The 138124-nt window shown below is 45.0% G+C and overlaps 9 protein-coding genes, 2 long non-coding RNA genes and 1 pseudogene across 11 annotated transcripts; 7 read left to right on the top strand and 5 right to left on the bottom strand.

Annotated features, from left to right (window-relative positions):
• Positions 1-2084: 2084 nt before the first annotated feature.
• Positions 2085-2958, bottom strand: LOC136518940 (cypmaclein-like). Its single transcript, XM_066512623.1, has 3 exons — positions 2821-2958; positions 2657-2690; positions 2085-2523 (listed from the first exon to the last, which is right to left on the bottom strand). Exons 1-3 carry the CDS (start codon positions 2887-2889, stop codon positions 2342-2344), a joined length of 285 nt encoding a protein of 94 aa, XP_066368720.1. The 5' UTR covers positions 2890-2958; the 3' UTR covers positions 2085-2341.
• Positions 2959-8067: 5109 nt separating this feature from the next.
• On the top strand, positions 8068-8904 carry LOC136518354 (uncharacterized). Its single transcript, XR_010774479.1, has 3 exons — positions 8068-8108; positions 8361-8464; positions 8565-8904. It is a non-coding gene; the product is annotated as an uncharacterized lncRNA (long non-coding RNA).
• A 52-nt stretch (positions 8905-8956) lies between these two features.
• On the top strand, positions 8957-11892 carry LOC136516643 (uncharacterized). Its single transcript, XR_010774092.1, has 3 exons — positions 8957-10846; positions 11045-11159; positions 11554-11892. It is a non-coding gene; the product is annotated as an uncharacterized lncRNA (long non-coding RNA).
• Positions 11893-20540: 8648 nt separating this feature from the next.
• On the bottom strand, positions 20541-24181 carry LOC136517223 (uncharacterized). Its single transcript, XM_066510753.1, has 3 exons — positions 23720-24181; positions 21427-21760; positions 20541-21322 (listed from the first exon to the last, which is right to left on the bottom strand). The coding sequence occupies exons 2-3, from the start codon at positions 21754-21756 to the stop codon at positions 20768-20770; spliced, it is 885 nt and encodes a 294-aa protein (XP_066366850.1). The 5' UTR covers positions 21757-21760; positions 23720-24181; the 3' UTR covers positions 20541-20767.
• LOC136517222 (protein ALP1-like) lies at positions 21768-23713 on the bottom strand. Its single transcript, XM_066510752.1, has 3 exons — positions 22789-23713; positions 22475-22700; positions 21768-22384 (listed from the first exon to the last, which is right to left on the bottom strand). The coding sequence occupies exons 1-3, from the start codon at positions 23296-23298 to the stop codon at positions 21945-21947; spliced, it is 1176 nt and encodes a 391-aa protein (XP_066366849.1). The 5' UTR covers positions 23299-23713; the 3' UTR covers positions 21768-21944.
• A 4769-nt stretch (positions 24182-28950) lies between the features above and the next one.
• LOC136515787 (protein NRT1/ PTR FAMILY 5.10-like) lies at positions 28951-29529 on the top strand. Its single transcript, XM_066509283.1, has 3 exons — positions 28951-29089; positions 29198-29415; positions 29515-29529. Exons 1-3 carry the CDS (start codon positions 28951-28953, stop codon positions 29527-29529), a joined length of 372 nt encoding a protein of 123 aa, XP_066365380.1.
• Positions 29530-34498: 4969 nt separating this feature from the next.
• LOC136519012 (uncharacterized) lies at positions 34499-43524 on the top strand. Its single transcript, XM_066512682.1, has 8 exons — positions 34499-34772; positions 34876-35093; positions 35736-36262; positions 36369-37173; positions 38578-38602; positions 40115-40147; positions 40240-40457; positions 41875-43524. The coding sequence occupies exons 1-8, from the start codon at positions 34646-34648 to the stop codon at positions 43183-43185; spliced, it is 3264 nt and encodes a 1087-aa protein (XP_066368779.1). The 5' UTR covers positions 34499-34645; the 3' UTR covers positions 43186-43524.
• Positions 43525-44014: 490 nt separating this feature from the next.
• On the bottom strand, positions 44015-45946 carry LOC136517040 (amidophosphoribosyltransferase, chloroplastic-like). The gene has a single exon (XM_066510551.1). It carries the CDS (start codon positions 45897-45899, stop codon positions 44274-44276), a length of 1626 nt encoding a protein of 541 aa, XP_066366648.1. The 5' UTR covers positions 45900-45946; the 3' UTR covers positions 44015-44273.
• Positions 45947-48425: 2479 nt separating this feature from the next.
• On the top strand, positions 48426-91401 carry LOC136515786 (uncharacterized). Its single transcript, XM_066509282.1, has 3 exons — positions 48426-49282; positions 49384-50496; positions 91258-91401. Exons 1-3 carry the CDS (start codon positions 49256-49258, stop codon positions 91399-91401), a joined length of 1284 nt encoding a protein of 427 aa, XP_066365379.1. The 5' UTR covers positions 48426-49255.
• A 15649-nt stretch (positions 91402-107050) lies between these two features.
• LOC136516762 (probable magnesium transporter NIPA6) lies at positions 107051-110778 on the top strand. Its single transcript, XM_066510246.1, has 9 exons — positions 107051-107384; positions 107619-107675; positions 107757-107847; positions 107989-108149; positions 108439-108566; positions 108650-108787; positions 108870-108962; positions 109041-109158; positions 110240-110778. Exons 1-9 carry the CDS (start codon positions 107192-107194, stop codon positions 110368-110370), a joined length of 1110 nt encoding a protein of 369 aa, XP_066366343.1. The 5' UTR covers positions 107051-107191; the 3' UTR covers positions 110371-110778.
• Positions 110779-113086: 2308 nt separating this feature from the next.
• On the top strand, positions 113087-116674 carry LOC136517226 (DAR GTPase 3, chloroplastic-like). Its single transcript, XM_066510756.1, is given in 10 exon segments — positions 113087-113328; positions 114099-114248; positions 114370-114486; positions 114569-114712; positions 114808-114894; positions 115233-115348; positions 115481-115662; positions 116082-116122; positions 116124-116140; positions 116244-116674. Coding segments are annotated over 10 exon segments (1122 nt in total). The 5' UTR covers positions 113087-113184; the 3' UTR covers positions 116368-116674.
• Positions 116675-116826: 152 nt separating this feature from the next.
• On the bottom strand, positions 116827-123406 carry LOC136516207 (protein PSK SIMULATOR 1-like; annotated as a pseudogene).
• Positions 123407-138124: the final 14718 nt, after the last annotated feature.

The following is a 138124-nucleotide window of genomic DNA, read 5'->3' as shown; positions in this document are numbered from 1 at the left end:
GCCGTCCTGCTCGGCCAAGAAGAGGAGCTGGAGATGGGATAGGAAGAGATCGGGGAAGCCCGAGGAGGGACGAGAAGAAGAGGAGAAAAGGACAAAAATAATGAAAAATAATTTAGCCATTGACTTGTGGCCTTATCAGAAAATTTTAATTTAGAACCTTTTTGAAACGCCGAAATTTTATAGGAATCAATTTATTTTCTTTACAGAAAAAACGCATGGAAAAAATCCCTTGGTCTAAATAGAGCTTTAGCATGCTTTGATAAGGAAGTAGAGATGGAATGGGACACTGATCGATTACTGCTGCGAATTTCCTTATTATCAGGGGACAGAATTATATTGCTGGACGAAATGATTCCATTCCTTATGAAGACGAAGAATCACCTTCAAAGTCTAAATGGTACTTTAGTACATCTTTTTTCAGTTATTAATCAATTTTTAGTATAACATGTTAAAATAGGTTGTATTTAATTTTTTTGCTAAAAAGTAAATTTTCGAAGCCATCTCTATTTCTTCTCTTCAACTAAAAAGTGCTAAAAGGTGACTCCACCTGGTAGACGACCTACGCTGTCATGCTTTGCTTTGCCCGGCTCTGCTCCGGACCCCTCATCACTCGCCGGTTCCTTTGCCTCTTAGGGCTTCCCAACGCGCCACCGTGGACAACTGCCCCAATCTCTACGTCTCCTCTCTCCTCCTCAAGTCCATATCAGTAACCCCGCAGCATAGCATAGCATCTTGCGGAAGGAGGCGATAGCTCCATCTGATAAAAAGCTAGAGCATCTTTTAGAGCGCGCGTTGCAGCAGGCCGGAAGGAGCTGCCTCCGATGGTCCCAGCAAATAAAGCCAAGCACTCACGCCAGGGAAAGAGGTAAAGGTGTTTGCTTGCGTCAGAGCAAAGAAGCTGCCTCCGTTGTAAGTTTTGAGAGCCTGAATTTTTCTGTCGACAGCCGAGGGGTCGGAGATTGCCACCGGAACGCCGCACTGTGCGAGCACTACGCATGCCATGCGTACGTACACAGGAATAAGTGAAGTGCATGCTGGTGCTTCAAGCTAAGTGACCATATCCATATCCAGCTAATCACTGCATATGTGTGGACACTGTCGGAGCAGCGTCACCCAAACACCACATTCTCGTACTAGTATAGTTTTATATCTTCTGTTTATTCATGTAGGGGCGGATCGTATGTCAGGTATGCACTGGCATACCCTGCAGGTCTAGCATGTATAGAGTATATATACATGTATATTTATTTGTAGTAAAACAGAAAAACTTGCAAAATAACTAACTGAGGCTGCGCCGTGCGGCGTGAGGCCTTTTCACTTTCGAGGCCCACGACCTCACCCAGTGACACGGCCTATACCAGCTACGGGCCTGCCTACGGCCACACGACGTCACTTAGAAGGACCCCACACGACGGGACTTTATGGTAGGAGTCCATCGATCCAATGCCGCTGGGTCTCAGATCGCCGCCGTCTTCGATCAACGAAGTCGTACACGCGCTCAGGCGAGGCTACGAGGACACGACGTCACCACTAATCATGATTAAGATTGTCAGATTGAGGATCCGCCCCCAGCTATTTCGCTGCTGGTGGTCGGCTGCTGTGCGTGCGCGACTAACGTGCTAGGCATAGATCTCGACTGCTAACTACCGAGGTATTCCATCTCTGCTTTTGTCTCTTCTCTTTTATTTTATGTAAAAACATAACGCATATTGATATTGCTAGGCAACGGCAATTGTTGATAGGGTATTTTCTACAATGATTTAGTGAAAGCAAAATTAAGAATTTGTTAAGAGGCATTTTTAAGTGAATAAAGATAATATGATTGAAACATTCACGTCCCTTAGAAAACAATTTAAAAAGTCAGATAAGTAGTATGATAAGTCTCTTACATACTCTCTTTTATGTTTATATTTGAGACTGTTAATACGACGTTTGAACTATTTATATTAAAATTTATGTCTTTCAGTTTCATACTTATCATGTAATTTAGTGTGTATATCAAATTATGTTTAATTTTATAATTATTACCGAATTAAGAAATTGTTTTACTGAATTATATATGAAATTTTTTGGACGGCATACCCTGAGTTCAAATCCTGGATCCGCACTGTTCATGTACGTACGTATGATCGGAATACAGAGCTTGGGTTTTGCGTAATTCAGAGTTGGCATGGTAGTACTACAGGTAGTAGGCTGAGAAAGCACGCGCGCGTACACAATGAACTGATGACGGATGGCGTAGTAGTAGTAGTAGCTATATATAGGTTGGATGCTGAAGCAGTATCATGCATGTCTTGGTATAGGCTGATGCTGCCGGCCGGGAGTGGCCGGGATGCAGGGTTCACGGGCACTTGTGCTTGCCGTCGTGGGTTGTCATGTTGGCGTAGCAGGGGCAGACGTCCTCGTTGCCGGAGGTGCCCGGCGGGACGCAGCCGCAGCGCTGGCAGCAGGTGCCGCACGCCCTCAGGCACATCTTCGGCCGCCCCGACTTGCTGCACCGGTACGAGCAGCTCGCGCCGCAGTCTGCATGCGTTCACCCCAACAAACAGCATTTGCTCACACAGCATCAATATATATATTGTGATCGGCATGCATGTGCAGTGCAGAGCAAGAAGAGACGGGCTAGCTAGAGTCGCACGAATGCAGCAGTGCTTACCTATGGCGTCAGCCTGTCCATGGGGAGCAGTGGCCTGCACAACGCGAAGAAATCAAAACAAGCATGAACAAAACCAATTAGCACGAATGCACGTGTGTGTGTGTGTGTGTCATCGATCAGAGAAGCGTTTTAATTAAGTTAACCAAGCTCATGTCTGCTCTCACCTCCACGAGGAGCAGGAGGACGACGAGCGAGAGCGAGAAGAGCAGCCTGCTGGTGCTGTCCTTGGCCATGGTGGGAGGTTTGCTTGCCTCTTCCTTGCACGAGCGAGGGACATGGATAGTGCTTGCTAGTATGTTGCTTTTGTGACTTTGTGGAGTGAGATGAGGAGCCTGGCTGGTGCGCGGAAGCCAATTTATAGGCCGACCAGCGCGACGGTTGGAGAGGATTCCGGGCGACGCACAGTGGGCGCCGGCACGCTTGCTGTGCACAGCGCACGTGCTCGGCGTACGCACGCACACGCCGTCGGTGTGGTTCCGTGTTGCCTGATCTCTCTCTCCGCAAACGTTGCGACAAGGTTTGCGAAACAGCTGAGACGTCTCACTCGGTGATCCGCGCGCTACTAAGAGCTAGCAAAGTGTAATTGTCGCCACACTTGATCTAGCTACAGCGACATCGACGCTTACTAATTCGTAGTAGAGACTTTGTTCTGCAGCGCCGGAAGATCACGTCTTTGATTTGAAAATTTTGTCGCTCCGTCCCTAAATACAGGTACTTCTAGCAATTTTAGGACTAATTATGCAATGAGGTGAAAGTCCATCATGCCCTCATTAATCGTCTAGGAGCACTCTTGATTGACTTACTTGTCTGCTGGCTATTAAGGTGTAGCAATCAAACTATTATAAGTAGAGAGGAAGGTGAGACAGTCTCACACACAACTCAAAGCCCCACATATGGGAGTAACCAACTACCCTCTCCATGGGGCTCGTGTTTTCTATTTTCATATGCCATTAGAATTGAGTACTGTTTTTTTTTTTGTTCTTCTCTCGCCTCTATGTTAGCCCGCTCTTTCTTCTACATGTTGTTTGATACACCTTTAGGTTTAGTCTAATGCCATAAATGAATCGTGTTAATGAGATTATACAGCCGATAACAGAGTTAACACCATACCAATAAGGAGCCGAGAGGTAAGGTGGGCCAGCACATACATGAACATGAGTAACATTGTAAAATGTGGGTAATTTAGGAACACATGTATGAGTAATTTGATTATTTTTTAAACTACAAAGGTAAGTATAATTGTTTTCTTTTGCGAAAGACATAAGTAATTTAGCTAAATATTAATAATTATGAATTTGCTTTTGATTATTATTCTTAATAATGGTAAAGATGGGCAATTCATATATAAAATTAATTTAAGGTTCCTTCATATTATTTTTCATTATTTACATAGATGGGTAATTTAGATGAAGATTAAGAGGTTTACTTTAGATTATTTTCTACAGTGACAGAGGTGCATGTGCACGATTCAAATATAACTCAGCAGTTACTTCAAACTATTTTCATATTGTTAGACATGAATAGTTTCAAGATAATGAAATATATCCAATAGCTATTATTATCAGTGATGATTGAGTCTATCAAATTGGTGACCGGGTGATCGTTTTTACTAATTGTTAGGATTGATCGCTTATTCTAACCTGCCTCAAAATGTTAATATGGAGGCTTTAGGAGTACAGTAATACTAAGATTAGGACTAGAGGGCTACGAGTGCACGGCCAAAGAGATGTTGTGCTCGGTCATTCTTGTCCTGCCTGCACAAAGAAAACCACCAAGCGGATGACATCAACGGATCTTCAGCCGATCACTTGTCGTAGCGGAGCTTGAGCGAAATAATCTTGAAGGGTGCCAGGGCCAGCAACTCAGGCTGTTTGGTTGCTGGATTAGGTGGTTCCGGTCAGCATGGTTCCGGACGAGGCGTCCCCTTGCTTTTTCTGGCGGACGAGCCGAGTCCGAGAAATGAACTAAAAAAGTATGCTGCATGCGACGGCTCCGTGCTTCAATCCAAACAAATTGCCAGGTTGCGTATCATGTGTTTGATGGAATGCCCAGACAGGTTCAGTGCTTCTAAATTTCGTGCAGACTTCATTATTAATAATATCAATATTGTGCCTTTGGTATTATGCTATAGGAGTAAAAATTGAATTTCTGTTTTGTATTGTTCACGTTGTGTGAGCGGATTATTGAAATTAATTGGCTTTGATTTCAACACTTTGATTCAGTTAACAAATTAAAGATACATGTAATAGGGTGTCCTTGGAATGGCAATAATTTTATTTCTTGTTCCTTTAAAAATATTGGCTACTAAGAGTAATTAATATTTGAGAGAATGTCAATGTATTGAAATGGGAGTTCATGGATATAAAACTCTGGTGCATGTTCAAACAGGTATAAAAAGTCATATGGATCGTTCTATTGTCGTGATTCTAAATATTTTGATATGGCCCTTATCATTTGTGCTCATCAATGATGCCTTTTCAAGAACCACAATCAGCATGCAGGGGTATAATGGTATTTGCCATGATCATCTTCCAACTCTAGCTCATCATCCAAATTAATCAGTGGACGTTGCCTCATTTGACAAATAGATGATCAGGCAAACTGAAGAGGATGATGACCTGGATTTGGTGGCTGAATTGAGAATTTGAGATCAATGTGATTAGCTCACTGCACTACAGGAAAACTGTATTTTGCCAAGTGCCTGATACTTTGCCGAGTGCAAATATCGTGGCACTCAGCAAAGCAATATTTTGCCGAGTGTAGCATTCGGCAAATTTTGCACTCGGCAATCTGGACTTTGCCGAGTGCCTGGCACTCGGCAAAGCCAGGCGCTCGGCAAAATTTAGCCGGACCGTGACGGCGGCCACCTACCGTCAGATTTTGCCGAGTGCCAGCCATCAGGCACTCGGCAAAATTTGTTTTTATTTTTTAAAAAAAAAACTTTGCCGAGTGCCATCCTTGGGCACTCGGCATTTTTTTTTATTTTCTGAAAACAAATTTTGCCGAGTGCCTCCTGGGCCCGGCACTCGGCAAAGACATTTTGCCGAGTGCTCCCCATGGCACTCAACAAAATATATATATATATTTTTTTTGATTTTGGACCCAAATTTTTTGTGTAGCCTTGTGACAGTATTTAAAGCTCTACTCTAAAATTTGGTAAAATTTTGACTTTTTTTAGGTATATTCATTATTTTATTTCGTTTCGTTGATTTTTTCGGCGTATTTCAAATTTGAACTGCAGGTCCATGGAATAATGGAATTTGGTCATCCAAAAATTGATATTCATGATATTTAGCGTATGTTGAGGCCGTATCCAGGGAGTCACATGAAATCTCGAGCATCTCGTTGACGTAACATGTCGAGTTAGTTGCGGGAAAAGTGAATTTAAATTATATAAAATTCAAACGAAGTCCGAAAATCACGAAACTTATGGAGGGCGTCGTGTTATCGCATGTGGAGGCTGTGGTAAAAAATTGATAAAGATTTCGAGCAAGTAGTGACAGCGGATGCCAAAAACCCAGATATCTCCACATGTGATCACTTCATTTCACATGTAGAGATGTCTGGGTTTTTGGCATCCGACGTCACAACTTGCTCGAAACCTTCTCAAATTTGTACCACAGCCTCCACATGCGATAACACGACGCCTCGACAAGTTTCGTAATTTTCGAACTTCGTTTGCATTTTATATAATTTAAAATCACATTTTCGGCAAGTACCTCGACATGTTACGTCAACGAGATGCTCGAGATTTGATGTGAGTTCCTGGATACGGCCTAAACATACTCTAAATATCATGAGTATCAATTTTTGGATGACCAAAGTCCATTATTCCATGTACCTGCAGTTCAAATTTGAAATATCCCAAAAAAATTCGATGAAACGAAATAAACTAATGAAATATATAAAAAAAAGTAAAAAATGCCCCAAATTTAAAAATAGAGTTTGAAATACTGTCACAAGGCCCCAGAAAAAAATTTGAGCCCAAAATAAAAAAAATAGTTTGCCAAGTGCCATGGGGGACACTCGGCAAAGTGGGCTTTGCCGAGTGCCGGCCCAGGAGGCACTCAGCAAAGTTGATTTTCAAAAAAAAAAAAAATTGCCCTAAAATCCCACCCCAACCCCGCGCGGCCCCAACCCTAACGCCCCCAGCCACGCCCGCCCGCTCCCCTGCACCCACCACAGCCGTCGCCGCGCCACCCCCGCCGCTGCCGCACCCTCCCCCTCCGCTCTCAGGCTCGTCGCCTCCTCCCCCGACCAACGTGGCGCGGCGTCCCCTCTTTCGGCCTCCGGTCCTCCCATTCGTGGCCAGTCTCCCCTCCTTTCGAGCAGATCCGGTGAGGGAGGGCTTGGATCCAGGCGGTGGATGGCCGGTCCCAGAAGACGACGGTGGCGTGGGCACTGGAGGCGGCCATGACCGGGCTCAGGATGAGGCGGCACGGGCCCAGAAGGTGGCTGCTTGGGCCTGGGAGGCGATAGCTGCAATGGTCCCCAGGTGCCGGGATGTGGCGGCGCAGGCCCAGCACCAGCAGGCGGCGGCGTGGGCTCGGGAGGGCGCTGGTGGCTCGAGCTCTAAGGAGGACGAGGCCACCGCAGCAGCAGTCACCACTGCCCACGATGACGAGTGCTCTGCCGTGGATCCACCCAAGGTCAACATCCACTACAATGTGAGGCAGCCCTCTTTGCTTCCTCTATCTCCCCTTGTGTACTTTATCTGCCTGTATAGATGCAATCATGGTTATATCTCGTCGCCTTGTGTGTGTTTATGGCTGGCTGCTAAATCTGGTTAGGGATCGACAAATGTTTAGTGAACTGCTAGATAAATTAATCTTTGGATTTTCAGTGCTGGTGCCCAGCTAAATGTTTAGTGAACTACTAGATAAATCAATCTTTGGATTTTCAGTGCTGGTACTCAGAAAGCTACGACAAAACATTTGACCTGCTATGCTAAATCCTTGCAACTGTGCCTCATTTCTACGGGGTTATTAGTTTTAAGGGGAATAGATCTATAAGCCATTCAAATGACAAATGGAGTAGGTAGCAATTAGTGTAGCTAATGTTCCTACTGTGCAAACTTCTGGAGCTTAACATGTTGGGTGACAAAATAGAGAAGGTGATTATCATACAATGTTTTGGATTCCCATTTCCTGCTTGAATTTGCTCCTACTTTGGAACAAAGCTAAGTCTCTAATAGGTTGAAGTAGTCACTCTTAGCTTACTTTAACTTGTATCAGTACTTCAGTATGGTTACTTTTCATCCTCTCGTTTTTTCATCATCTGTAGTTCAGCATGCAGAGATGACATTTGGCATTTTTACTATATAGTGAGTGTGTAAGTATGCCTTATCTTTCAGTCATTTGGCATTTTTACAATGTATTTTCTATGCCAATCACTTTTTATTTGCAGGTTTCAAATTCTGCTCGAGGGAACAGGTTGCATATATTTGTGCTAGGTAAGATGAAGGTGGCTTCACCCCTCAGTATTATAATCTATAAGTAGTTTGACAGACTTGATCTATTCACTTGTCAATTGGCCATACAGGGAGTATACAGTAACAGGATGTCATATAAAATTAGTTTCCTTTATAAGTTTTGCTTTCAGGGATTAGGTTCTGTAGAAATTACTCATTGCTTTGCTCTCAGTAGGCATCACCTAAATTCAACTCAGTTACTGAAAGGACTGTTTATCTTCTGCTCAATGTTAGGCTATAAAGCTAAAGGAACAAACTCTGAATAATCTGAAGGCCTTCAATGCTGAACAGAAAAAGATGTTGAACGTGTTCGGCTAAGAGATAATCTCCTCGGAAAGGTGTGTTATGGCTGGCTGCTAAGTATGCATTAGAGATTCATAAGTGTTTAGTTTACTGCTAGATAAATTTACTAGGCTACTAAACTTCATCTTGCTGCAGAACACAACATGAAGGCTACAGGTCTCACAGATCTGTGCATAGGACATGAACTGATTACTAGGCTTAGGTTTCAGGTGTTGATGACATATAATACTTCACATTGGCCTGGTTACTGGGCTTATGTTTCAGGTGTAGTTCTAGATATTGTTACCTAATATAAATGGATTCATCCATATTTAGATTTGATATGGTCGTGCTCTACAGAACTACAGAAGGAAAATCAAATGAACAATCGTGCCTTATTTATACAAAATTTCGTTTCTATTATTGTTTTTTGCACTGTGTATTTCCTGTATCTCTTATGTACTGTCACTTTACAAAATCAGGAATGTTATCTTGGAAGTCAAGAATCCTTGGCACGAACCTTGTTATCTCTGGAGCTGTAGTTGCTGCTGATGTATTACTCAAGATATGATTGTACTCGGCAAAGTATTTTTTTTTAAATTCAGAAATTCTTTGCCGAGTGCCTAAACAGGGGCACTCGGCAAAGAAATTATTAAAAAAAATAAAAAAAACTTTGCCGAGTGCCTGGGCAGGGGCACTCGGCAAAGTAATTTTTTAAAAAAAAATAAAAAAAACTTTGCCGAGTGCCTGGGCAGGGGCACTCGGCAAAGTAATTTTTTTAAAAAAATAAAAAAAAACTTTACCGAGTGCCTGGGCAGGGGCACTCGGCAAAGTACTTTTTATAAAAAAAATAAAAAAAAACTTTGGGCAAAGTACTTTTTTAAAAAAATAAAAAAACTTTGCCGAGTGCCTGGGCAGGAGCACTCGGCAAAGCACTTTTTTTAAAAAAAAATAAAAAAAAAAACTTTGCCGAGTGCCTGGGCTGAGGCACTCGGCAAAGTAATTTAAAAAAAATTGCCGAGTGCTGGGTCGGGCACTCGGCAAAATAACCGTTAACGGCCGGCGCCACAACGGCCGAAATATTTGCCGAGTGCCGCCCCAAACACTCGGCAAATTTTTTTTTTATTTTGCCGAGTGCCCCGATAAAAAGCACTCGGCAAAGACCCTTTGCCAAGAAAAATTTTGCCGAGCGGACTTTGCCGAGTGCTACACTCGGCAAAGCCTTTGCCGAGTGCAAAGGGCTCTTTGCCGAGTGTAAAAACACTCGGCAAAGCCGCGGCCTCCAGTAGTGCTGAATAATAAAAATTAGAACTTATGGTTAGCTACTTTACATGGGATAATGCAACTTATTTGATCTGCAAAACTTTAGGCTCTGTTTCATGTAGATCTCCACACTGGTTCTATCATGGATCATGGTGATTGATGAATGTTAATTCAACTAAGTCATTTGGTCTAGAGTTTAGGTTCTACGGACCATTAGGTTTTGATGGCTTTTGTAGCAAAATCAATCTAACGTTGTATCTTGGCATGTTGCATTTTTGGAAGCATGGTGGGTTGGGACTGCGGTATTTGACTGAGACCATTGTCCAAGTTTATTTTCGTGCATGTATGGAACAAACCTGTTTTCTCAATCGTTCTTATGAGAATTGTGCATCTATATGCAACTTTTCATTAGCGGACGTGGCTCAAAATGTGTGAACGAATATCTAAAAAGTGGAGGGATAAATCAGTGCAAATAGCTTAAGAGTTTTAGCTTCTTATGAGAATTGTGCATCTGTATGCAACTTTTTCATTAGCGGGACGTGGCTCAAAATGTGTGAACGAATATCTGAAAAGTAGAGGAATAAATCAGTACAAATAGCTTGAGAGTTTTAGCTTCACCTTGAAATTGGCAAGTCCACACAATCACATAAAAAACAAATATAGGCAGATTTTCTATTTGGTGCCATTTCATATGAGCTACAATCTTCATAAAAAATCATCTCCGTCTAAGGTTGTATAAAAAAGATACGATTTATCCAAGTTGGGTCTTGCTGCTGACATGTGGGTCCCATTGTCATGCCACATAGGATAGCAGGTCGGGCCCGTTGAGAACTGGATCATACCTGTTAGAATTGAGGGAGCCAAAAATACATTTTGGGGCTTTGGGACAACTTTGAGGACAGCGGGTGAATTTCTCTTTTGAAAGTTACTAGTGAATTTGTACCTTATGCCATATGGATGGTTTCTTAGTGCTAAATGTTAATACTATGTATCCTTCAACCCTTGGCTTCCCTAGCAATTTGTAACTTGATCTGCTTGTACACTGCAAGCAAAGGATGTGAACCTGAATGGAATGAGACCTTTGTGTTCACCGTCTCCGATGGCGCTACAGAGCTATTCATCAAGCTCCTGGATAGTGACAGTGGCACCGATGATGATTTTGTTGGTGAAGCAACGTAAGTAATTACATTTTGTAATCTGTAGGCTTGTAGCTGGACCAATCCGACCTGCAACTACTGAGTGATAACCCATGTACAGTGACGGTAGTTTGCATCCCTCTTGCAGTTTGCAACTTTGCATGTTTTGAAGATGTTTTGGGATTCAAATTTTAACGTTTGCGGTGTTTATTTCAATCGAGTGCTCGGTTCTTGCAGGATTCCTGTGGAAGCAGTTTATATAGAAGGAAGCATCCCTACAACTGTTTACAGTGTTGTGAAATATGAAGAATACCGCGGAGAAATCAAAGTTGGTCTCACATTCACTCCAGAGGTAACAATCTCACATAGCCACTCACATCCATGTTCAAAGCTGGATTTAAAAATGTAACACTGAGAAGTCGATATCTATAATCTATAATTAAAATGCTTTTGTGATTTAAAATGTAAAGGTTCGTTTTCATCAAACCAGAGAAAAAAGGCTCACACGCAAGTTTATCAGATTGCTTTTTGCTAAAAATTTCATGTGATAGCCGCCGCCGGGTGTAGATGTTTCTTTTGCCTCCTTTTGCTTTTCCTATCCAGTTCCCGTCCGTGGCAAACGATATATATTGTACTTTGCGACAGTGGATTCCTTATCCTTCTTTTCGGTTGCTTTTTCCATTTCTCTGGGTTTTGTTCTGAATTTATCTTACTACATACTGCTGAAATGTCCCTTCTATGAGCAGGATTCTCGTGATCAACTGAGGATAGCTTGGCGTGGCTGGAAGCACGCAGCCGTCTTATAAGAAGCAGATCCCTTGATGTATTACTACAGTTCATCAGTGACAGTTAGCGTGCGTTTACAATGTAGAAGCCTGCAAATGGGGGTGTTTTTGGATCAGGGGGCTAATAATTAATATTACTCTAAAACCAGTACCCGTATTTGATGCCTTGTCTTGTACTAAAACTGTAATAATGGTGCTGGCCACTTGCGTGAACTATAGCTGAACCCCACTCTTGATGTTCAGTTAACTTGTCGATTACAAGAGGCCGTGTGACTGCTGCAAGATATCACTTGTCTGCTCTTCCTTTCTTTCCTTTCCCCTGAGGCCTGAACCCTGAGAAGGGTCTCCATTCCGTGCTAAACGGGAACGGGGACAGGAATACAGGATCCATGAAATCATGTTGCAGTAGGAGAACGAGAACAGGGACAGAAATACAGGACTGGACTGGACATAGTGCATGGAGCTCGGTAATCTCCTCTGACATCCATGTCTTGGATGGTCGAATTTTTTCCTACCGTATATAGGAACTAATTTCACATTCGTTTTCGCTATTCATCCATTGTAGAAAAAAATATGTTTGATAAACACGTGCGTGATAGTGAATCTGTGATGTCACGCTCTCCGTGACTGTGTTAATTTTATGAACTTTATCTTTTAAGATTAAATGTCACTTTAACGTCGGTAGTTAATTTTACATTATTGTTATCTTATCGTGCGATAGATGTGTTTTTAGTATAAAAGTTTTATTGTCCCGTACCAACGCACGGACATGCTACCTAGCGGACTAAAAAAAAGGATCACTTGGTGCTGCATGCGACGGCTCCGTGCTTCAATCCAAACAAATTGCCAGGTTCGGATATAGGATCGGATGGCTCCGGAGCCAGCTCGTGATCCAATCCAAACACGCCATTAAGGTCCAGGGATGAATTGGAGGGGCCACTGACTATGCACAAATGATATTAGCCATGGTTTAGTATATGGCGATTAAGAATTTTTGAGAAGTTAGGGGGTATGGCCCAGTTTGGTATGGCCTATGCCCCACCCCTAATCGCTTGTCATGCTTGTCATTTGCCAACTGCAGTGTCATGGATCTACTAATTTCTTTGGCGCAACAAGTTCAGTGTAGAGGTCAGGCATGTATTGTGCGTGTAAGCTTATAATATATACTTTCTCCATATTTTTAATAACACACATGTATATCAAGGTTCAAATCTAAAATCTTTGATCGATAATGTAGTTAATTATTTTTAACTACTATTATAATATAAATTTGATACAGTTTGATTTATAATCAAATGTACTATCTAATTATCATAAGCTTATAATTAAAACAATATAATATAAAATAAATAAATGGTCAAAGTGTAATCTAGAAAACTACGTCATATCAAGCTACACATTATAAAGAAAGGTACTTCCTTAGTCCTAGAATAATCGTACATCTCATTTTGCTTCTAGTTTTCCACCTCTTTATTTATGGGTGGGCTCATTACGGCACTATAGCTCTAGGTTACTTAATAGAATACCAAAGTTTGGTGATATCAGGAATGGGCCAAATGGGGCTCATTATTAGTTATGATCCAATTATCAGATGGTAATTTAGTACAGTAGTAAGTCTATCAATCAACGGATCCAGAATGCTAAGATTCGTGCGAGAAAGATGACCGATGGTCGTGATTTTAGTTCTCTCTCTCACGGATGTCTCACCTTTTCGAGACTCAATTATGCTACAACTCGGCGATCACCTTATCCACTAAGCTCTCAATGAAAGAAACTAGTAGTTTCTATAACATAGGATACCGCACCAAAAAAATACTGCTTTCTAACTCATGGTTTCTATGAGTAATAATTATTTTCTCTTTCTCTCTCCCAACTCTATCTTCTTCCTCCAATGGGAGTGCGACACGAGCTCCCTATAAACTGGTGGTTTCTCCCCAATGGCGATTTCATGGTTTCTTGGTGCATTGGGTCAAGAGTAGACCTGATTTCTTCATGAGGAAATAATTTCTATGATTTTTGCTCTCTTTCTTCATTAACTACGTTGCCATGTCAGCGTTTTGCCTACGTAGCAAGCCATTTAATGAGGATAAAAATCATCATCAATACACCATTAGGACTGCCCTAACAACTCCATGAGGCTGCGTGACTACATAAAGGAGACCAACTTATTAGGCCACTAGTCCACAAGTTAAAGAAAAACATCGTAGGTTCCCTTCCCCATACTATAGTTTATATAAATTTTAAATTGAGAATTGAACCCATTTGTTAGGGAACACCATCTTTTTATAGATCCATTGTAACCTTGAAATTCTATAAAAATAGAAACAACAATTTTAGTCACCATCTCAATATCTGGCTGACTTGTAAAATTTACTGGGTATGCCTTATATAGCGTACTATTTTGGAAACCTAAACAATTATGAGATCCATTCCAAGAACATGGTACTAATTGAAATAATAAGCTAGTCTCCATTCCGTGAGATTTCTTACCTAATGATTTTTTTGTTTTCTCGAATTAAACTATTTTATTTTTGTTAGTGAACATACCGCATAGTCGTATGTACACGAGTTAATCAAATTATTATTTTTGTGAATCGTCTAATGAATTGTTCTCTATTGGTCTATACACATTCTATAGTCAGTTGCATTAGTCATTAGAGGTTACGATCATATACTACTGGAGGCCGCGGCTTTGCCGAGTGTTTTTACACTCGGCAAAGAGCCCTTTGCACTCGGCAAAGTCCGCTCGGCAAAATTTTTCTCGGCAAAGGGTCTTTGCCGAGTGCTTTTTATTCGGGCACTCGGCAAAATAAAAAAAAATTGCCGAGTGCTTGGGGCGGCACTCGGCAAATTATTTTCGGTCGTTGCGGCGCCGGCCGTTAACGGTTATTTTGCCGAGTGCCCGATTCAGCACTCGGCAATTTTTTTTTTAAAAAAAATACTTTGCCGAGTGCCCCAGCCCAGGCACTCGGCAAAGTTTTTTTTATTTTTTTTTTAAAAAGTACTTTGCCCAGGCACTCGGCAAAGTTTATTTTATTTTTTTAAATTACTTTGCCGAGTGCCCCTGCCCAGGCACTCGGCAAAGTTTTTTTATTTATTTTTAAATAATTTCTTTGCCGAGTGCCCCTGTTTAGGCACTCGACAAAGAATTTCTGATTTTTTTTAAAAAAAATAATTTGCCGAGTGCCGCGGCAAGGCACTCGGCAAAGAAATTATTTTTTTTTTGAAAAATCTTTGTCGAGTGCCTTGCCCATGGCACTCGGCAAAGACCCCGAGAATTGCAATTTTTTTTTACATTCCATTGTAACAGACAATATATATATATATATATATATATATATATATATATATATATATATATATATATATATATATATATATATGTATATATATATACATCAATCATCACATCTATATCACCAACATGCATTATATATCACAAGCACACGCATATTTAATAAATCCATCGAAAATCCATCACAAATGCACCAAAGTTCAACATCACAAGTTTATTATTACAAGTTCAACATCACAAAGTTCAACATCCCTACTGCGGCGATGGAGACTGCAGGTGTGGCCCCTCGGACTGCGGTGAAGGACCGAACTACGGCGAAGGGTTGACGCGATCAGCCGCCGGTGGCACGGTAGCAGGATTGTTTGAACCCGCCGACGGAGGCTGCACAAAAGAGAAGAGATTGCATGTGTTAGACTCAAAATTGAAAATTTCGGCAGCACCTCCCTTGCACGGGGAGGTTTCCAACCTGCAAGAAACAATGGCACGAAGGCCGACAATCACAACGTCATGAAGGCCGACAATCACAACGGCACGAAGGCCAAAAATCACAACGGCACGAAGGCCGACAATCCCAACGGCACGAACGCATTAAACTTTCATACTCACAGGAGTGAAGTGTCGAACCAGAGTTGGAGCTGGCAACTGCACTTGGACACCCGATGCTTGCCTGATGGTTTGCATGATCTGATACATGTCCGCCATCTGCTTCTTCGTGGCCTCCAGCTCTGCGGTCAGGTGCGCTTGCGTCTCCCTTGTCTCTGCCAGCTCGGCCTGCAGTGTTTCAATCACATGTTTCAGTATTACAAATCTGATCATTGTGTGTAACGTTCAATGTACGACGAGTGAAACCAGAATTACCTGAAGTTCGTCGACCCGCGATAGTGTTGGAGTAGGCCGTGCACGTATGGGAAGGCTTCTGGCCATGCTCCGTGCCCTCACGTCGGAGAGAGAGGGTGTAGAGCTCGAGGAGTCAGCGCCGTCTGCAATCCACAACCGCCCGTGCTTCCTGCCTTGCCCCAGCCTCACGATCACCTCTGTCTCAAGGGGCTCAGTGCTCAGATTGTGATCTGAGCCATGGAGAGCCCTAACCGCCTCCGCGTAGTCTCTGACCTTAGCGTGGACACTCGGGTCAGAGTAAGCCTAGGCAGTGGCATCCGGGTTGAAGACGACACCGAATTTCACTGGGCCCATGTGGGACACAGCCCATGCCCCAAACTCTGACACCGGCACGTCCGGGTGTGCCACCTCCTACGAGAAAGACAGCAAGATGATTAGAAATCAGGCAAAATTGAGCGTTAGAATAGATAAATGACATCTCGTACAAGTGCCCGCTTGAATGCGGGGAGGTTGTGGCTGCCTTGGTGGTGAGTTGGACCAGTCCTCAGTGCCCGCTTCCGCTTGCCTTGCTCGTGCTTTGCGATGTACGCCGGGTCAAGGTACCTATCCACGATCCTCGACCATGCCGATCTATGCGACATGCACCACGAGGCCGGCACCTACACATCATCAAGTGTTTGACATATAAGAAGATCAATTCTAGACCTACTAAATCTCAAAACGAATCAATATTATTCACCTACCTGAAGGTACTGCTCCTTGGTCAGCGCCACCTTTCTTGCGCCGGTTTTGTTGAGGGGCTCTTTCTTGATGGACCTGTAGTAGTCGACGTGGGCCTAGAGTCGCGCCTCGTGAATCATGTCGCCGATGTACTTCTTACAGGCTCTGTGTGTCATCTGATCTGCCAAGGTCTCTCGACCTTCTTCGGCCTTGAAGTACCTCTACATACAAACACGATGTATCCGTTCATTATTTCAATAAAAGACTTAACCAATGGAGGAGATGTATTGAGCTATGTTGTGAGACACTTACCCAAAAGTCTGCCAAAACCCGCTCTTGCTTGTTGTCCTGCTCATCATCTGAGCCGAGCTTGTACCTGTCCCATGACCAGGCCGGCTCCCACCTCCCCTCTTTCAAGTCCACAAGGCCGGGGAAGTGTTTCCTACACAGACATCCCAGGACGGTAGCGGGGGTGCGTGGGGGGTCAAGAGCATCGACAAAACTAGCCAGCCCCTACATAAGTGATTAAGAAAAATTATCAGTTTCTCTTTTGATTTTTAACGTATCATATGAAGTACTAGTGATAACATCTATAGTTACTTACCTTCTTCCCACAGGACGAACCAGTGGGCGTCGGTCAGGAAGCGGAACCAGAGGAAGGCTTGTGGGACCTCGCAGGTAGGGAGCTGACTAAGTAGAACTATCCTCCATCTGCTGAGTCCCCTCGTCCCTCGACGGAGTGTCTGTGGTCGTGCCCGTGGCCGCCACGTGGTCCTTCGAGGTAGGAGACGGGTCCTTCGGCTGGTCGAGAGCTGGGAGAGGAGGCGGGTCCCTCCTAGGGCAACCCCGGCCCCTCCCCCTCTCCCTCCCCATGCTGGGGCGACCCAGGCCTGCTCTCGCCACTGGGGGCGAAGACGTCCCCTTGCCTCCATCAGGAGGGCGTAGCCTCTAGTACACCGAGAGCACCTGCCTCGGTGAACGGTTGCCCACCATCTTTGTTCTGTCACCTGCAATGTACAAAGAATGAACAACAAGTGTTAGTACATACATGTCAAATAGTTCAAAATGAATAAATATAACAAAATTTAATAAAAAACATAGTGTTACATGGTTTAGGAATAATCTCCATGATTGGGGTCATAGGTCTCATCATCACTGTCAAAATTGTCCAAATGGGCAACACTATCCGAAGGTTCTGTGTCTTCTTCATTGTCTTTGCCTAAATGGAATCGCTCAAGCATTTGAATGTCCTTCGGATTTAGCACTACATCTCCAGGGTCCTCGTCATCAACCATTTCATTGTCTACTTCCATGGCGGTCGTCACACCAGGTAAGACTATCTCAAAGCTCCCTTGTAGCCCATCTACTTGATAGAACTCTCCATCATATGTGTTTATGTCGAAGGTGTAATCTTCATCGTTTGGAACAGGTAGTTTACCGTGTGAAGATACCTGGTGCACAATAGACCAACCCTTAAGATGGTCTTTGTCTTGGTACGCGTATGGCGTATGATACACCTGCACGGCCTGTTGAGCCACAATATAGACATATTTTCCTTTATAGACGAAATCATGCCTAATCTCGACTAGCCCAAGATGAGGGGTCCGTCTCGTTCATCCAGGATCAAACCAGTGGAACTTGAATATGACAGGAGTAAGAGGTACCCGACCCTCATATTCAAGTTCATAGATCTCCTCAATTATTCTATAGTATTCGACGCCATTAGTGCCCGGCGTAAAAACTTGGCTGTTGGTGGTTTTCCGACCGGGCCAAGTCTGCTCGTGTCTTGACGTGTGGAAGCGATATCCGTTCACGTCATAACCGGTATATGACTTCACCCTTAACTTGAAGCCGTTTGCAACCTGTCTCAACTCGTCACTCATGGATGCATTGGTTTGCGCCTGCAAGCTCAAGCATGATACATCGTTATACTATTGGAACGTACGAGCTACTAAGGAATATCGTCGAACGTACGACCTTTTGTTTGAACCAAGAAATGAAATCAGGCCTCCCAGCTCCCGCACCCTCTGAAAGAAGGGTATCATGTTCGTGCGGGGTAGGATCCCTTGATTGATGCCACTCTTTACGAACAAATTCCCTGTACCAAAGAGAATCAATGGGGTTCGATACAGAATAGTGACATCGTATTGAAACAAGTTCGTTGAGAACTTACTTAATGAGTGGTGCAACCTCGACAAGGTTGGTGAACACATATAGCGTGATTCTACGCCACTCTTCTGGATCCAATCTCTTGGGGGTCGATCCACTTGCGCTGCCTAGTTGGCATTTGAAAAGGCTGAGGGTCGATTCAACTTCGCCAGCATTGTAACGAGGGGGTGGATTATGCTTGCTAGGAAGGTTCGGCTTGTAGTAGGATGTCATGAAGTTTGCAACCTCCTCCCGAATGCTTGCCTCTGCAATGGAAGCCTCAATTCTGGCTTTATTTGTACATTTCTTGCGAAGAGTCTTTAGACATCGCTCGATTAGATAGCACCAACGGGCCTGCACGGCCCCCCAACCATGCCTCGGTCGGGAGGTGCACAATCAGATGCTGCATCGGCAAGAAGAAGCCAGGTAGAAAGATCTTCTCAAGCTCACATACCAACTCAGGTGCCATAGTTTCCAATTCTATAATGATGGTCGAAGATAGCTCCTTGGCACAAAGCTGGTGAAAGAAGTAGCTCAACTTTGCCAGCACTAGCCAGACATGCTCAGGGACATAGCCTCGAACCATCGACGGAAGTATCCGCTCAATCCATATGTGATAGTCATGACTCTTCATCCCGTTGACTCACAGAGTCTCTAACCGTCTGTTTGGTTGTGGGATCAGTGGGTTGGAGTGGCTCCAACCCATGTTTTGGGGACGGCTCCAACCCTTGTTTTGTTTGGTTGCGAGAATGGGTTCGATCCGTCTTCTGTTTGGTTGGAGGATTGAGATGGGGTCGGATCCATCCCATTTTCTGTTTGGTTGGATGGATTCAAACAGAACCTGCATATGGTCACCTTTGCACTGAAATGGTGAGGTTTTTCCTAGTCATCTAAGAGTTACATGTAGAGTACAGAGTACTTTCTCCTCTAATACTACTAGTTTTTTTTACTAGGGTCAACTTTCAGAGTACTTATCCATCTTATCCCACTAGTTTATTTACTTTTAAGAGACCTCATAGGAGTTGGTCAAGCCCAAACCTATGAAAAGATAGCAACAACCAACTCGCACCCACTCAGACATGTCCCACCAGGCCACCATAACCCATCATGTGTAGTTTTTCCTAGTCATATAAGAGTTACATGTAGAGTACAGAGTACTTTCTCCTCTAATACTACTAGTTTTTTTTTACTAGGGCCAACTTTCAGAGTACTTATCCATCTTATCCCACTAGTTTATTTACTTTTAAGAGACCTCATAGGAGTTGGTCAAGCCCAAACCTATGAAAAGATAGCAACAACCAACTCGCACCCACTCAGACATGTCCCACCAGGCCACCATAACCCATCATGTGTAGTTTTTCCTAGTCATATAAGAGTTACATGTAGAGTACAGAGTACTTTCTCCTCTAATACTACTAGTTTTTTTTTACTAGGGCCAACTTTCAGAGTACTTATCCATCTTATCCCACTAGTTTATTTACTTTTAAGAGACCTCATAGGAGTTAGTCAAGCCCAAACCTATGAAAAGATAGCAACAACCAACTCGCACCCACTCAGACATGTCCCACCAGGCCACCATAACCCATCATGTGTAGTTTTTCCTAGTCATATAAGAGTTACATGTAGAGTACAGAGTACTTTCTCCTCTAATACTACTAGTTTTTTTACTAGGACCAACTTTCCCCATCATGTGTAGTTTTTCCTAGTCATATAAGAGTTACATGTAGAGTACAGAGTACTTTCTCCTCTAATACTACTAGTTTTTTTACTAGGGCCAACTTTCAGAGTACTTTCTCCTCTAAGAGTTACAGAGTACTTTCTCCTCTAAGAGCAAAAGAAATTTCAAAGAGGGTATTGGAGAACTTTTTCAAATTTCAATGGTACACAGGTCATTTCAATATTTTATAATGGCACACAGGTAAAAAACTCAAATAATATAACAGGCACATATAAAAGTCTTGGCCATATTACAAATAAAAGTCTTAGGCCATATCCATAGGCACATTACACACTAATATCAAGTCTGATGCTTGCACGATGCATCAAGTTCAAGCCTTACACAATATATAGCAAGTTCAAGGCTTCCACATAGCAAGACACAAGCTTACTTAGACCACAAATATAAAGTTCTATATGGTACCAACAAAAGAACCATCCCATGACTACAACTTACCCTTACTGCCCAGGGTAGTTGTCAGCAATGTGCTTTGCAACCCAATTGAATTTATGTTCAAAAGGCAAGGAGTTGAAAGCTCTAGCTATGTGAGGATGTTGGACCAAGTAGGAATGGTAGAAGGATAAGTGAGTCGAATTGAAACTACCACTCATAGCCATCAAGTTGTCATACAAATCATCCGGCACATCATTGTCAGGTTTCCCCGCTTCCTTTATCGCCTTGGCTAACTTGGTACTTCCCCATTTAATTGCAGCAACCAATGGATCTTGGTCAGTCATGGCCCTCTTCTTGCCCTTGTCCCTCTTCTTAGGATTGGTGGCCTTGGTAGCCGATGAAGTTGCCGCATTGTTGTCTTCATTTGCATTCCTATCACTCTGTACCTCCATCCTCTGTACCTCATTGTCCCAGTCATCTGTACTGTCTTCCTGTGTACCTAGAGGCACACCCGAGTCCTTTGCAAACTTGCCTGTAGCCATGGTACTTCCAAATATTGTGTGCATCTCCTCAAAGTGTTGAATAGGCTTGTTTAGAAAATCAGCATCAGACTTGTGATCCTGCAATATATGTACATTTTTAGCAACTACTATTATGTGACAACTAATAATTCAGCAACTATTATTAGATTATTATATGTGAGAACTAATAATTCAGCAAATACCTTAATATGATTGTTGTAGTGCTCATCATCAAGAGTTATAGTGAAGGTATCTTCATCCCAACCAGCAGCACTCAAACCACGAAGGTCACATATTTTACGAAACTTCTTTTGCCATGTCTTAAGGTGATTCTTAACCTGCTCACCACTGCGCACAATGCTAAATTTCTCTTGAAGAGCCTTTGCACACCCATTGTAGTGAACCATCTTGAAGGTGGATGAAGTCTTGGTGCCATTAACCACTAAATTGGCAAGGTATTCGAGCATGCAGGCTGACCAAGTTGAAGTCCAAGTAGCATGTCCACCAGTCCCTGCACTACCCTCTGCTTCCATTCCCCTACAAAATAAACAATGCAATATATGTCCTCAAATAATAATGCCAACAAAGTAGCAAACAAAGTAGCAAACAACGTGGCAATCAAATATCTGTAGAAATATGTCCTCAAATACAATTTCAGCCCTCAAATACAATTATTATATTGTCCAAGAAAAAAATACAACACAAATTACATTGACTGATACTAGTTTCCATGGCTTTGACGATCTGCCCACATTTGGGCAGCCAGGCCTTCCCTAAAAGCTAGCATAATGGCATTCTCACTTGCTGTCCCAGCATATGTGGTGTGCTGGGTGTCCTCATCGTTGTCACTTGGTATATTGAATTCATCACTCCCATCTTCAATCACCCAATTATGAATGATGCAGCAAGCAACAACAATATCAACTTGAGTTTCATAAGGAAAAAAAGGAGAGGCATCATCAAGTACTTTGAATCTCCTTTTTAGTGCTCCAAATGCTTGCTCTACTATGATTCTCAATGAGCAGTGCCTACGGTTAAACAATTCCTTCTCATTTTGCACCGGATTCCTCCCCCATTCATTCAAGTGGTATCGTACACCCCGAAAAGGGGGTAAAAATCCTGGTTTGGCTCCATATCCAGCATCAACTAGGTAATATTTACCTAACATATGATGCATAGTTAGGTTACATCTCAATGATCTATTAATTTTGATGAACAAATTTATGGACAAGACATAGGTTCTTGTATTACCTTGTGGCACACGAAGGCCACCCTCACGTGTTAAAGCATCACGTAAAACTAGTGCGTCATGTGCTGTCCCCTCCCATCCGGCCAACACATAGGTGAACTTTTGGTCAAAATCTACGGCTGCCAGTACATTTTGAGTACAATGCTTGTATCTACCACGAAAAGCATGCTGCATTTCCTTTGGAATAGTGGCTCTTATATGTGTACCATCAAGTGCTCCTATACAATCCTACGTGATGTTCAAAGAAGTCAAGATTAGGTCAATTAGGTTTGGCAAAAAATAAACTTAGAATATGACATAAGGTTGAGCTTCACACCTTAAAGTATGGATACCACCTTGGGTCTCCTTCAATTTTAGCTGGAGTGTCCAATGAAGGGGGCCTAATATAATCATCTCGTAGCTCACCAATAGCATGAAGTACTTTGTTAAAATAACGACTGACCGTTTCTCCGGATCTACCAAAATTGGTTGCAATTACTCTATTCCTAACATTGTGCCCCACAGTATGCAAAAACATTGCCACTTGCTCCTCAACACACATATGAACGGTATCTTCAAGTAAACCACGATCTCTAAACAACTTACAAAACCTAAAGAAACGTGCTTTGTTCATTCTCAGCATGTTTACACAAGTTGTGTCATCCTTCCAGATTTTGTCATTGAGGTATTCCATTCTCTTCCTATCCCTTTCATATATTGGTGCATAAGTAATCCCTTCCCTTCTTGCAACTCGTTTTCTTTTCCTAGAGCGAACAACAATTGCCATGACACACAACAACCAATGTGCAGCAGCAGCAAAAACAAATGCCTTGAGCCTGTTATTCATCTACATACAGCAGCACAATCAAGCACAGCAGCACAATCAATATAGATCAGGTAGGTAAAAAGCAAATATTCAGAAGCAGACCCCATCCAATTCCATATAAGAGGTAACATGGTCTTAAAATTCATGTAGTTTGATTCAAAGTTACTTACAATTTAAGTCTGAGCACAATATACTACTGAAAGACCATCCATAGTTTGTTTCTATTCATAGGAAAAGGGTGCTCCTAACCATCTAGGCGTTGTACGCAAACGGCGGCCCCGCTGGCCGGTCAGCGGGCGGGGGGTCGAGGGGGGGGACGCCCCCTCGCGGGTTTCAGGGCAGCGCCCTGAAACCTCTCGGCATTTCATCAATCGCATCAATGAAATCGCTATGAAATCGCTATGAAAAAGTAACAACAGAACAAGACTAAACTAGTACTCACCTGCAGGGATCCGGGGCAGAGGGCGGCGCCGGTCCAGGGCAGAGGCCGGCGGGCGGGCGGCTCCTCGGGCGGACCTGGAGGCGGGCGGGGCGGCACCTCGGGCGCGGCGGGGCGGCTCCTCGGGCGCGGCGGACCAGGTAGGGTCGGCGCGGCGGACCAGGCGGGGCCGGCGCTGGGCGAGGCCGGCGCTGCGCAACCCTGGCGGAGATGCGGGGCTCGGCGCTGGGCGGCGGTGGTCTGATGGAGCGGTCGAGTGGAGGGGAGGTGAAGGGATAAGGTTTGGGGTTCTCAACCCGAGCGGAGCGGCTCCGTCCGCCAGATTTCGACGGAGCAATCGAACCCGCATATTGGAGGAATATTCTCCTGGGGTCGAACCCAACCCATCCCAAACCTCCATCCAAACAACCAGAAAATGGGTCGAACCCATTCGGGTTGGCTCCAGCACTCCAACCAAACAGACGGTAAGTTCACTCCCCTGCTCAGATTCGCTACATACCCATCAGGGTACATTAAATTCTTGATCCATCGAAGTACTTCCCTCCTTTGATCGATTTCAAGACATAGGGGGCCCTAGGCCTTCTCCACTGCTTTCCTGTTGCAGGAGGCCACATCTTTAGGTTTGGCCTATCGCACAACGTCGCCAGGTCCACTCTAGCCTTAGGGTTGTCCTTAGACTTGTCAGTGTCCATGAGCGTTGCCCAAAGTGCCTCGGTGATATTCTTTTCAGTGTGCATGACATCAATGTTATGGGGTAGTAGGAGGTCATCAAAATAGGGGAGCCTCATCAAGCTGGACTTATGAGTCCACATATGTTGCTCACCATATCCCACGAAACCATCATCTTCGTTGGGCACGAGAGCATCTATCTGAGCATGAACCTTCGCCCCAGTCCTCAAGCGCGGTCTAGGGTCCATCACTTTGACACCTTTCGTAAAGCTCTTGATGTTTTCTCTGAATGGATGGTCAAGAGGGAGGAATTGACGGTGTTTGTCGAACGATGAATACTTGCCACCCTTCTTCAACCATATGAACCTCACAGTTTCCTTGCATATTAGGCATGAGAACTTCCCCTAAACACACTAGGCGCACATTAACCCGTACGCTAGGAAGTCGTGCAGGGAGTAGTGGTACCAGACATGCATTTTGAAGCTAGTCTTCGTAGCTCGGTCGTATGTCCACACCCCTTTGACCCAAGCATCGATCAACTCATCTATCACATGCTCCATGAAGACACCCATATTACTCCCCGGGTGTCCAGAGATTATCAACGATAGGAACACGGTATGCCGTTGAAAGGAGACGCCGGGGGAGGAGATTCAGGGGGATGACGAACACGGGCCAACATGTGTATGGTGCAGCCATCATGCCATATGGATTGAACCCATCTGTTGCCAGCACGACACGTACATTACGAGCCTCCTCTGCTTTGAGAGGATGCTGTGAATTGAAGTACTTCCATGCATCAACATCGGATGGATGTACCATCTTCTCAGGATTGTGCTGTGTGCCGTTTTTATTCCATGTCATCTGTTTCACGGATTCCTCGGTCATGAATAGCCATTGGAGCCTCGATAGGAACGGAAGGTGTCGTAGGACTCTCATGGGGATCTTAAGCTGTCTCTTCTGGCCATCGCCTGAGTCTACCTCCACGTACCTAGAGGATTTACACTTCGGGCAGTACTTTGCATCCGCGTGTTCTTTCCTAAATAGGACGCATCCCTTTGGACACGCATGTATCTTGTCATATGGCATCTTAAGTGCAAGAAGGAGCTTCTCTGACTCGTACAAGTTCTTCGGCATAATGTGTGTCTTCGGTAGCATATTGCTCCACACGGCCACCATCTTGTCGAAGCCTTCTCGACTTAGGTTTAACTTGGCCTTCAACCCCATTACGCGACCAATGGCATCTAGCTGAGAAACATTAGTATGATCGTAAAGGGGTCTCTGTGCCGAGTCCAACATCAGGTAGAAGGCATCTGCGGTAGCCTCCATCTCCTCCTTGTCACGTCCTTTAGCGAACTAAGCTTGGTGCGTGTCATCCAGCATGTCTGCTACCCCGGCATCATCATCGAAAGCCTCGAGCCATGGTCTCACCACCTCCTCCCTGATACGATCGGCTTCACCATGGTGGATCCACCGGTGGTAGCCCGGAGTAAATCCAAACTTCACAATATGTTTACCCATGGTTAACCTATCTTTCCTTCTTCTGTTGTCACAACCGCTGCACGAACAAACCACTAGAGAATGGCCTCCAGCACTCTCGCCAAATGCATGCTGTAAGAATTCTTTGACCTTGACTATAAACAGCAAGTCGTAATCGTGCGCGTCTTTCCAGAGCGTGTACATCCACTCACGGTCCTCCATCCTTTAACAGACGTATCAACACATATGAGTCACCATCAATTGCATCTACGTGGTGTCCCTACTCTCTAATAGGTGAGGATAGGTCCTAATCCCACCCGCGGATCCGTAGATAAGGTTAGTTTCCATGCTCCGCTCCTATCCGAGACGGAATTTCGGCAGCACCTCCCCGCTGTTCTCCCGATACACGTCCTGCAAGGGAGAGTGTGTGTATCTGGAGAACAACAGGGGGGTGATGCCGAAACACCGTCTCGGATCGGAGCGGACCATGGAAACTAACCTATCTACGCATCCGCGGGCTGTCCAAAAAACGTGGACAATTCGAAATAGAAACGCTCGCAGATATGCAAAAGACCTACATAACTTCGACCGTATCTCTTTCGGACGGGAGACGCCTAACTGGGATCAGCGACCTAAGACCATGATACGGATAGAGGGGTTATACCTAGGGTGCCGGTGAGGTCAGGCTAGCGGGGCTGTGGCGAGTCGGTGCAGTGGCGCCACGACGCGGTGCAGGCATACCCGCAACGCTGACGAAGACAATCGGGGTCACCAAGGTCCCTCCGCCGGGGCCTCCTCCTGCATAAAAAGGCAATACATTAGTGACAATTGAAAATTTCGGTAGAACCTCCCCTGCACGGGGATGTTTCAAAAACCTGCAAAAAAGATCGGCACGAAGGCCAACATCCACAAACAACGGCTCGATGGCCGAAAACCACATACAACAACTATTACTACTAACAAGGGCTCGATGGCCGACATCCATTGCACGATTTTAATAGAAAGGGAAGGGTGAACCTAGTGTGCTCGTCAACGGTGGGCGGAGTCGGGAGCGGGGCGCCGAGGGCACAGCACCGCCGCTAACGAGGCGTGGATAGCGGCCGGGGCTCCTCCTCCCTTCTTCCTCCTCCCTTCTCCTCTCCACCTCCCTTCTCCTTCTTCCTCCTCCCTCCCTTCTTCCTTCTTCCTTCTTCCTTCTTCCTCCTCCCTTCTCCCTTCTTCCCCCTCTTCTCTTCCTCCTCTTCTCCCCTTCCCTTCTCTCCCTCCTCCCCTGCTCCTACGGGCGGCGCGGCCAGGGAAGGGATGGCCGGGACACGGCCGCCGCTGCCGAAAATGGCCGGCCGGCACCAGCCAGCCACCTCTGGGCGACCGAGGCGAGGGGGGGCCAGGCCGCGGCCGGCGACGGGCGCGATCGCGGGCGCACGCGGGCGCGAGGGCGGGGCTCGCCGGTGGCTGCGATTCGCCAGCGAGGGCGCGGCGGCGGCTGGGGTGGGTGCGGGGGAGCGGGTGGGTGGCTGGGGGTTGGGCCGGTGGGCTTTTAGTGCCTAGTTTTTTTTATTTCAACTTTGCCAAGGGCTTTGCCGAGTGTCGGCCCAGGAGGCACTCGGCCAAATATGATTTTCAAAAAAAAAAAATTGCCGAGTGCCTAGCGCTGGCACTCGGCAAAATAAGTTTTAAAAAATTAAAAAAAAATTTGCCGAGTGCCCAAGGCTTACACTCGGCAAAATATGTTTTTAAAAAATATTTTTTTTTGCCGAGTGCCTAGGTCTCGCTCTCGGCAAAATAAGTTTTAAAAAATAAAAAAATTTGCCGAGTGCCTATCTCTGGCACTCGGCAAAATATATTTTTTTAAAAAATGCCGAGTGCCATGGGCTGGCACTCGGCAAAATATGTTTTTAAAAAATAATTTTTTTTGCTAAGTGCCTAGGGCTGGCACTCGGCAAAATAAGTTTTTAAAAATAATAAAAAAAATTTGCCGAGTGCCAGCCGTTAGGCACTCGGCAAAATCTGACGGCAGGTGGCCGCCGTCACGGGCCGACCACCTTTTGCCGAGTGCCGCGGTATTCGGCAAAGCCCAGTTTTACCAAGACACTCGGTAAAGTCACCTTTGCTGAGTGCTTTATTTTGCCGAGCGCGGCACTCGACAAAATATTACTTTGCCGAGTGCCCCGATAAAAAGGCACTAGGTAAAGTCTCATGCACTCGGCAAAGTCCAGTTTTCCGGTGGTGATAAGTTGTTTGTGCAGTCAGAGCTTTTGACTGCATGAGCGTCATTCGCGCACAGGAGTCAGAAACCAAAGGTGGTAATATCAAAAGTTCACCGATTCAAAGTTATGACTTTCAATGGATGCTTCAGATGTTGACTTTTTTTTGGGTATCGAGACTGCTTCTAATGTTCAAAAGTTGATTCTCTGGTTGAAAGATCACCGTGTCTCGGCAGCGGGCGGTGCAAAAGCCATCGGCCGCGGATACTGGTGGCTTCGTCGGGCGGCGGTGGCTCGCCGGTTTGGCCAGGTCAGGGCAGGGGAGGGAGACACGAACACGACGAAGGAATGCTGGAGGATGAGTGCGACAATAGCTCGCGCCGCCACGGATGTCCACCTGTCCTGTGTTCCAGGTGGCGCGCGCAGAGGGATCCAGCGTACACGTCTCCGGCGCCGCGCGCCGCCGATGAGGCCAGCTACCGCGTGCATATGACTTCGTCGTGGATGCATGCACATCGAAGCAAGTTGACCGCGCGGGCCTCACAGAGTCAGTGTATCTCTCACGATCACGATCCCGATCCCGAAATCGGCAAGACGGCAAATGAAGTCAAACTCGTGCCAAATAAATAAGTGAACCACGATGATAAGCTAGCTCATTTGTCATCTCCGATCCGCCTTCTCCAGCGGTGCGGTGCTTGATTAGTTGCCTTGATTTCTCCATAGTCCACGGCTATTTAACGCCCCGGACCCCAACCGCGCGCGCTGCTCCGGCGAGGATGGATGCCTAGCCATTAATTATTACTAGCTCCTGGCTCCGGCCGTTTCAGGCGTCATCGGGCTCTGGTCGGACACCTAGCCATCCACCAACTCGATCTACTCACAAGAATGGCGGACGGCGGTGACGAGCAGGGCGCGGCAGCGGGCGGTGCCGGTGCCGCCGTCGTCGCGGCGGCGGTGGACCACCGAGGCCGGCCGGCCTCCCGCGCCTCCACCGGCGGCTGGAAGTCCGCTTCCTTCATCATAGGCAAGTTGGCATCCGCAGCTGGCTCGATCGATCCATCCGTATATATACGCAGCAAGTTTCCTTTCTTGCTGAGATGAGATCGATCGGTTACGTTGATGCGTCGTGCAGCGGTGGAGATCGCGGAGCGGTTCTCCTTCTACGGGGTGTCGGCGAACCTCATCACCTTCCTGACGGGCCCGCTGGGGGAAGGGGTTGCGGCGGCGGCGTCGGCCATCAACGCGTGGAACGGCACGGCGCAGCTGCTGCCGCTGCTGGGCGGGACGCTCGCGGACTCGTGGCTCGGCCGCTACGGCACCATCGTGCTCGCCTCGCTCGTCTACATCCTCGTAAGAAAAAAAAAGACTGAATATATTTCCGCTTCTTTGTGTTTGGTTGTATGGATACTGAATATATTTCCGCTTTGGTTGTATGGATACAATCGATAGAAAATAATATTCTAGGTAGACGTCGGATATCGTGACCCTAAAAAATTTGACGGATAGAATATCCACATATTAATTAGCGCAGGTTTTATGTGACAATTAGAGTAATATAGTACTAATTAACATATTTTATTTTTAATTAGTGATTATGGCCATGTTCGTTTCTCTTATAATTCGTACTTTTCAGCTTGTTTATTTAGCCGGAACAGTGTTTTCTCTCTCACGATAAATTAGCTAGAACATTGTTTCGGTTTATTTTTTCAGCGAAGCGAATGGGACCTATAATGACAAGATTAGTGTCGGTGCATATTTATTAAGATATAATTAGTCAAGTATTCTCATCGTCCATCCAACCAAACAAACAACATAATACCCATATCCCGAAATCCATGAATGACCCTATCTCATCCGTCTTTGTCCTCAAACCAACACACTCTTACTTAGGCCTTGTTTAGTTCGCGAAATTTGGATTTTGGGACTACTGTAGCACCTTCGTTTTTATTTGGCAAATAGTGTCCAAATATTGACTAATTAGGCTTAAAACGTTCGTCTCGTAATTTCCCACCAAACTGTGCAATTAGTTTTTCTTTTCGTCTACATTTAATGCTCCATGCACGGGCCGCAAACATTCGATGTGACAGGTACTGTAGCAACTTTTTGGATTTTGGGGTGGAACTAAACCAGGCCTTAACTAGCTAGCTGTTGATTCATTGCTTTGCATTTTAAAATAAAATTCCCGATTCGCTGCTGGCCAGCTCACCTGCACGAAGCCACGAACCACCAGTCTGTTGTGATGATTTTTTGGGGGTTATTTTAACATAAAATAAGGGATCGATATTGGGGCGCGACAAGATTCTCAGTATAAAAATGAAAGAGTAAAATGCACCTAGGATACTTAAACTATTGGGGCATTACCATCTAAGTACTCGAACTGAAAAAGCTACACCTAGGTACTTAAACTATGGGGCATTACCATCTGGTTACTCGAACTAAAAAACCTCCCACTTGGGTACTTAAACTATTGGGCCATTACCATCTGGGTACCGTCGCCGGTGACCAGGAGCGCGGGAAAATGAATTTTGATTTTTTTTCTTTTTCTAAAAATGGATGAATAGTGCTGGAATTTGTTATTTAAAAAAAATAATTAGAGCTCCAAACATTCTAAAAATTTTTGTGTAGCCTCTATATGATGTACTCTACCTAGAAAAAATATGAAACTTGGAAAATGAATAGTTTTTGTATGTTTAAAAATTACCTCTTTTAATTAATAAATGAACTTCCATAAATTTTATAATTAAAATAAATAAATGTCCAAAAAGAGGCGGCCTACCTGTGCTCTCCTGCTCGCTCGCACACAGTTAGGCCGCCTCTTTTTGACATTTATTTATTTTAATTATAAAATTTATGGAAGTTCATTTATTAATTAAAAGAGGTAATTTTTAAACATACAAAAACTATTCATTTTCCAAGTTTCATATTTTTCCTAGGTAGAGTACATCATATAGAGGCTACACAAAAAATTTTAGAATGTTTGGAGCTCTAATTATTTTTTTACAAAAATAACAAATTCTAGCACTATTCATCTATTTTCAGAAAAAGAAAAAAATCAAAATTTATTTTCCCGCGCTCCTGGTCACCGGCGACGGTACCCAGATGGTAATGGGCCAATAGTTTAAGTACCCAAGTGGGAGGTTTTTTAGTTCGAGTACCCAGATGGTAATGCCCCATAGTTTAAGTACCCAGGTGAACTTTTTCAGTTCGAGTACCTAGATGGTAATGCCCCAATAGTTTAAGTACCCAGGGTGCATTTTACTCAAAATGAAACATCCAATGATTTCATTTTAGAACAGCCTCTTCAGATTTTGGTACACTCTGTGCTCAAAAAATTGTCATTCCAAAACTCAAAATTTGTCCCACAAAATCTATCGTTATAGTCTTTGTACAGCCAGTCAGGTCCCACGTATATCAACTCATCAAGCTCGTATCTTTTTCCTCTATATATTTCCCCAATCGCATCCACGTGACTGCAGGACTCCTTAATTATAGCTGCAAGCGCAATTAACTTAGACCATGCTTGGATTCATTATCCGCTAATAGTTAGTTTGCTCATATCTGATATCAGCTAGCTAAGTATTAGCTACCTATTAGGAGTGTGTTTGGATGCACAACTGATGAAAATGCTACTAAATAACTGTTAGTTGTTATTATCTCATTTGGTCCAGCTAATGAAATAATTATTATCTACTAGAGGTCAAACTAACCATTAGCTATTTTATTACTTGTACTTGTTTGGATAAAAAACAACTACTCCCTCTGTCCCGAATTATCTGTCGTTTTTTGTTTTCGTGCTGCAAGTTTGACTCGATTTGTAGAAAATACGTGCAACATTTGTATCTCTAAATAAATTTATTAAAAAACTAGATTCATAGATCTTTTCAATGATACCAATTATGTACCATAAATATTAATATGTTTTAATATATTTTGCCAAAATTGTTTATCGGAAAACGAAAACGACAGATATTTTGGGACGAATGGAGTGTTTACCTATAGAATATGCATAAATAGGGCTACCATGGTCATTTGGGTTCACGATCATTTATCTAAATTTTTGTAAAATGACAAGCTCTTTTTAAGACGGACGGAGTATTAAAATTTAGTGACCATCTCCGTACACCCCCAATCATTCGAAGTTTATTAATCATAGCACCACAGTGTAACTTGCGGTTACGTTGAAGAGGACAAATAGTTCCCTGACTGAATGCGTTACGAACCATCTGTGCCAAGTCAAGGCCATGCAGGTCGACCTTTGCAGCGCCCTCGTGTGTAAGTTTCCACACTGACCACTGACGAACCCTCACTCCACCTCAATCAATCCCCCCATGCCTCAATTGCGCCCTCCAGCAAGCCAATTTTTCTTTAGGGCGCAGATCAAGCATTAAATACAATCATTTAGAGGCAAAGCAATCAGTGGTGTTACAGAAATTACAAACTTATTTTGTAAGGACAGTCTCAGCGGGGGTTTCATCTCTCAGTTTCCAACACACCTATATTTTGGAAATAGTACAGAAGAGTTTCATCCATGAAACTCTCTCTACTCCCATAAAACTTTTATCTTCTCTCTTCATCAAGACAATGCCATATCAACATATTTAATACCCATAAAACTCTATGAAATCTCCATTGATTTCATAGAGTCCCCCTCCCTCTCCTTCTTCTTCCCCGACGGAGCTCGCGCCCCTCCCTCTCCTTCTTCTTCCCCGACGGAGCTCGCGCCCCTCCCTCTCCTTCTTCTTCCCCGACGGAGCTCGCGCCCGACGGAGCTCGCCCCCGGCGGAGCTCGCGTCCGGCGGAGCTCGCCCCCGCGGCCCGGCCGAGCTCGCGCCCGCGCGCGGCGGAGCTCGCGTCCGCGTCCGGATCCGGCCCCCCCTCCCTCTCCTTCTTCCCCGACGGAGCTCGCGCCCGACGGAGCTCGCCCCCGGCGGAGCTCGCGTCCGCGCCCGGATCCGGCCCTCCTCCCTTTCCTTCTTCTTCCCCGACGGAGCTCGCGTCCACGCCCGCGGCTCGGCAGAACTCGCGCCCGGCGGATCTCCCTCTCCTTCTTCCCCAACGGTGCGGGAGCGGGCCACCTCGGACGCGAGCGAGCGCTGACGATTTGCGTAGCGAGGAGAGAGGCGATGCTTTTTTGCGTATCGATTGCTTCGGTAGGCAAAATGGGTGACGGGTTTGGGTCGGCTGTTGGATGGTGTTTTCGGATAGGCAAAGCACTGTTGGGGACGCATTTTGGGTTTGCCTCTCGGTGTTGGAGATAGTTTTAATGCGCTTTGCCTCGGGCCTCAGTGGAGGAAGAGAGAACCACAAGATCAAACTGGATTTTTTTTCGTTCCTGTGAAATTGTTGGCTAGCTATAGGATTCAAGAGAAAAGGGACAGGCAATTCCTCTATTCCAAACTCACATTCCAAATTCCTTTCCTTGTTTTCAATTTGTACACAAATGATACTCCTTCAATCCAAACAGGGTCTTAGACTGGACATAGTGGTAAACTTTCTCTTTTCTCTTAATTGAAAGGCAGTGTTCCTCCAAGGAATGCCACCGAGCCAACCAACCATCAAGATGGTCTAAAATTAACGTGGATGGGTCATTCCTGGAGCATTCCGGTGGGGCAGGAGCGGCAGCCATTGCTAGGGACTGTAACAGGTCAGTGATCTTCACAGCTTGGAAGTTCATTGAGCACTGCGGGAGCACCCGGGAATCAAAAGCTTTGGCTTGCATTGAGGCCCTGCGCTGGGCTACTCATTGAGGACTATCAAGAGTCATTCTAGAATTTCATTGTGCTTGGTTGCCTCAAGGATAAGACACAAATTGATAGATAGATCAGAGATAGGCCCGGTCATAGAGGAAATTAGAGTGCTGACTCAACTCAAAGGGGAGTGCAAAATTTCCCAAGTAAAGAGCGATTGTAATCATGTATGTGGCAAATGCATTGGCTAGCTTAGCTAGGCACAGCAAACATTATACCTGCGTATGCTTAGGACCCTCTAAATGCCGGTTTTATTAACCCTGGTGTCTAGCTAATAAAGCTCTTTCTTTACTCGAAAAAAGAAAGAAAGAACGATAGTGTTCCTGCCATCGTTCTAAAAAAACGGATGTAGTGATTTCACAGAAGTAATTCAGCCCATAGTTAGCCAAACTCGACGGCCCAGCAAAGAAAGGAGGACCGAACCGGACGACTCCTGTCCGATGTGGGGCGCAGGTGAGATTGCGGAGTTCCAGGCTGGTCCGGTCGATTTGTCTGTGCGTGGGGGCCGTACAGCAATCAGCAATACTTGGTGGGACTTGGGAGTGGGGGAGCGGCGCGTAATCATCGTATACTAGTCAACAGCAGCACTTCTTCCTACTTCGCTCCCATTGAGAAGCCTCCGCCCCCGCTGCCGAGGCGGCAATCCACCCGTCGTCCAGGTTGGTTGGTTCGAATTCGAGTTCGCCGAGCGACAGCTTGCGCCTGCCGTTTCTGGTTTCTCGGCTCCGCGTGTCAGAGCAAGCTTATCTCCAGCTTCTCCGGCCGTTACTATTCGCTCTCAGCCGACGAGAGTACCAATAAATCCCCGACTCCGATCCCCCACTCCGGCGACGATGCCTTCCGGCTCGGACGACTACTCCGACCCCCTGCTGGCGCGCGCCGACGCGGCACTGGACTACCGCGGCCGCCCCGCCGACCGCGGCGCCACCGGCGGCTGGAGGTCGGCGCTCTTCATCATAGGCAAGTCTAGCTGCTCGCTCGCTCGCCCCTGGATCGATCTCTGTCTGACTTCGCATATACAGCGACCAGCACATAGTCATCAGTTACCTCGCGATCCATGCAGCGGTGGAGATCGCGGAGCGGTTCGCGTTCTACGGCGTGTCGTCGAACCTGATCAACTACCTGACGGGCCCGCTCGGGGAGGGCACCGCGGCGGCGGCGGCGGCCATCAACGCGTGGAACGGGGTGGCGCAGCTGCTGCCGCTGCTGGGCGGGGCCCTCGCGGACAAGTGGCTCGGCCGCTACCGCACCATCGTCATCGCCTCGCTCCTCTACGTCCTCGTAAGCAAATTAAACCCAAACCCGGATGCCAACTCGGCAGATCGCTTTCACGTTTGTCTCGTTGTTTTTAGTAGTTTAGCTAGCCCTTCGTCCTTCCTTCCTTTGAAAATTCCCCGTCCATGGGCGAGATCTAGGAAGCTACAGGTTGTCTACTAGTGGTACATTGCATTTGAGCCATTATTGTCGCGGCGAGTTGATGCTAAACTTAGTATTTGGGTTCGTCGCGTCACATCACGGACGCGAAACTAGTGCTTGTCGTTGCATTAACATCACCGCTGATGGGATCGTCTCATACAAAACTCAAGAGGAGCATCTATAGCCACCAACTACTCCTCTGGTAGAGCCTGCAGATATTTTTCCCCTTTCTTTCCCTCTTTCAGTCTACAGGTCTTCACATACCTGCTTCGTTTTTTTTTTGAGAAACTCACATACCTGCTTCGTTGTATGCATCTTGAGCTGATGGGCCTGGACTTCCCTAAGAGACTAAGATTTTGGGCCAGGCTTCCATGGCCCTCTATGGAAATCATTGGGCCTTCAGCTATGCCTTCACGTTGTTGTTTTCGTCTCTACTTCGTTGACGAATACTCTGCTTCTGACTAACTGCAACTCTGCCAATGATCACTGGAAAACGAGCGAATGCAGGGTCTAGGCATGCTGGCCTTCTCGACCTTGCTCTCCTCGGGCAGCGGCCACCAATGCACCACCGCCGGGGGCCAGACCCAGACCTGCGCGCCGTCCACCCTGAAGGTGACCTTCTTCTACGTCTCCCTCTACATCGTGGCGGCGGCGCAGGGCGGGCACAAGCCGTGCGTCCAGGCGTTCGGCGCCGACCAGTTCGACCAAAGCGACCCCAAGGAGACCGTCTCCCGGAGCTCCTTCTTCAACTGGTGGTACTTCGGCATGTGCGCCGGCACCGCCGTCACGCTCGTGCTCCTCAGCTACGTGCAGGACAACATCGGGTGGGGCCTCGGCTTCGGCATCCCGTGCGCCGTCATGGCGGCCGCGCTCGCCGTGTTCCTTCTCGGCACACGAACGTACCGGTACTACGTCACTGCCGGGGACCGGGGCCTGTTCGCTCGTGCCAGCGAGGCTTTCGCTGAGTGGCGGAGCAGGCGAAAGGCCCTGCAGCATGGTGATCGACCTGCAGCAGAGGGGGCGCCGGGATTCAGGTATGTACTCTGTCAGTATATGCGGGAGTCTCACAATCTTGCACAATGTGTTCGACGGCAAAACGACATGACTTCACTGCCTTTTGATGTCTGTCGATTTATGCAGTGCTGGTGTCGTCGATGAGGAGCAGGCTGCAGTGAGCAATAATGCAGGCCTCGTCAAGGAGGTCAAGGCCATCATCCGTCTGTTCCCGATATGGGCGACGTGCCTGCTCTACGCGGTGGCGTTCTCGCAGTCGTCGACGTTCTTCACCAAACAGGCGGCGACCCTGGACCGGCGCGTCGGGCGGCACGGCTTGCAGGTGCCACCGGCCGCGCTGCAGAGCTTCATCAGCATCACCATCGTCGTCTTCATCCCCATCTACGACCGTGTCCTCGTGCCGGTGTCGCGCCGGTACTCCGGCAAGCCATCCGGGATCACCATGCTGCAGCGCATCGGCATGGGGATGTTCCTCTCGCTCCTGTCCATGGCGATCGCGGCGCTCGTCGAGAAGCACCGGCTCGGCGTCGCGCGGGACGCTGGCCTCGTGGACAAGCCAAAGGTCCCGCTACCGATGAGCCTGTGGTGGATGGTGCCGCAGTACGTGCTGTTCGGGGCCGCCGACGTGTTCACCATGGTCGGCCTGCAGGAGTTCTTCTACGATCAGGTGCCGGACAAGCTGCGCAGCCTCGGGCTGGCGCTCTACCTCAGCATCTTCGGCGTCGGCAGCTTCATCAGCAGCGCGCTCGTGTCGGTCATCGATAGGGTGACGGCGGCCAGGGGCGGGAGCTGGTTCTCCAACAACCTGAACCGCGGCCACGTGGACTACTTCTACTGGCTGCTCGCCGCGCTCAGCGCCGTCGAGCTCCTCGCCTATGTCTTCTTCGCCGTGACATACAAGTACAAGAACAAAGGAGCCGTACATGCAACTGTTGAGGGTTAGCTAGAGCTGTGTGGTACGCCATACAAAAGTACTACATAGTATAGTCTAGGTGATAAGATACCCAAATAAGAGTGTAAATGTCTTTTTTTCCTCAATTAGGATTTGTGATCGTCCCAACTTATCTTTAATGTTGATTCCCATTTGTATCTGTTGGGAGGGCCATGCGATCATTCAATTCTTAAGCCAAGGTTAAATCAGTAATCAGCAAATCAGCGGTTCATTTCTGAGTTACTCCCTCCATTTTAAATTACAATTTCATTTTATACTTGTTCTAAGTTAAACGTAGCCAGTTTTGATCAACTTTATAGAAATACATCAACTTCTATAATATCAAATTACTTTCATGGAATTTCTCATGAAACATGTCTTAATTGTGCATTTATTTATACTTATAGATGTTAACATATTTTTTTTTCTAAATGCACGATCGAAATTAGATTATGTTTTGTATCCGTAAGTGTATTTTCCGCACATTATTATTATTTTATAAATTTTACCAGAATTTATTAGAAATGACCCATAATTTGAGTTGGGGCACATGCCCCCGCTCCTTGTATATTGGGTCCGCACATGCGAACAATGCTTTCTTCGCTTAAGCCGGAAACCTTGCTTCGCCGACGGCCTCACTTCGCCGGAAACCTTGCTGCTCCGAAGGCCCTCATCGTCATCATCATCATCATCAGTGGCGCGCTGGAAGAGATCGTGCTCGCTCCGACCCCTACCTAGCGCCGGCCCCGGGGGGCGGTGATGATGGTGCCAGCACCAGCACCAGCACCAGCACTAGGATCGAGTATGTAACAACTATCTCTACGTTAGGTTTTGTGTCTGCTTCCGAATCCTATCCGTTACAAGTTTACACCCGCTTTTGTAGCCATGGGAAGAGCAGACGGATCATAGTACTAACAACTGTAAGGAATATTTTGCAGGACTATGCCAAGAATAGGGGAGTTTGCCCCTTATGTGGATAGTACACTCAACAGCGGAGCCAAGGGGTCGGAAGGGGCATGCCTCCCCTAACATATGACAACAATTTTGTTATTAGTATAATCTTATAGTTATTATTTATATTTATTGAAAGAATATAACAAATTATTGTCATTTATACTTATTAATATCTTCTACTCCCTTCGTCCAATAAAAAATGTCATTCTCACTTTCCGAGAAGTCAAATAATATTAATATTTATAGTACATAATTAGTATCATTAGATATATCATCGAATATATTCTCATAATAAACTTATTTACAGATACTAATATTTTCTATAAACGTAGTCAAACTTAAGACCAGTACAAATTCCATAGCGATACTTTTTACGGGAAGGATGGAGTAGATAATACAATCATAGAAAACACAACTAGATAAAATCATCCTTACAAATACCTCCCAAAGTCTAGGCCGGTAGATCTCGCGATTTACCATAGAGCCTTGCTTCAATTACCATGTCGCCTAGCACCGAAAGAATAGAGCCTTAAATTATAGAATACATATAAGAAAATGCGAGCAATTGTGTGAAGTCGATGAATTAATCCAGATGATCGCCATAAAAAACCTAATAGGTTGAGTCACGCTAAGTTTTATAGGTTGTTTTTTTTATCGGTCCCCTCTATGTTTAATTTCTCGCTCCGCCCCTGCCTGTTGCTACCGCTCCATGTTCCACCATGGATGCTCCTTTCAGGGATCAAAATGTTGCTATGTTGTGCCCCTCTTCGAAACTTGAGAAGTTGTCGTCACCTGTAATTCTACTGAAAATTACAAAAGAAGTGATGCTCCGCCTTGATTTGGCGCACAACCTCCGCAGCTCATCCTTGGTCGTTGTTCTTGGTGATGGCACTTGGCACCTCCGCCGCACCGCACCCTATGTACCATTGGCAGGTCACGAAGCGCCATGTCGCATGGAGCTGGCTGTCGCGTCCCTTTGGGCTAGCTACGGTTGATGGGCTTTGGGGTGAACTTTACTGCCTAGGAATGTCGCTATTAGTTGTTAGCCATATTATTTGGTAGCTATTTCTCTTGGTACAAAGTTGCTCGCAAGCTTTTCTTATATAATTACTTGATCATGAACTTTGTGGGTGATCCTTATGGGACTAGCTTTGTAAGGAAGGGTTGGTCTTGGTAAGTCTAGGCTTGCTGGGACCTTATGTTGTATCTTTCTCTTCTTATTAAAAAAAATATGCTTAGACACGGCCACAAAAAAAAATGAACACTGAACCTTTTAAGTTATTCTCCAATGAAAATTTTGGATTGTAATGGATCACATGGTGGATGTCCAAACCCAAATAGACCGCATCCTGAGTGTATTCAAAGCAACTAGGTCCAATTAGACTTTGGGTTATCCAAATATGTTGTCACCTCTGACTATACATGAGTTCACATACTAGCTCACTTATATCTCTAGCTACAAAAAATTGTAAAGTGGTGCATGATAAATAAAAAGAATAAGGATGAATAGAGCATGAATCATCTATGTGAATATAAATTTTTTAAGATGGAACGGAAATTTGTTTAAGTAAGTAAAAGGGAAAAAGAAACAAATTAGTTGTGGGTTGCAGATTAGACTTGAACGGTTGCACCCGCAAACATGTGAATATCTGTCTCTTTTTGTCCTCTTTAAACAAATTTTGTTCGAATTCAAATTCTAGATATACGCAGTTTATATTTATATAGATATAATATTTCTATGCGGGTTTAGGACGGAGCAACCAACTGCCACCTGCCCAGCGCCCACCCCTCCCTCTCTTTCCGAAAGAGCCCTCGCCTCTTCCTTCGTCCAGACGCGGGCCCGCGCCAACGCCTCCGCTGAGAAGAGGTTCTCTCCGCTCGCTCGCACTCCGCGAGCACACCCGCCTCAGTCGCCAGCCAGCCATGGCGTCTGATTCGGGCCCTGCCTCCTCGGACCCGCTCCTCCCCGGCCGCCTCGCGCCGTCCACGGGCGTCTGGAGGTCCGCCCTCTTCATAATCTGTAAGCCCCGCTGCCCCCCACGATCTCGCCGGCGCTCGATCGGCCTCGACCTCGATCCGATTCGCTTACTGGCGGGAGGTGCCTGCGTGCAGGGGTGGAGGTGGCGGAGCGGTTCGCGTACTACGGCATTTCGTCCAACCTGATCAGCTACCTGACCGGCCCGCTCGGGCAGACCACGGCGGCCGCCGCCGCGGCGGTGAACGCGTGGTCGGGCGCCGCGTCCATGCTGCCGCTCCTCGGCGCCGCCGTCGCCGACTCCTGGCTCGGACGCTACCGCACCATCGTCGCCTCCTCCGTGCTCTACATCACGGTGAGCCCCCAACCACGCCGCACCGCTTTCGATCTCCTCCATCTCACCCCCGACATACTTAATCAATTTCCGCTCCGTGCTTGCTTGGGTTATACTCTTTATTGTCATGTGATCGCTGACCTGTCCACGACCACCACTCCGAGCATGAAATTCGGCACAAAATGAGGTGAAATGAGTCCAGAAAAACTCCTGACGGGTTTTAAAAAACAAAAGGTTGTTAAACAAGTTTTTCATCTGGAGGGGTGATGTATAGATTCCGAGAATCAGACAAGAACTGGTGGTTGCTTAGCTGACGCTCATGCACCCTGTTTCATACTTGACGTATTCATGTATTTTTTGGGTTATGTATATTGGTAGTTGTGACAGTAGTGTTCGTATCGTAGCTCAGCAGTATAGCAAGCTCACCGTGCATCCTGTTGTCCGGTCGCCGGACACGTAGAGGCTGACTCGACTCTCGAGCGGCTCGCTCGGCCTGCCCCTGAGCAACCATCCATCCTATCTCACGACTCACGTAACACACAAAAAAAATGTCTCCATTTTCCATGTTAGAACCATCATCCTAGATGCCCATGGAGACGTCTTTTCCTGTGCGTTCTGAATCTGAATTCAAGAGGACTACGCGACCTCCTCATTACGTACGTCTGTGCAACTGCCCCCGTTTTCAACTTGATTGTGTTGCGCTTGCGCATGCGCGTATCTTCTTTGGAGACGTCTTTGGTTTGTTCAGTCGTTTTCAGTGTGTCGACTTCAGCAGAAATCAAAGCGTGTGATTGTATACTTCAGTGAAGCCTGACAGTTCAGAGGCAAAATAGGAGCATTACCGGCAGGTGGTCGCATTCAAATTACAAACGGAACCAACCAAATATGGGAGCAAAAAAACGAGTCACGCTAAGTCTAATTTGGGTAACAAATGTTCTGTTCGAATTAGAAACGGAACCAACCAAAAAACGCTTACAGTACGTCCCTTGGAGATTCAAATCATGTTTCCCCGAGAAATGAATATACACTACCTGTATGATGTCCATTTTCCAACTAAGCGTCAAAAGTAAAAACGTTGATAGTCGTATGGATCCAAACAGCCAAAGGCTGCTGTGATGATATGGCATGCTTCGAGTAAACATGATTCCTGCGAATAGCCTGCTTGTCGAAAGAAATGTTATGTACTGATGTTGGCATGTTTTATGTTTATAAACCAAATAAATTAGAGCGGGAAAACTATGGAAATCGATTTAAAGATGCATATCAATATTATCATGTTCATGTATCTGTGCGAAATTTTACAAAGCTTTGTTGCATGAATCTCAAAACATTGCCCTTTTGTCAAAAGCCACACTTTCACCAAAGTGTGAGTAGAACTAGTACATACTACAGTATGTGCATTCTTCATTTCTTCTCACCCAAATTTGGCAAATGGCAGGGCCTTGGGATGCTGACGCTCTCATCAATTTTCTCATCACCTCAACAATGCCGTGACTCCGCCGACGGATGCTCGACTTCCTCCCTCCAGACGGCCTTCTTCTACGTCTCCCTCTACCTGGTGGCCATCGCCCAGAGCGGGCACAAGCCCTGCGTCCAGGCCTTCGGCGCGGACCAATTCGACGCGACAGACCCCGACGAGTCCGTGTCCCGGGCCTCCTTCTTCAACTGGTGGTATATGGGGCTCTGCACGAGCGCCACCGTGACGATCGCGCTCATGAGCTACGTGCAGGACAACGTCGGCTGGGCCCTCGGCTTTGGCGTGCCGTCCATGGCCATGCTACTCGCGCTCGCCGTCTTCCTGCTTGGCACGAGGACCTACAGGTTCTACGGCTCCCGCGGGAGCAACGGTGGTGGTGCCAGTGCCAGCACGTTCTCACTGGTCCGCAAGGCCTTCGTGGCCTGGAGGAAGAAGAGGTCGCATGAAGCCGGGTCGGTGGAGCTGGGACACGGTGATGAGCTCCCCCAGGACGCCGTGCTCGCGGAAGAGGTGAAGGGGCTGGCAAGGCTGTTCCCGATATGGGCGACGTGCCTGCTCTACGGCGTGGTGTTCGCGCAGCCGCCCACGCTCTTCACGAAGCAGGCGGCGACGCTGGACCGGAGGGTCGGGCAGTGGTTCCAGATACCCCCCGCGGCGCTGCAGTGCTTCCTCGGCGCCAGCATCGTCATCTGCATCGTGCTGTACGACCGCTTCCTGGTGCCCGTGGCGCGCAGGGTCACCGGCGTCGCCTCGGGCATCACCATGCTGCAGCGGATCGGCACGGGGATCGCGCTGTCCCTTGTCACTCTAGTCGTCGCCGCGGTGGTGGAGATGAAGCGGCTGCGAGTGGCGAGGGACGCCGGTGGCGGCCTGGTGGTGGTGGATGTGGATGGCTCTGGCACGTCAGCGGTCCCCATGAGCCTGTGGTGGATCGTGCCGCAGTACGTGCTCCTCGGCGCCGCGGACGTGTTCACGATGGTCGGCATGCAGGAGTTCTTCTACGACCAGGTCCCCGGGGCGCTCAAGAGCCTCGGGCTGGCGCTCTACCTGAGCGTCCTTGGCGTCGGCAGCTTCATCAGCAGCTTCCTCATCACGGTGATCGATGGCGTTACGACGAGGAACGGCGGCACCAGCTGGTTCGCCGACGACCTCAACCGGGGTCACCTCGACTACTTCTACCTTCTCCTTGCAGCGCTCACCGCGTTAGAGCTTCTCGCTTTCGCCTACTTCTCAACGTCTTACGTTTACAAGAGAAAGGCAGGCAATCACTGACCCATGGACACAGAAGCATGCATATCAGCATATGTATGTCACTTTACCGAAGGAGTACAGATGGTGTAGCACTATCGCGTTAGATGGATAGCAGGTAGCAGCGTTCTTAGAGCAGGTATAATAGCAGGCTGTAAGCCGACTAAATGCTGAGGTGGAGAGAGGGGAGGAGAGAGAGGAGAAGTGGGCTGTAAGTTTACAGCCGGCTTAGGCACAAGAACCAAGAAAGTCTGTGAGAAAGACAAGTGAGCTATGTATTAACTGTAAAGAGCTAACCACTGTACGAGTGGGCTGAGAGAAAGCTAAAAAAACCCTTACGGCCAGCAAGCCGGCTGTATTATTAGCCTTGCTCTTAAATGTTTTTGCAAAATATAATGCCCAAGTAGTACTAGTGAGGTCAAGGGGCACAATAATGATTTCACTCGCTGTTGATTCTTCTGGGTAAAAAATTGTGAAGTTGCTTCACAAAGGATAAATTTGTGCAAAATAAGATTTTTAGGGTGCGTTTAGCTAGCAGCCTGACCCCACTGCGCCAGGCCAAATTTATCGCTTGAATTACTTCAGCAGTACTTTTCAGCGAACGAAGAATGTTTCTTGGCCCTGTTCAGCTTACCCCATATTCGGCTTGTTCGGCTTCTTTTTTCAGCCGAACAGTATTTTTCTCTCACAACAATTCAGCCGGAACAGTGTTTTTCAGCCAGTTTCAGCCAAGTTTCAGACCAGGGAACAGTGTTTTTCAACCAGTTTCAACCAAGTTTCACAACAAATCAACATAAGCATCAGCACAATCCAAATTTCAGCGAAACGAACGGCCGAAGCCAAAATTTAGCAATGACATGGATAATTTGATCAGCACTTCAGCAGTAATAACGTGATAGAGAGCACAACGGCACAAGGGCTGACACAACTACCAGATTTTGTCATTTGTCATTTTCTTATTGGTAATCCATCAGTACCATGATAAAGCGCTTCTCATCATATAAGCTACAGCCTTGAGGCGCGCAAAATTGTTCAACACTCCGAACAGAGCTGAATCCAACAACCTAGAAGTACAGGCAGATGAAGCAGAGCAGAGCTCACCTGCTCCCGGCTCACTCCGGTTCGGCGGCCGGGTCGGCCAGCGTGGGCAGCACAGGGTACTTGCGCGAGAAGCACGCGTCGCAGTAGTCCCCCGACTCTTCGCCGTAGATGCTGTGCAGCTTGCCCAGCGAGAGGAAGGCGAGGGAGTCGCTGCCGATCTCCCGGCGCACGCCATCCAGGTCCATCCGGTTGGAGATGAGCTCGCCCTCGCTCGGCGTGTCGATGCCGTAGAGGCAGGAGCCCACAACGGGTGGGCTCGCGATCCGCATGTGCACCTCCCGCGCGCCGGCGTCGCGGAGCAGCCGCACGATCTTGCTCGAGGTGGTGCCGCGCACCAGGGAGTCGTCCACGACGACGACGCTCTTGCCGGTGATGACGCCGCGCACGGGGGCGAGCTTCAGCTTCACGGCGAGGTCCCGGATCGCCTGCGTCGGCTGGATGAAGCTGCGGCCGCTGTAGTGCCAACGGATGAGACCCTGCTGGAACTCGAGCCCCGACGCGCGTGCGAACCCGAGCGCGGCGTAGAAGCCCGAGTCGGGCACCGGGATGACGACGTCGGCGCCCGGGGCAGGGGACTCCTCGGCCAGCGCCTGCCCGAAGGCGGTGCGGCGCTCGTGGACGGCGTGGGAGAACACCACCGAGTTGGGCAGCGAGAAGTAGATGTGCTCGAAGACGCAGGAGCGGCGGGGGCGGTGCGGGACGAGGCAGGCCGAGGCCACCGACATGTCGCGGCGGTCGACCACGACCACCTCCCCGGGCTCCACCTCGCGCTCGTAGGTGGCGTCGATGAGGTCCAGCGCGCAGGTCTCAGACGCGAAGACGACGGCGCCGTTCCGGCGGCGGCCCATCACCAGCGGGCGGAACCCATGCGGGTCGCGCACGGCGAAGAGCTTGTCGGCCGTGAGGAAAAGGAGCGAGTAGGCCCCCGCGAGGCGCTCGCAGGCGTCGCAGACGCGGGCGAGCAGCGGCCGCGACAGCGACGTCGCGATGAGGTGGAGAATGACCTCCGTGTCCGAGGACGTGTTGAAGATGGATCCCCTGGCCTCGAGCTTGTTCCGCAGCGCCTGGTAGTTGACGAGGTTGCCGTTATGCGCCACGGCGACCTGCCCGAACCGGTACCCGGCCAGGAACGGCTGCACGTTGCGCAGCGAAGCGGCGGCGCCGGCCGTGGAGTAGCGCACGTGCCCGATGGCGGCGGGGCCCGGGAGCGAGGCGAGCCGGGACGGGTCCCCGAACACGTCGGCCACGAGCCCCAGCCCGGTCACAGACTTGAGCTTGCCGTCCCCGCCCACGGCGACGATCCCGGCCCCCTCCTCCCCGCGGTGCTGCAGCTTCTGCAGCCCCAGATAGCACAGCGACGCCGCGTCCGGGTCGCCCACGACCCCGACTAGACCGCACTCCTCGCGCGGGTGGTCATCCGCGTCCTCATCCACGCCGTAGGAGAACGGGGTGACGCGGTCGGGCTGGAGCGCCCGGGCCGCCGCCTCACGCCGGCCGGAGCCGCAGCGCAGCGAGAGAGGAAACGGACTCGCGGAGTACCTGAGCTGGTGCCGGTGATGGCGGTCGCTGCCGGCGGCTACGTGGTAGTGGAGGAGTCGGGACGTGCACGTGGCGGCGGCGGCGGCGACAATTCCCATTTTTTGAGATGGAGGGGATTGGGGCGGGCGTCGGGGCGAGGCGAGGGCACGCGCACACGGGGTGATATCACTCTCCGGCTGCGCGTCTAAGGGGCCAGATTTAAATGAGTGCCTGGCTGCCGCTGGATTAGGTCGGCACAATCGTATCTCCTGCCGTCGGGCGGGCGCGCTGCGGTCAGCCGACCAGGACCGCCGTGATGAGTTTACTCGATGCGGACAGTCAATACACTAATACAGAGCCCATGTGTGGGTTTGTTTACTTGGCTTCCTTTTAGCTGGCTAGGAAATAAGTCAGATACCTGAGTTCGTCTTCATCGAGCTAGAATAAACTTGTTTAGTTGCCTGCGCTGTTTAAGTCTGGCTACCATATTTAGTTGTATTTGGTTGACTGGTTTAGCTCAGATAGAGTCATCTCTTTTTTGGTACTTCACCTATTTGAGGCAATTTGTCGAACACGTAGTGAGCGCCCCTTCTCCACCAAGTGAGCTAGCTACACAAGTGAAGTGAGGTCTGGTTTAATTCCTCCCTATAAAGTTTAGTCCCTATCACATCGTATGTTTAATGCATGAAGTATTAAATATAGACTAAAAATAACTAATTGCACAGATTGTAACTATTTTGCGAGATGAATTTTTTAAGCCTAATTAGTCCATGATTTGATAATGTGGTGCTACAATAACATGTGCTAATGACAAATTAATTAGTCTTAATAAATTTGTCTCGCGAATTACTGAGGACTTGTGTAATTTATTCTATTATTACTATCTGAACACTCTCATGTAATATCCGATGTAACACCCCTAAACTTTAGCTCATGAATTTAAACACCACCTGAAACTAGCTGCTAGCCTCGAGCTTGAGCAGAGCAGAGCTTGCTCACTCTTCTTGTACTAGCACACAACAGCTGCGAGAATACAGGTCCAAGAAGAGGAAAAGGAAGCTCTTCTTTGGCGGTGCTCGTTTACTTGAGCTGGCCATCCACGGATGCCTGCAAGGCCACCAAGACGGACTCTGCTCCTCTCCTCGTCCACCCCAATCGAGCATCTTCACGTCGGGACAGAGTAGCGCGATAGAAGCTCTGCTCCTCCGCCCATGGCTGGGGACACGAGCATCGGGGGCCCAAGCTGAGGACGCGAGCGCCGGGTCTGGTGGTGGTGGCCGGGGCCGGTGCCCGTGCCAGTACTGGCGGAGCGCCGCAGCGCCAGCCTCGGCTCCACCGAGCTAGCATCCACGGTGGGCGGGGCGCGCGGTGAGGAGTGAGCTGGCGTCCATGGCGTGCTCCAGCGGCACGCGCGGTGAGGACGCCATGGCTGCGACGCGCGGTAAGGAGCCTGTTCTGGCTGCGGCGCTCGATGAACAGGAGCAGACCGTGCAGGGCGTCCATGGCTACGGCACGCGAACAGGGGCCGTGCGGGGGCGGCTGGCTCTGGCTGCGACGCTGTGGTAGGGCCGGGCACGTGCAGCCCAGGTGCGGACCCGCGATGGTGAGGCGGTGGCACGGAGGAGCAACAGGAGGACCACCATCGTTCTCCTTAGGTGAAAGCTCTAGTTTGGTTTTGTTGAATTGATGAAACCCTAAGTGGTAACCTATTCCTCTAGAGATTATGAGATGGGTAGCTCTATTCCAAGTGGTGGAGCAAACAATGAAGATCATGGTGATGATGGAGTGGCCATGGTGATCAAGTGCTTGACTTTTAAAAGAAGAAAGAGAAAAACAAAAAGTTCAAGGCAAAGGTAAAACTTGATAGGAACTTTTGTGTTTTGGTGATCGAGACACTTAGTGAGTGTGATCACATTTATGATTGATAGCCATACTATTAAGAGGGGTGGAACTCGTATCAAAATACGGTTATCAAAGTGCCACTAGATGCTCTAACTCATTGCATATGCATTTAGATCTAGTGGAGTGCTAATACCCTTGAAAATGTTTGTGAAAATATGCTAACACATGTGCACAAGGTGATACTGTTGATGCAAAAGTGGATCTGCAAACACAAAGGGCTAATACCCGAATCGATATCCAAAGCGTGCCAGTCGATTTGACCTGCTAATCGACAAGGATGAAGAAACGAACACTTTGGTCCTGACAACAGCGATACGCCCGGAAGTCACGGCCAAGAGGTGCTCACGCGGAACTCGAGAATCGCCGAAGATCGCACTGAAGCGATGCAGCTCGCCGAATCAATGAGAACTCGTAAAAAGAAAAGTATGCAAATTGACGAAGTCGCCGAAAAATAGATGCAAATAGGAGTAAAAGTTGGTTTTGATATTGATTGATATATCTTCTTACATTGCCCCTTACTCCATATTTATACCCTGATCTAAAGAGACACAACCAAACACAACTAGGACACCAATCCCATATCTAAGGAAACACGTGACTCTTACATGAATCATACTCTAACTAATATAAAAAAGGAAATCAACTTCTATCTATTTCCCTGTCCGCCTCAATTACGATGGAAATATCACCGTCCTCCTTCCCATCGGCATACTCCCTATTTCATCGGTAGTAGTCTTCAAGCCTTCCTTCATCGGCATATTCCCTGTTTCATCGGCAGTAGTCTTCAAATCTCCTCTCATCGGCATCGACAATAACACCTCTAACTTCATCGGCAACGCCCGAATCCAAACCAACCTTTCCATCGACCACCACCAGCTATCGGCAACTATCTTTACAAGCTGGCTTCCATCGGCTATCAAAGTACACAGTAACCTTCCCCTCACCGATTAATCCACTCCGATCACCATCACGCACAAAAAACGGTGTCAACACATGCCCCCCAATTTCGGAATATAAAACCATTAATGTTCCGAAATTTACTCCAGATAACACTTGCCTTTGCCAGATTATCATAACTCATTTTCCAAGCCAAAACTTGATTTGTTGTCAAATCCAATCAAATCTAATCTTGATTCACGCATTTCAGTAAATATCGCACAATCGCCAATCACTCTTGCCTTGATTATGGTTAAGATACCGAAACAATAACCCATCGGCAAGATCTTAACATGATAATGCTGCCATTTTCAGAATTAAAATATCTTGTATCAATATCCCCTCTAAATCATGATTACTTGTCATCAACTCATCTGTACAATCCCCTGATTACCGTGCGAACAGTTACCATATCCTTCTGAACCGTCTCGACCTATATGTGCGCGACATAGAAATAAGTCCAAAATACCCTTACTCCGGGCGGCTTATAAATAGATTCCTCCGGAACCCTCATTTTCTACCTTCAGCCTCCAATCCTTGGCATTTTCTCTCTCCGGCGGCGACTCCGACGAACAACCACGCGACCCCAACCAAGAAGAACCCTTCTCCGGTGCTAACTTCAAGTTTCCTCAAGACCATGGCCATCAACTTCGACGTCCCCGCGGTTCGCTCCACTTCCATTACCCTTTACTTTAATCTTTTCGCAAATTCATTCAGTTGGTGATTTTCCCCTTTTTTCCTATTCTCTGGATTCTATAACCTTAGGAACTGCGCAACAAATTAATTATCCCAACCGATCAGCCGCACGTCCAATGCCTCGGACCAATGGGCAACCCAGATCCAACCGATCTGATCAATGCAGAGGTTAACAGAATCCCCTTTAGAGCCCAAAATTTCTCTCTGAATTTGTGGAAAGACACATTCCGATCTTGGCCCAAAACCACCAAGGGGTGGAAAGACTGGTACTTGAGAGTTAATAACTCGATGCAAGTATACTGGGCAGAACGAAGATTAGACCAATGTATCAGGCTCTCTATTGCCGATATGCAGAAAAATGAATCAATGATAATTGCAGCCGCTTATTTCTGGTCAGATACAACCAATACTTTTATGTTTGGACATGGCCCAGCTACTCCTACCCTTGCCGATGTCCACATGCTTACTGGCTTGGACATCTCAACTGCCGACGAAGGCTCCATCTATGGTAGAAAGCCTGAATATAGAGTGAATACCCGTAACATCGGCGGTTGGACAGGATACATTCAAGAATACCAGAAAACCGGGACACCTAGCCAGAGGGAACATGCCACATTCCTGAATATGTGGTTAGAAAAATTTATCTTCTGTGGTCGATCAGTAGGACCAACCAACGCCTTCCTCCCTGCAGCTGAACTTCTAGCTAATGGCGCAAGGTTTCCTCTCGGCCGATACCTTCTGAGCTCCACTTATCATCTTCTTCACCAAGTGTCTCAGAAGCTTCTGCTTGGCGAACCCATCGGCAACCTGGGAGGCCCGTGGTGGTTTATCAACATGTGGCTGAATGCCCATATGCACAAACGTTTGCAATGGGACTTTTTTGCTCAACAATTCCCACGAGAAATTGCTGAAGATTATGTGCTCGGGGATGATGAATCGGCAACACGCTCACCCCTCAATTTTGGTGAAGCCATAATCGTCCTCCCTGGAACAGAAGCCAACGAAGACCAAATCGGCAGATTCTTTCAAAGCTTCTATAATGGTCTCTCTCGTGATCATAGGGCCTGGGTACCTTATATCGACGAAGAAAACAGATTCCCCCTTCTTTTCAACTTTGCCGATGACACTCTAAATCAAGATAATGAGCTTATGATGGCTATCATTACTCCCAGGGCAATTCCAGTAAACACATTTGGCAGCGGGAAAAACACCAACATTACATATGAATTTTACAACCCATCGGCAGTATCCCGCCAATTAGCTTTTGGGCAACTGCCAATCAAACTCTGCTTTGCCGATGTGATCAAACCCAGGGACACAATCACCTGCGGAACAGACTGGAACAAGGTAGTACAACTTTCTCCTGATGCCGATACCATAGATGTCGATATATCCACCTGGACACCAATCTCTTTCATCACCGAGTCATACAAGCAATGGTGGCGAGAGTGGAAAGAGCAACTGTTCGCGACTTCTGTTCACACATATCGGCACATGATCGATTCTGAATATGCCATCCCTGACGACGCGGTAAATTTCCTTTGAACTCCCTTCTGCTTTTCCTTTCATTTATCAGTAACTGATTCCCTTGTAACAGGTTAATAACCCAGCACCATCGGTGAGCAAAAGTGGGAAACCCTTCAACCTCCGTCCTGTTTCCCCAACATCGCCGATCGGCTACAACGCTCCTACCTTAGCCGCTTTGACCCGCCAGAAGATTCTTACTAAGACCACCACTTCTAAGTCCAAATTGGCTACATCCAGGGCTACCCCATCGGCCGCTGCTACAACCTTGGTCAAAGCCTTTAAGGTAACAACCTTGTTTATTTTCACTTATGCCGATCACAAACTATATTTAACCTTAATCATCAGGGGGTAAGAGCTGCTACGGGATCGTCATCGGCAATTCCGCCGACATCAAGCACCACTCCTTCAGAGGTAGCTTCTTGACTTTACATTTTACCTGTTAAATATCATATCTTACACTTGTTTTGCAGCAACAATTGGGTACATCGGCAAACGTACCAGATGCCCAAGCTTCACAATCAAGTGTCGATGCCCCCCAGCCAATCGTTGCCGATGTCCAAGCAAAGCGCAAAGCTTCAACAGATACTGAAGCACAGCCAAAACGACAAAGGTCTATGCCGATCCCTACATCTGCCCCAATGCCATCGGTCATCATACCTCAAGAGCCCACCACCGATGAAGTCACAGAGGATATCCCATCGGCAAGCTCAGCCGATCCACACGACATACTCCAAGTTGCTTCCTCCAGTCAAGCACAAGAAATTGCCTTGAAACAGGTAGACCGATTAACCTATCTGATTTTACAATACTCATACCTACCCCTGATTGATCTCCTTATCTTTCTTTCAGGAACAAGATTCTCCGAACAGCCTATTTTCTTTTGCCATTGACATTTCTGACGACGATGGAGAGGAAACAAGTTCTTCCCTTGCACTGGGAACAATATCGGCAGAGACTAAATCCAAGTTGGAAGCCCTCCTGAACTTGCTACAGCAAGGTACCGCCCAGCTGGTAGATGACTCGGACCCCGCAAAGGCAATTTTCAAAACAATTCGTGGCCAGATCCCTGCCGATGTAGAAGAAGCACTTTTCCCAGCAGCTCACTTAGAAAGTCGCCAACTGCAATATCAACGGGCTGCTCAGCGCATTGCCGATAGAGCAGCTCAAGCTCAACTTAAAGGAGAGATGCTACAACTGAAACAAATCGCTGATGAGAAGCACAAGGGCATCGTCAACTTGCAGACTTCGGGTGCTGCACTTAAGCAGAAAATCTTGGATCTATCGGCAAGGAAGGCAGCTCTATTGGCTGAATTGAAAGAAATCGATGCAGCCTTAACTTATGCTCAACAAGAAGAAAGCCAGCTACCCAATGCCGTCAAAGCCCTTCAGCAAGAAAGAGACATCCAAGCTCGCAAAGCTTTAGCCATGAAGAAGAAACTCAAGCCTGTGGAGGGTGCTGCCGATGACGATATCAAAGAAATGGAAGAAGCCGACCAGATTCGCCTGCGTGCGATATTAGCTATCCAATCCTTGCTGAGCGTGTAATCTTATTTATTGTATCGGTACTTTATAAGACATTGATACTCTTGCATAATTCCAGCCGATAGTACTGTTATCGGCACTTATACTCTTATGCATCTGTCCAGATACTAGGGTAATATTTCTTTAAATATTTTCCATTTAACGCTCTGGGAAACACAACCCCTTCGAGGGTTTCTAAAATATATGCATTACCAGGAATAGACTGATTTATCCGATATGGACCTTCCCAATTAGGAGACCACTTTCCAAACTTCGAACTTTTAGTCCCAATCGGTAAAATCAATTTCCAGACCAGATCTCCATCGGCAAACTCTTTTACTTTCACCTTCTTGTCATACCATCTAGCTACTCTTCTCTTATTTTCTTCAATACTAACTAAAGCCTTTAACCGATGACCCGCCACATCTTCCAACTCATCTTTCATAAGAGTATTATACTCATCGGCTGTCAGCTGATTTTGAGAACGTATTCGTCTAGAGCCAACCTTAATTTCCCAAGGCAACACTGCATCGTGTCCATATACTAACTGATAAGGCGTTACTTTGGTTGCGCCATGGCATGACATCCGATATGACCACAAGGCTTCATTTAATACTGTATGCCACCTCCTAGGATTTTCTTCAATTTTGCGCTTAATGAGTTTGATGATCCCTTTATTAGAAGCCTCAGCTTGACCATTAGCTTGAGCATAATATGGAGAAGAATTTAAAATTTTAATTCCCATACCCACAGCAAACTCATCAAATTCTCCTGATGTAAACATAGTGCCCTGATCGGTAGTGATAGTCTGAGGAATACCAAATCGGTAAACAATATGCTCTTTCACAAAATCAATCATATTGACCGATGTCACCTTTTTTAAAGGAATTGCCTCAACCCAATTTGTAAAATAATCGGTAGCAACCAGGATAAATTTATGTCCCTTACTCGATGGCGGATAAATCTGACCAATGAGATCAATAGCCCATCCCCGGAACGGCCATGGTTTGATTATAGGATTCATAGCCGATGCAGGCGCTCTTTGAATATTACCAAACTTTTGACACCCCTGGCATCCTTTAAAATACTTAAAACAATCTTCAAGAATAGTCGGCCAATAGTACCCATTCCTTCTGATCATCCATTTCATCTTGAAAGCCGATTGATGTGCCCCACATACTCCTTCATGAATTTCACCCATCAAGCTTTTCGATTCATCATTGTTAACACATCTGAGTAAAACTCCATCTATAGTTCGATAATATAATTCATCATCGAGGAGCACATATTTGGTAGCTTGGAACCTTATACGTCTCTCAACTTTTCTACCTGGATCCTTTAAATAATCGACAATCTCTTTCCTCCAGTCATCGGTATCAACTGCCGATGTTAGCACTTCCTGAATAGGCTGATACCCTGAAGCATGCTGAGCTAGTCGATTAGCTTCCTCATTATGCAATCGAGAGATATGTTCAAGACGAAAATCTCTAAATCCTTTCAATAATTGCAAACACCTTTCATAATACGAAATCAAGGCTTCACTTCGGCATTCATAACTTCCAGCCAATTGATTTATAACTAGCATAGAATCACCAAAGATTTCAACAACATCGGCACGTATCTCCTTCAGCAATTCTAACCCTTTTATCAAGGCTTGATATTTAGCTTGATTGTTTGTTGCTGTAGCAACAATCGGCAATGAAAACTCATACTTCTTCCCTTGAGGTGAAATTAACACAATGCCGATACCTGCTCCTTCGCCACATGTGGACCCATCGAAGAAAAGTGTCCAGGGAGCAATCCCCAGAGAATCCACCGTGTTACAATGCTGAGTGACAAAATCAGCCATCACTTGCCCTTTAACTGCCTTAGTTGATTTGTAGCGTAGTTCAAATTCTGATAATGCTAAAATCCACTTGCCGATTCTACCACTTAATATCGGCATCGACAACATATACTTGACCACATCGTCTTTGCATATGACCGTACATTCGGCAGATAACAAATAATGCCTCAATTTGATACAAGAAAAGTATAAGCACAAACACAATTTCTCGATAGCCGAATACCTCGTCTCAGCATCTACTAATCTTCTGCTCAAATAATAAATAACACGTTCTTTCCCTTCAAATTCTTGAATAAGAGCTGAACCGATAACTGCATCATCAGCTGACAAATATAACCTGAAAGGCTTCCCATGTTGAGGTGGAACTAGCACTGGAGGATTTGACAAATATTTCTTAATCTCATCAAGGGCTAATTGCTGTTCAACTCCCCATACAAATTCCTGATCAGCTTTCAATCTAAGTAATGGGCTGAAAGCCTTGATCTTACCCGACAGATTAGATATGAATCTTCTAATGAAATTAATCTTACCGATCAAAGATTGTAATTCAGTCTTATTGGCAGGAGCAATCACCTTGTTAATTGCATCAATAGATTTCCTACTGATTTCAATGCCCCGCTGATGCACCATAAAACCCAAGAATTGTCCTGCCGATACACCGAATGCACATTTATTAGGATTCATCTTCAATCCATGCTTCCTTGTGCACTCTAGTATCTTTCGCAGATCGGCTAAATGTGCTGTGATATCTCCAGACTTAATTACTACATCATCAATGTAGATCTCCACTAATGTGCCGATGTACTCATGAAAAATAAAGTTCATAGCCCTTTGATAAGTAGCACCGGCATTTTTCAAACCAAACGTCATGACTATCCACTCGAATAACCCCACATGACCTGGACATCTGAAAGCAGTCTTGGGAATATCTTCCTCAGCCATGAATATTTGATTGTAACCTGCATTACCATCCATGAAGCTGATAATTTGATGTCCAGCTGCAGCATCAATCAACAAATCAGCAATCGGCATTGGATAGCCATCCATTGGTGTGGCTTTGTTGAGGTTCCTGAAATCAATACAAACACGAAGTTTTCCATTTTTCTTATAAACAGGAACCACATTAGAGATCCACTCTGCATATCGACATTGCCGAATAAACTTTGCTTCAATTAATTTAGTTATTTCGGCCTTAATGTCAGGAAGTACATTAGGGTTGCATCGGCGCGCTGGCTGCTGATGTGGCCGAAATCCAGATTTAATAGGTAACCGATGTTCAACTATCGATCGGTCTAATCCAGGCATCTCAGTATAATCCCAAGCAAAACAATCTTTATATTCTTTTAATAAATCTGTTACTCGCTGCTTACACTTGGAATCTAACTTAGCACTAATAAAAGTAGGTCTTGACCTATTACCATCACCAATATCTACTTCTACTAAATCATCTGCCGATGTGAACCCTGGACCTAATTTCCCATCATCGGCAAACCTATCCATTAAAACTCCTCTTCAGAACCGACTGCTTGGATCGGTGGAATTTCATAATCAGCAACTCTAAGGAACTCTTTTTCCCAAGCTTCTCCTGATATGCATTTAGTTCGCTCATAAGTATCTGATTCTGCCGATGCGATGATATAAGAAGAATCACCAGGGACGATCTCAATCTTATCCCCAATCCACTGTACGAGGCATTGATGCATTGTAGAAGGAACACAACAATTAGCATGAATCCAATCCCTCCCTAGAAGCAGATTATATGCACCCTTGCCGTTGATAACAAAGAACGTCGTTGGCAAGGTTTTGCTGCCGATGGTCAATTCCACGCACACTGCCCCTTTAGCCGGTGACACATTGCCTTCAAAATCTTTCAACATCATATCGGTTTTGGTCAAGTCTTGATCCCCCTTACCAAGTTTCCGATACATCACATAAGGCATAATATTAATCGCAGCCCCTCCATCAATAAGTACCTTAGACACAGGCTGCCCATCAACTCTGCCCTTCACAAATAAAGCCTTAAGATGCTGTCTCTCGTCATCGGTAGGTTTCTCAAAAACGGCCATCATTGGATCTAGTGTTAACTGAGCTACTTGATCAGAGAGAACAACTTCTTCCTCATTATCAGATAGTGCCAAAAACTCCATCGGCAACATGAATACCATATTAACATCTGCCGATGGACCCTTATTTTTGTGTTTTACCTGCCACTGCTGATGACCAGGCTTTTCATTGGAGGAATTTTCCTCCTGGTATAAATCCTCCTGACGCTCACGTTGCATCCTCCTCCTTTGCGTCTTGGTCAGACCCTCTGGGCACCATCGAGGAAACTTGGTTTTCCAAACCGGCTGATAACAAGTCCTAGTTAGTTCTACGCGACGTATATTAGGGTCCCTGTAGAATATCTCCTCATCGGGAACTCTTGCATTTGCCATCTCCTCAAGCTCCTCTTGATTCCTTGGAAAATATCCAGCGCGTTTACCAAGCCTCTCATGTACACTAAGTCTGCCCCCCAGCCGATCATGCACTGATGCTCTGCCTCTGATCGGCTCGTTGATAGACAAACCCTGATTACCACGTTGAAACATCCTTTCTGAACGATTGACTCCGTAATAACCATTACACTCAGGGCAATTTTCAACAGTTGGCAATTTAATACCTTCTTCCCAGCAATGGATGAAGAACGGACATCTCCAATGATCTTTATGTCGATTCCACTCTTCCTGACGTTTCATTTCTTGCTGTTGCCGATATCGGTCATTACGTTGACGCCAACCCTCCTGCTGCCTTCGATGAGTAATCACAATGCCAGGTCGAGGAGGTTTTTTGGAACTACTGCTTTCCCCTAACAAACCCTTACTCTTTGCATCATCGGTAGTTATCCGATGTTGGGGGTCTACTGACGCGTTTTTCTCAGCAGCTTCTGATGTCAATACCTTGGTCTTTCCTTTGGCATCCAACATATTTGCTGGAAAAGGGTGTTGATCAATTTTCATCGGCTTCTGGGTCTTGGAAGTACCAAACTTAATTCTCCCAGATTCAATAGCCGATTGTAACTGTTGCCTGAATACCTTGCACTCATTTGTACTGTGTGAAGTTGCATTGTGCCATTTGCAGTACAAAATCTTCTTCAACTCTTCTGCCGATGGAATCACGTGATTAGGTGACAGCTTAATTTGGCCCTCTTGAAGCAGAAGATCAAATATTTTATCGGCCTTGGTGATATCAAAGGTAAACTTTTCTGGCTCTTTTTGACCAAAGGGACATGATATCGGCTTTTTATTCTTAACCCACTCAGCTAAGCCGATAACTGGTTCTTCATCAGAGTCAGAATCTCCTACCTCTTCAACAAATGATACCTTTTTACTCCAGTTCTTTTTAGGTTCAAAAACCCTAGTGTCCTGATCAGAGATCCTTTGCACAAGATGACTGAGGCTTTCAAACTCCTGAGAAGCATATCTGTCCTTAAGATGTGGCAATAACCCCTGGAAAGCCAAATCGGCAAGCTGCCGATCATCCAGCACCAGGCTGTAGCACTTATTTTTTACATCTCGTAACCTTTGTACAAAGCTCTCTACCGATTCATCATTACGTTGTCTCAATTTTACTAAATCGGTAAGCTTCTTTTCATGGATTCCAGCAAAGAAATACTTGTGGAATTGTTTTTCTAGATCAACCCAGGTAATAATAGAATTTGGTGGCAATGAAATGAACCATGTAAATGCTGATCCAGACAGAGATGATGAAAATAATCGAACTCTTAACTCATCTCTGTTAGCTGCCTCTCCACATTGAATAATGAAGCGATTGACATGCTCCATTGTTGATGTATCATCTTGCCCAGAGAATTTAGTGAAATCCGGTACCTTGTACCGATTTGGGAGAGGAATTAAATCGTATGCAGGAGGGTACGGAGTCCGATAAGAATACGTATTGACCTTGGGCTTTATCCCAAACTGATCCTTCATAATTTCTGCTATCTTATCGGCCCAAAAAGCATCAGCCTCCTGCTGACGAACTGGTTGAACTTCTACCGGAGGTGCCTGCTGACATCCCTCCACATATCTTTGTGGCCCACGATCTCCAGCAATCGGCATATTTGCCGTTACTTGTGGTCCATTAACCTGTTGGAAAGGATTCATCGGCTGAGCTGCCGATGCTTGATTCTGGAAACCAGCTTGCATATGACCTTGTTGAATCCCTGCGACCTGCTGATTTCGCTGAACTGTATGCTGAACAGGTAATTGTCCTGACCAATCATTATTAGAACTCATCGGTACAAAACTTACCGATGGCTGGTAATTTGCTGATATTGTTGGATAATTATAACCGGTTTGAGGCATGAACTGAACCCCAGTTTGACTTGTGGCAGGGGCTTTCTGCTGCATCGGCAGTAAGCTCGCCGATGGACTTGAATTGAATGTTTGAACCATAGGCATCTGTAAACCTCCTGGAGTTGGTTGCACAGAAGTAGCTACGGCATATTGAGGCACTTGAGCCATCGGCGAAACGGCCGATGGTATAGGAGCTCTCCCTACTGCATCAAACACTTGAGGTAATCTAGGATTGAAAACAGATGACTCCGGAGGCATACCATATCCCCACCAATTAGTAGGAATCTGGCTATTCTGAGACACAGGGCCTGACATAGCTGATGCCGATAGATCTGTATTAAGCTGAATTCGCCCTCCTGGTAGTACCTGATCTGATCGTATCGGTGTAGATTGAATATTAGGTGAACCTGCCGATACTGGAGGGGAAGAAACTTCTGTACCCACAACAGCCGAAGGAGCCGATAGAGTTTTGACAGATGTCGGCTCTGGTTGATGATAGGCAGGCCCGACGTAATGTGGTGCCACTTGTCCCTCTTTGAGAGTTCGAACCACAGCATTATGAACAGTATTGGACAGCACATTGGAATGATTAATCAAAGCATGATTTACTGCAGAATTAACCATCTCTTGAAGTTTACCAGGATTGGAGTCAAAGGTAACCTGCCGAGGCAACGGCAAATCTTGCTTCTGGATGACTTGTCCACTCTTGTTCAAGCTAAACGATCTCAGACAAAGCTGCTTGTATTCTTCTACAGCCTTTTCCATAGCCTGCCTCTGTTCTTCCTTGAGATCTTCTTCTGATACTGCGATGATGTTCCCTGGATCGATCTCGGAATTGAACATATTGATTGATTGGTCCCACCGGGCGTGCCAAAAGATGTGTTGATGCAAAAGTGGATCTGCAAACACAAAGGGCTAATACCCGAATCGATATCCAAAGCGTGCCAGTCGATTTGACCTGCTAATCGACAAGGATGAAGAAACAAACACTTTGGTCCTGACAACAGCGATACGCCCGGAAGTCACGGCCAAGAGGTGCTCACGCGGAACTCGAGAATCGCCGAAGATCGCACTGAAGCGATGCAGCTCGCCGAATCAATGAGAACTCGTAAAAAGAAAAGTATGCAAATTGACGAAGTCGCCGAAAAATAGATGCAAATAGGAGTAAAAGTTGGTTTTGATATTGATTGATATATCTTCTTACATTGCCCCTTACTCCATATTTATACCCTGATCTAAAGAGACACAACCAAACACAACTAGGACACCAATCCCATATCTAAGGAAACACGTGACTCTTACATGAATCATACTCTAACTAATATAAAAAAGGAAATCAACTTCTATCTATTTCCCTGTCCGCCTCAATTACGATGGAAATATCACCGTCCTCCTTCCCATCGGCATACTCCCTATTTCATCGGCAGTAGTCTTCAAGCCTTCCTTCATCGGCATATTCCCTGTTTCATCGGCAGTAGTCTTCAAATCTCCTCTCATCGGCATCGACAATAACACCTCTAACTTCATCGGCAACGCCCGAATCCAAACCAACCTTTCCATCGACCACCACCAGCTATCGGCAACTATCTTTACAAGCTGGCTTCCATCGGCTATCAAAGTACACAGTAACCTTCCCCTCACCGATTAATCCACTCCGATCACCATCACGCACAAAAAACGGTGTCAACAGATACATTTGGTGGTTGTTACATTTGAGTAAGGGTGGAGAAGTTGGTGAAGTGGAGGAGTTGTTTGTCACTATTTTTCAGTGACCAGACGCAGGTGACGGAGTGACCGGACTCGGGATTTCAACACCAGGTCAATTATAAAACTTGGTGGCACGCTCGGGCTCTATCGGCTGACTGACCGAACTCAGGTCCAAGTGGTGACCGGACTCATCGGTGGTGCGTCCGGTCAGCCATGACGTATGCTGACGTAAGCATGGAGGCAAGGAAGAAGCGAGTGGACACAGGGGCACGTCTGGTCAGGGTGGACCTGACACGTCCGATCGTGTTTTGGCGGCTCTGAAACCTCTCTGGAGTCGACCTAACGCGTGATGGCTGAAGTGATCGGCGTGTCCCGTCACAAGTTGCTGGTGTGTGGGCGTGTGTTAACCTGATGCGGGCATGGTGCGTTCGGTCGTTCTTCGCAGCATCCGGTCTCACTTTAACCGCGGAGGCATTATGAGATATCCATTGGAGATCAGCGGCTCTGGTTGAATGGAGGTGACACGTGGCAGCGGATCAGCGACCAGACGCTAAAGGTGGTGCGTCCGGTCACATCGACCGACGCGTCCTGTCGCCCCGAGAAAGCTGCTGATAGAGAGCCAACGACTCTATTTCATGGGGGCTCCTATTTAAGCCCCATGGCCGACTCAAGCTCACTCTCTTGGCCATTTGTATTGACATAGCAACCTTGTGAGCTTAGCCAAAGTCCTTCCACTCTTCTCCATCATTGATTCATCGTCTTTATAAGATTAGGAGTGAATCCAAGTGCTTTGCTTGAGTGATTACATCTAGAGGCACTTGGTGTTCATGTTATGCTATGGGATTCGCTTGTTACTCTTGGTGGTTGCCGCCACCTAGACGGCTTGGTACAGCGAGGATCGTCGAGCGGAGGAAGGTGCTTATCTCTAGCTCTGATTATGGTGATTATGAGGGGTTCTTGACCTTTCTTCAGTGGAGAGCCAAAAGGTACTCTAGTGAATTGCCCGTAGTTTGTGTGATCCTCATCTTGTGTTGGTTATGCGACACCCGATTGTGGGTTAGGCGTGTGATGCCTATAAGCGTGTGAACCTTCAAGTGAGTGAATCGCTACAATGAAGACTAACTTACCGGCAAGCAAGTGAACCTCGGTAAAAAATCTTGGTGTCATCTTGTCCCGAGGATTTCTTGGTATTCATTGTGATTGATTGGCTCCATCTTGTGTTTGGCTCATTCCTCGACACGGCAGTATAAATATCACATCCCCTCTCTTATATTTATATTTTTAGTATTGCTACGCTCTTTAGTGTAATTAGTTTTGAGAGCTAGCTTGTGTCAGGTCTAGTGGTTAGTGAGGCTCTTTAGTTAGTCTTTGAGATCTCACTAACTTAGTGTAGTGACATAGCCTTTGTGTGTGTATAGAGACTATAGAAACTAGAATTGTGGTAGATGGCTTGCATTTTAGTAGGCTAGCACAACATTTGCTTCGCCTCATAATTGTCTAACTAGTTTGCTAAGTGTTGTTGTAGAAATTTTTAATAGGCTATTCATCCCCCTCTAGCCATTAGGACCTTTCAAGTGGTATTGGAGCTGTGGTCATCATGTTTTGAGGCTTAACAATCTTCGGTATCAAAATGGCTCAAATCAACAATACCAGAAAGCCACTCTAATTTGATGGCTCCAATTATCCTTATTGGAAGGCTAAGGTGACGACATACATCAAGTCAATCAATAGAAAGGTGTGGAAGGTGGTGGAGACCAAGATTGAGATTGCCAATGAGGCGGCTCCCACCGCCGCCAAAGAAGTGCTACTCTAAAACAATGACATTGCTCGTAGTGCTATTCGTGATGCTTTGGATGAGATAACATTTGAGCAAATCAAGAACATTGATAGGGCTCATGAGGCATGGAAGAAGTTGGAGGAATCATTTGAGAGCACTCAAGCCATGAAGGATGCCAAGGCATACATTCTCAAGGAGAAGTTTGCAAGCTTCAATATAAAGGATGATGAGAGTGTGTCGGAGATGTTCCATAGGCTTCAAGTGCTTGTCAATGATCTCAAAGCACTTGGAGAAGAAGTGAAGGACCAGGACTTCTCCTACAAGTTCTTGAGATGCTTACCTTCAAGATTTGGCACATTGGTCACTATTCTAGCGAGGAGTGGTTTGGACACCATGACACCAAATCAAGTGTTGGGAGATGTGATGACCGATGACACATATAGAGATGATGATGAGAAAGAAGAAAAGAATGAGAAGAAAGATAAGAAGAAGGATGACAAGAAGAAGAGTGTGGCATTCAAAGCCACATCATCCAAGGGCAAGGCAAAGCAAGAATCATCAAGTGAAGATGAAGACTTGAGCTTTGATGATATGGATGATGAGAAGATGGCTCTCTTTATGAAGAGATTTGGCAAGCTCATAGTGAAGAAGGGCTATCGTGCAAGAAGGAAGAAGGCATCATCCAAGAGCAAGGAAGAAGCAAGGAGGTGCTTCAAGTGTGGTAGCAAGGATCATCTTGTTGCTCAATGCCCCTACAATAGTGAGAATGAACATGATGACAAGAAGGGCAAGAAGAAGGACAATAAGGAGAAGAAGGACAAGATGACATTCAAGAAGAAGAAGGGTGGTTCATATGTGGTCACTTGGGATAGTTATGCTTCCTCAAGTGATGATAATGATAGTGATGATGACAAGACCATAAAGAAGAAGGCTCTTGTAAGCATTGCTATCAATGAGAAGCCTTCTCTCTTTGACACTCCATCGACTTGCTTCATGGCTAAGGCCACTAAGGTACAATCTTATAATGATGGATGCGATGAGGAATATGACAATGAAAGTGAAAGTGATAATGATGATGAACCCACTAAAGATGAATTAATTGACATGTTGGAAGATGCTAAAGAATATTTTGACATTAAGAGAAGGGAATGCAAAGACTTGCGAAAGGAACTAAAAGCCCTTAAGCAAGCCTTTGATGAGCTCGATGCATCTCATAAGAGTCTAAAGGAAGACCATGAGGAGCTTGGCAAGGTGAAAGGTCCTTGTTTGGTTTTGGTAATTGAGTGACAACCTAGGTGGACTAATATGTGTTTGAGGGAGATACACAGGTGATTAGTTCATAAGTACATGTGTGTGAGCAATACTTGCCATGGAGGTGAAATGGCTTGGACTTGTTGCAAAGCTTACACATGTGGTGATGAAGGAGCTCATTGCACATGAGACATGACATTGAGTCATGTGACCAAGGTGGAGAAGATCAAGACAAGGCTTGGCTCAACATACCGGTTGCAAGTGTGAAGGGTAAGTTGAGTAATAACTTGGTGCCGATGGACCAAAGCAACGGTGAAGAGCAAGTGAAATCAAGATCGATGAACCAATATGGTCATGTGATGATATGAAGTGGATCATATCATTTGTGATTGGTTGGTGCATGTGTCGCATCAACACCGAAGGAGATGGAATGGAATGTGCAAGGCAAAAGTATAACCTAGGGCATTTCATTTCACCGGTCATAGGTATGTAGAGAAGTTTATGACCAGATTTAGGATAGATGGCCGTACTATCAAGAGGGGCAAACTTGCTTGCATATCGGTCATCTAGTGCCACTCGAGTGATCTATGTTTGCATCATTGATAGGATCGAGTGGCGTGGCAAGTTGAGTGGCTAACTCCTTAAAAATGATTGTGAAAATGCTAACACATATACACATGTTGGTGTACACTTGGTGGTGTTGGCACATTTGCAAAGGAGGAGAAGTTAGAGCTAAAACGGATCAACTCGATAAAGAAACGAAGGCAAAACAGGTCACTGTGACTGACTGGACGCAGGCGTAGGCAGGACCTGCATGTTCAGTCAGTGTAAGCTGAGGGAGTGAAAGGTCCTAATGGCTAGAGGGGGGGCCTATTAAAAATTTATACAACAACACTTAACAAACCGGTTAGACAATTATGAGGCAAAGCAAGTGTTATGCTAGCCTACTAAAATTGCAAGCCACCTACTATAGTTCTAGTTTATATAGTTTGTATCCACACAATAGCTATGTCACTACACTAAGTTAGTGTGCTCTCAAATGCTAACTAAAGAGCCGCACTGACCAACCTAACAAGCTCTCACAACTAGCTACACTAAAGAGCTTGACAACTAGTTTGCGGTAATGTAAAGAGAGTGAGCAAGATGGTTATACCACCGTGTCGAGGAAGGAGCCAATCAATCACAAGAATGAAGACCAATCACCTCATAATCAAATGATGACACAATGATTTTTTACCGAGGTTCTCTTGCTTGCTGGCAAGCTAGTCCTCATTGTGGCGATTCACTCACTTGGAGGTTCACACGCTAATTGGCATCACACGCCAAACCCTCAATTGGGTGCTACCTATCTCATGATCACTTGATAAATTAGGTTAGCACTTAGGGTTTCATCATTCACCAAAACCAAACTCGAGCTTTCAGGGAGCGCGGTCTCGATCATGTGACCGGACGCTGGCACGAAGAGGTGACCTAACACGCTGAGGCTGCATCTGATCGGTGGTGACTTATGTTGACGTAGTGGCGCAGGCATGGCAATGACATGTGGTAGGCGGTGAAGGATCGGACTCAGGTGCTATGTCCGATCATAACTCACCTGACGTGTTTGGTCGCAAAACAGAGGCTCGGGAAGCTCTCTAGAAATGATCAGACTCCGGTGGTGGCACAACGTCAGGTGGTGCATCTGCGCATCTAGTCAAGTGGTGGCTGAGAGCTGGCGCGCATGATTTGACGTGGCGCGGCAGCGTCAGGTCGTGCCTTCGGTGCGTCCGATTAGTCTTTGATCGTTGGCACGTAGAGCCGATTGTTGGGATTTAGTAGCTCCGGTTGAACGCGAGCACCATGTGGACGACGATCTATGACTAGACTCTAGGGTGGCGTGTCTAGTCATAACGACCTGCGCGTTCATCGCCCTAAGTTTTGTCCAGTAAAGGGGTAACGGCTAGTTTAGCCCGTAGGGATATAAATAGAAGTGTTGGTCGGCCTTTGGCCAGTAGCTAGGCACCCTTAAGCCTTGGTGGCTTGTGTAGGTGTGCTTGGATGCCCTCTAACTCACTAGTGCTCGTAAGAGTGTGATCCGATTGTGAGTGAGTGCGATTCTAGTGCATTGCATCGTGAGGTTGCATCGAGTGGCACTTGGTGATCAAGTTGCAAACCGGTGGTGCTTGTTACTCTTGGAGGTTGCCACCTCCTAGATGGCTTGGTGGTGAGTTCTCTGTCGTAAAGCTCACAAGAAGATTATGTGGAGCTCCGGAGAAGGATTTATGAGGGGCATTGTGCTCGCCCCATGGGAGCCGCGAAGAGCAACTCTAGTAGAGTGAGACATGAAGGGCGACAAGTGGTCCAGCCGTGTCAAGTGCTAGAGCTTATGGTTAGCACTCCACATGGGAGAGTGTGACTTGCGGGTCACCACTAGCAATAGGACCGGTGGCAATCTTAGAGCTTGTCTCAACGGGACTAGCATGTTGGCAAGCATGTGAACCTCGGGATAAAAATCACCGTGTCAACCTTGTCATCCCGTTGGTTTGCATTCCCCATACACAAGCTTGTATTTACTTTTATATATATTGTGCTTGTGTAGTTGCTCTTGTAATTAGTTGACTTGTGTAGTTTGCTAGTTACCTTCTAGGTTGTGTAGCATAGAAGTAGCTCCCTTGCGTGACTAATTTGGTTTGAGTAACCTTGTTAGTCACATTGCTTAGTTTATGTAGCTAAGTAATTTGAGCTCTCTCATTTGGCTTGTGTAGCCTTATTATTGAGCATTGCTAGTGAGCTTAGGAGCTTTGTGCTTTTGCTTACTAGATTGTGTTGGAGCTCTCCCAGTTGCTTGAGTACTAGTTGCATAGGTTTGTGTGACCTTGCTACTAGAATTGTTTAGGTGAGCTCTAGCTAGCCTGGCACCTTTGTTGCCTAATTAGGATCTTTATAAGGTGCTCGTAAACTTATATAGAGGGGTATAGTCTTGGCTAGACCGATAGTTTTAATTCTGCATTTGTTTCGGTTAATCGGTGCATTTAGTTTTAGAAAGGACTATTCACCTCCCCTCTAGTCCGCCATCTCGACCCTACACGTGGTATCAGAGCTAGGTCTCTCATTTATGGTCTTCACCGACCCAAGAGGATGACAACTTATGGGCTAGATGTTGAGTGTCCACCCATTTTTAATGGCACACACTTTGCACGGTGGAAAAATTAGATGATATACAATTTTAAGTTTATTTGCCCTCAAATGTGGTGGATGGTAGATGTAGGCTTTTCGCATGTGTTGGATGAAAATAATCTAACTCAAGCATAAGAGAAATGCCTAGATCTCAACACCCAAGCTATTGACATCATGTATAGATCTTTGGATGATTGCATATATAGAGAGATCATTAACATGAAGACCGCTTATGAGATTTGGATTCATCTCAATGAGAAGTATGAGACGGTCTCCGATGATGATGATGATGAGCCCAAGGAGGAGGCACATGAGGATGTGGAGCATAACCACAATTCAGTGATTGTGAAAGATTGCTCCACCTCCTGGTCAAGTGACAATGATGATGATCATACCACAAGATCACTTGACAAGATTGATGATGATGCCACAAGTGATGCTACTCCATGCACACTTGATGGTGATGATGATGGATCATGCTCAGGCTATGAGAGTGATGTATCTACAAGCTCATCCACTACATCACATTGCTTCATGTCACAAGGTGACACCAAGGTATCTAATGCAAATGTGATTGATCTTGATTCATATGAGGATCTTCTAGATAGATTTGGTTGTATGATCAAAACTTTAGAAAAAGAGATGGCTAAAACCAAGAAATTGAAAAATAAAAACTCTTTTCTAAAGAAAACATGTGGACAACAAAAGCATCTACTTTATGTTACTACTTGTTCACATGAGGAGCTAAAATTGGCTCATGAGGAACTTAGTGTTGCTCATGATAACTTGGTACAAGACCATGATTTTCTCACTAAAGAGCTTTCAAATGAAAAATCCAAAACTAGTGAGAGCTCATCACATAGGTTAATTGATCAATCACATATTGTTGCTAACCCTTGTGATGTAGGCAAGAAGAATGTATCCACCTCTTCTGATGATTTATTAGAAATGCCATGCTCTTCACATATAGATGCTTGTTCTACTTCCTTGTCTTGTGAGACTAACCTTTTGAAGGAGAACAATGAGCTCAAGAATGAAGTGAAGAAATTGAGCAACAAATTAGAGAGGTGCTACAACTCAAAAGTCACCTTTAAGCACATGATGAAGACCCAAAGAAACTTCGGTGACAAAAGTGGCCTTGGCTTCAATAAGAGCATGACAAAGGGGAAAGAAAAAGAGAAAGAAAGATGAAGAAACAAGAACAAAAGAGGCTATCTCATTTCATATGCTTGAAATGCCATGAAGTGGGACATCTTGCAAATGGTTGCCCCAATAAAGAGAAGCTCAAGTTGAAGAAAGAAGAAGAGAGTCTCAAGCATGTCAAATGCTTCAAGTGCCACACATGGGGTCATCTCATCTCTATGTGCCCAACCAAGCAAGTGGTGAAGGAATAAGAAGAGCCTCCACCAAAGTCACAAGTTGAGCAAGAAGAAATACCCCAAGAGCAAATTAAGATCAACCATGAAGATGATGGTGACTTGATGATGAAGAAGAACAAAATAAGAATGGGTGAAAAGGCAAGGCATCCAATGCTTACTCAAGATGCCAAGATGATGGGCAAAACTCAAGAAGAGAAGAAGGCGTATGCTCACATCAAGTGGTTCAAATGTGAAGATATAGAACACTTTGCCTCGAAGTGTCCTACCAAGTTTGAGAAGAAGGCTCAAGCAACTCATGAGAGGCAAGGCAATGAGAAGCACCACTTAAGTAAGGAAAAGAAGGCTCAATTAAAGAGAAAGTGATACTCGTGCCGGGAAAGGGGACACATGGCACATTCATGTCCTCTAGGTAACTCACCTAAGCCTATTTCAATTGATGCAAATACTATACTTAGGAAGGATGGCAATGGTACCTCATTGGTTGTAATTGCAAAACATCCCGCTATTCATACTAAGGCTACGCCTAAGTATGTTACACCTAACTTGAGAGGACCCAAACTAGTTTGGATACCATCAAAAAGTGGATGATTATTTGTAGGTACCGTGGGCATTGGAGGCTTGGTTCAAGTGGTATTCATTGTGTTGATAATGTGATTGAGCCAAGCATTGACAAGTGATTATTATCATCCCAATGCCATGACAAGATAGTGAAGTCCAAGAGCTATCAACATACAAGTGCAACATTCATATTGTGGATGATTTATTAGAATTATTTGGTGGCTTGCAAATAATCCCTAGTTGATCTCATTCATTTGGGTGCATATGAGTTGATTGAATTGGATATATATTCATATGTTGCTTGCTATGAGATGTGTCAATAGAATATCATCGGCAGTCCTCCGAGGGGTATCCCACGAAGGTAGATTGATTGGTAGAGATGCATGCAATCGAGAATAAGAAGGCAATAGAGACATATGAGTTAGATAGGTTCAGGCCATCAGTATGATGTAATACCCTACTCCTATGGTCTGTTGGATTGTATTGGCTATAGTATGATATTGTGTGTGTTTGGATGGGGTCCCTGCCCACCTTATATAGTCTGGGGCAGGGTTACAAGTCAGTTAGATCTGAGAGATAATCAGAAAGTAATAACAGATTACAAGAATCATGGGATCATACATATCCTAATAGATCTCGTAGTATCTTCAAGATATCTTCCCGGTGTCTTGCGGGAGACACCAAGCAGCATCGTGCCTCACAAGGCTTCATCTTGTGGGCTGGGCCGCCCTAGGGGCATAGCCCATGTGGTTTGCTGTGGGTATTCAGGGTCATACCCCCCATAGCTAGTCCTCGAGCACCTTGTATCCATTGTGCAACGCTGTCTTGAGCTTGTCCGAGCAGGTGCGAATAAAGCTGAGCAGTCAAACTCATGGTCCGACCATCGCAATGAGTTACCGAGCAGTTGTGAGCCGTCGTCGAGCAGCGTGAACTATCACTGAGCAGTGTGAACCATCATCGAGCAGTGTGTACCATCGCCGAGCAGCGTGAACCGTCACTAAGCAGTGTGAACCAAGTACGGCTTGCCATAAGGATGTAAGGAGCTCAAGTTCAAAATCTAAAAATTCTTCCACTTAGGAGAAGTGTTGCCACTTGGCTCTGTCAATAAGGAGGGTAAATCAAGAAATAAGCACTACATTCACCACAAGGTGAAGTGTAGCCACTTAGTCCCCGAGCCTGCTGGAAGATAAAGAATGAATCTTGTAGCAGGGTTAAAGAAAAGAAGTCTGAAAGCTTGTCGACGTCATCTGACATGCGTGTATCAAGACCCCAGACGTGCTGCCCAAGATCAGCACCTTGATCCGAATAGCATGGAGCAGCTTGATAGCACACCGATGAGACATACCAAGATTCGACCACCAAGGGAGTCCTTGGCTTTGTTGGCGATGCTTGCACGAAGAATCCAAACACTAAGGAGTCCCCAACGTAGCTAGCGATGTCCGAGCACTGAGGAGCCCCTAGCGTAGCTGGCGATGTCCGAGCACCGAGAAGTCCTCGACGTAGCTAGCAATGTCTAAGCACCGAGGAGTCCCTAGCGTAGCTGGTGATGTTTGAACACCAAGGAGTCCCTGGCATAGCTGGCGATGTCTAAGTACCGAGGAGCCCCCGGCGTAGCTGGTGATGTCCGAGCACCGAGGAGTAGTCCCTGGCATAGCTGGAGATGTCTAAGCATCAAGGAGTCCTTGACGTAGCTGGCGATGTCCGAGCACTGAGGAGTCCTCGGCGTAGCTGATGTCCAAGCCTCGAGGAGTCCCCAGCATTGCTGGCGATGAAGCACGAGGGACGAACAGTTCGGTCAACTGGTCGGCGGTGAAGTGAGCATTGAGTAGAAGCGACCGGTGAATAGTCTGATCAACTAGTTGGCAACAAAGTCCATGAACCTAGAGGTCCAACTAGTTGATCGGTGGAGAAGTCCAAGCACTAGGTGGTCCGATCACCTAGATGATGATCCTGCAATACAAATATGTAGAATGGATAGTATATGATGTAAAAATATATAAACTCCGGAGAAAAATTAGCAATGGTGATGAAATAGCGTATGCAGCTCAGTGATCAGTTGGTGTGAAGATGTATTTATATTTAATATAAACCACCTGACCAGTTAGTGTGTAGCTGAGTCTCCAGCCCTAGCTAGCTTGTTAACCATAACATGGAGCACGGAGCCCGTGTGCGTGTAGGAAGAACAAAACATCGCTAAGGAGCCGCTGTCGACCACCCATAACGCAGAGGGCAGACGCTCATGCATATGTGGGAGGAGCCGGAGACAGGGCCGTCTCTAGGGACATCCGAGCATCAACATGACTATTCAGGGATTTGCCTTAGACTTAGCTATATGTCATCTTTAAGATGATATACATGAAAGAAAATCATTTGGAGAGAAAACATGGAGAAAATAGCTCGAAGAAACATTGCGGCGATATATGGAGATTGGAGAATATTTAGAAGAATATTAAAGCGTGACTTAGCTTTAGACATAATGCCTGGTCGACGGCGTATGGTGTTATCTATTAGACGATGTGGGCAGCTCGCTTAACGACTGGAACAAAGTTGATCTCGTGTTGAAGTAGGATGGACGTAGTCGGAGTTTGGCGGTTTCAATCCGCGTATGAAGACGTGCGCCATGGTTGTCGAAGGATGTCAACATGATCCATCGAGTTGCCACAAAGGATGTTGATCTTGAGTTACGCCATCTGGTTCGCTAGGGATCAGTGCACACGGGCCCCATGGTGGGTGCCAATTATCGACCTTGGTGAGCCCAAAGGGTAGGGCCATAACCGCTGGAGTTTCCCGAGCAGCCTCCGATAGATCTAGATCAGAGGGTGGTTGGCGCTAAACCAGAGTGGTCAGAGCCAATTCTATGATGGAGAGGCAATTGACAAGCTTCTAGCCGACCTGATCGATGGATGCGATCAAATCATCATTGTTGATTTGCCTCCTCTGGTAGCGGGGGAGCGGGTGGCAAGTTGTCGATGAAGACAACCTTGGAAGCGGTTCTAAGATTGGATCTATAGTTGCAGGTGTTGGGATGATCGACACGGTACTGATCTGTACTAGCTCGATGAGCTCTTTGACTCCATCAGCGTTGATGATCCACGAGATCGATCCGACCGTAAAGATCTTGCCGGGCTATGGGAGGGACGAAGAGCCTGCGGAACGTACCATCTTGTTTGATATAGAAATAGCACGCACACCCCTACCTGGCGCACTAACTATTGACAGAATATCATCGGTAGTCCTCTGAGGGGTATCCCACGAAGGTAGAATGATGGACAGAGATGCATGTAATCGAGAACAAGAAGGCAATAGAGACACACGAGGTAGATAGGTTTAGGCCATCAGTATGACATATAATACCCTACTCATGTGGTCTGTTGGATTGTATTAACTATCGTATGATATTGTGTGTGTTTGGAGGGGGTCTCTGCCCGGCTTATATAGTCCAGAGGGCAGGGTTATAAGTCGGTTAGATCTGAGAGATAACTGGAAAGTAATAACAGATTACAAGAATCATGGGATCATACGTATCCTAACAGATCTTGTAGTATCTTCAGAATATCTTCCTGGTGTCTTGCGGGGGACATCGAGCAGCATCGTGCCCCGCAAGGCTTCATCTTGCGGGCTAGGCCATCCTAGGGGGCGTAGCCCATGTGGTCTGCTGTGGGTATCCGGGGTCGTGCCCCTCATAAGATATTTGAATGGATAAATTGCTTAGTAATCAAATTTGGATTGATTTGAGTTGGGTAAATTCATAAGATGACTTTTAGTAAGTGGATTGAATGGATTTATGTCTTGTGAAAGTATTCAAGCAAGTTGATTTCAAGTTTGATTCAATTTGAAGAAGTTTAGCTCAATTAGTTGAAATCTGTCCTATAATTGAAAAACTAAGCTAGTTGTGATCAAGTCTAAGTTTGAGTGACCAAATCTATTTTGACTGGCTTGAAATTTGATATGCATGTTCTAGACTTATGATATAATATTCTATGCAAATTTCATAAGAATTGGATAAGAGATGCTTCATTTTAAGTAGATCTTGTCAGCTATAGTGCTGTAGTTTTCTGCATATAGTAGTGGTGAAAGAATTGAATTCTGGTAGCAATCTAGATGTTAAATGAAACCCAAATTTTTATAACTACTATTTGACTTAGTAAAGCATATTTCCACCAAATTTCGTGGTATTTGGATTTGTACATTTAGACATATAGATTTTTCTTTGAAGAGTATAGAATCTGCCAGAAAAGTGATATCTATTGGATTGATCAAGAGTCACTTTGATTGAAAGGTCCTCAAGTTAGAAACATATTTATAAGTGATTGAGGGACCTAAGTTTGGTTTTGGATTGATCTAGAAGCATGAGAAGCAAAGAGTACAAGGTAATTTGATTATGGAGTGTTCTTGGCACATATTTGGTACTCAAATGAAGATCAAGATCAAACTTAATATAAAGATGAAGTTTAAGTTCCAGTGACAATTGAAATCATTTGAAAGAAAGAAAAGGACTTAAACGAGTAGAAAGAAAAGGACTTAAAGAAAGAATCAATGTTATTCATCAAATTAAGTCCATCACTTGGATCAGTCAATCAAGTTATCTCAAGTGAGTGTCAAGAATAGTTCTTGGAGAGAGGTCACTTCTCCCTAGTGTAGGGGCTTGCCGCCTATGTGTAGGTAAACCAAGTGTAGTACTTGTGAGGCTAATATGGAAGTGGTGATCCAAGGAACATTTGAGATGCTTAGTTGAAGAAACCAAAAGGGTTGATCAAGAAAAGCAAGCAACACCCAAAGAAAGAAGAAATTCATGAATATTCAAGTGGTATTCTCATGCAAGCAATGATCAAATGATGAAGCAAGCCAACCACAACTCAAGAAAGTGCACTTGATCCATAGTGATTTTCAAATCATATGGGTGAAGAATGGATTCTATCTATAATGATTGGTCTTCACCAAGCTAATAATTGGATTTCACATTGCTATTGGAGTAATGAATTAGATCTATGTGACTATCCTCTACTCCAACATAGCAAAGGTATCATTGTAATGTGCATGATCATTTCATCCCTTACTAGGATGCAGTTAGTGCATATAGTACATGCTTCATAGGATCATGCATGACAAATGAAAATCTTTAAATTCATAGCCTACCAATATTGCTTGAATGATTAGTTGAATCTAGTGTTTAGTATATGAATTTGTTCATGAGCTAGTGAACCCAAGTACTTGATCTATTTTGAATTGCTAACAAGTGACAAGTACAACATTGGCAAGATAACCCTTGCAAGAGGTGTGAAGAAGCTTGTCATTAGTTCAAACTGGACTTAGAAGCTTAGGCAAATCAATCTAGTTTAAGTCAACTTAAAAGCTTATGATTGTGACAAGAGTACAAGAATAAAACAACAATGCAAATGGATATCTAGTTTGTTTGTTTCAAATGGTATCTAGACTCAAGTATTTCATCAAGAATTCATAAGTGGTGTCTAGAACAACTCATAAGTGATATCCTACAAGTGGTACTCATGAAGATAGCAAATATTCAAGAAATGGTTTTATTGACGAATCAATCATACACATGGTACCACATCTCTACACATGGTATCAACCATACAAGAAGGTGGTTCCACAAGTGATCCTCAACCTTAAGTGATCATCAAATGAAGAATGCTTTCCTCATCTAGAAGAGCTCAAGATTATCAAATGAATGGCCCATGCTTGGACATAGGGGGAGGAGCCCCATTACAATTGGTATCAAGGTCACAAGATCCTACACATGGTGTCTAAAAGAGCTATACAAGTGGTGTCCATAAAAAATGAAGATTCAAGTGTCAACCATCTACCCCAATGCAAGCCTTTGCATCAATGAGAAGCATACCTTTTATGCAAATTGATAACAAAGGGGGAGAGATTGTACAAAGATATGAAAGCTTTGGGAGAGATAGAGACAAACAAGTAGATTTGGACATGGACAATGGACAAAGAGGGAACAACATTGAGAAATTGAGAAGGATCAAAATTGTTGGACAAGAGAAGCACACAAGTAGGGGGAGCCCAATTTTTTACAATTTGGCCCTTTTTTGAAGAAAATTTACGTTTGGCCCCCTGGGAGACTTAAACTCATCTTTGGACCCTGGGGGTCGGCACCGAGGTAACATGTCTCGGCGCCATAGATCTTGGCACTGAGGTGCCTGGCCGAGCACATCAAGCCATCCTAGGTGGCGTTCACGTGGCCGGTACCTCGGCGCCACATATCTTGGCGCCGAGCTCGGTGTGGCGGAACCACCCAAAATCACACGCTTATGGAGGTGCTCGTCTTCCACTAGACACTAAACACCCCGAAAGCAAGCTACAGCGGGTAGTATCCGTCAGGCACACCCCAAGGGAGAACCCAAAAGATCCACATTTTTCCCAAGGATCCAATAATGAGAACGAGTTACAATACTTGTTCATTCCATACATCAGAGTTTCTTAAAATTTCATTATTACAATACCAAATGTCAGAGTGCGGAATGATAAACAATAGAATTTAAAATAAACATCTAGCGATAAGAACGAGGATCCGTCTGAGCCCACCAGAAGAATCCTCCACACAATGGTACTTCTCAAGCATCACCTGCAATAGGGGTAAATAAACCCTGAGTACATAATGTACTCGCAAGACTTATCCGACTAGTGGGAATAATTTCCTGACTCCAAGGAATATAAGAAGTTTTATGGTTTGCTAGTTTTCTTTTAGCAGAAAGCAATACTAATAGTGAGTCCTTATTTATGTCATTATTATCAGTCATATTAAGTTATTATATATCTAGTCTATATAAGCACATGTTCTACTTTTGAGCAAGAGTTGAGCAATCAGTTCCATTTTATCACCTTTCATTTTTCAGTTCTTACTATGGTGCTAGACCAAAAAACAAGCCATACCGGATTGCCTGGCGATTCATGAATCAATGCCCCTAGCTGGGTACCCTGAAAACACATGCCCCACTTGTACCCCAGGCACAAGCAGGACTAACCCATCACCCTCCTATCCTAGGTGTCTAGGTCCCCATCCAAACTTGGTCTCCAAGCCCCCACTCCCAAGTCTTGGACTCAGTGCGGTGCAAGGACCTCCACCATCCCCGCCTCCAATCAGTCGGTCCGAAAAGAGCCAGATCCATGACAAGAGAGCAATAAGTCTTCCCTATGCCCATACCTAAGTATGTGCTCAGGATAATAGATCTGTGACTTACCTCAAGACTTAGGCAACGACCCATCCTTAATTGACACAAACAGGGAAAAAGTATAACCGGGCTATGCCCTATTGGCTATAGGACACAACCTCGTTACACCCACCAATACCCAAACCATATCCCTGCCTAGTCGTCATTTTCATTTCCACCATTTTATCATGAGTGATCATATTTATCTCCTATTTGCGAGTAACGGCAGGTTACTCACGCTACCGATATCCTGAGCATAGCAACTATTCAACCTATACTAGTAGGACTCATGGGTAGGTATATTTATGCACGTAGTTTCCATAAAATGCCTATAACCTAAATGCACATCATATATATATATATTTAGTGATTTATAAAATAGGGGTTATGCACCGGGGCTTGCCTTGGGCAGGCGATGGGTCAGTAAGGTCAGCTCCACAAGGCTCCGGGGCTCCTCCTACACGAAGATCTCCTCCTCATACTCCTCAATGACTTCATCGTACTCTTGTTCATTGACGGGCACGGATTCTACCAGCTCACGATCTATATGCATGAAATGATGATGCAATGCTAAGTAATATAGCAACAACAACTCTTAAAATAAAAGTACATCTGTCTAACTACTAAGCTAGTGCTACCGACCAAGGTACTAAGTTACCAATAACAGGTATGAAGTATGGCATACATTATTATAGCAACTACAAGTATTCTTACTCCAATTGCTGATTTACACTATATATGATAAAGCAAGGATAATAGCTACTCTATTTATCAACCTACTCTAGGGCTACAAAATTTATAGCAAGTACATAATAATCTAGTGAGCTTACTATAATTTTTTCATAGCTATAGCTATCACCAAATTTCCACAAAAAATCATATAAATATTAATCTACATAATACTAAGCTCCCTAGTTTGAATTTATGAACCTATCATTAACATAGCTAACTATAAACTAACTATACGAACAGATAGATGGTATTTTTGTGAACCTAACAAACTTGGTTTCACTAGTTTTGGACATCTACAAGATTTACTATCATTTTCAAAGTTCTGTTCGAAACTATATTGAATAAATCTTCAATAATTCGCTAAAATAGGAAAAACCGAATCCCTTCTTGCGCGGCCTGCTTTCGAACGGCTCGGCCCACCCCCGAATGCTTAGCACTCCAGCGTAGCCCAGCCCGCAACGCTCGCGCCCTCACCCGCGCAGCGCACCAGCGCGGTATAGCCCACGGAGGGAAGACCCACGCGTGCGCCACATTAAGCAAAAGAGCCCTCGGCTTCCAAATAATTGGAACCATAGTCCATTCTACTATTCCCTTCTCTCACTGACTCTAGCACTTAGCCCCTTGGTTTGCCTCGAATTTATGTTGCGACATCCCTGGCCGGACTTAACAGAGACTATGACCCTCCTGACCTCATGCCGGCGAGCACGCACCTCCATGGCCTCGATTCTTACCACCACGACACTCCTCAACCCAAGCACATCTAATTGAGGTACTAAACAGCCCGGTTGGTGACGCACAGAGGCATGGCCACGCACCACGGCGGTGTTTGGCCACGGTGGCACCGATGCCGGTGATTAAACCTTGCCTAATGTGGCAGGACCACCTAAATTATAGGACCCACATGCAATTGTCACTGTCCAACGACCTTTGACAACTATGCATATGTTCCTAGTAACTTAAGAAGTCTATCGGGTGTCCTCGGGGAACCCTGAATCATCCACGATTTCCGAGCAGGATCACATGACAAAGTCATTGTAGTATTACAATATTTATTCAAATATATACATCAGAGTAAAATAGCGGAAGTCTTACGATAACTTAATTTACAAACCAGTGGTTTCAAACCTTACAAACTAAGTTCGATAATTATTACAAACCATAGTAGTAGTAGAGTGGCATAATTAACATAAACGTAACACACAAAATAAGCACCCTGCCCAAGGATCACACATTCACTTATCGTCATCGACCGGAACAATAGTCATGCAGCAAGGTCCAAAACAGACCTGCTCATGAGGCTCACCTGCAACAAGGGTCAATGAACCCTGAGTACAAAAGAACTCAACAAGACTTAACCAAAATAAAAAATTAAGAAGACTTAGGAATGCAGACTCAGGGATTCAAGGTATGGCTTTAGCAATAATCAAAGTTCTTTTGCGTAAAAGCTTTTTAACAAAATTCTTTACTTCAACATATATAACTTTATAAGAACCACATATGAATCTACCATGATCCATAATGAGATCATGAACTTCATATCAAACTCTTTCTCAAACCTTTCTCAAGTTTTAGTTATTAACTACGATGATGAAAAGTGAGTTGAGTCTCCATAATCGAGGAGCAATGACGATTCGAACCGATTATAAACCCAGCTGGGGATTCTAGACCACACGACATATGTAGGTCCCCGACTTACATATATCAACCTACCCTTGGATCTTCTAAAACAAGAACGGGTCCACGTCACCCAAGAATACAGTACTCCACCAATCCAGCCCAATGCCACATGGGTACACGCTATTCCCACCATCTCTCCACTCCTAGTGCGCGAGTAGCCATTCTCGTAATAGAATAGCCGAGTTAAGGCTTACCGAAGTATGTGGTTAGTACTACAAAGTCTCACCTCATGCAATTCAACAACGGATGGACCTTAATCGACACAGGCGAAAAGAACCCGCTCACAAGACCTCCATGTCTTGTGGCTCTCACACACCGAGTCCGCCTGGTCTAGATTTATTACTTTACATGCTCATATCTCATGATAACATAAGTAGCCAAACGTAACCAAAGATCCATTTAAAACTCGCAGGTGACAGGTAATCACCCGGCTAAGCATGACTAAGCATAACTAGGCATTTACGAATTAAAACTGGTAACAAGGTTGATATGGAAAAACAAGGTTGGTAATGCACCAATTAGGTTTCCACTCAACTCCTAATCACTTAATGCAGTATTGAAAAGCAAAAGTGATAAAAACTTGTAAAACACAAGGTAGATTTAAATGCGTCCGGGGCTTGCCTTCGTTGACGGAAAAGTTAGGTTCCTGCGACGTTCCACAATTATCCGATCCGACCTCAACAGACGGAGTAACTTCCTCCGCAACTTGATTAACTACCACGTGTTCACCTTCGTTCACTACACGTAGTAACAATGCCATGTTTAACATGATGCGGAATACGAAACATGATGCTTTATGATGGATGTAAAATTAACAATTCGAATACAACTTTCCTTCGCGGTACAGTTGCAAGTCAAACGAACTAAACCTTTTTCGTAACACATACATCAATTGCCAAGGATCATTACCAACTAATGACCCAAGGTCATCACTCAATCCAAAATTTCAAACAAAACCTAAATCATTAAAGGTTACTATTTGCTTTTATGAATCAATTATTTAATCCAAAATTATGAAATAAATCAACTTATTCCAATTGAGCTCAAAATTTTTGTAAAGGTTCATCACATTATAACTAAGTGGCAAAACAGTTTTCATAATTTTTGGATAATTAATTAAGCCTAGAAAAATCATGGAAAGCCATTTATTAATTAATTGAGCAATTTTCATCACATTCAAAAAGTATTGAAAAACAATATTTCATATTTTTCTTAAATAATATACATCACAGACAGGTCACACAAAAAATTTCATAATTTTTAGAACTCTAAATAATTCTACACAAAAATAACAAAAACTATCACTATTTATTCAGATCTGCAAAATAGAAAAATCCATTTTGAACGCTGAGTCACTGACAACCGACCCCACATGTCATCTTCAACCTTCGGCGCTGACCACGGCAACGACGCGCTGACCAGCGATAACTCGCCACCGGTGAGGTCCCCAGCCAAGGCGAATGTACCAACACACTCCCCATACCATCCCGCATCGATTGAAGGCACTAGCTTAAGCAATTACAGCGAGGATTGAGGTTGACGCCGTCCATGGTGGACGCGGCTGCACGGCGGCGCTATGCCGATGATAGGAGACTGGTAATAGTTAAACAAAGGGTCTAGGAAGCACCAGTAGCTCACCCCGATCAGTTGAAGGCGATGGACGAGCCGGAGGAACAACGGAGAGGCGGGTCGACAGTCACAGCGATCACGGTAGAGCAAGGATCGTCGGTGGCGGTGTTCCGGTGACTGTGGTGCACAAAACGGTCACTCAACCAAGCACAAAGCACCACGGCATCGTGGCGAAGCTGAATCAAGACTCCGCAAGGTCAGAGACTCACCGCAGAGCTCTGGCCACGGTGAAGCGGGATCACCGGTGACGCTGTCGGCCGCGAGGAAGAAACGTGTGCACAGCGGGTTCTCGGTAGAATTAGGCAACCAAAGCTGGCAGGATGGATGCGCAAGAAGGAGACGGAGCTAGGACTAGATTAGCTGCAACAGTGGAGGCACTACAGCGACGACGCGGGCTCGCCGGAGTTGAACGGTGGCGACGGGAAAAGCAGAGCAAAGAACGGGAACGAACGGCAACGGCTCTAGGGCTTTATAGGGCGGCAAAATCTCAAGGAGGCGACACGCAGTGGCCTACTCATGCCAGGACAAAGCCGAGGGCGGCCACAGGTGTGACTAGAAGCCAGGAGAAGGACGTCGGCGGTGTGGCTTAAGCGGCGAGCACTGTTCATCAAATTTATAGAATTGCCATTCGTATAAATTTCTAAATTACTCCCAAATTTGTATAACAACTCAAAAATCTCCAAAAATAAAAGTTGCTCAAAATTCAAAGTTCTACAACTTTGCTTTTATAACCACCCCCTAATTCGGTCTACATTTTGAAATGCAAATTTGAATTCAAATAGGGGACATTTAAATAATTTTGCCTTTTCAAATTACTTCAAAATTTTCATAACAACTTTGAAAACTCCAAAAACAAACTTTGTATAACTTGACAAGCTCTACACTTTTGCTTTTAGGCTCAACCCCAAAATATGCTTAGATTTTGAAATGAGTTTTCAGGGTACGATTTAAATACTGAAAATCAGGGTTTTTCTTGAAAATTCAAATCCAAACAAAATTTTGAACTTGATTCAAACAATACAATTCAACACATACCACATAAAGGTAAACTTGTTTTAGTGTATGCATATCAAAGTTTTCACTAAAGGCCAAATGCTTTGCAATGCATATGATGACATGGCAGGTTTTAGTATTTAAACACCCGAGGTGTTACAATCCTTCCCCCTAAAAGAAATCTCGTCCCAAGATTCAAAGCCATAGGGTAAGTAATGGAAAAGGAAATGTGTCACAAAAACACATACAAAATATGTCCATAAAACAGCTGAGGTCTCTTTACAAAACACAATTTGTAACAACCGAGCTCAACTAACATTACTCTATATTAACGCAAAAAACTCTAGAAATTTTTCTAGCAAGTAATCTTCGGATTCCCAAGTAGTTTTTTTTTCAAAATGTGGATTCCATTGTATCTTGTAGAACTTAATTATTCTCCTTCAAGTAACACGGTCTTTCTGATCCAGAACTCGGATAGGATATTCAGAATAGGTCAAATCAGGTTCAAGTTCCACTCCTTCAATCTCAACATTCTGCTCAGGCACTCGGAGACACTTCTTTAATTGAGAAACATAGAACACATCATGCATAGCTGAAAGATGTTCGGGTAACTTCAAGCGATATGCCACTTTTCCATACCTCTCTAAAATTTGAAATGGCCCAATATATCGAGGTGCCAACTTGCCTTTAACACCAAAACGGGTAACTCCCTTCATTGGTGATACCTTTAGATATACAAAATCTCCCTTGTTAAACACCAATGGTGATAAGGACATCGCCACGCTGGACACACCGACGCCATGGTCTTCCCCAAGTTGCAATTCGTTCCCAACTCAGCTGCCACGTCACCCTCGGATTCAGCAGACACGTCGTCACTGTTTCGGTCATAACTTCCTCATACGACATCGAAACGGGCCGTTCTTGGATGCGTTGGAAAGGGGACGACGACGCCGTCGTTTTGGATCTGGTCCCAGCTCCAGAAGGTCCGTGGATCATTCTATGTGACCACGGCAAGGTGCTGCGTCACCTATTTGGGCCAACTTGGCCATGTATCGTGTCGGGCCTTAAGCCCAAGTTGTGGGCGCCCAACCCCTGGCCGTCCCCAACCCTAGGTCGAGTCTTAGACTATAAACACAGCCGCCGCCGCTGCTACTCAATTGGGTTTTGTTTAGAGTTTAGTTTTCCATCGAGAAACTGAATCGTTCATTGTAACTGTGGTGACAAATCCTTTTACAGTGATCCAGGGCCCCCGTTCTTGATATCCTCCACTGTGTCGATTAGTCCTTTGGAACCGAGTTCTTGAACCCTCTATTGATATTCGCGACATTCATATTTGCAATTTCAGATTGCGTGTTTTACCTTCTTGCTTGTGCTCTTCGATTCGCTTGCAGGAAAAGCCTTCTTGGCGAGGTCAATCAAGTTGTGCTTGGTTGATAACCAACGGAGCAGTGGTGTAACGGTTGCAGGGTTCGAATCGCGTCTGATTTGAAGCCGGATCGCCAACGTCGAGATCTCCACAAATCGAACTTACCGGCTACCTCTCGGAAGATCGGGCCTGTACTTATCAATTGGTATCAGAGATTTCAGGTTTACCGCGAGGTATAATCTCGTTTGCCTTAGATTCATATTTGTTCATTACCTAGAGTCCACAAAAAGCCCAAAAATATTTCAATTTCCGCTGTCCTATCGCCCTTTGTGCCTTTGCAATTTCGTTTCAGATTCGTGTTGTTGAGTTTGTGTCCATGGTCGAGTCTTGTTGCTGGTTTAGGATTGTGTTCGTGGTCATAGTTCAATCGCCCGTTGCTGTGATTTTGTTTTCCGCCGCTATCCCATCCACCGTTCCCAAACAACAAGTCGAAGCCACCACATTACTCGACTTGCCCCGCTAGCCGCCTTGTGTAACTTCTCGCCGCCGCGTAAACCCTAGATAGGTTGCCAGCCGCTCTTATTTTGCCTGCATCGCAGCCCTCCTTACATCATCAGGCGAATACCTACTGCTGTGATCGGTGTTAGAGTTTAGGGACGCTTTGCCCTAACTACCGCCGCCGTGTTGTGCCTCCCGGAAAACATACCTTGAGATACCTTTGGTAAAACAGGCATAACTTTTTGCTCGTTTATCAGAAAAATCTGAAATTTTTTGTGCAGCTTCTTGACACCATTTGGACCCAACCCAAACTCGGCTTCGCCCTGTTTGGTTTCGTCAAAATTGCCAAAAAAATTCGGGAAAATAAAGAAAAAAAATTGTCAAAGTTTTTGCACGCTTTTCAGAGAACGTGCTGAATTTCTGTAGACCACATCCCACCTCAGTTGTAGGTGCCAATTTTTGTGGTTGCATCTTTTGTGATCCTTGTTCAGAGAAAAGTATAAAAAAAATAGTAAGAATTTTTTTTTTGTTTCCTACTAGTGCCTTTTGGAAAAATCTGGGGAAAAATTCAGGAAAAAGGCGAAATCCGGGCTATTTGCTTGTTCCGTGAGTTCTTTCGATCGTCCTTTGTTTTCACCTTGTTGCGCTACGTCTCGTCACGTCTTAGCTAGCACCTGTGACTTGTACTTTGGATCCGGATTGAACAATCGTTACTCTGCACTCGTTAATTGCTAATCCTTGCTGTCATATTGTGTGCCTACCCATAGCTCCACATATTCTTCTGTCAGCACAGGTTCATCTTGCAACTGTTACCCACGCTCGACAACAGATTGTTTCGCCACTTTGGTTTTGCTCCTGTTTGGCGTTGGTAAGAATACAGGCAAGACGGTGGTAAGCCGCTTGTGATTTTGCATTCCACTTTCACCACCACCACCACCACCACCACCACCACTTGTTTCCTTTTAGTTGATAGGGATAATACTTTGGTGTTGTCTTTTTCTATCTTCTAACCATGGCAGGAACTCCGACGGACTTCAATGAGTGCGTGTCCAAGGGCGAGCTTGCAACGTTCATGACTGAACAACGCAATCTTATGACCGAGCTGACGCGCAACGTGAACAATCTGGTCACCCGCATTGAACAGCTTGAGCAACGCCCTCCACCTTATCGTGCTGATGATGAAGATGCGGATGCTTTTGGTGATGACGATGCGTATGCTGACGGTGGTGCCTGTCGCCGCCTCAACTTCAATCGTCGCGGTATGGGAGGTAATAATCATGGTAATAATGATCCTTTTGCTAAAATTAAATTTAGTCTGCCTCCTTTTGCTGGTAATGTTGATCCAGAGGCATATTTAGATTGGGAGCTTGCTGTTCAACAAAAATTTGATTCTCATAATGTTCCTGCTGAGCATAGAGTTAGACTTGCTACTAGTGAGTTTACTAATTTTGCTTTGTTCTGGTGGAGTGATCTTTGCAATGCCAATAATGCTGCTGCTGTGCCTCAAACTTAGAATGTTTTAAAGCAACGTATGAAATCTTGTTTTGTTCCTCCTTATTACCAACGTGATTTACGTTTGAAACTACAAACTTTAAAACAAGGTGATAAACGAGTAGAAGCATACTATCAAGAATTGCTTATTGGTTTAGCACGTTGTGGTCTAAATGAAGATGATGATGATGCTAGTGCTAGATTTTTTGGTGGTTTAAACCATGATATACAGAACATACTTGATTACAAAGAATGGCGCAATTTTTCCCAATTGTATCATCTTGCTATTAAGGCCGAACGAGAAGTACAGGGACGCAAACAACACCAGCCTTTCAGGTCTAACAATGGGAGGAATTTTCAGCAGCGTTCCGAGCCAGAGACGCCCAAGCTTCCTGTTGCACCACAGCCATCTACACCTCCATTTTCTTCCGGGGTAAGTAAATTGTCTAATGTGCAGTTTCCACAGCTGAAGAAAGGTGGCACTCCGGATGCTTCTACTAGCTCCTCCTCGTCCAGCTCTAAAATCATTTGCCACCGATGCAAAGGCATGGGACATGTCATGAAGGAATGCCCCAGTCATCGCGCTTTCATTGCTACCGAGGATGGATATGTAAGTGCTAGTGATGTTGAAGATGATTTAGCCCTTGCTGCTAACATTGATGCAGATCCCATCGAGGGCGATCAAGACAAGGAGGCCATCACCATTGACTCCGTGGCTGCTGCCGCGGACAACCCTAGCCTTCTTGTGCAGCGTGTGTTGAGTACACGTGTGGGTCATGAAGAAGAGATGAAGATCCAACGCCACAATTTGTTCCACATGTATCTCATTGTGCAGGGTTGTCGTGTTCTCACTATCATTGATAGCGGGAGTTGCAACAACTTGGTGAGTTCAGATTTGGTTGACAAGCTTGGCTTGACCACACGACAACATTCGTATCCATATAAACTTCAATGGTTCAATAATAGTGGTAAGACTAAGGTAACTAAATCAGCACGCATTAGCTTTTTCACAGGCTCTTATCATGATACTGCTGATTTTGATGTTGTCCCTATGCAAGCTTGTTCCATTTTGTTAGGTCGCCCATGGGAATTTGATAATGATGCTTTACACCATGGTAGAACTAATACATACACTATCATACATAAGGACAAGAAAATTACATTGCTGCCTTTGTCTCCTACGGATATTATTAAACATGCTAATGAGATAAAAAATAAACCTCCAACAGACATTGCTAAAAATAATGGGATTAAGTTAAAAGGAGGTGCTTTTCTTGCTACAAACTCCTGCTACTGCTGAGTTATGTGATAATCCTAATGCACCATGTTATACTATGTTTTGTCAACCTTTTATGTCTGGTGCATTGCCTGCTGTCACTAACCTTTTGCAGGAGTTCGCTGATGATGGGATGGAGTCGAGGACGACTCCAATTCTACAAGGAGGGGATGATGAGGACATCGCCAAGATGGAGTCGAGGACGACTCCAATTCGAGAAGGGGAGGATGATGAGGACATCGCCACGCTGGACACACCGACGCCATGGTCTTCCCCAAGTTGCAATTCGTTCCTAACTCAGCTGCCACGTCACCCTCGGATTCAGCAGACACGTCGTCACTGTTTCGGTCATAACTTCCTCATACGACATCGAAACGGGCCGTTCTTGGATGCGTTGGAAAGGGGACGACGACGCCGTCGTTTTGGATCTAGTCCCAGCTCCAGAAGGTCCGTGGATCATTCTGTGTGACCACGGCAAGGTGCTGCGTCACCTATTTGGGCCAACTTGGCCATGTATCGTGTCGGGCCTTAAGCCCAAGTTGTGGGCGCCCAACCCCTGGCCGTCCCCAACCCTAGGTCGAGTCTTAGACTATAAACACAGCCGCCGCCGCTGCTACTCAATTGGGTTTTGTTTAGAGTTTAGTTTTCCATCGAGAAACTGAATCGTTCATTGTAACTGTGGTGACAAATCCTTTTACAGTGATCCAGGGCCCCCCGTTCTTGATCTCCTCCACTGTGTCGATTAGTCCTTTGGAACCGAGTTCTTGAACCCTCTATTGATATTCGCGACATTCATATTTGCAATTTCAGATTGCGTGTTTTACCTTCTTGCTTGTGCTCTTCGATTCGCTTGCAGGAAAAGCCTTCTTGGCGAGGTCAATCAAGTTGTGCTTGGTTGATAACCAACGGAGCAGTGGTGTAACGGTTGCAGGCTTCAAATCACGTCTGATTTGAAGCCGGATCGCCAACATCGAGATCTCCACAAATCGAACTTACCAGCTACCTCTCGGAAGATCGGGCCTGTACTCATCAAATGGTCTACGTCGTTTATCTGCATAACTCTTTTGTTGGGACTGAGCTATCTTCAAATTACTCTATATTTGCCTAACCTTGTCTTCTGTTTCTTTCACAAGGTCAACTCCAAAGAACCTTCTTTCCCTGGGCTCAGACCAACTCAGTGATGTTCTGCATCTACGACCATAGAGTGCTTCAAATGGAGCCATTCTAATGCTCTCCTGATAACTATTGTTGTATGAGAACTCAGCCAAAGGCAGACATTCATCCCACTTCTTGGAATAGTTAAGAACACAACATCTTAACATATCTTCAAGTACTTGATTGCCCCTTTTAGTCTGACCATTGGTTTGTGGATGATAAGTTGTACTATATAGTAGTTTGGTACCCAATGAAGAATGCAGTTATTTCCAAAAGCTAGAGACAAACTATGTATCCCTATCTGACACAATGGTCTTTGGTACTCCATGTAGACTCATGATTCTTGCTAGATATATCTTGGCATACTAGATAGTAGGATATATACTCTTGACTGGAAGAAAATGTGCTGACTTAGTTAGTCGATCTATAATGACCCATATTGAGTCAAAACCTTTTAATGTCTTGGGTAGACCAACAATAAAGTCCATACTAATATCCTCCCACTTCCAAGCTAGAATAGGTAATGGCTATAACTCTTTAGCAGACCTCAAATGTATAGCTTTTACCTTTTGATAAGTATCACACTTGGCTATATACCGGGCAATTTCTATCTTCATTTTGGTCCACCAAAACCTTTGTTTCAAGTCATGGTACATCTTATTACTTCTCGGATGAATAGATAGCCTAATAGCATGTGCCTCTTCAAGAACTGACTGTCGCAACTCAGGAACCTTGGGTACCACTAAGCGATTCTTGAACCATAACACACCTTCATCATCTACTTTGAAGCATTCCGCTTTCCCATTCCTGATTCTTTCTTTGATATGGGCTATACCCTTGTTTTCTTTCTGACCAGCAATAATATGATCTCGAATAGTGGCTTCAACAGTTATATTGGTTAAACTACCTTGTTGAATTACCTCTATACTCAACTTTTCCATCTCTTGGCATAAAGTCAAACCTATTGTTCTTACTATCAGACAATTGCAATGGCACTTTTGACTGAGGGCATCTGCAACTACATTTGCTTTACCAGGATGGTAATGTACTTCCAAGTCATAATCTTTAATCAATTCTAACCATATTCTCTGTCGCATGTTCAAATCCGATTGAGTAAAGATATACTTTAAACTCTTGTGATCTGTATAAATATGGCATGTATTACCAAGCTGGTAATGCCACCAAATCTTCAGAGCATGGACAGCTGCTGTTAACTCTAAATCATGAGTGGGATAGTGCTCTTCATGTTGCTTAAGTTGTCTGGAAGCATAGGCAATGACTCGGCCTTCTTGCATCAAAACACATCCAATACCAATACCCGTAGCATCACAATAAACGTCAAATGACTTCTCGATATTTGGTTGTGCTAATACTGGTGCAGTGGTTAACAATCTCTTCAAAGTCTAAAAAGCTTCTTCACACTCAGATGACCAGACAAACTTGGCTTGGTTCTTCAACAACCCAGTGATGGACTTAGATACTCTAGAAAAATCTAGAATAAAACGACGGTAATACCCCCACCATTCCTAGAAAACTCCGAACCTGATGAACAGTGGTTGGCAATTTCCAATCAAGCACATCCTTAACTTTGCTTGGATCAATAGCAACTCCTTCAGCTGATAAGACATGTCAAAGAAACTGTACTTCCTTAAGCCAGAAGTCACACTTACTGAATTCGACATATAATTGATGTTCTCTTAAGCGGGTCAGGACAATTTTGAGATGTTCCGCGTGTTCCTTCTCGTTCTTGGAATAAACTAGGATGTCATCAATAAACACCACCACAAACTTGTCTAGCTCAGGCATGAACACTGAATTCATCAGATACATGAAATGAGCTGGGGCATTTGTCAAACCAAAAGACATTACCAAGTATTCATATAATCCATATCTCATGGTAAATGTCATTTTGGGAATATCTTCAGGCTTAATCTTGATTTGGTGATAGCCTGACCTTAAATCAATCTTGGAGAAAACTTTGGCTTTGGCCAGTTGATCAAAAAGCAAGTCTATCCGAGATAAGGGATACTTATTCTTAATGGTCACTTCATTCAACGGATGATAGTCAACACATAACCTTAGGGTCTCATCTTTCTTTTTCACAAAAATTGCAGGGCATCCCCAAGGTGATGAACTATGTTGAATAAATCCTTTCTCAATCAACTCTTGCAACTGAGTCTTCAACTCGGCTAATTCCTTAGGAGGCATCCTATAAGCTCTCCAAGAGATCGGAGCTGTTCCAGGCTTTAACTCTATGTTAAACTAAACATCCCTATCTGGTGGTAGACCAGGTAAATCCTTAGGAAAAACATCAGGGAATTCATAAACTATCAGGATATCCCTAATCTCATTGATAAAAGTTGCACAAACTCTTTCCACAGATCTCCTTGAGGTTGGAAGTTGGATAAGGAGCTAAGAATTACTATTAGGTAAACTCACCCTTAATGTCCTATTCAAAGCATCTATAATAGCCTTATGCTGATACATCCAATTCATTCCCAAGATCACATCTATATCTTGATCCTTGAGAATAATCATGGTAGTGGGAAAAATATGCCCACCCAGGTTTATGGGTACCTGGTATACCATTTCCTTAGTACACAGATATCCCCTGGGTGACTGTATAAAGAAATTTTCCTTTGTTTCCCCAATTGGAATTACATGCTTTACGACAAAGGTTCTATTGATGAATGAATGAGATGCACCAGAATAAAAAAGTGAAGCACCACACGATGCCCTGGCCATGCGCCCGCTCGGGCGGCCATGGTGGACCGCCGTGAGGGGAACGCCCCACCTCACCTCACTGTGGGCCGAACGGACACCGAGATGACTTCACTTGAAAGCTAACTATCCGAGCTCGTAGTGTGCATAGTTAATTGGAAAATGGTGGAGTGTGTGAGGCCAAATGCAGGGGCGACGCCTATGGACTTATGGTGGCTGGCGATGGCAAAAATTCAAATTGGCGCCTCTCCCTTGTACCACCGCAACAGTGGCCAGTTAGGCATGACACCGTCGTTCCACTCAACCACCAGATGTGCTTGGTACAAAGAAAGGGGGCCAGCGCATCGATTTTGCTTTGGCGCAGCTCGACCGACCGGTGACCTTCTAGGCGACATGACTGGCACTTTTGGCGTGGCCTCACGCGTAAGCATGAGAACGAGGCAAGCATGCAAGCCCACGTGCGCGCACAACCGATGTCAACAGGAGCAGTAGCAGGATGCCAGCGCCGCACAGTGTGTAGAGCAAGCGACGCGACATGACACGACTGCAAGCAGCAGCCACGGGTGGACACGCTAGAGGAGGGGTAGGGCAGCTAGGCATGGCTGGGCTCAGCGCCCGCACATGCCATGTGCCAGCGCACAGCAGTAGGAGACCTTGGCCGGTAGCGTAGGGCCAATGCACGGTTGTGCGCACGTAGGCGCAATGACGACCGGTGCGGGAGCGTATGCGGCGTGCTAGGGTAGCAATGTGACGCGGCCAGTAGGGCGAGGACAGGGGTAGGGACGGCTAGTATGGTGGCCCGCATGTGGCATGCCCGCGCAAGCGCGACAGTGGCGACATGGCTGGCGCGCAGCGTGCTAGGTAGGCCAACGCAGCAGTGCTAGGCTGAACAGGGTGGTGACCACGCCCTAGGCGCTGGCATGGCTCAACCCGTGGCTTGCATGCTTTTTAAAGTCGTTCAAAAACTCAACCCAATGATTCAAGGATCAAACCTGCTATTCTACACTCAAGAGGGTACCTAGGGCTGTCGAACTAAGCCAAGACACCTCGCCACTTCTTAACCCAATCGCTCTAAAAAAATTGCTGAACATGGCTTCGTCGACCCATTTTCAAACCTTGAACGGCTTCGCGTCGGATTCCATTTCTGAGCTACTTGATATACTAGCTAGTGAACCTCATCCTCGACTGCACGCATTTCATCATCGCCTATGAAGTTTGTACTACAACTTTATCAAAGTTCGCATAAATGTTCTATAGCATTTTTGTTCGATAAAAATTCACTTAGAATACTAAACGATATCAAGCGACATGAAATGTAACATTTGCTTCTTGTTTTGGATGAATGTTTCAAGTGTCGTATGTTGATTTATACCCTAGATTACACCCATGTACAAACAAGTATGATGCTCATGTAGTGTTTTAGCAAGAACTGTACAATGTAACACCGAGAGTGTTACACTCAGCACCATGTATTCTGGCGTCGAGCATTGATTTAAAATCCGAAACCAAGTTTCCCTTGCCGATGCTGCTCTCATTTCTTCATCCCCCTCACGGTTTCTTCCTCTCCCTACCCCGCCTAATCTCTTGAATCGATGGATTTGACCTTGGATACTTAGTTTTGATCCATACATCTTCGCGAGCAAGGTATCCTCTCTCCCCTTATCAAATTTTACGCATTGATTTGGTATATATTACGTCTATTTTGCAACCCTAGATACGTTAGTACCTAATGTTTGAAGTGATTTTTTATTTTTTGTATTATGTGATGGTAGGATACCAAGGCATGGTAAAGCTAGTAAGCCAAGGTAATCTCTTATCATCGTGTTATATTATGTTTTTATTTTTTGCATTATGTTTTATTTTTTGTATTTATGTTCAATTGTAGTTATGGCCGGATGACCAGAAATGCCTTCGACCCATTGCCTCTGCCTAGTGGTGTTCCAATGCCCATGTGCTTTTGCGGTGATCCTTGCAAGGTAGCCAAGTCCGATGAAGAGGACATGTATAGGCAGAGGTATTGGATGTGTGCCAATTTTGTGTTTGAGCCTACACTTCGTCAGCGCCGCATTAACAAGATGGTGAGAAATTAATGTTGTTTAATATTTATTGTGTCAAATGAAGTCTTGCATGATTTATTTGTTTTGTAACAATTACATTTGTTGCAGACCCCTCCACCGCTCTATGATTTTGAGCAGTGGATCGACACTAAGATCAAGCCAGAAGACAAGGAGTGGATGCAAAAACTGTTACGGTGGGAGGCAGAGGACAAGGAGATGATGGAGAAGAGACGCGGAGAGGAGGCTCTATAAAAGGAGCATAAGGAAGAGGAGGAAAGGAAGCATGTTGCTTCGCACAGGGAGGAGAGGGAGAGAAAGCTTGAGCATGCGCGGTGAGTGAAGGCAGCGATGGAGGAGAATCTCGATGCCCAGAGGAAGGGAAAGTGGCCTCGTTGCACTCAATAGTCTTCATAACTTGCTATTTCTATAGTATATTCACGGACAATGTTGTCTAATCTTGGACTTTTCATTGTGTTGTCATGTAATGCACTTTTAGTTTGTCGTCATGTACTTCAAATGTTGTTATGTTGATTAATGTGCCCTATTATTGGTCCTTTCATAGTGTCATTGGTTTCATTATTTGTTGTCATAATATTGAGTTTAATATTGCATAGGTAGTGAAACGAGGTCACATAGTGCAAATAAAACGTAATGAAGTAGTAGATTACCTAATTCAACACACACACAACACATGAAATGGCATGTGATAACATATACCAAACTAGGGTACAGAGGTCCTGGACTAAACCTAACATGCCTTAGGTAATTGAAATAAACAACAAGCACATGAAATGGCATGTGAGAACATGTGCCAAACAAGGGTATATATTTCCTTTGACTAACCCTAACATGTCTTAGATGATTAAAGAAAAAAAAACAAACACATGGATGTCGCCCGTTAAAAAGATTGGTTTGTCCTAGTAGTGTGGCCACATAGCAAATTATGTTGCACCTTCTCTAAAATATCCTTCTGTTGTTGGTGGTGGCGGCGGCGGGGGTGGCGGAGGAGGACCCTTGTTCCTATGATTAGGGCAGGTGCAATATGGATCATTGCAGAGTGCCTCCTATGAACTAGCACCATTGTTGTCATTTTCATGTTCGTCGTTCTTGTAACCACTGCTAACTTCCCTTTCTAGATTGAAGATATGGTCCTACATGTAGTAGATGTACTCCACATGTGGATAAATAGGTCGAGGATCGACCCACCTAGTGAACCCACAGTTTTCTTTGGATAAGGAAGACTGCAATAAGTATGTCATGTAAGTTGTATAGAAGATGAACATATTGAAGAAACAAATAGTAATAGCAATTACCCATGCTCACGGGCATTTGATGAAACATCAGTTTCCATCTATTTCCTCAGTGAACATCTACACTAGATAGTCCTCACCATGCATGCATTTTGGCCACTCTTCTTTCCATTCATCGTATCCTCTCAGTGGTGCCTCTTTGGTGAAATCACTTTTGTTCTTGACTGGGAACCTCTCATAAAGAGCTTCCTCAAAGAAATTGGGACCAAGAGGACCCTCCCACCTAATGCATGCCTAGATTTGCTCGTAATGCATGCCTAGATTTGTTGCTTTCATTGCATTGAACATTGCAGGCAACTGCTCCTACCCCTCCTCCCAGTCCCCATATATCATCTTCTAGGCCTGTTGCTTTGCCCTTCATGCTTTCCCATACTTTATGTCATACTTAAATATCTCCTTACTCATCTCCATAATTGTCCTGACCTTTAAGTTGGGCTGACCATTCAAAGTTGTGTATAACTTTTTAGCAATGAGGGTAGAGGTCAACTGTCTATGCTTCTGTTTTAGATCTATCTGGGCACAAGTGTGTGGACCTACAATTTTGGTGATCTTGAATTTCCCATGCTCACGGGCATTGAAGAATGTTGATTTGGTGAATGCTATGCATGAAGAATTGAACAACTTCACTAGAAATTAAGTATGGGAGTTAGTGGAAAGACCAAAAGGACACAATGTGATTGGAACCAAATGGGTCTATAGAAACAAGCAAGATCAAGATAGGATAGTAGTAAGGAACAAAGCAAGATTGGTAGCACAAGTTTACACTCAAGTAGAAGGTCTTGACTTTGGAGAAACATATGCCCCGGTTGTTAGATTGGAAGCCATTAGAATCTTGCTAGCCTATGCTTGTGCCCATAACATCAAACTCTATCAAATGGGTGTTAAGAGTGCATTTCTGAATGGCTACATTAATGAAGAAGTATATGTTGAGCAACCTCCCGGTTTTAAAGATGACAAGAATACCGACCATGTGTACAAGTTGAAAAAGGCATTGTATGGCTTGAAGCAAGCACCTAGGGCATGGTATGAGAAGTTGAGGAACTTCCTACTCTCTAAAGGGTTCATGATGGATAAGGTTGACACCACTCTTTTCACCAAGAAGATTGAAAAGGACTTGTTTATATTGCAAATCTATGTTGATGACATTATATTTGGATCAACCAATCAAGACTTTTGTGAAGAGTTTGGAAAGATGATGGCTAATGAATTTAAGATGTCCATGATTGGAGAGTTGAGTTACTTCCTTGGTCTTCAAATCAAGCAATTGAAGAATGGTACATTCATGAGTCAAGGCAAGTACATCAAAGACATGCTCAAGAAGTTTGGCATGAATAAAGCAAAGGCCATAAGTACACTAATGGAAACAAATGGTAATTTAGATAGTGATGCAAGTGGCAACATGGTGGCTCAAAAGTTGTATCGGTCTATGATTGGAAGCCTACTCTATGTGACCACATCAAGGCCGGATGTCATGTTTAGTGTGTGCATGTGTACAAGATTTCAAGCCTCACTAAGAGAATTCATTTGAAGGCTACAAAGAGAATATTGAGGTACTTGAAACATACACAAAATGTTGGTTTGTGGTATCCCAAAGGAGCAAAGTTTAAACTTATTGGATATTTGGACTCCGATTATGCGGGATGCAAGGTTGAAAGGAAGAGCACCTCGGGCACTTATCAATTGTTGGGAAGATCGCTTATTTCATGGTCATCAAAGAAGCAAAATAGTGTTGCATTATCAACCGCCAAAGCCGAATACATATCCACCGGTAGTTGTTGTGCACAAATACTTTGGATGAAGGCCACCTTGAATGACTTTGGAATCAAGTTCAAGAAAGTGCCATTGCTATATGATAATGAGAGTGCAATCAAGCTCACTAACAATCCGGTTCAACATGCAAGAACAAAGCACATTGATGTCCGCCACCATTTCATTAGAGATCATCAATAAAAAGGGGACATTTGCATTGAGAGTGTGAGCACCGAAGATCAACTTGCCACCATATTGACCAAGCCATTGGATGAGAAAAAGGTTTTGCAAGCTAAGGAATGAGTTGAACATATTGAATTTCTCAAATATGTGTTGATACACCCCCCACTCATATGACATGCCTCTCCTTCGAGCAATCTAAGGTAAAAGTTGATTGGCATGCATACATCCTTTGCTAAGGACATGTTTAGTGCATCTAGTCATTCCTCATGTCTTATAGGCTCATTCATGAAAATCAAAGGAACTTGACTGCTTGTATGGTACCACTATTGCTTCTATGATTGACTTGATCTAGTGGTAGCATATGATGTGTTTGTGGGCTTGTGAACCTAGTGTTTGATCTAGAAAATAGGTTATAAGTGTTTAACTCAACATGGTACAAGGTAATTCCTTAAAATGACGTGTGAAGAAGCTTGTCCTTAGATCAAACCGAGTTAAATATCTTTTGCAAGTGCTCTAGATTGAACCAAAAATTGGGAAAATGATCCTCACCCCATTGATTGACATTGATAATCTTAACCTATCTAAAATTGAACCTTTATGGTCATTTATGACAAAAGAGGGAGAAGTAATGCTCAAAGATAGTGAAAAGATGACAAAGAGGGAGAACTTTGACATAGGGGGAGAAATATGAAAGTAAGGGGATCAATTAAAATTTGAGCACACAAGTAGGGGGAGCAAGCTCATAAATTTGTTTGATGCATTTGAATGTGCATTTCATATGTTTGCTTGCATGGCACAAGTTTTAAATTAAAATTCCATGCTTGTGTGGTGTATGCTAGTTGTAGGTTTGAATGATGAAATGAAAAAACTAGCATGCATAGGTGGTAGTTAGATATGCCTTGCTTTGTTTTCACAAGTGGTACTAGAACCTTGCTTCTAATGATGATCTCATCGAGGTATCTAGTTCTTGTCTTTGCAAGTGATATCTAACTAACAATGGTGCTAAGGATGGTATATTTGGTGCACTCCAATTGGTATCCGCGTTCAAAGAGTCCATCTCTTACACCTTAGCATCATTTGGTAGACATTGACTCCTACATTTCCTATCTAAGCATATGTGCAAGCTTCAATCCAAACTCTTAGCATATATGTAGGGAGAGCAATTGCTACCAATTGGGGTTCATGAAACTTGTCCATATCCTTTTACACATGGTAAATATGCTTGGGCAAGCAACATGGATTCAATTGAAATTCAATTCATATCTTTGTGAAAGGGTTGTCATCAATTACCAAAAGGGAAGATTGAAAGCTCTAGTTTGGTTTTGGTGAATTGATGAAATCCTAAGTGCTAACATATTCCTCTAGTGATTATGAGATAGGATAGCACTATTCCAAGTGGTGGAGCAAACAATGAAGATCATGGTGATGATGGAGTGGCCTATGGTGATCAAGTGCTCGACTTGGAAAAGAAGAAAGAGAAAAACAAAAAGCTAAAGGTAAAGGTGAAACTTGATATGAGTTTTTGTGTTTTGGTGATCGAGACACTTAGTGAGTGTGATCACATTTAGGATCGATGGCCGTACTATTAAGAGGGGTGAAACTCGTATCGAAATAGCGGTTATCAAAGTGCCACTAGATGCTTTAACTCATTGCATATGCATTTAGATCTTGTGGAATGTTAACACCCTTGAAAATGTTTTGTGAAAATATGCTAACACACGTGCACAAGGTGATACACTTGGTGGTTGGCATATTTGAGCAAGGGTGAAGAAGTTGGTGACGTGGAGGAGTTGTTTGTCACTATTTTTTAGTGACCGGACACAGGTGACGGAGTGACCGGACTCGAGGTTTCAACGACCGGTCAATTATAAAACTTGGTGGTGCGCTCAGGCTCTGCCGGCTAGCTGACCAAACTCTGGTCCAAGTGGCGACTGGACTCGTCGGTGGTGCGTCCGATCAGCCATGACATATGCTGACGTAAGCACGGAGGCAAGAAAGAAGCGAGCTGACGCAGGGGCGTGTCCGGTCAGAGTGGACCTGACGCGTCCGGTCGTGTTTTGGCGGCTCTAGAACCTCTCTGGAGTTGACCTGACATGCGGTGGCTGAAGTGATCAATGCGTCCGGTCACAAGTTGCCGGTGCATGGGCGTGTGTTGACCTGACACGGGCGTGGTGCGTCCGATCGTTCTTCGCAGCGTCCGGTCTCACTTTAACAACGGAGGTGTTGGGAGATAGTCATTGGAGATCAACGACTCTGGTTGAATGGAGGTGACACATGGCAGCGGATCAGCGACCGGACGCTAAAGGTGGTGCGTCCGGTCACATCGACCGGCGCGTCCGATCGCCCCCGAGAAAGTTGCTGATAGAGACCCAACGACTCTATTTCGTGGGGGGCTCCTATTTAAGCCCCATAGCTGGCCCAAGCTCACTCTCTTGGCCATTTGTTTTGACATAGCAACCTTGTGAGCTTAGCCAAAGTCCTCCCACTCTTCTCCATCATTGATTCATCATCTTTGTGAGATTGGGAGTGAATCCAAGTGCATTGCTTGAGTGATTGCATCTAGAGGCACTTGGTGTTCGTGTTTCGCTGCGGGATTCGCTTGTTGCTCTTGGTGGTTGCCGCCACCTAGATGTCTTAGTGCAGCTGCGAATCGTCGAGTGGAGGAAGGTGCTTATCTCCGGCTCCGATCATGGTGATTGTGAGAGGTTCTTGACCTTTCCCCAGCGGAGAGCCAAAAGCTACTCTAGTGAATTGCTCGTAGCTTGTGTGATCCTTATCTTGTGCTAGGTTGTGCGGCATCCGATTGTGGGTCAAGCGTGTGATGCCTATAAGCGCGTGAACCTCCAAGTGAGTGAATCGTCACAACGAGGACTAACTTGTCGGCAAGCAAGTGAACCTCGGTAAAAAATCTTGGTGTCATCTTGTCCCAAGGATTTCATGATATTCATTGTGATTGATTGGCTCCATCTTGTGATTGGCTCATTCCTTGACATGGCGGTATAAATATCACATCCCCTCTCTTGTATTTATATTTCTAGTGTTGCTACGCTCTTTAGTGTAATTAGTTTTGAGAGCTAGCTTGTGTTGGGTCTAGTGGTTAGTGAGGACTCTTTAGTTAGTCTTTGAGAGCTCACTAACTTAGTGTAGTGACATAGCCTTTGTGTGTGCATAGAGACTATAGAAAGTAGAATTGTGGTAGGTTGGTTGTATTTTTAGTAGGCTAGCGTAACATTCGCTTCGTCTCATAATTGTCTAACTGGTTTGTTAAGTGTTGTTGTAAAAAATTTAATAGACTATTCACCCCCTCTAGCCATTAGGATCTTTCATCGGGTCGACCGCGGAGATGGGAGGAGCGGAGTGGGGGCGCGAAGAAGGAGCGGTGGGGCCGAGCTGACATCCATGGCGGGCGTGGACGGCGGTGAGGAGGGGGCTAGGGCGGGGTCTGCTCGGCCGACCTGGCGCCCATGGCGGGGGGGGGGGGGGGGGGGCGGTGAGGAGACGCATGGGCAAGGCCTGGCCAAGCCAAGCTCTAGAAAAATGCCCACCCCCATGTTCTTTTCTGGGCAGGCTAGAGGCGTACGGATGACCCCCTGAAGCCAGGCTCCAGCCCATCTACAGCCAACCAAATAAGCTTATCTTGGCCCCAAAAAAATAGGTTAGGAGTTAGCCACCAAACTAAACACACACTATGGGCTAGGGTCACATGCCTAGGAAGTACGAAATTATATGCATGGCCCATGCTAAAAGAACTCGACCTACGAAACTATGGCCCCGTTCGCGTGCCTTTAAATCCAGCTTGATCCGCTTCTTTTTTCATCCGAAACAGTATTTTTCTCTCACAAATTCCTCCAGATTCATCTAGATTCCTTCAAAATTTCTCCAAGCGAATGGAGCATTATATGCACAAAGGCGCAAATTTGCTGCACGACGATGCGTTCGTTCATTCCTACGGGCTACAATCAGCCCACGCACCAGCAGGCAGTAGGCAGCCAACGGCCACGCTACATCGGTTCAGTGTCTGATGCTAGTTAGTTCAATCATGTCGCGGCTAGCTAGCAGTGCCATAGTGCTTTCACTACCACGGAGGAAGGTACATCGTGTTTGCAAATTATAACTTTTCTGCGAAATGTAATTCTTTGTCACCCATACATTGATCAACACCGCTATCCTGGCGTCATTTATTACAGTACAATTTACACGCTTCGGACAATCACTAGTGCACATTGTGATGATGTAGAAGGAAAAGCGCTCGCAGTTCAATTCAGTAACAAGAAGCGATAGATTAAAAAAAAAACAACCTGGAAACCCCACGGTGTTCAGGGAAATGTAGTACACACTAGCTAGGTTCAATAACAACAACTAGCAGAAGCATGGCATACAGTACCAGAGATGCAAGAACTTGCGTTCTTGCCTGTGCCGTGTGGGCGACATTGCCATATTAGCCACGGCCCACGGAGGCGAGTGATTGTTGGTGAAGCTGCAGAGCTACTACCTTGCTGCTAAGACTGTCTTAACAAATGATAGGACTAAAGGGCCTGAAATGAGAGGCCTAGCTTTTTCTTCGGCGTGATATTTTGAACCTCACGACAGCCGTGCCGTAAACTGATCAGATTGTAGCTAATAAGTCATGATGAATCCTTTAGTGTCTCATGATCTGCTAGTCAGGCAAGAATTGCATCTGCCGAAGAAATAAAGATTGATTTCAATGTCAAAAAGTAGCAGCGATTGTGTTGGTCTTGTGTCCATATGACCTATTGCATGAACTTTATGTATCGTCAATATATTTCATGGCTTAAATTTGTTGTCGCCTCTATCTCCTTGTTCTTGCAAATTCAAATTTTGCCTTCATTATTTGTTTAATGAGCTTTAACTAAGCTATCGCAAATTGTTTAGCTTCTTGACTCTCTTATATAATTTAAAATTCATATTTGTTTAGTGTGTTATATTTTCTTATTCATATATATTGGGTTGTCGTAATGATCTAGGACTTTGCATATTTTATACTTTTTAACTTCTTGGTATAATCTAGCTAGTAGCTAAACTTGCCAATTTTGATCTACTAAATGAGAAGTACACTTTTAATTAGGATCACACGTGTGGAATTTTATGTTTGCTATGTATGAATATTTGATGAAAATAAGGCATTTCCTTCTCTAATAAAATAAATTTATTTGAAAACTGAAACTCCCTTTTTTCAAGATAGTTCTTTTTTAATTTGGTATCTTCAGTGTAGGAGTTTTATGAACAAAGGATAATCTAGCTAAAAGAAATTGGAGTGAAAGTAAAAAAAAAAGAGTTGTTTTGGTGATTGTAATGACAGAATCAAACACCTCTAGTGGAGAATCGTGCTAGGTCTCTACTGGAGATTTATATACAAATAGTTATTGGGTTAATAACACCAAGATCAACCTCTCATATGCTTGGAAATTGGCTAACCGGTACTCCCTCCGTTCCCATTTATAGATCGCTTTGGCTTTTTTAGACTGTAGCTTTTATTATGTATCTATAGACATATCGTATATCTAGAAAGAGTGTGTGTGTGTGTGTGTGTGTATATATATATATATATATATATATATATATATATATATATATATATATATATATATATTGGAAATAAAGAGCTAAGAAAGATGTTTGTAGGTGTACCAAATATTTTTTGGTTCCAAATAATTTGGTATTGTCATAATGATATTGTTTTTTTTAGAAAATAATGGATCTTTCGTGCAGGCTATGGCTGCAGTTCTAGGCGCTGGTAGCATGAAATTAGACAGGCAAGAAAAACGCCATCCAAATGACACTAAGACATTGGAGATTATTGCTATGGGTATTTTTGCCGATAACACATCTGATGGAGAAGCAAGAAGAGAATTTGCTTATGATTTTGTACTTTTGTGTAGGTTCACATTCCTCTAATTTATATAATCAGCTTTTTGGCTAATAAATAATTTTGTCAAACTTGGTGGCGTATGTGTATGCATCGCGGTGGCCGAAGACTAGCTACTCCATTTTCTTAAAAAAAGTAGAGAGACAAAAAAGGGATTTGCTAAATTTCAGGTGTCTGAATTTTAGTTTTCTTTCGGGCAACGGTTATTGCATATATTTTATACTAAAATTACAGTTTTAGTTCGTTACAATTTCTACAGACACAGGTCTGCAATTTTCGGTTCCTAGAATAAAAAACCAGTTAGACAAAACCACAAACATGACAAAATCTGATATGTGTTGACACAAAGATAATTTAAAAATTGACAATCATTTTCTATAGTTAGACAAGGACAAAAATTTGATATGTTATAACAAATCACAAAAATGACAATTTACCTTGTACTAATTATAGTACAGAAGTGTTGTCTGAAATCAACTTAATATTCAGGCACCTGAAATATAGAAAAAGTGCAAAAAAATTAGCTACTAATAATGTATCATGGATGCCTGACCAAGGAAGCTATCATGCACCCATGAACCTGCGTACATTAGTTTAACTCGCTCAGGTATCGTCAAGATAACAAGTATTTGAACTTGTCTTGATAATATAAGAATAAAGAGTTTATGTAACATGATTGCTTAATTTAAACTAATCAACTATCCCTATAACTCAAGGGTGGACCCAGTACACAAGGAGCGGGGGCACGTGCCCCTACTCAAATTCTTGGTTTGCAAAAAAAATGCATTCTTTCATGTAGTTGTAGAAGTCCATCAATAACAGGTCCGCCAGTTAGATTTTGTGCTATTATTTACTTCAAAGGCGCACAGAAAATGCTTGCAGCAAATGGTTACTACGCCGGTTTCGTCCATTGTTATACGTCATTATTACAATGCCGTGTCAAACGTTAACAAAATAGTTCCTCGGGACCAAGTTTCTAGTGAATAACATGAGCGGAGCTAGCTATATTCCTAAGTATTAATTCACAATAATACCAACAAATCTGGGAACATCTTATGTATATAGCAGGTACATACTTATATATACATAAAACAATTCGACTAAACTACGTTTTTCGAGTATAATAAGAGCAACTCTAATAGACTACCTAAACACACTACCTATGTCCAATTTAGATAGTGAGACTAAAAGACCCCAGATTTGTTGGCTACCAAAATTCCCCTTACCACTACTCGTTCACGTTGGGCCAACAAATCTGGCCACCGCAGACCACTTGCGTGTTCTCAGCGACAGGTTCTGAAGCCCAGGTTGTTTGGGTATATTGGTCGCGTTTGGAATTTGTAGGAAGAGAGCTGTCGCTTGTTTCTACTGTAGCAACCGGTACTGGATTTGTTCGGTTCGCTTGACCTTATCAGCCGGCTGCAGTATTTTTCTCTCACAGTAAAACAGCTTCAACTGCCTTATCAGTCGACTTTAATATCAGCCGAACAAACTGTTCCCGGCTTATTTCAACGGTTTGTTTTAACCAAATCTAGAGCCTTCAATGATCTTGACTGAAGCAGTAGCAGAAACCTTCAGGAAGCTTTTGCTGCTGATATAGAAGCCTAAGAGGGTTTCAATCATCTATGATCGATGTACGTATAAAGAATAGAATGATACGTAGCTTGTACCAGTCCCTCTTCTTTCTTTTATTTATTTATTTAATTTATAAAGCACGTGCACATTTCAAAATTCAAAACCCTAGCTCCTCATCCTCAACTACTCCATACGTGATTCTAGTCTACATATATACTCACTTCTTCCATGCATTATTGTATGATGAGGCAACCTACCTTATAAAGTATACGAATCGTGCATGCAAGTATGCAATCCATACAAAACACCTATATTTATTTTAGCGAGATACACAAAACACTTATCGCCCTGTTCGTTTGGGCTTGTTTGGCTGATAAGCCATGACTAAAAGTATTGTTGACTGATTTAGTGTAAGTGAAAAATACTGTTCGGTAACTTAAAAAAATACGGTTATAAGCCAAGCAAGCCCAATCAAACACGTATATATATATATATATATATATAGAATTACTATCCTGTAGCTGGCTACAGAATAACTTATTCTGTAGCCACTTTGAGTTACGATAATTACTATGTTATTTTTACGAGATTATAGTAACTCCTTACTAAGTGGTTTAATATAACGTTATGGTAAATATCCCCATGTGTTATAGTAACCCAACTATCGTAAATATGTATTTATATTATGGTAAATTAGTATATAAAATTATGGTAAATGGAGGTGGCTACAGAATAACTTATTTTGTAGCCGGCTACTGAATAGCCTCTCCCTATATATATATATATATATATATATATATATATATATATATATATATATATATATATATTATATATGCAGCGACCCATACAAAGACACGGGCAGAGCAGCGGGATTCGAGTGCAAAAACAAGAAGCAGACCAACACGCACCTCCCCGTATCCCCGTCCCGCGGCTGCGACAAAGCGAGCCCCAAGCGCCAGAGGACGAGGACGGGACAGACAGGGACAGGGCACGTGAAAACCCGCAGGACCGCAACCCTGACGCAGTCCGAGTGGGCCGGCCTCGCTCGCTGCGAGAAACGTGCCGCAGCGGGAGCCGGGAGGGGCGGCGGGCGGGAGAGGAAAGGAAAGGATCACCGACCATCAGAGGAGATGATGGGTTGGTTGGCCAATCGCAGATTGTGCCGGCGCCCGGCTGGGGGGAGTTGGGAGGATCACTCACGGCCTCGCGGGACGGCGGCAGTACGTGCAGCGGAGCAGGCAGCGCTGGCCGCTGGAGGCTGGACCACCACGTCCTGCGCGGCCGGTGGTGCGTGATGAGATCTGGATCGCGATAGGGAGGAGGCGTATGGGTGTGGGCCGTGCGCTGTCGCCGGTACCGGGAGGCGCCGTCCGCAAATCGTGCCACCGTCAGGTTTTCAATTTCGGTATTACAAAAATTTTAGCCACCACCAAAACTACTGAATTTCGTGAAATTCGGCCGGAATTTCGGCGAAATTTTTTTTAGAGACTAACACATGAAGTATGCTTTTTCTAAAAAAACATTTAAATTTAAACAAATATTAGTACGATTTATGACTATAAATCTATTGAATACAAAAATATGCAATATAAACAATAAAAAATTGAGTCTAAAGTTATATAACACATGTATTAGTGTATTACAAAATTTCGGATTTTTCTTTCGACCACCACCGAAATTACCGAATTTCGTAAAATTTCGCTGAAATTTTGAACCCTGGCCACCATCACCGTTGATCCCATCTAACAACTCCGCTAGCATTAGTTCGTTTGGCTTGGTTCCCGTGGGTTCTGCTAGGACACACCACACCCGTGTAAGACGTTTCAATTCCCTACATCTAGTTGTTTCCTGTAGTTCGGCAACCAAAGACGACGATTGCAGCCTGTTCGGGAGGCCGTATCGTATCATGGATTATTTACTGCTGGCTGGTTTGGTGTGAGAAAAAAACACGGTTCCCGGCTGGAAATTTACGATCGTTTACAAGCAAGCGAACAGGCCGGCAAGCTGAATACTCATGCAAAAATGGTAATTAGTGTGTGGTTGTGAGTACGTGCTACACATGTAAACACGATGTTTGACAATACAAATGCATGCATGATTTTATCTACACCTATGCATTTACTTTAGATTTTTTATTTGAACGAGTGCCAGCGTGGTTTGAATATCACACCACTATATGATCTGCTACTTATATTCAACACTTATCTACAACTATGCATTTACTTTAGATTTTTATTTGAACATGTGCCAGCGTGGTTTGAATATCACACCACTGTATGATTGCTACTTATATTCAAAACTTCGAGAGTTAGGAATGAGACCGGATCGGATACTGAACAGATATCACCGATATTATATTAGTTTTTATATTTCTATTCGGATTCGAATTCGAATATGATCAACTATGTCGGATAGGATACGATTAGGTATCGACATCATAAATATGCGATTTGAGTATTTAGATATGGATACAGTATCAGGTGTTGAATATCCGGACTCGAATACGGACAAATCTAAACTCCTCTAAACGGATTGGTCTCGAATACGGTCGGAAAATATCAGTACCTTTTTCACCCCTATCAAGAGGTCATACTTAGTTTATATCTATACCTATTAATAAAGAGGCAAAATTTCAGCTATTTTTTTGTCCGTCCATATTTTTTTGTCAGGTCTTCCCTTAACTAACTCCGCAAATTTAAGAAATGCCTCTTTTCACGTATGTCTATCTAGCGTTATATACATATATGTGACATATATGTATGGTATCTTTAAATAATCTAAATATAATTAGGAATGCTAATCCAAGCTAATATGCTCCTAAGCTTTCTACGTTCACACGGTTTTGTTTCCTTCTCCGCCGTATGTGTTTCCCACGGACGGTCCGAGTTCGTTTATGTTTTTCTTTTTTCCAATTTTCTGTCCATCCGTATGGTTGTTTTTTTTCCCTTTTTTTTCCTGTTGTACATGCATGTTTCCGCGGACGTCTGTTTTCTTGCATTTTCTATTTCTTCCGTCCGTTTTCACCGTCGTCGTTGTTCTCTCTTTTTTTGTTTTTTCGTTGTTTATTTCCATATAAATATAAAAAACAAACATGGATATAACTAGAAATCCTAATTCAAATATAAGATGTTCCGATCGGATTTCATTTGTGTTTGTTTTGGAAACTAAGGCACCCAGCATCATATATGAACCCAACTCGATCACGTTGCGTCAAAATCTCTTGCTTGTGTTTCTCCTTACCGATAAAAACTATATATATAAGCCTATAGAAGATACCAGCCTCTATAGGCCGTGCGTACTCCTTGGGGAAGCGCAGGGCAACAAGGCCGGCTATGATCTGCGCATGGCCGAGGTGGCCTCACCCACGGCATCGAAGAAGCCAAAGCCGCTAACGTCGACGCGTCGCGGACAAAGCATGGCTACGAGGATTCTCTCCCGAGGGAGGAGGACATCCGGCGCCTCCATGTGCTAGCCATGCTCTTCGGCGAGGACGAAGTCACACGCCTTCGCAGTCTCAAGGACCTGATTGAGGACCCCACTGCGATCGCCGATGTCAACACGGGAGAGATATGGGAGGGGCAGACCGACATCTTCCACTTCCTCGTTCCTGCACGACATCCGGGCGCTGCGTGATCCGGCAATAGGCAGGCGGCGCGCACCAAAGCACTTTGACCATGGCGGCGACCATGGATGCGCAAGGGCCTCCCGTAGAGAACATGGATGGTTCCCTGATAGCGTGCTCACGAACGCCGAGGCCCTGCCCCCCGTACACCTCCTAGAGCTTCCACTTGTCAGTAGAGTTGGTCGGTGCTGCCAAGCGTGAAGGACATCGTGCTGTCGTCCCTAGCGACAACGACGGTGACTAGGAGGCGGGCCTTGATGCCGAGGAGCGCACGGACGACCATGTTGACCACGGCGAGGTGCGCCCTAGGGAGACCCACGTAGAGATTGAGCCGCGAGCTAGGCTTCCCCACGACTGGCGTCGACATCCTATGCCGCTGCAGCCATCCGTGCGTGCCTTCGCGAACCGCGGCCTGTCCGCGCGTGCCACAAAGCCTGCCGACGAGCTGGTCCACTGCAGGCACTGTGACACGTGCAGTCCACTGCCGACAACTTGAATGAAAATAACAATCCGTTGCAACGTACGAGCACTTTTGCTAGGTCTAAACTAAAATGACTTGATTTCATAAAACCACATGTCTTATATGGCTAAAAAAGCAGAGGGAGTAGGCCATTATATTTATTCATTTATTGATTATTATATAATTAAAAAATACCAGCTTTCAACCCCTGACTAAAAAAAGTAACTCACTGATCGCTCGTGACAACCTTTTTAATACACGAGGCACAAGAATTTTAACTCTGGTTTACAACACCATAGACTTTTAAACGTTCCTTTTATATTCACACACGCTTGTTCCAGACCCATATCAAATATTCAAATGACATAAACAAGCGTAAAGTTGATACTTTTTTAGTCACCAGCATTTACTTAGCATAAAATAGTACCTTCAAAAAAATTCATGAATAAATTGGATGGAGATAATGAGATGAATGTTTCATTTGTCCCTATAGAGCATGTTTGATACACATTACTAGTTACTAGATGGGCTAAAATTAGCAGGTTATGGTTGGTTAATAACTAGTTAGAGACTTGTCTATAAAATAGCTCACATATTAGTCCTCCCATTTAAATGCATTAGAGCTAATGTGGGCTAATTTCTAGCTAGCTAAAAATTAGCCCTTCAATCCAAACAGACCCATATAAGTCAACCGGCCCTACAAGGCTTTTCATAACAAATATGCTGCTCCCTTCGTTCATAAAAAATGCATCTATGGATTGCGTGCAGATCAAACGGCTCAACTCTGACTGAGTTTATATGAATATTATTAATCATTTATGTCTCCAACCAGATTTACTATGAAAATATATTTCATGATCAACTTAATAGCACTTATTTTATATCATAAATATTTTTTATACAATTTTAGTTAAATTTTAAATTATTTGACTTATCGAAAAATGAGAATTGCATTTTTTTTATGGACGGAGGAGGGAGCACTATCACAGCCGTGTGCACATCATATGTACTCCAAGCAAAGACGTAAACGGATCATAGCATGCAAAACCTATCCATTCTTTAATCACCTTTGAATCTCCATCTCGAGTTATACGTACACACTTGTCCGCTCCCATCGCAGCCTCCCTCTCTCTCTCTCTCTCTCCTCCCTCCAGCCTCACACTGTCACCAGGTGAATAAGCACAAATTTCAAACACGAAAATTCCAAAAAAAAAAGACCTCCATTTCCAAATCCGCACCTGGGCCCGCCCCAAATGCGCCAGGCCTCGCGCCGTCGCCGCTGCACACCGCCGATGACTCCCGCCCCTCCGAACGCCACCGGCGACCTCTTCGCTGCCAACCTCACAGGCGCGCTCCTTGCGGTCGCCTCCTCCGCCTTCATCGGCGTCAGCTTCATCGTCAAGAAGAAGGGCCTACGCCGGGCGGCCGCCGCCGGCGCCCGCGCAGGTGCACGCTCCCTCTCCGTCACTGGCGGCCGAAAGGCGCCTCCTTTCTTCTCTCTGTCGTTAGTCCCGTGGGCTGCGCGTCGAATTCTTCGTTTCATTCTATTTTTAGCCATCCGGTGTAGTCTACGTGACGAACAATTGAAAAGTCAGCCTCGTTCATGACCAGTTCGTTGTTCTCTTCTTCTTCTCCCTTCGACGAACATTTGTGAATTTGTGTTGGTGATGGAATTTGCAGGTGTTGGAGGCTATGGGTACCTCTTGGAGCCACTCTGGTGGGTTGGGATGGTTACGAGTACGTTCCTCATTCCTTTGGCTGCCTCATTGTTCACGGCATCTGGCAGAAATAATAATTGAAATGCTGGAAACCTCGCAGTGCTGATTGGGGAGATTGCCAATTTTGTGGCCTACATGTTTGCGCCAGCTGTTCTTGTCACCCCGCTTGGCGCGCTCAGCATAATTGTCAGGTAGGATTATGAATAATATGTGATTGCTAAATGGCTGTTATATACCATCTGGAGAGTGGAGACTGCTAAATTTTGTGTATTTTCTTCTTTTTTTTAAAAAAAAACATGTACATGCTCCTGTGTGTGATCTCTACGGAGCAGTGCTGTTCTAGCCCATTTCACCCTGAATGAGAAGCTGCAGCGGATGGGTGTGTTGGGTTGTGTCCTCTGTATAGTCGGGTCAACCGTGATCATCCTCCATGCACCTGAGGAAGAGACACCAAGATCAGTGACACAGATCTGGCACTTGGCAACGCAACCTGGTATTCCCTACTATCATAAATACTAATAACTAGTCTTTTATATATCAACACGATCTGAAAAAAAAAACACATCTTGATATATTTTTTTAATTCTGATGTAAATCCTAATAAAAACATGATTATCAAGATAAACCGGTTTGCATTGTTTTTCATATGTTTACCTAATTCATAGTCTAGTTAAAAGCATTGACTAATGCGTTTTGACTTTTGAGACAACATGTTGGGTCACCAAAACGAACCTATTGGGTTTTGACATACAGTCTGTAATGTCTCTTCTTGCTTTCTGCAGCCTTTCTTTGTTATGCGGTCTCTGCATTGGCGATCTCACTGATCTTGATACTTCACTGCGCACCCCGTTATGGCCAGACCAACATAGTGGTGTATGTGGGAATTTGCTCGGTGATAGGATCTTTGACGGTAAATGATGTCCATCAGCATACCTTCGAGACCAGCTTCGTTTTGGTTTTTATGGAGTATTTGTTTGCCTTTTCTTTTGCTAGGTAATGAGCATTAAGGCGGTAGGCATTGCTATCAAGCTTACAATTGAGGGTATAAACCAGGCTGGCTATTTCCAGACTTGGTTGTTTGCAACTGTTTCAGCAACATGCATAATTATTCAGTTAATTTACCTGAACAAGGTACAGCCAGGATTAACTTTAAAATTTAGGTAACAATATTTACAATTTTGATTTGCATCTCCACGTCATGTTCAACTTCCAGGCATTGGATACTTTCAATACCGCAGTTGTTTCTCCCATCTACTATGCGATGTTCACATCCCTTACAATTTTAGCAAGTGCCATAATGTTTAAGGTATTCTAATTTTGCAAAACTTCCATACATTCCAAATATTTTATTCTTGCGGAACTAAGGTTTTGTGATTACAACTAGGACTGGTCCGGGCAGAGTATAAGCAGTATTGCTTCTGAGATTTGTGGGTTTCTTACTGTGCTTACTGGTACTGTTGTACTGCATTCTACAAGAGAACATGATCCAACCCTTTCTTCAGGTAAATGCTTCGTAGTTTAACGAATCATGATTTAGTCCTTCTCTACTGGAAAGATGAATGTTTGCTATGTGATACATCATATGCACTTCTGGCTTGACGACTACATTATGCAAACATGCTTACCATGTTCTCCCAGAACTTAGCATAAGACCTTTGGTCACTGATGTCATAAATTGCCCATTTCCAAATTAGTAGCCTTATAGCATTAGAGCCTCTTTACTTAGCGCTATGGTCGTACAGAGTATCAATTTGGCAATCTTACTGAAGTTACATTCAATTTTGTAGCAGGGAAAGTCGTTGACTAGAAAATCTGTATGGTTTGTATTGTCGATTCTAGCATAGAAGTTGTAGTTGTTCAGAGTTGGTACTTTATGCTACTATTGTACTCTCTCCAGTCCCAAAAAAATACAATTCTCGTTTTTAGAAGAGTCAAATGATTTGAATTAATCAAAATTATACAAAAAGTACTAACATTTATAATACAAAATAAGTACCATTACATTAATTATGGAATGTATTTTCATAATAAACTTATTTGGAGACACTGTAAATTTGGTCAAATTAGAGCTTGTTTGACTGACACGAATCTCATAGTTACATTCTTTTTGGGACGGAGGGAGTATTGGATACCAATTCTACAATCCCTGCTAAAGTTGGTCAATTTTTTAGCAGCAAAGTTGGTTGAATTGAAAAGTTATTTGGTGATTTGCTACGAGTACCTGGAGATTGTTCTGTTGATGATTGTTGTCAGGACACTATTTATGGATCGAGAGATGGCCCACCATTTCTAAGTTTTTGAAATTGGACCTGCCACCAACCACTTTTGATGTGCTGACTGCTGACATGTGTGTCCTTTTTAAAAGCTTTAAAGTTTGATTCTAGATTGTTTTGCAAGGCCACAGAACCTAGCTGTTTTTATGTATTCTTGTTCTTCAGAAAAATTAAAAAGAATTAATAGCTTTTCTTGATAGGTATTGATAGATATCAACTTCTCCATGTGAAATCTTTTGGCTTATGAAATCTGAATCTCGTATCAAAAGCGATACAGTGGTAACTAACTATTTTTCTTTTACAACTACAGATCTGTACGCTCCTCTTTCCCCAATATATTGGCATATCCAAGGCACCGGTGAAACAGGAGGAAAACTGAAAGAGGGTGATTTACTCTCTGGCGATTTCATTACCGTGGTACGACAAGACTACTTTGTGTAGAGACCTTCCACGATGCTCAATGTTCTTGATTAAAAAAAAAGAGAACACTATCGAAGGATCCTACTGATGCTCAGTGTACTGCGGCTCTCCGCTCTCCCACTTTGCGTGGTTCATCATTGAGATACTCGTTATGCTTCCTATGCTCATGATGTCTCAAGAGTCAAAGGCAGTCTTTCTGTGGCCGCTGGACTGACCCGAGTAATTGCTAAGTTTTGTAGAAATGGTTAGGATTTGTTGAAGTTCCAGTTTGATCACAGGCACCCGGGCCGATGCCTCGTAGTAAGATGTAAGCAATCTGTCTAGCCTGCTGGGTTGAGCAAGCTTTGCTGCAGTGTATCAGGGTGGTGCAGCTGTTGTATTTATATATTGTACAGTCTAATGTGAATGTATGAATTAGAGCTAACAGAATCTGCGAAGATATTGCTCCTGACTTGTGATGCTTTGTTATTGCTTCCTGGTTCAAAAGTTATGATACAAGATAGCAATGTACATAGGGCCCTTTTGGTTGCCCTGCACAACCCCTTCTCCAGACTCCGATAATGCAAAATAGACTTCGGCCCTGTTTGGTTACCCCTCCTAAAAGCTTTAGGAGCTAAAATCTAGATAGAATTTGTCTAAAAAACCAAACACCCTCTCCTAAAACCTCCTAAAAGTTTTAGGAGGCTGATTTTTCTTTAGGAGCTCCACCCCCTCTAAAACCTCCTAAAGTCCTTCCTGGACCCCCACTACCCCTCATTTATTGCCCCCTCCCTCTCTTTCTCTCCTAAAGAAGGGTAAAAGTGTCTTTGTTCAACAACATTTATTGTTTTTAGTCAGTTTTAGGAGGTGCAACCAAACACTCTATTAGAAGGTTTTAGAAGGCTGCCTAAAACTTTAGACTTTTAGGAAATAAAGTTTTAGGAGGTCGGAACCAAACAGGGCCTTCATTGGTTACATGTATAGAGTCTTATGCAGCATAGCACTGTCCTCAAAGCAGGGCTCATCTGCATCCAACTGTTCCCAGAAATTCGGGCGTATCCACTCTGCAGAACTGGACCGCACCCGCTGTGCAAGGGCCTTGCACCCGCTGTGCAGTCCACCGCACCCGCTCTGCAGAGCACCCGCGGCCGCGGCTCCGTTCCCTGCCCCCCGCACTCCCTCCCCAGTTCGTCCCTCGCCGCAAGCACAACACGGCAGTTGCCGCCGCTGCTGCAAGTGCCGTCGAGGTGCACGCCGCGCCAAACGGTTGTCGAAGAGCACGCCACTACCGCACGGGAGCACGCCGTCGCCGGGAGCATGTTGACGTTGCACGGGCCGCCCCGGAGCATGCCGGCACATGGAGAACGTCGTCATGCACGGGCCGCCGATGAGCACTCCACCGCATGGAAGAACGACTGCTGCGTCGTCCCTTTGACCAACGGCGGCCAGGCGTTCCCTGGTGATGGCCGGCGCATGTGTTTCCCTCGCCAAGCTCGGCATCGTTGTCTGCTAGCTCCGCCATGTACGTTGCCATCACCGTGTGTGCCGGCCTTATACCTCCAATAGGGCTGACTTTGCACTTAATCTGATGATGGCTGGGCCTGTCTTGCCATGGCGTTTTCTTGTTCTTGTCTCACCCGCGTGCGCTGCAGGAATGTGGAGGACTGCGCGTGTGCTCTGCGGTGGTGTTCATGGTAGAACGCAGTGAGGGTGTTGGAGGAATTGCCAACTCCAATCTCACGTATTAGTCCAACCAAACGCAGCATATCACTTTGCATTCAACCAAACAGAAGTATAAACCATGAAATAGAGTAATATAGGCAAACCAAACAACAACAAATTGCATTCACTTATGCGAGCGTAGCCTATGCTGCACAACCCTTGATGTAATGCAATTTCTATGCGAGCGAACCAATCAGGCCCTATAGTTTTTACATACAGGATAGGGGGGCGTCAAGACTCAGAAAGGTCTCTTTGGATGGTTGACATCACATTGAGGGGGTGTTTGGCAGGACTCTTCTTTTCTTACTAAAAAATGGTTCCAAATAGCTATTCCTGTAAAAGCGTTTAGCAGGGCTCCTCACCTGGAGCCGAAAAGAAACCCTCCAAACAGCCCCGAATCGATCAAGACAAGCTTGCCAATAAATCCCGAGACTCCTACTCTGGCTTTTGAAGTTTGACGATCACCTCACAGTGAAGTTCGCCTTTTCTTTGCGAGTTTCGCGAATGAATTTGCAATAGTCGCTGAATGCTGATGCTGATCCTATACTCTTATAAAGCAAAATTTCACTGGCAATTTTTCTTGACATGTAAGATATTCATCTCAGCAGTCCATTATCACTTGCATACAAGATGTCCACCTCAGCAGTCCACTGTCACTTGCAATTAAAGTTCACTAGCACAAGCAATTATGACATCCACGTCAGAGAGACATATCATCCACTAACATATATTTAGTTGTCCATATCAGTTTGCCATGCTATCCACTAATATAAGTTAATCTCTTCCTAAAAATTATATAAATGATTAACTTTCGCTCCAAATCAGTAGTTTCACCAGCAACACGCGGGGGTTTCTAGTTACCACTACACAAAACGCTACACTACTCTTCCTTCCGCATGCGAGCCGAGCTCAAGCCTGAACAACGAGCCAATCCCAAGGCTGACCAACGAGCCGAACCGGGATCGAGACCAAGTTTGTGTCGAGGTCGAGCTGCCGAGTGCCGAGCCTATACTCCTGGCTCGCCCAAGCTCGGCCCGTTGACAGCCAGCCGTATCATCCACATAGGGCGGCATCGCGCCGTTAACTAAAGCCCACCCGTTTCGGCTATCCCACTCTCCCCCTTCTCCCCTCGCCATGGCTGCCGCTTCCTGGGCCGCGCCCACCACCTCCTTCGCGCCGGCGCCGGCGCGGGGGCCGTGGAGGACCAAGGCGGCGCCTTTACCCATCAGGACGCTTTCCCGCCGAGTGCTTCTCAACGCAGTTGGCGAATCCGCCATGGTTCGTGGCTGGCTGATTTATTCACTCCAATCGGTTCTTGCTTTTTATCCCTCCTCTTCTTCTGCTGCTTCGATTCGATTATTGTGTTAGATGTTTAGCTTCCGGTAGCCCTCGAATTTGGAGATGTTCGATTGCATTCGGCTGCTCTATTTGAGCGTGCTGAACTGCTGACTGGAATTGTCTTTCTGTTCCACGTACCCCTTCACCCTGCTTATTCTACAGCAATCCTTGTGATGTGTGCTGCCGAGTTGCCAATGAAACCCCCTAGAAAAACTTCGTTGTTGCATGTGTGTGTTTTGTTATAACATTAGTTTCAGAGTCGGCGTCTTCTACTACTACAGAGTTCAGACTGCTAATAATTGTAGCTGTGCAGTTGCGTAAAAGGTTACAGAAGAAAAGAACGAATCACTGTAAACCTGCCCGTTCCTTCGAATCATCAGATTTTTAAATTACAAAAGAACAAAATCGGTATTCACAACCAAAACGGACCAGGTCTTGGGCCAAAAACATAGTTAGGTAAATATCTTTCTGTTACCATCCAATTGTCGACTAACTAATGCCTCAGCTTCAGTCTTCAACTGCTTCTGAACTGCCTCTGAAAGCTTCATGGTCATCACTAATTCGTATAAGAGCTCCATTTAAAAAGTAATTATGGCTCAGAATTAAGGGTACTGTTTGCAGCAATTATAAGTTGTATTAGGCTCAGCACAGTCATAGGAATCCATCTGATGCACTCTGTTTGCTTTGCTCATGCTATGGTGGATTATTAGGTTGCTTCTGGTGACACATTGCTTGGTTTGTATGAGAAAGAGAGGTTAGGTCTCTTGCAGTATGCCAACGACGAGTCTAAAGAAGAGAGGTACTGGGAAACCTTGGATGCTGATTTGCGTTACTGGACCAGATCCCTGCGCCCAGTGCAGGTACACATAAGGTGTGCATTAGTGGAATTAACTCACTAACAAGCATATGAGCTCACCACCATATGCACCATAAAATAAGATAATGTCTGACATTTATTTTTCCTCAATTGCCAATTCACAGTGGTATCCTGGTCATATTGCAAAAACAGAGAAAGAATTGAAGGAACAATTGAGGCTCATGGATGTTGTTATAGAGATCCGTGATGCTCGGATTCCCTTGTCCACCAGCCATCCTAAGGTTATGCTTTTGGTGATTGCTCATATTTATCTGTACAAAAGAACAACTTCAAATTGTACTGAGTCATGTTATGTATGATCAGATGGACTCATGGCTAGGCAACCGGAAAAGGATCATAGTCTTGAATCGCGAGGACATGATCTCAACTGAGGATAGGAATGCATGGGCTACTTACTTTGCTAATCAGGGAACCAAAGTTGTTTTCTCCAATGGCCAGCTGGGCATGGTAAGATAGCCTGGCAACTAACTGATTTGGTCTATCTGGCTGATTCCCTGATGCATATTCATTCACTTGCCACCATTTCCTTTGCTGGACTGCAGGGTACAATGAAATTAGGTAGGATGGCAAAATCACTAGCATCTGTTGTGAACCCAAAGAGAAAGGAAAAGGGATTACTTCCTCGTCCGGTAATCCATTTGATATCCTGTTGGTTCCTCGTGTTTCATTGGTTCATTTAGTTACTTGTTTTGTGCAAATTAGTATGGGACAGGACTTGCTTGAGACATCATAGAACTCAAGTCTTCTTTCCAAATGATTAGCATAACACTCATAGGTTTTGGTTTGAACTAGGCAGTTCCAAGACCATTTCCTTCTGATTATAGTAACCCACTTTTCTGTACATTCATTCATATATACTAGTATTTTGGAACTTGTTTGAAGCTTAATAATATCCTGATCATTCAAGATAAATATAGTGATCAACCAGACATGTTTACTTGGCTGCTTATTTTTGTTTTGCCTTAAGGTTCGAGCTGGAATAGTTGGATATCCAAATGTGGGCAAATCTTCCTTGATTAATCGCTTGCTAAAACGAAGAATGTGCCCAGCAGCACCTAGGCCAGGTGTCACAAGAGAGCTGAAGTAAGCTATAGTAGATGCATACATGTGTTTTACATTTTTTTATTGAAGAAACGTAATGTATATGTATTGTTTACCCGTACGAAACAATTTTGTATTTGCACTATTGAGCTTCTAACGTTTGAGACTCAACAGGTGGGTTCGTTTTGGAACAGACCTAGAGTTGTTAGATTCACCTGGAATTTTGCCTATGCGAATTAGTGACCAGACATCTGCAATCAAGCTTGCTATATGTGATGATATTGGAGAAAGGTCATACGATTTCGCTGATGTGGCGGCGATTCTTGTGCAGATGCTGATAAGACATCCTGCAGTAGGTCAGTTTTCTTATAAGCTAACGACTACCTCCCCCCCTCTCCAATCACAAATAAGTGCCGTTTTCGACATCCACATGGTCTTCAGAACAACTTTGACTAGTACTTACAGAACTATACTTTTTATGAAATTACGTTTTGAAACAAATCTACTCATCATTTTTCCTGTCCAAATTCTAACACAAGAAGTAATTTATAAACAAGGTTTGGAAATGGTTGACTTCGGACAACCTCAAAACATCACTTATTTTGCTACTAGAGTGAGTGGTACATTATAGTTAAGAGATAAGATGATAGTAATACATCCTAAAGATCAGTCTGCTTTTTAGAATCAAACATTTGCATGCTGTTGTTTCATGAAGTATTGATGCTTCTGTTTTCTGCTTGTCTAAATTAATTGCTGATGGACTCATGTCAAACAGGTTCTGAAGCATTTCGAAGACGATATAGGATTGATGTAGATTAGCGAGTGCGGTAAAACGTATGCTTTGACTGATCCTCTCTAGTTCTTTATCCAAAAAAAGAAGTCCTTCTGACATAGTACTAGGAGTTAATGTTCTGATAAAGTTTTTAATAAGCTGCAGGTTTGTCACAAAGCTGTCGGTTCACTTGTTCAATGGAGACACAAGCCAGGCGGCTTTCCGCATATTGTCGGACTACAGGAAAGGCAAATTTGGATGGGTGGCGCTGGAGAGACCTCCAACATGACCAATGGGGATATCAGAGATCCTTGATACAAGACATGTGCTTGTTCATAGCACAATACAATTTAGTGTCGTTCGTGACGCCACTCTAGGACAGTTTTCCCTGGACCTGCACCTATATACGAGGAATTAATTCAGAATAGCTGTCCATCTAATGATCCAAAGACACGATACTTAAGAAATGCTCCTGCTGTTATTAGATAGTCCAGAGCAAACGAGCTGATTTGTATGATCGGTTGACTGAGCTCAACTATGTGTCTATGTAACGGAATTAGGTTTGAGAAATGAAATAATGTTGCGATGTTTCCTAATTTGGTTGCTCCTATACTTCTGGATGATCTATTAGATTGGGGAACTGGGCAAATTGAAACTACGGTTTCCCTGCTTTAAGTTTTCGCAAAAAAAATAAATTGATACTACGGTTCATACAAACTATTCCGGCCTAGTGGCCATGAAAACATAGAACACCTAGATCCTTTTTGCCCTCCCTTAGTCCCTTTTCTTTATCAAAACTTGCACTTTCCATTTCTTGTACAGGTAGAAATGACAGGTAATTTTTACAACATTTTTTCTCCTATTCTATTCGGTACAGGATATACGATACCAGCTTCTCATACTGTTAGCTTCTCACCACAGAGTCTAACGGGCGGCCTTGCTGCTGATACACGACAACTGTTTATATCGCGGCTGGGGTTTCAAGACTGCGGATGACCACATAAATTTAGTTTCCGTTCCAGTTAGCTTCAATGCTCATTGTATTTTTAGGTTGTCAAGCCTGTCAATTAGATCTAAAGCTTTGGTCCTGTCAATCTCGAAGTCAATAACTGGAAGCATGGAAGGCCTCCTAACTGGGAGCAAGTCTTTCCTGTTGCAGCTGGCTGGAGAGTGGCTGTTGCTCTTGCTCAACCTACTCTGTTTGCTGTGACTTGACTTTGTGTCAAACTCTTGACTTTTGCTTATTCCTGGGACAAATTTCCTGTACTTAACATCCCTTAGCATATCCTGATCCTCTTGGGTGAGAATCGGTGGTGAATTGTTTGTTTTGCCTGGCAACGGTTTGATTGCAGCGCCCTTTTGTGTTGGTGAGCTGACTGGAGATTTGATGGGAGACCTTACACCTCCACTAGCGTTTCTTGATTTACTGATAAGATGATGAAACCACACAACCAGCTCCAGGATAAGTGCTTCAGTCTTCTCCTTGTCAGCATGATACAGTGTCTCAATTCGGGACATGTCCATCTGCCCTGATAGCTTGCAGTTTAATTCAGATCTGCATTAGAAAAGAGATTGTCAGTGACCAATCATAGTTTCATCATTTTCCATTTACATCACTAAGAAACTTCAGTTTCATCAATTTCTGTGTAGAATGATTGTACAGATGCTAACCCTGTATTTGCCCACTCTCCAACCCAACCGAAGCCGTGGTATGCCCTGGTATGAACAAGTAATTACATTTGAAGTACAATATGAATAATCATTGTGGCTGTAAATCATCAGATCATAGGTGATTAGGTGAGATTAATTACTTATTTGTGTTACTAGCAAAAGGGACAAGCCATCGCAAAATTTTCTCCATTTCTGCTTTGATCCGAGAAGCTGTAAGCTGCATTCATTTAGCAGAATTATGTTCAGGTGCACAGCATGGCATATAGATTCCTATTGTGCATTCATAATAATAGCAATTAGCAAATTTGAGACTCCAGCCTGGCATACCTCTTCCTTGACTTCAAAAGATTGTAGCTTAGAACGGAGAGCAGATTTGACGGTAGGTGGTAAACTATGATATAACATATCCCTTGCGTTTGGAGGCATTGCACATGATCGAGAAACCTACCAATCGATCAATCCTTATTAATATATTGTAAAGAAACTGAAGTCAAAGCGTTCATCACATTAAGACAAGCTGCCACCAAAGGATGTGATGCCAATTTATAGAATAAACCACAATTGGTTACAGTCCTTGTAATAGTGCTCATTTTCTGACAGTCTTCAAACAAGCAATGGGATTTGATTGAAGACTTATTGCAATAAATATGGTTGATGTAGAAGGTTCACCAAGTTATCTTCTAATATATTGTCAAAAAAAGTTATCTTCTAATAACAATATAGTTCAATAAGATATCTAGAAGAGTATGTGAACTTACAATATTGTCAATATGATTGATGATATTAGCGTAATGCAATGCGAGGCCAGCTGGTCCCAATCTATCAAGGTGTTTGGCAGTTTCTTGTGGCTCTTCACTGTCTGCAGTAAGATAGAAGCAAGAAACTTTAGAGCAATGCCACAGATCACGGAGTCAAGAATCATTGTTGCTTCAGTAACATTACCAAGGAAAAAATGGGGAAAGAAAAGAGTTTTCTTAGCATGTAGGCAAGAAAGACATCTTTTACCCAAAAAGGGAAAAAAAATCGTTGGACAAGTCACAGCAATGGCTAGCAATGAAGTTAGGAAATCGATGCACTCTGCAGTTTATATGGGTCAAACATTACATTTCTAATAACAGGAGGAAACCATGCAAGTTCTGTACAAATATATGATAGAGAGTGGATTTGGCGCCCTCCTTATCTGGAGCGTACATCTTAATTAATAGAAATAAATGGAAGCAAACAGAGCTAACGGAACCGTCTTTCTCTTCCTCACTGCTCATACCGCCGCCCGTCTTCCTCACCGCCAATAAGCACGCCAGCCATGGCCCTGCTCCTCCCCATGACCTCCTCTGCTCTTCCCTGTCTCCTAGCCTCCAGCTGCTGCATCACGAGGAGGAGGGGCAGATCCAACAGATGCCTCCGCTCCCCACGACCTCCTCTGCTCCCCACGACCTCCTCTGCTCCCCATCTCCTCCTGGATCCAGCTGCTGCATCACGAAGAGGGCGCTAGGGTCGCGCTCATGGGGAGGCACACGCACGCTTACAGGGGGTCACGCTCATAGGGAGGCGCAGACCGGGGCAGAGAAACACGAGACGAGGAGGGAGGTGGTGGAAGAAACACCGTCACAGGCTTCTGTCAAAAGTGAATCTCAGTGCGTCTGGCAACGGCTCCAGATAAGGAGGGCGCCATATATTTATCGTATATGATAGTGGTATGGGTGCACATTTTCACTCTCCCAGAATTGCAACTAAGTTTAAACCAACATTTTGCTAACAGGACTAAACAATGTAGGTGCATCAGGTAACCTGCGTTAGTTCGAGTGTTTTTAGATCAGTATTTTGCAAAACAAGACAAACAATCAACAAATATTAACTACCTCAAGTATTCATAATATCTTAAAGCCAATACTAAGTATAATATAAAGGCAAAGGAGTCGTCCATTTATGATTTTTGGATTGATCAACTGATTGCAGGAACAATAGACTTAATCAAATACATCAGAATGTATTCTCAATTCTCACAGCATATATGGGGTTACCAGGGTGGGTCTGTCTGATATGATAAGTAAACATAAGAAATATCATTAAGACAAGGAAAATTTGTTTATTGTTTCCACAAAGCACCACAATCAAGAAACACTAGTACTCAACAGCAGTTCAGACTGTGCAACAACAATAAGTAGGATCCATAGCTAAGGATTATACCAGGACGACCGAAGGTGTTGTATATCTCCAAATGTAAGAAGTGGACAATATCTACAAGCTTTATCATCACCTGAGAAAAAATGTAATATTTAGACCTTGAAATAAGATGGTAGGAAAGGATGCTTGCAGTTTGAGCAGGGTCCTAAAATGTTTTAGTAGTAACCAATATCCTAAAAATGTCTTCCCTTGCCAGCATTTGGTAATATAACAGTTTTGTGCAAAGGCACCTCATACCAACCTCTTCCAAATTCTTGCACCAAAGTGATTTCTTTTTCAAACTTTTAACGTGCTTACTCTGAACCTTCACTTCCTGCTTCAGTATATCCAGACTATCTCCTGCAAAGGAATCACAGGTTGTCTCTAATTCATTAGAAGTTCAAACTAACTCTATTCACAGAATGGGATGAGATGTAGAAGTAAATGACAATGTATCGTTCAAAAAGTGCAGACACTTTTATATCCTACTGCTTAAATGCCCGTGGAAATTGAGCAGAATCTGAAACAAGTTGTTTATACTGCAGCCATGATATTTATTTACTTCCGCATTTGAAGTTGATGAAACTGACCTCTTGAACTCAAGCCATCCTGTTCTTTCTGTTTAAGACGGTAATCATGTTCAAATCTATCCAAAGCATGCAATTCATGATATAATTCCTGAGTGCAAAAAAGTAGGAAGAGAAACTAAATAAGTAATGTCATATTAATAACCAGAATAAGAAGGCCAAATTGGCAGATGATAAAAACACACACAAATTCATCAATGGTGCTAGGGAAGTAGGAATTCCTTATTCAAAATAATACAATTATACTGCTCCTAGCCACTTCAGAAAAAAATATAGGTAGACAGCATTTGGCATCACTTTTGACTACTAATTTCTGTGTAATACATTGTTGCAAAAACAGAAAAGTTGTACATTCAAGAATAATATAGTGGTAAAAACTTCATCTGGCAAAATTAGAAAGCATCTTAGCCTACTGATGATCAAAACTTAACTGTGTCACTCCACTTTACAGGTTGACAAACATTTTGAAACAACAGGAATACAAAGCATAGCTGGCATGGACATACTGCAACTGGCAGTAAATATCATGCTGGCTACAAACTTTAGAGGAACCAAAAAAAAAAATTCGGTCAGATGGCACCAAAATGAAATGTTGACAACTACAACAGCCCAAAGAGACCACAGTATTTTATTGACTGTCAGCCAAGATAGAGTCTTTAAAATTATTTATTGGTTCAAGCTGAAATACGGAAGTAGCCAAAATGGCACTGTATAGTATAAGTCACTGGAAATAACATGAACAAAATCCTTTTATTCTCAAGCAAGTTCGGATAGGCTAGCAAATAAACCATTGAAGCCAAACAAATCAGGGCATCCTTACAACTGTATTTTGAACCGAGGTGACCAGTTTCTGCATCACTGATTCTGCTTTTCCTTTCAGATGACTTTGTGGGGTTCGTTCGGATGCCAGCCTAATGGAATCCAAACAGAAATAAAAGTTAGTAACCTAAAGTAAACACATTGACAAATTCAAGTACTGAGAAAAAACTGTACTTTTCAAAGTAGCGGTCCAAGTTATGCCACTGAGGATCCTTGCAACGGTTTCCAAAGCGAACAACCTCTTTTGTGAATACTTCTAACTCTTCCCTGTTGGAATTAACCAATTAAGGTATTGATTTCAAGATAAAAATAAAAGGCACACTACAATTTTCAATACATATCTAGCAGGGTAACACACACGACAAGCATGGATAAATTAGGTTACATGATATGAAGTGAACACAAGCACAAACCTTTTGTCAGCAGCTGCCATCTTGAGCAGTTCATCAAAATCTTTCGATATAAGGTGTTGAACACCTTCTGAATGAAGCACCACCTCCTTCAGATGCTTTATGCTAGGCTCCGATAGAGAACGCATCAGATTAGAGCCTTTAACTATAGTATTTGCCACCTCAAAAGCCAGCATGGCTATTTTGTTTCCCTTTGCTGCATAACTTGACACAAAACCACTGCTAGAATTTAAACCTGTCATGCTACTGCCGAGTGTGTCTAGAACCTCCACTGCCTTTTGAAGCCCAACAGTGCTAGCTCTACCTAAAATTGAGCTCACTTCTGAAACCTGTTTCAATACAGGAAAGGAACCAATATCAATGATAGAGATGCCTAACTAACAATCTCCGACATAAACACAGCACTAACCTAGACTGAGGTATACTATAAAAAAATGATAATTGAAGCACATGTAGCTGCCAAAATGCAATAGCATAGACAATTGCGCTTGTGCATGATAGACCATTTAATTTTTAACTATAAGATGTCTTAGAGAACATTAACAACTCAATTTCTTTTGCCAGGATGCTAATAAGCATAAATACAGATATAAGAACTTTATTGATAAGACATACAGAATGGTATGGTTTCCTGCTACAAGAAAATTTCTTGAACTATTCCTAGTCAAATGGTAAAGAAGACTATAGATACTGAACAAACAGTGAGTGCTGTCCCCAATATATAACAGTATCATGATTAGAATTATTTAGTTTTTATGTACCGTAGGGACACTATATATTGCTGCAATCTAACAAATGACTAAGAATCACTTGGAACAACTGCTCCTTAACAAAACATGCTATATTGCGGTCTAATTAAACATAGATCAATCAAGAGGCACAAGAATTCCTCAAACCTTGGCAGCGCCGGCTTTTGCCTTGCCCACACCAGCCCTCTTGCGACAGCGACCTGGTCAGCTGCGGCGAGGTCCTGGACCCCGTTTCGCCGCCGGCGTTAGCCCCGGCATGAAAAGCAACCCCAGGGACGACGCTCTCCAGGAACGAGAAAGACTGCTGCTGCTGCTGCTCGTCCAGCCGCTTTGCCTGCGCAGCTGCCTCTCCGGACACCGGCGGCTTCTCCAACTCCAACGACGCCCCGGGCTCATGATCGGCGACCTGGTTCCGGCCAAGCGCGGTGTCGCTCGGTGACTTGTCTACAGCTGAGACCTTCGAGCAGAGACCCCCCATCCCCTTTCCCAAGACGAATACCCTGATCCCCACCTCGTCCTAATCCGATTTCTTGCCGCCGTCGCAGCCAGTGACGGAGTCCATCCAAGAATGCTTGGGCTTTGTTGGCAAGAAATAGAAGCAGCAATCGATCAAGTTCGGGTGGATCTGCGAACCTGCTTTAATATATGGGGGTAGGGGAGGAGGGCAACGACTGCGAGAGAAGAATTCGGGGTGGCGTGCTCCAGTAGAAGCTGACTAGAGATGTGTTCGGCGGCGACGGCGGCGGTCAGGGGAAGAGGGGATTTCCTTCTTCTTTTTTTATGCTGATGGCGGGAGGTGGGAGCAGGCTGCGACGCCGCCCCGAAGGCCGGTGAGGTTCCGGAATCCGGATGCCGGTGAAATGAATTCGTGCTGAGAAGGAAGTTTAGAGGAAGAACAAGCGTAGGTCGACGGGAAGTCACTAATAAATGGTACAGTAGCAGAGAAATGGTTTGTCATACCATTGAACACAGAACATGTCTGAAGTGATTTCTTCCTACGTTACCCCGTCGTTATAAATTATAAGATATTTTGATTTTTTTTAGATACATAGTTTTTTTTTTTGCTATGCATTCATATATATATATATATATATATATATATATATATATATATATATATATATATATTACGTTTAGATATATAGTAAAAATAATATAGTTGGAAAAATCAAAATATTTTATAATTTAGAACCGAGAGTATTTATTTAATGCCCGTAAATCTTCGAAACTTTGTCATGTGGCGCTAATATAATATCTAGAAATCTTTAAAACTCCGTAGCCGTGATGAAATCTTTAGCCGTACGATGTTTATTTAATGTCTAGAAATCTTTAGGACTTCGTAACCGTATAAGGTTTATTTAATACTTAGACATCTTTAGAACCCTATAACCATGATGTTTACCTAATGCCGAGAAATCTTTAGGACTTCATAACCGTATAGCGTTTATTTAATGTCTAGAAATCTTCAAGATTTATTAAAGCTAGACGCGGAACACTAACCAAGGTTTCTTCAACTTATGTCGTCGTCATCGACGCTAGCAAGTTGTCGTTATCGCTTTCTTTGTAATGGTTAGTGACCATGTTTGCATACATAAGTAAGCATTTCCAAATACATCGTCATTGTAGAAGGTGGTCACGATTATTAGTGCATTATGAAATTCAAATCCACTTGTCCAATCTTGATGTTTTTTGGTAATTAGATATCCAAGCAGGGATTGATGTCCCCCTCTACTGATGTTAATACAATCAAGAAGGCAAATCGATAATATAGATAGAGGATACACCAATAGCATCCATGCGACAAGTAAAATCTTGAAGCGTTATAAGAAATAAGAAATAGCACCCATCTTTAAAGGAGATCTCTCACTATAATATTTTCTAACACCGAAATCTTATTATATTTTAAACTGTGTGTTAGGACTACAATGTGTCTGCTTTGTTAATTGCTAGAGCAAGTTGTGGCACACTACGTGAGATTCATTTTAGCTTTCGTTGTCATCATTAATGTCGATAAAGTTTCTATGTTACTTAGTTGTAATGTTTCACAACCATGTCTACACGCACATGCAAGCATTTCTAAATATATCATATTGGTTGAAGGAGATTTCATTCTTGGTGTATTAAGAAATTTCGAACTTGTCAAAAATTCGTATTGGTAGGCAATTCAACATCCAACTAGTAATTTGATGTCCTCTTTTGCACATATTGATACAATCAAGAAGTAAAAATAATGTATCTAGAAAACTAAAACATCTTATACTTTGGAATAGAGAAACTATTTGTTTAATACTGATAAATCTTCAAAACTTTGTCGCATGGCGCTTATCTAATATCTAGAAATCTTTAATACTCCATAATCATGATGTTTAGCTAAGGCCTAGAAATCTTTAGGACTCGTTAACTTTTATTTAATGTCTAGAAATATTTAGGACTTCGTAACCGTTGTTGGTATTTCTTAACGCGTACAGAAATAATCCGCAAGCGCACTGAAGTACCGTTGTGGCACTTCACCCGGAAGTATTCAGTGTATCGTATTTTCCACAAGGAATGGAGGTACTCTTCTAGCTAGTTCGTCCAAGGACAACTCAAGGGTAGAGTTAGCAGAGGTTGAAATGGATTCCTATGGTTTTACGGTCTAAGGATAGATAAACGCAACTCCTACTTGCTCACTTCGGGCACCGGCGTACACCTGGTCTGCCAAGCGATACCGACATGTAGCTCTACGTCGATCCCGGACGTGAGAGATTACGAGAGACGAATAGGGCTATCACCACCCACCGCCTACCCCTCAATCATGAGGAACGAGGCAAACGAAGGTAGCCTCTAGCCTAGACACCACATCTACGCTATCGACTACTACTCTTGTCGGTACAGAAAATGACCAATAAGTAAATATTTGTAGTTTTGCCGTACGTTGCGATCGGAGGTGGCCTAGCACTCAATGACACAGGGTTTATACTGGTTCAAGCAACGTGCCCTACGTCTAGTTTGAGTCGGTCGGTGACTTTATTCCTGAGCCCAGGTGCTCGAAGTATGCAGTGGGGTTACAAATGAGAAGGAGAAAGATGGGGGGTACAAGAGGTCCGGTCGGACTCCGGTCGGAAGGGCCGAGAGTGACGGGAGCCCCGCTATGAGCTAAGTGTTCAAGCGTGTGCTTATGGTACGAACCCGGTGGTTCTGTGGTTGTGTACTAGTAAACTTGATCGATCTATTGAATCTGCCTGTTGGAAGAGAGCGCATCCCCTTTTATAGATGAAGGGGATGGCCTTACAAGTGAGAGGGAAGGAGTACACTTGCTGCCGAGCCTTGTTGCCCATGCCGACAGGTACAGGACGATGGTAGGCGCCCATAACACTATTTGAATGTCAGATGCACGTGGGAGGTCGTGTTGTCTTTTTTTGGATATGGCAGACGTCGGCGCCTACCATACTGTTGATACCCAGAGGTGTGTAAGGGGTTCTACCATGTTTGCTTGGTACGGTAAAATCCAGCGCCCACAACACTGTAGGGGAAAATGTCGGCGCCTACAACACTGCTTGGGCTCTGCCATGCCAGGGAGGTCGTAGGGTACTGTCCTACAGGTGCGTAGGGTATGGTCCCTGGTATTATGGTTTAACTTGTGCGCCATGCCTTACTCTCTCCGTCCGTTTCCTGGTCCTTACCGAGCGGGCGTCCCCAGTCGGTTAGTCCCAGTCGACTCTAAATGTGCCAGTCAGAGAAGAGCAGTGAGTAGGGGTTCGGTGCATCCCTAGTTGGAGACACAGGTCAGAGTTAGAAGTAGTGTTTTTTGGCTAGACCTTCCGGTCGGAGAGGCCGTCCGGAGGTAGGCTAGAGACTGAAGTGAGCGCTCCGGTCGGAGAGGTGGGCCAGAGTCGGAAAATAGGCGTCGCTCCTCCTCGGCTAGACCTTCCAATCGGTGATTGGATCGCCCTTCTAGCCTATTGTTTAGATACTTGGGTTGGCCCATGAGTTGCGCGTCGTCGGCTTGGGCCGAGCCTTTGTTGGGAAGCCGATCCGTGAGGGACCTTAGGTTTATGAACCCGACAGGAGCCCCTAAACCCTCAGGCAATTCGGGTAGAATCATCTGGGGGATTTTTTGTCTTGACGGTGGGTGCACGCGAGCGCACCCGCGATTGTAGCCCCCGAGCCCCCAGGTGGTTCGGTCAAAACCATCTGGGGTTTTTTTGTGTCGCCAGCGGGGAGGTTTTTGTTTTATCAGCGGGTGCGCGCGAGCTCACTCGCGAGTGTAGCCCCCGAGCCCCCAGGCGATTCGGGCAGAATCGTCTAGGGGGTTTCAGCAGGCGGGTGTGTGTGTTTTTAGTAGAGACAGAGTCGTTAATCAAGGCGTCGTTGCGCAGCCGTGGGATTGGGTGAGGCAGTTAGTTTAGAGATCGGATGAGATGGAGCCCACGAGTCCTGGCGTCGATGCATGCTGTGGGATCGAGCGAGTTAGAGTCGTGGATCCTAGCCTTGGTGTAGCCCGCGCAGCTAAGGCAGTTAGTTAGTTAGTTTAGGGATCGGGCGAGCCGGAGCTCGTGGATCCTGATGGGGTGAGTTTGGGGTCGCAGACCTAGGCGTTTGGTGTGCAGTCGAAGCGTAACCGAGGGATGGGGTGAGTTTGGGGTCGCAGACCCAGGCGTTTGGTGTGTAGTCAAAGCATAGCCGAGGGATGTGGCGAGTTCGGGGTTGCAAACCCAGGCGTTTGGTGTCTTGAGCCCCCGAGCCCCGTTGGGCCTTGGTAGGGGTCGGTTTGAGTTGTGTGCGTTACCCCGTCCTTAGTTTCTCACAACTAGAGGGGCTGAGTTTTATCGCTTGCCTCGATCGCTTGGGCTTGAGTGACGCACTCGATGAGCTCACTAATGGGTATAATCGAGTGGAATCTGGGTCCATCGTTCGTGACAGGATCGGCATAGCCCTCTTGTGACATTCCACTACTCCTTTACATACAACCCAGTAGATGCCTGGGTCGTTCTAGAGACCGACCCAGGTGGCCTACTGGCCTCCCCTCGATGGAGATTCTGTGGGCTTGGCAGAGGTTTAGGATCAAATGAGAAGGTTGAGATGACTCTATCTGCTTTGGGGCAGACAGGGCGAGGGCCGCACAGGGCTCATCTACGTTTTCTCCCCTGGATTTATTTGACATAGGGCAGCCTCGAGCCCTTCGTGGGCCAGCCTTCAAACCCCGGTCAGTCGTTGCTCATGTCGAATGAGGCAACTACCGCTTCATGATGCAATACGAAGCATTGTGATGCATTTCGCTGCACGTGCAATGGCTTAGTTCTTGAGACCCCGAGCGTTTCATGGCCTGAATCATTCGGGGGGCACGGGCGTATGGAATGAATGCGTGTATGGATGTATGAAATGATTATAAAGAAATAGTGGGGGTCGGTAGTGTTACCTGGATGACTCGAGTGACGAGGTTTGAAGAGCTCCAATCAGAAATGTCCGACCGGGACCCGTGCTCGTCGTTCATGACGGAGTTGGCATGGCCTACATGGGGCGTCCCTTTGCTCCTTACCTATCTCTCGGTGTTTTCCTAAGCCATTCAATCGACTTTTGGAAGCCTGCCGATGGAGGGTTCTGTGCCTGCAGCTGCTCAGGTTGGCCAGTTCGTAAAGTTTGATTAGACCTCTTCCAGCCATGGTGGCCATACCTTGGTGGCAGCATCCCTACCCAGAAGCTGCCTCGACTGCACGAGAAGGTCAGGAGCTCCATGCTCTTCTGCTGAGCATCTATGGGTGCGATGCCCTTGAGGTACCCATTGCGCTCACCGAAGTCAAGGGAGTGAAACCGGGCGGGTCCCTTATGGCGGTGGTTATGTCCGGCGGTGTCAGGCGAGTGGTCGCAGTAGTATTTAGAGTAGAAGTAGTTAGAAAATATAATAGTTGAGTTCGTGTGTGAGTCCCTGTGTGAACAGTTTTTGTATCAATGAATACATCAGTTCTGTTTTTTTGTGATAGAATCACTATCCGTTCCTTATTTTTAGCCTAGCATAGCTTTTGTTTTTGTCCTTTCTTTTTCGCACCTGCCCATTAGTTCTATAGGCTGCAACTTTTAAGAACCTAGGCATGGCCCGCGGGGCAAGGCTGCTCGTAACCTTAGGTCGTGGCAGGGTGCGTTCGGTTAGGAGTTAGAACAAAGTTACGTAGGGTAATCAAAGGAATGGAATGTGCTTCTGTTCGGGGACAAGGTTGTTACCATGTGGTAGTAAAATAAAAAAGAGAGGTAGTATTAAGTATCGTACCCTCATGGAGCCCCTGAGCGACCTGGGCTGAAAGTGTTCAGGCTGGGGTGCTTTACAGGAGCAAGTGTTTGACTAAAAGCGGTAAGACCAAATTTAGGGGGAAAACGACGTAGCTGTTCAATGTTCCAAGTGTTGGTGAGAACATTGCCGTTGTTGTCCTCTAGTCGGTAGGCGCCCAATCGGATCACTTTGGTTACCGTGTAGGGTCCTTCCCATGGTGGAGAGTTTGTGTTTTTCTTTCGTTAACTACGTCCTCCTAAGTATGAGATCACCGACTTTGAGGATCCTCCCCCTGATCTTCCTTTCGTGGTACCCACGGAGAGTTTGCTGGTAGCGAGCGAAGCAGATGACTTTCGTCTCGCGGGCCTCCTCTAGCAGGTCGACTATGCCTTGCTGAGCCTCCATGGCTCGATCATGGTCGAAAGCCTTCACTCTTGGGGCGCCGTGGTCAAGGTCAAAGGGCAGTACTGCTTCAGCTCCGTAGGCCAGGAAGAAGGGTGTGAACCCTATGGATCAGTTTGGGGTCATTCTTAGGGTCCAGAGGATCACTGGGACCTCTACAACCCATCGCCTGATGTATTTGTTGAGTCGGTCGAAGGTGCGTGGCTTGAGTCCCTAGAGGACTATGCCATTGGCATGCTCGACCTGATCGTTAGTACGTGGGTGTTCGATCGAGGCCCAGCCGATCCTGATGCCATATCCATTACTGAAGTCTAGGAACTTCTTTCTGGTGAAGTTAGTCCCATGGTCAGTGATGATACAGTTAGGAACGCCGAACCGATAGATGATGTCGAGGAAGAATTTGGCCGCCTTTTTTGAGCGGATGTTGGTGATGGGCTTGGCCTCTATCCACTTGGTGAACTTGTCGACTACTACGAGTAGGTGAGTGAAGCCACCCAGGCCCTTTTTGAGGGGTCCTACCATGTTGAGGCCCCAGACCATGAATGGCCAGGTGATGGGGATGGTTTGAAGTTCCTATGCCGGCAAATGAGTTTGCGAAGCATAGAATTGACATCCCTCACACCTGCGGATGACTTTCTCTGCATCTCATAGTGCGGTGGGCCAGTTGTCGGTGTTTCGAATAAGCACCGGCGAGTAAATTTATAGTTATGCACGTTAGGCCCGGATGGTGCGCTAATGGACACAAGATTTATACTGGTTCAGGCTGAATGTTTCTACGTCCAGTCTGTTGCTACTCGTGTTATTAGCACTGAAAATGGTTTGTAGTAGGGGGTACAAACGGTCGAGAGAGGGACTGGTCCTAGATCTCTGATGGAAGGGTCGAAAGGATGTCAAGAGTCTGATAGCAGCTTGACTGTGTGTGATGTGTGTTCATCAAGAGTCGGTTCCTTCATTAAAGGAAGCACATCCCCTTTTATAGATGAAGGGGATGGCTTTACAAGTGAGAGGGCTAGGGTGCGTACGGTACCTAGCCTTGTTGTTCACGTCTACCAAGCCTTATTGTCCATTCCGGTGGGTGCGAAAGGATAATAAGCGCCTACAATACTGTCAATGTTATTGTAGAATATTAGGATGGCTATAGAGCACTGTTTCGTGCAGGGTATGGTCCCTGGTACAGTGGTTTTGACTTGTGAGCCATGCCTTGCCTTTCTTCGCACGTCTTCTGGTTCCCTCCGAACGGGGAGCCCCTGATCGGATGGCTCCAGTCGGCCTTCAGTGCGCCAGTCGCAGAAGAGCGGTGAGCAGGCTTCCCACGAGCCCTGGTCGTAGGGTCGGAGTCGTGGGGTCAGAGCAGGAAGCAGTGCTGTGGGCAAAGCCTTTTGATCGGAGGGGGTGTCCAGAGGCTGTAGCGAATACTCCGATCTGGTGGACCCGAGGGGCCATGAAGCGGGTGCCGCTCCCTTGGGACCATATCATCGGGTTGTCGTATGTCTACATCGGGTTCTATGCCCATGGGATAAAGGCGGTGCCTACAACTCTATAGGGCGAAGAGCACGCGCCCACAACACTATTCAGGCTCTGCTACGTCTGGAAGAATCTAAAGCACCCATCCCGTCGTTCCCTGGCAGTACTTTTCCTGTCGGAGCGTAGGGTATGGTCCTTGAAGCCATGGTTGACCCGAACATCTTATCCTACCCTGTACCTATCATCATGAGGGAACGGGGAGAGGTTGTCAGGTAAGACGAAACCAGTCCTTGGACATCGAGTGAGGCGAGGTCCAGTCCTTATCCCTTAGGCGAGACCGAGCCCATCCCTCGGGGGTCGAGCGAGGCGAAGTCAATCCCTAAGCTATCGGGCGAGGCGGAGCTGGCCCTTATCCCCTCGGGCGAGACTGAGCCTGGCCCTTAGGGGTTGGGTGAGGTGGAGTCTATCCCTAAACCCTCGGGCGAGGTGGAGCTACCCCAAAGGCGTCGGGCGAGGCGGAACCAAACTCCCGTCACTCGGGCAAGAAACACAGCGGCGCCCTTGTCCGTCCAGAAGTTTTTAACATTCGATGGTTATTGGTTCCACCTCCTGGGGTACTCCGGTGTTAGGTCTCCAACAGTAGCCCCCGAGCCTCCGGGCGATTCAGACAGAATCATCCAGGGGGTGTTTTCAATTTCGTCGGAGTTAATTTGCCAGAGGGTGCGCGCGAGCGCACCCGATGGGTGTAGCCCCCGAGCCCTCGGGTGACTCGAACAGAATCGTCCGGGGGGTAGTGCCGAACCCTTCATGGGTAAGGCTGAAGAACTTGGTTTTTTGTCGATAGGATTTTTTAAGGGAATCATGGTATTCCGTTCATGGGAATTTTACTCAGTTCCGGCCTGGCTGGGTCCTAACTACGGATCAAGGCCCTGGTGACGCTTGCGTCTTTGAGTTCTGGTTTCTCGTGGGCCCATCCTTCATTGGGGCGGCCATTGAGTTGGTTTGGGTCGACCCCCAGTCGTTATGGGCCCAGACGGATTAGAGAAGAGATTTTCCTGGTCCACGTCCCCTCTGTGGGAAAAGAGTCCGGTCGCTTCGGGAAGGCGAACCGTCCAGCGCAATTTTGGTGGGAGAGGATAGGGATCGCGGGCGTGTGTCCCACGACATGACGCGATGGTGCGCATGGCAGGCCTAGAGATCGAGGCGGACGGTTGCCCTTCTCGCATCCGTCGCCCCTATAAAACCACGGGGTTCACCCCTAGGGTTCCATATTTTGCCCCCTTGCCTTCGCGTCTGAAACCTCCACCGCCAATCGCTGTTCATCTTGGCGCCCCATCCTTCGCAAAGGCGGCTGCCATGGTGGCTTCCCTATTGGGAATTCATCCTCCTTCTCCTATAAAAGGTTAGTACCAACAAGAGGCATAGCACTAGGAGTAGGATCAAGTGGGCATATCGGTGATGTACAAGTTAGAGCATAACATGGTTCATCATGATCAACAAGAACAGATTTAAGAGCAAATAAAACTTCTTTCATGTTACTTGATGGTTCATTTGTTGGTTTGCTAAAGTCTTTATCATGGCCTTTCTTTTTCTTTTCAGCAAGTTCCTTTTTATATTGCACAATTTCAGCAGGTGATAAAGGAAGTAAAGCAATGGTCTTTCCTTTAAACATAAAAGTATATCTATTTTGCCTACCATGATGTACAATATTATTATCATATTGCCAAGGGCGGCCTAACAAAAGCGAACAAGCTTGCATAGGCACGACATCAAAATCAACATAATCATGGTATGACCCGATAGAAAATTGCACACGAGCAGATTGTGTTACCTTTGCCTTACCACTATTGTTGAACCACTGAACATGGTATGAATGTGGAAGAGCACGTGTAGATAAACCAAGAGTCTTGACAAGCTCAGAACTTACTAAATTATTGCTGCTCCCTCCATCAATTATAGCACGAACACGGAAATTATTGACAATGAGGAACATTTGAAACAAATTATGGCGTTGTAGCTTGTCTACTAGTTCAACTTGTGTACTCAAAACACGCTGAACAAGGATTGATTTATAGTCTGCAGTGCATGCCACACTATCAATTACCTCATCAGGATCTTCAGCACTATCCGCAAATTTATCTGCATAAAGATCAGTTGCAAGTGCAAATTCATTCTCTTCATCACTAGCACTAGCATACCCACCATCATCAATAGCAATATATGCGCGTTTGCTGGGGCATTCTTTAGCAATATGTCCCATGCCCTTGCAGCGGTGGCACACAACTTTAGAAGAGCTGCTAGAGGAAGGTGTGATAGGAGAATTCTTCTTTATAGGCGCTGGTGGTGTCTGCACATTAGAAAATTTACTCACCTCGGTTGGACGTGAAGGAATGGATGGAGTCACGGATGGAGTCGTGGATCGCCTAGGTTGTCGTCCCTGTACTTCTCTTTTAGCTTTAATAGCATAATGATATAATTGGGAAAATCTAGTCCATTCTTTATAGTCAAGAACATCATGTATTTCACGACGTAAACCTCCAAAAAATCTAGAACACTTATCCATATTATCCTCTTGTATGTTACTACGTGCTAGACCAATTAAAAGCTCCTGATAATATTCCTCAACAGTTTTACTACCTTGATTTAAACGTTGCAGTTTTAATCACAGATCACGCTGATAGTATGGAGGAACAAATCTTGATTTCATTCGTCGTTTAAGTACAGTCCAGGTTTGAGGTATTTGAGCATTAACATTAGCATTAGCATTATTGCAAGCGGCCTTGACGGCGACAGTTGTAGCAAAACGACATTTGTTTCACGAGGAAATCAAGAACTAAACAAAAACCCAAACCCTAAGGAGAGCGATGGCTGGTATTTATAGAGTCTTGGGTGTCACCCCCCTGGACGCGGCCCCTAATGGGCCCAAACACGATACACGGTCCAACGGACCAAAAGACGGTGTCGCAACACCCTGACAGATTTTGGATGCTGACTTGTTTCGACGATTTCCGTTGATTCCGATGGCCTTTTGATGTGAAACCAATTGGGTTGGTTTCCTTATCCAATTAGCTTTCCATCTATATGTGGATCATCAAAAACGGAGTTCGGATGCGTCCTGGGTGACCAGTTTAAGGCAGACTGGTCCTGGAGCCCGAACTGGACTCAAACTTGAGTTGGACTTGGCTTCCACCATGAAAAAGATGAATTGGACGCCCATGCTGGACCTCCTCCTCTACTTGGCTTGTATGCGATGAAGTAGTGATGTCCTCATCAGCATGGCCGCCCCAAGATGGCGTGGTAGGACCCTGGAAAGTTCACCACTCCGAAGGTAAGGACCTCCGAGCGGAAGTTGGCTCAGTTGCCAAACGTGACGGGCAGGTCGATCTGCCCGAGCAGGTATGCCTGCGCTCCCAGGATCACCCCATGGAAGGGAGAGCCCGCCAGGTGGAGTTTTGACCGGGGATGCGCATGGCGTCGAGGGTGTCGACGTAGAGGATGTTGAGGCCACTGCCTCCGTCCATCAGTACCTTGGTGAGGCACTTCTTGCGGATGATGGGATCGACGACGAGCGGGGTAACGTCCTGGTCTCGCGATGTGGGAGGGATGGTCCCTCTGATCGAAGGTGATTGGAGATTCCGACCAGCTAAGGAAGGAGGGGACGGCCATCTCGGCGGCGCATGCCTCCCTATAGCGCACCTTTTGCTAGCGCTTGGACCAGATGGTGTCTGAACCACCAAAGATCATGATGCATTCCTTAGGGTCGAGGAAGCTTTCTCCATCCTTGCCCACCGTGCCTCCCTTCTTGGCTGCAGCCTCTTTGCTGTCTCCTTCTTTTGGCCCACCGGCCTATCATAGGAAACGTTTGAGGAGCTTGTAGTCCTTGTAGAGGTGTTTGATGGGGTAGGCGTGGTTGGTGCACGAGCTATCCATAAGCTTGTTGAAGTGGTTAGGTAGTCCCTATTGGGGCTGCTTGCCCACTCGATCAGCCATGGCGACCAACGCAACGCTGTCTGATCAACGCCGATCCTTTTTGTTCTTCTTGCCCCTCTGTGTGGAGGGGCCCTCGTCTTGGTCCATGCGCTTGGCCTTGCCTTTGTCCTAGCCTCCGTTGAAGACCGCTTCGACCGCCTCCTCGTCAGAGGCATGGTTAGTGGCAACATCGAGTAGGTCATGGGTGGTATGGGGCTTCAGGCAGCCAAGCTTGTGGATCAGGGACTCGCAGGTCGTCCTAGAGAGGAATGCGCTGATGATGTCCGCGTCGACGACATTAGGGAGGGAGTTGCATCATTGGGAGAACCTACGGATGTAATCCTGCAGGGACTCGCTGGGCTCCTACTGGCAGCTCTTGAGGTCCCAGGAGTTTCCAGGGCAGACATACATCCCCTCAAAATTCCCAACGAAGACCCTCTTGAGGTCTGCCCAGTCGCAGATGCTGTCGTGCGGGAGGAATTCAAGCCATGCCCAAACATGTTCCCCCATGCATATGGGGAGATACTGAATGATGAAATAGTCATCATCCACCCCTCCGGCCCGGTAGGCGAGCTGGAAATCTTCGAATCAAATGCTGAGGTTTGTCTCCCTAGTGTACTTGGTGATGTTGGTGGGGTGTCGAAAGTGCTGTGGGAATGGCGCTCTTTGAATATGCTGGTCAAAGGCCCATGGTCCTGGGCCCTTAGGGCTAGGACTCTGGTCATTTGGCCGGTGACCATGCTTGGGGCACGTTTCAATGCTCCCCTCGATGGTTCGACCGGGACCCATGTTGCCTACCCTCATTGCCGCCCGGTGGACGTCATCATCATGTCAAGCCTGATGCCAGTTGCTGATGATGCTATGAGCGTCTTGGTGTGGACCGAGCCATTTGCATACCAGCGGTCGGTGTAGAGCCAGCGCTAGGTTGGACCACAGCGAGGCTGCTGCCTCCCGAGCAGCACTCGGTGGCTGTAGCGGTGAGCGGATGGAGCAATCCATCTGGCGCATCCCTACTCCCCCGGTGGGGAGAGAGGGTGCGTGTCGGAGTCGCGATGCGGAGCTTTCCTCTTGTTGAATGGCGGTGACTTTGTTGATGCAAAAGTGGATCTGCAAACACAAAGGGCTAATACCCGAATCGATATCCAAAGCGTGCCAGTCGATTTGACCTGTTAATCGACAAGGATGAAGATATGAGCACTTTGGTCCTGACAACAGCGATACGCCCGGAAGTCACGACCAAGAGGTACTCACACGGAACTCGAGAATCGCCGAAGGTCGCACTGAAGCGATGCAACTCGCCGAATCAATGAGAACTCGTAAAAAGGAAAAATATGCAAATTGACGAAGTCACCGAAAAGTAAGTAGATGCAAATAGGAGTAAAAATTGGTTTTGATATTGATTGATATATATTACATTGCCCCTCAATCTACATTTATACCCTGATCTAAAGAGACATAACCAAATACGACTAGGACACCAAGTCCATATCTAAGGAAACACGTGACTCTTACATGAATCATACTCTAACAAATATAGAAAAGGAAATCAACTCCTATCTATTTCCCTGTCCGCCTCAATTATGATGGAATTCTCACTGACCTCCTTTCCATCGGCATACTTCCTGTTTCATCGGCAGTAGTTTTCAAGCCTTCCTTCATCGGCATCGACAATAACATCTCCAACCTTATCGGCAACGCCTGGGTCTAAATCAACCTTTCCATCGATCACCACCATTCATCGGCAACCATCTTTACAAGCTGATTTTCATCGGCTGTCAGCGTATACAGTAACTTTCCTCCTGCCAATTAGCCCACTCTGATCATTTTGACACATGCAAAAAACGGTGTCAACACATGCCCCCCAATTTAGGAGTATAAAACCATTAATGCTCCGAAATTTACTCCAGATAACGTTTGCCTTCGCCCAATTACCGTAACTCATCCTCCAAGCAAAAACTTGATCTGTTATCAAATCTAATCAAATCTAGTCCTGATTCACGCACCTTAGTAAATATCGCACAATTTCCAACCACTCTTGCCCTGATTATGGTTAAGATACCGAAACAATAATCCATCGGCAAGATCCTAACATAATAATGTTGCCATTTTCAGAATTAAAATATCCTGTACCGAGATCTCTTTCAAGTCATGATTACTTGCCATCAAATCATCTGTACAATCCCTTGATTATCGTGTGAACAGTTACCATATCCATCTGAACCACCTCGACCCACATGCGCGCGGCATAGAGATAAGTCCAGAATACCCCTACTCCAAGCGGCTTATAAATAGATTTCTCCGGAACGCTCGTCTTCTACTCTCAGACTCCAATCTTTGACATTCTCTCTTTCCGGCGGCGACTCCGATGAACAACTGCGCGACCTCAACCAACAAGAACTTTTCTCCAGCGTCAACCTTGAGTCTCCAGCTCGTGCCCCCATCTACCTCAAGATAATGGCAATCAACTTCGACGTCCCTGCGGTTCGTTCCACTTCCGTTACTTTTTACCTCGATTCCTCTGGTCTTTGCAAGTTCATACAGTTGGTAATTTTTTTCTCTTTTTCTTTGTTCTTCGGATCCTCTAAACTTAGGAACTTCGCAACAAATTAGTTATTCCAACCGATCAGCCGCATTTCCAATGCCTAGGACCAATGGGCAACCCAGATCCAACTGATCTGATTAATGCAGAAGTTAACAGAATCCCTTTTAGAGCCCAAAATTTCTCTCTGAATTTATGGAAAGATACATTCCAATCTTGGCCCAAAACCACCAAAGGGTGGAAAGATTGGTACTTGAGGGTCAATAGGTCGATGCAAGTACACTGGGCAGAACGGAAGCTAGACCAATGCATTAGGCTATCCATTGCCGATATGCAAAAGAACGAGTCAATGATGATTGCAGCTGCTTACTTCTGGTCAGACACAACAAACACTTTTATGTTTGGACATGGCCCAGCTACTCCCACACTTGCCGATGTCTACATGCTCACTGGCTTGGACATTTCAACTACCGATGAAGGCTCCATCTATGGCAGAAAATCTGAATATAGGGTGAATACCCGCAACATCGGCGGTTGGACGGGATACATTCAAGAATGCCAGAGGACTGGGACAGTTAACCAGACGGAACATGCCACATTCTTGAATATGTGGTTAGAAAAAAATATCTTCTGTGGTCGATCAGTAGGACCAACCAATGCCTTCCTCCCCACGGCTGAACTCTTGGCCAATGGTGTAAGGTTCCCTCTTGGCCGATACCTTCTGAGCTCCACTTATCATCTTCTTCATCAAGTGTCTCAGAAACTTTTGCTTGGCGAACCCATCAGCAACTTAGGAGGCCCGTGGTGGTTTATCAACATGTGGCTGAATGCCCATATGCACAAACGTTTGCAATGGGACTTCTTTGCTCAACAATTCCCACGAGAAATTGCTGAAGACCACGTGCTTGGGGATGAGGAATCGGCAACACGCTCACCCCTCAATTTTGGTGAAGCCATAATTGTCCTCCCTGGAACAGAGGCCAATGAAGACCAGATCGGCAGATTCTTCCAAAGCTTCTACAATGGTCT

The sequence above is a fragment of the Miscanthus floridulus genome, chromosome 17, assembly GCF_019320115.1.
Source record: "Miscanthus floridulus cultivar M001 chromosome 17, ASM1932011v1, whole genome shotgun sequence".
Classification (NCBI taxonomy): domain Eukaryota; kingdom Viridiplantae; phylum Streptophyta; class Magnoliopsida; order Poales; family Poaceae; genus Miscanthus; species Miscanthus floridulus.
Note: the sequence above shows the minus strand (reverse complement) of the source record. Positions and strands in the feature narration are given on the sequence as shown.

Excerpts from the sequence above, each read along its gene's own strand:
- LOC136517040 (XM_066510551.1), bottom strand. The coding sequence starts at position 45,899 with ATGGGAATTGTCGCCGCCGCCGCCGCCACGTGCACGTCCCGACTCCTC.
- LOC136515787 (XM_066509283.1), top strand. The coding sequence starts at position 28,951 with ATGGCGGACGGCGGTGACGAGCAGGGCGCGGCAGCGGGCGGTGCCGGT. Across the intron at positions 29,090-29,197 it reads GTCCGCTTCCTTCATCATAG|CGGTGGAGATCGCGGAGCGG; the intron begins GCAAGTTGGCAT and ends TGCGTCGTGCAG.
- LOC136517222 (XM_066510752.1), bottom strand. The coding sequence starts at position 23,298 with ATGAATAACAGGCTCAAGGCATTTGTTTTTGCTGCTGCTGCACATTGG. Across the intron at positions 22,701-22,788 it reads GGTGGTATCCATACTTTAAG|GATTGTATAGGAGCACTTGA; the intron begins GTGTGAAGCTCA and ends AACATCACGTAG. Across the intron at positions 22,385-22,474 it reads TGGCCTTCGTGTGCCACAAG|GTAAATATTACCTAGTTGAT; the intron begins GTAATACAAGAA and ends ATCATATGTTAG.
- LOC136516762 (XM_066510246.1), top strand. The coding sequence starts at position 107,192 with ATGCGCCAGGCCTCGCGCCGTCGCCGCTGCACACCGCCGATGACTCCC. Across the intron at positions 108,150-108,438 it reads GCACTTGGCAACGCAACCTG|CCTTTCTTTGTTATGCGGTC; the intron begins GTATTCCCTACT and ends TGCTTTCTGCAG. Across the intron at positions 108,567-108,649 it reads CGGTGATAGGATCTTTGACG|GTAATGAGCATTAAGGCGGT; the intron begins GTAAATGATGTC and ends TTCTTTTGCTAG.
- LOC136518940 (XM_066512623.1), bottom strand. The coding sequence starts at position 2,889 with ATGGCCAAGGACAGCACCAGCAGGCTGCTCTTCTCGCTCTCGCTCGTC. Across the intron at positions 2,691-2,820 it reads TCCTCCTGCTCCTCGTGGAG|GCCACTGCTCCCCATGGACA; the intron begins GTGAGAGCAGAC and ends CGCGTTGTGCAG. Across the intron at positions 2,524-2,656 it reads TGGACAGGCTGACGCCATAG|ACTGCGGCGCGAGCTGCTCG; the intron begins GTAAGCACTGCT and ends GAACGCATGCAG.
- LOC136517223 (XM_066510753.1), bottom strand. The coding sequence starts at position 21,756 with ATGGAAGCAGAGGGTAGTGCAGGGACTGGTGGACATGCTACTTGGACT. Across the intron at positions 21,323-21,426 it reads ACTACAACAATCATATTAAG|GATCACAAGTCTGATGCTGA; the intron begins GTATTTGCTGAA and ends CATATATTGCAG.
- LOC136519012 (XM_066512682.1), top strand. The coding sequence starts at position 34,646 with ATGCCTTCCGGCTCGGACGACTACTCCGACCCCCTGCTGGCGCGCGCC. Across the intron at positions 35,094-35,735 it reads CCTCGCTCCTCTACGTCCTC|GGTCTAGGCATGCTGGCCTT; the intron begins GTAAGCAAATTA and ends GAGCGAATGCAG. Across the intron at positions 38,603-40,114 it reads GCCGGTAGATCTCGCGATTT|CGGGCGTCTGGAGGTCCGCC; the intron begins ACCATAGAGCCT and ends TCGCGCCGTCCA.
- LOC136515786 (XM_066509282.1), top strand. The coding sequence starts at position 49,256 with ATGGCCATCAACTTCGACGTCCCCGCG. Across the intron at positions 49,283-49,383 it reads TCAACTTCGACGTCCCCGCG|GAACTGCGCAACAAATTAAT; the intron begins GTTCGCTCCACT and ends CTATAACCTTAG. Across the intron at positions 50,497-91,257 it reads TTACTCCCAGGGCAATTCCA|ACCCCTCCACCGCTCTATGA; the intron begins GTAAACACATTT and ends CATTTGTTGCAG.